General features: G+C 42.2%; 8 protein-coding genes and 1 long non-coding RNA gene across 22 annotated transcripts; 4 read left to right on the forward strand and 5 right to left on the reverse strand.

Annotated features, from left to right (window-relative positions):
• Nucleotides 1-1,017: 1,017 nt before the first annotated feature.
• Nucleotides 1,018-16,822, reverse strand: LOC123855902 (zinc finger protein 260-like). The gene is made up of 6 exons (XM_064581765.1): nt 16,339-16,822; nt 14,340-14,456; nt 6,796-6,919; nt 4,186-4,312; nt 3,828-3,920; nt 1,018-3,140 (listed from the first exon to the last, which is right to left on the reverse strand). Exons 3-6 carry the CDS (start codon nt 6,817-6,819, stop codon nt 1,294-1,296), a joined length of 2,091 nt encoding a protein of 696 aa, XP_064437835.1. The 5' UTR covers nt 6,820-6,919; nt 14,340-14,456; nt 16,339-16,822; the 3' UTR covers nt 1,018-1,293.
• Nucleotides 16,823-20,998: 4,176 nt separating this feature from the next.
• Nucleotides 20,999-59,575, reverse strand: ZNF577 (zinc finger protein 577). 3 transcript variants are annotated; one of them, XM_064581702.1, is made up of 8 exons: nt 59,426-59,575; nt 58,194-58,285; nt 51,003-51,204; nt 48,429-48,555; nt 48,063-48,158; nt 40,236-41,423; nt 29,693-29,788; nt 20,999-21,486 (listed from the first exon to the last, which is right to left on the reverse strand). In XM_064581702.1, the coding sequence occupies exons 3-8, from the start codon at nt 51,015-51,017 to the stop codon at nt 21,287-21,289; spliced, it is 1,722 nt and encodes a 573-aa protein (XP_064437772.1). In that variant the 5' UTR covers nt 51,018-51,204; nt 58,194-58,285; nt 59,426-59,575; the 3' UTR covers nt 20,999-21,286. The 3 variants fall into 3 exon arrangements, with proteins under 3 accessions (XP_064437772.1, XP_064437773.1, XP_045748025.1); XM_064581703.1 differs by having other exon boundaries at nt 20,999-21,464; nt 59,426-59,574; XM_045892069.3 differs by lacking the exons at nt 20,999-21,486; nt 29,693-29,788 and having other exon boundaries at nt 30,825-41,423; nt 59,426-59,573.
• On the reverse strand, nt 21,536-29,675 carry LOC123855944 (zinc finger protein 84-like). The gene is given in 1 exon segment (XM_045892071.3): nt 21,536-29,675. A coding segment is annotated over 1 exon segment (1,575 nt). The 5' UTR covers nt 26,883-29,675; the 3' UTR covers nt 21,536-25,307.
• A 47-nt stretch (nt 59,576-59,622) lies between the features above and the next one.
• On the forward strand, nt 59,623-61,725 carry LOC135362885 (uncharacterized). Its single transcript, XR_010408281.1, has 2 exons — nt 59,623-59,723; nt 61,511-61,725. It is a non-coding gene; the product is annotated as an uncharacterized LOC135362885 (long non-coding RNA).
• A 4,864-nt stretch (nt 61,726-66,589) lies between these two features.
• LOC123855095 (zinc finger protein 350) lies at nt 66,590-68,005 on the reverse strand. The gene is given in 3 exon segments (XM_064580607.1): nt 66,590-67,202; nt 67,204-67,512; nt 67,623-68,005. Coding segments are annotated over 3 exon segments (1,305 nt in total).
• A 12,644-nt stretch (nt 68,006-80,649) lies between these two features.
• LOC123856092 (zinc finger protein 84-like) lies at nt 80,650-91,200 on the reverse strand. The gene is made up of 5 exons (XM_064581776.1): nt 90,850-91,200; nt 88,085-88,267; nt 83,621-83,763; nt 83,232-83,324; nt 80,650-82,407 (listed from the first exon to the last, which is right to left on the reverse strand). Exons 2-5 carry the CDS (start codon nt 88,120-88,122, stop codon nt 80,759-80,761), a joined length of 1,923 nt encoding a protein of 640 aa, XP_064437846.1. The 5' UTR covers nt 88,123-88,267; nt 90,850-91,200; the 3' UTR covers nt 80,650-80,758.
• Nucleotides 91,201-96,008: 4,808 nt separating this feature from the next.
• LOC123856090 (zinc finger protein 613) lies at nt 96,009-122,574 on the forward strand. Of its 10 annotated transcripts, none has more exons than XR_010408291.1 (8): nt 96,490-96,631; nt 102,753-102,949; nt 104,590-104,716; nt 104,995-105,087; nt 109,953-111,612; nt 117,056-117,182; nt 117,454-117,549; nt 122,351-122,574. XR_010408291.1 is itself a non-coding variant. In XM_064581766.1 (7 exons), the coding sequence occupies exons 2-6, from the start codon at nt 102,935-102,937 to the stop codon at nt 117,163-117,165; spliced, it is 462 nt and encodes a 153-aa protein (XP_064437836.1). In that variant the 5' UTR covers nt 96,490-96,631; nt 102,753-102,934; the 3' UTR covers nt 117,166-117,182; nt 122,351-122,574. The 10 variants fall into 10 exon arrangements, 2 of the variants coding, with proteins under 2 accessions (XP_064437836.1, XP_064437837.1); XR_010408293.1 differs by having other exon boundaries at nt 96,491-96,631; nt 109,953-110,069; XR_010408292.1 differs by lacking the exon at nt 117,454-117,549.
• A 184-nt stretch (nt 122,575-122,758) lies between these two features.
• LOC123856147 (zinc finger protein 350) lies at nt 122,759-125,570 on the forward strand (the record flags this gene model as incomplete). Its single annotated transcript, XM_045892317.3, is given in 3 exon segments — nt 122,759-123,210; nt 123,212-123,324; nt 123,327-125,570. Coding segments are annotated over 3 exon segments (687 nt in total), but the record flags the coding sequence as incomplete, so codon positions are not given.
• Nucleotides 125,571-127,593: 2,023 nt separating this feature from the next.
• Nucleotides 127,594-142,597, forward strand: ZNF432 (zinc finger protein 432). 3 transcript variants are annotated; one of them, XM_054511628.2, is made up of 5 exons: nt 127,594-127,777; nt 129,004-129,194; nt 134,111-134,237; nt 135,406-135,504; nt 138,750-142,597. In XM_054511628.2, the coding sequence occupies exons 2-5, from the start codon at nt 129,180-129,182 to the stop codon at nt 140,468-140,470; spliced, it is 1,962 nt and encodes a 653-aa protein (XP_054367603.1). In that variant the 5' UTR covers nt 127,594-127,777; nt 129,004-129,179; the 3' UTR covers nt 140,471-142,597. The 3 variants fall into 3 exon arrangements, with proteins under 3 accessions (XP_054367603.1, XP_064437840.1, XP_064437839.1); XM_064581770.1 differs by having other exon boundaries at nt 127,595-127,718; nt 135,409-135,504; XM_064581769.1 differs by having other exon boundaries at nt 127,605-127,685.
• Nucleotides 142,598-143,020: the final 423 nt, after the last annotated feature.

Raw genomic sequence — 143,020 nt, forward strand, 5'->3', positions numbered from 1 at the left:
AGGGACAGAAGACGTGTGATTACTCATCACCCTTAAATCTCAATAGTTTTTAAAGAGATTTTTAAGTAATCTCTACATCCAGTGTGGGACTGACACAACCCCAAGATCAAGAGTCACATGCTCAGGGCGCCTGGGTGGCTTAGTTGGTTAAGCATCTGCCTTTGGCTCAGGTCATGTTCCAAGAGTCCTGGGATCGAGCCCCACGTTGGGCTCCCTGCTCAGTGAGGACCCTGCTTCTCTCTCCGCTCCTTCCCCGGCTCATGCTCTCTCTCTCAAATAAATAAATAAAATCTTAAAAAAAAAAAAAAAAAGTCACATGTTCCACTGACTGAGCCAGCCAGGTGCCCCAAATCTCACTATTTTTAATGCATTTATTTTTTCTGAGTGACAACCAGAAGACAATTTGTTTCAAAAAATTTATTATTCCAAAGGGCTAAAACTATTACCAGACCCACTATGTTATACCAGTAAAGAATTTTTAAAAAGGTCTTAATCTTAAGCCTAATTACTTCCCTTGCAATTTATATATTAAAAAATGTACAATGTTGGCATTTCTTGATGGATACTACACATTACAAACAATTTTGTGGTATACAACTTTCTTTCATGATCTTATGAAACCTGAAAATTACTATATACATGTGCTACAAAAATACTCAGACACAAAACAAATACATTCATCTGGGACCATTCTTAACTTACTGTTTTGACTATCCAATATATTCAAATATGAAACAAAGTGTCCTTTGGCATACAGAAGTTATTTGCTCTTTCTGACTACTTCATGTTATATTTTCCATAAATAAATGGCAATGTGACAGGAACGAAATTTCTGTTATAAAGTTTATATGTAAGCAACCTTTCCCAGCATCATTACACCACACTAATTCTTAAGTGTTATCTGATGCATTGTAAGTTTAGACTTCATGCCAGAGGCATTCCTCATCGCAAGTCTTCAGTCTTCTATTTTCTTTGGTGTGATCATTTGGAAAGCATTCCAGATTTCACATTTGTGAGTTGTTTTTTTTTTTTCCCTCGGTGAAAACTATTAGAGGATGACCCATCAAAAACATTTGTTGCACTCAGGTTCCACTTCTGTGTGATGTATAACAGGATTTCACGTGTCAAGAAAAGATTTTGACTTTTCACCTCATTCATATGCCTTTCCCCAATGAAATGAGGCTACACTAGTGGTAGATAATTTTCTTATATTCACTGCACTTAAAAGATCTCTCTCCTGGATAAGTTTTCTGAAACTGACACCGACCAAAAGTATCCTAACTTTCACAGCATTCATAGGGTGTGTCTTGTGTGATTTCTCTTGTATTCAGTGAGATGTGACATCTCACTAAAGTCTTTACAGTGCTCACTGTGTTCCTGAAATTTCTTTCCTGTATGAATTTCCTCATGTGAGGTGAGGAAGAACTTAACAGAGAACGTTTTCCCACACTCATTACACTGATAAGGTTTCTGTCCTGCGTGACTTCTCTGATGGACACTGAGGTATGATTTCTCAAAAAAGGCTTTTCCACACTGAGTGCACTGATATGGTTTCTCTCCTGTGTGGCGTCTCTGATGTCTAATGAGCTGGGACTTCTGGTTGAAGATCTGACCACACGGAACACATCCATAGGGTTTCTCTCCAGTATGGCACCGTTGATGGATAATAAGATGGCTTTTTTGGCGGAAAGCTTTTCCACATTCATTGCATCCATGGGGTTTCTCTCCTGTATGAATCAACTGATGTCTACTGAGCATTGCCATACTGCTAAAGGCTTTTTGGCATTCAAGACATACAAAGGGTTTTTCTCCTGTATGTGTTCTCTGATGAACAATGAGCATTGCCTTTCGTATGAAAGCTTTTCCACATTCACTGCATTCATAGGGTTTCTCTCCCGTATGAGTTCGCTGATGGACAATGAGATGTGACTTGTCTATAAAAGATTTTCCACATTCACTGCATTCATAAGGCTTCTCTCCTGTATGAATTCTCTGATGTGTTATGAGGGATGACTTTTTATTAAAGGCTTTCCCACATTCCTTGCATTCATAAGGTTTCTCTCCTGTGTGAGTTCTTCGATGAACAATAAGCTGTGAATTGTCTATAAAAGCTTTTCCACATTCACTGCACTCATAAGGCTTCTCTCCCGTATGGATTCTCTGATGTGTTATGAAGTGTGACTTTTTATTGAAGGCTTTCCCACATTCCTTGCATTCATGAGGTTTTCTTCCTGTATGATTTCTCTGATGTACAATAAGCTGTGATGTGCATACAAAAGCTTTTCCACACTCACTGCATTCATAAGGTTTCTCTCCTCTATGAATTCTCTGATGTGTCAGGAGATGCGAGTTTTTATTGAAGGCTTTCCCACATTCCTTGCATTCGTACGATTTTTCTCCTGTATGAGTTCGCTGGTGAACAACAAGCTGAGACTTACTACAGAAGGTCTTCTCACATTCTCTACATCCATAGGGTCTATCTCCTGTATGAGTTCTTTGATGGATAATCAGGTTTGACTTCTGCATAAAACTTTTCCCACAGTCACTACACTCAAAAGGTTTCTCTCCTGTATGCGTTCTGCAATGCAATCTGAGCTTTGTCTTCTCCCTGTAAGCTTTTCCACACTCTTTGCACTCATAGGGTTTCTCTCCTGTATGAGTCCTGTGGTGTAGAATGAGATGATACTTTGTTCTGAAAGATTTCGGACACTGAATACATCCATAAGGTTTCTCTCCTGTATGAGTTCTCTGGTGTAGAGTGAGATGACATTTTGTACTGAAAGCTTTCTGACATTCAGGGCATCTGTACGGCTTCTCTCCTGTATGAGTTCTCTGGTGTATTATGAGCTTTGACTTATACCTGAAGGATTTTGGACACTCACTACATTCATAAGGTTTCCCTTCTGTGTGAATTCTATGATGTCTTTTAAGATTTTTCACCATGCTGAAAGTCTTCACACAGAAATTATGTTCACTGTACTGGGCCTGAGTATGGCAGGTTTCATGTAGAGTATGGAAAAATGGTTTCCCATGGCTGTTTAATTCAACAGAAGTCATTTCTGCATAGTTTTTACTCTGAAATTTTGAATCTGACTTTTGTTTCAAACGTATTCCTTTTGAGAAACATTGAAGGGGTCTTTCTACAAAAGAAACAAAGTTTTTGCTCAGAGAAAATATTTTTCCCAATGCATTGTTTTCATTATTCCCCTCCACAGATTCATCCTTCTCAATATTTTCCTGATACTAACCCTAAACTTGCCACATTACTTCTAGGGGAAAAAAATCAATGAATCCTACCATTATGAAATTGGGTGGGGGGGGGGATGGAATCTCAAGTCAATATCCAAAGAGAATGGAGAAAGTGATACAGCAGGTGCACAATGTTAAGTCAGAGGTATTCAATAAGAGAAACAGTAAGTAATGAACTGAAGACATGGTATCCTCAAACTCTGGAGGGAATCAATGAATATCTGAAAGCATAATAGAAAAGCTATGTGAATATGGATAAGATGTGGGGAAGGCAGCCTGTGTCTCACGACCTGCAAAAGAACAACTAAGCCAAAAAGGAAAGACCAAATGAAACAGGCCAAGATCTGACCCCGAGTAGATAAAAGGAGGTACACCTTCTGCTAGGCGGCTAGCATATGAATCATATACGGTGAGAGAAGGAAGCACCATTCACACTGATGACCTCTTTTCACTTGCTCTAAGTCACCTCTTAAGGTTCAGACACTATGAGAAAAAATATTAAAATAACAAGGGCCCAACACACCGATGATCAACTGTCACTTGGCTTCCACTAACTCCCACTGGACTGGTGTACTCACCGGGACTACACTGACTTGGGAATTCTCTCTCTAGCATTCCTTGTTCTCCTTTCTCCAAGGGGACCGTTGCTTCTGACCTAGTGGCTTGATAACCTGTCAAGAGGCAATCCCAGAGAACTGAGCAGTGTTAGGGCCTATGATGAAAAATTCCATTTCAGGGAATCTCAGCAAAATGGAAACTTTTTCATTCAGAAAATGAAAGTAAGTACCATCACTATTTGGTCATAAAATAAGTTCTACCACCATACAACTCCAAAATCAGTAAGGATATCAGAGTACCCATAAATTATGTCAATGGGGAAAAAAAACCAGGCAATTAATGGGCTCATGCTGAGATATTTAGGAAAGTTGTCTTTACCCAAAGACATTAGGTTGCTATAATTTTCCAACATCACATCCCGGTAGAGGTTCCTCTGAACAGTATCTAGTAGCTGCCATTCTTCCCAGGTGAAATCCACAGCCACATCACTGAATGACAACAAGCCCTGTAATAACATAATCCTTTTTAATCTAGAGTTAATATAATGGAATAAAATATAGAAGATATATAGGATATTATTCTGATTATTTTTACTATAGAAATTTATAAACAAGTTATTTCTTTATATCTAGTTTTGATTTATACTTTGTGCACTAATAAATCCATTAAAACAATCCTTTCTGCATTTTTTAAAAAAAAGATTTATTTGAGAGAGAGAATCAAAGGAGGGGCAGAGGGAGAGGGAGAGAGAGAATTTCAAGCAGACTCGCCACTGAGCACAGAGTCTGATGCGGGACTCTATCTCATAGCCCTGAGCTGAAACCAAGAGTTGGATGCTTAACTGACTGAGCCACCCAGGCACCCCTCCTTTCTGCAGTCTTCATTCACTTCGTCACTCATTCATTCACCCAATGTAAAATGTTAAAACTTTACCTAGGGGCGCCTGGGTGGCTCAGTCTTTAAGCGTCTGCCTTCAGATCAGGTCATGATCCCAGAGTCCTGGGATCGAGCCCCGCATCGGGCTCCCTTCTCAGCAGGAAGCCTGCTTCTCCCTCTCCCACTCCCCGCTTGTGTTCCCTCTCTCGCTGTCAAATAAATTTTAAAAATCTTAAAAAAAAAAAACAACAAAACACTTCACCTAAAAACCATCTGCAACCGACCTTAGGAGCATTTGATGTTTTTTTGGGTTTTTTTCTCCCTAAGATTTTATTTATTTATAAAAGAGAGAGCACGAGCTGTCGGAGGGGCAGAGGGAGAGGGAGAAGCAGACTCCCCGCTGAGCAGGGAACCCGACGTGGGGTTCAATCCCAGGACCCAGATCATGACCTGAGCCAAAGTCAGCCACTTAACCAACTAGGCCACCCAGGCGCCCCAGGAGCATTTAATGTTACCTACTATACATTGCAATAAAAAAGGAAACAAAGCATAGTCCTGACTTCAGGTAGCTTCTGATCTTGCAGAGTGGCAAGTACACTCCTTTACAGAGTTCATATACGGCAAGACATTATGGTTTAACAAGGGTTACAACAGATGTATACTCAAGTTAAAATATGGGCACAAGTAGGTGAGGAACTAATAGTTCTGAAGAAGAGGTCAAGCTGGAAGAGGTGCAGCACATTTAGTGGTGTGTTCCACAGTAAGTGCTGGAAGACATGGGAGCTGTGGGTCTTCCAGAGGAAGCATGTGTTAAAAACGTTAAATACCATGCTGGGTTCAAGGAACTGCAAGAAGTTCAATAGGGTACAGGCAGCAACAGAACTTGGAGTAAGTGTACACATTTCCTGCAGACACTTGGTAGATGCTACAGTGTTTTTCGTATACAAAAGTATGTTATGCTCAGAACTGCCTTTTAGAAATTGTGCTACATATTAAATCATGATAGTCATAAAAGCAAAAACAGAGCTCTTACTATGTGCTGTATATTGTTCTAAACACTTTACATATGTTCACACAATGATCTACACAAAGACCCTTAGGTAAAAATTACTCTTCTCTTTGTAGCTAAGAAGAGATTTTTAAAGTTTTCTAGCTATGCCTTTTATATCTCCCACATTTCCTTAGGAAGATGACCATTCACTGGGTCCATACTCTGGAGAAAAACAGAAGAGGAAGACCCATCAAAGACACTTCTTCACATTTAATCTCTGGGAAATATTTACTCAGAAAGGCCATGTGCCTCCTCCTTATATACAAAGTAAATCTTATAACATGTTTTTCTTCTTCTGTGATGGTTTCCAGTATTACCACAGAAATGTCTGCAACTCAGCTCTGGATCCTGCCACCTATGTGGCAGTGTTCCAATTGTTAGCACCTGGCAACATGAGATATACAGGTTAAGACAGTACTCCCTTCCTGACTGGCTACTCCAGATCATTATTGTTTCCCAGTCGAAGCACATTTCTCCCAGCTGCAACAGATTTACATATATCATTCACTTTGATTGTATACATTTGTTAAATTGTTAACTATAGTTGCCACACGATGTTACATTAGTTTCAGGTGTACAATATAGTGATTCAACAAGTCTATAGTCATGCTGACCACAAATGTAGCTACCATCTGTCACCATACAACACTATTACAATATCATTGATTATATTTCCTATGTTGTATCTTTTATTTATTTTTTAAAAGATTTTATTTATTTATTTGAGAGAGAGAATGAGAGAGAGAGAGCATGAGATGGGGGAGGGTCAAAGGGAGAAGCAGACTCCCCACTGAGCAGGGAGCCCGATGCGGGACTCGATCCCGGGACTCCAGGATCATGACCTGAGCCGAAGGCAGTTGCTTAACCAACTGAGCCACCCAGGTACCCCCTATGTTGTATCTTTTAGTACCATGGTTCATTCATTCCATAATTGGAAGCCTGTATCTTCCACTCCCCTTCACCCATTTTGCCCATCCCCCCACTGCCTTACCAACTCTGGCATCCATCAGATTGTATACATTTTTATAAACATCTAGAAATCTGGGAAATAAACAGCTCACCTGGGACTTGGTCATTTTCAGCATTCAGGTGTCTCATCAAGGGTATCCTCAGCAAGGATGAACTTCTAGACTTGAGATCTACTTTGTCCTTTATAGGAAGTGCCTCATTCTAGGAAGCCAGCATCTAAGGATTCAAGGAAAGATTTGTTTGGCATGGAAATAATAACAAAAGCAGGTTCCTATATATGCAAGGAACTGTTTTAAGCATTTCTTTTCTCATTTAACCCTCACAATCCTATGGGGTAGACTGTAATTATTCCATTTCAGAGAAAACCAAGAAAGGAAAGGTCAGGCACCTAGCTAAAAGCCACACAGTAATGGGTGGACCAAGGATTAAAACACAAACCCTCGGAATTGATAGAATCTCTGATTCCAGGGAAAATTACCAAATTATGAACTATCCTTTCATCTTAACCAACTTAAAAAAAAAAAAGGAAACATGTCTAAAACAACAATTTTCTCACACAGAAGTCAGAGGAGAAGGGAAACAAGGTGAGACCCTTATGTGCCATAGCTCACTGCCTGGAGACTTTCTAGGCCACAGCACAGGGAGAAGGAACCCGAAGAATCTAGCAGTGTTGCTGAGTTAATGATACAGAATTCAGAGTCTGAGGAAGAAAAGATGACTAACACTTGCCAGGCAGTAAACCAGAGAAGAGAGGGAAAACTCACTCTGGTTCCTTTGAGTCTCTGGCTCAGCACTAAAGAGCTGTTCGGAAACTACCAAGGCCACTGGAAAGGAGCAGGTGGAACAATTCCTAGCGCTCACACAAGATCAGGAACAGTTAAGCGTTCCCACTAACCTGGGTGGAAAGACCTTCTAATATGCCTGGTCTCATGCAATGCAGAGGTCTCAGGAGAATATTATCTCAGAAATGGGGACAAAACAATCCTAGACAAATGACTCTTTTGGCATCACCTAATAAAGCTTAAAAGAAAGCCTCCAATGAATCAAACTGTTTCAAAGTAACTTGGTTACATCCCAGAACCAACCTCAAAAGTAGTTAAAGAAATTAAAAGAAAATCCTTCAAACAAAATGAAACTCACAATATATGACATCCAATCAAAAATTACCAGACATGCACAGAAGCAAGGAAATATGACCCATAGCTAGGCGGAAAAAATCAAGCAAGAGAAACAGACAAAAATGGCTAAAGGTAGAGACCTGGTGGACCAGTACACCAAAAATGCTATTATATATACTCCATATATTCAACAAGTTAGAGACAAGCATGAGCATGATAAAAAATAATAAAATGTTTAACAAACACTATTGAAACAATAGGATATTCATGTTTACCCCATACCAAAATTAACTCAATAGATTATAGATTTAAGAATTGAAACTGTTGGGGTGCCTGGGTGGCTCAGATGGTTAAGCATCTGCCTTCGGCTCAGGTCATGATCCCAGGGTCCTGGGATCGAGCCCCACGTCGGGCTCCTGGCTCAGCGGGGAGCCTGCTTCTCCTCCTCCCTCTGCCTCTCTCCCTGCTCATGCTCTCTCTCTCCCTCTCTGTATCTCTGTGTCTCAAGTGAATAAATAAAATCTTAAAAAAAAAAAAAAAAAAAAAAAAAAGAAAAGAAAGAAAGAATTGAAACTGTTGGGGGCGCCTGGGTGGCTCAGTTGGTTAAGCGACTGCCTTTGGCTCAGGTCATGATCCTGGAGTCCCGGGATCGAGTCCCGCATCGGGCTCCCTGCTCGGCAGGGGGTCTGCTTCTCCCTCTGACCCTCCTCCCTCTCATGCTCTCTATCTCATTCTCTCTCTCAAATAAATAAATAAAATCTTAAAAAAAAAAAGACACTTGTAAAATGAAGGATCAAGCTAGAGGCTAGAGTAAAATATTAACAAAATGCATACCTGATGGGGCGCCTGGGTGGCTCAGTCCTTAAGCGTCTGCCTTCAGCTCAGGTCATGATCCCAGGGTCCTGGGATTGAGCCCCGCACCGGGCTCCCTGCTCGGTGGGAAGCCTGCTTCTCCCTCCCCCACTCCCCTTGCTTGTATTCCCTCTCTCACTGTGTCTCTCTCTGTCAAATAAATAAATAAAATCTTTAAAAAAAAAAATGCATACCTGACTAAAAGACTTCTATCTAAAAAATAAAAAGAGGGCGCCTGGGTGGCTCAGTTGGTTAAGCGACTGCCTTCGGCTCAGGTCATGATCCTGGAGTCCCTGGATCGAGTCCCGCATCGGGCTCCCTGCTGGGCGGGGAGTCTGCTTCTCTCTCTGGCCCTCCCCCCTCTCATGTGCTCTCTCTCATTCTCTCTCTCTCAAATAAATGGGTAAAATCTTAAAAAAATAAAAAATAAAAAGAACTTTTCCAACTTCACAAAAGAGACAATCTAGTAAAAAAGAAATAAAAGTTTAAACAGACACTTCCCTCTCCAAAAGTAGAGAGATGGCTAATAAAAACACAAAAAGCTGCTTTAGGTTACACAACAAAAGCAAATTAAAACCTAAATAAAATATTGCTACAAACCCATTAGAATGGCAGTAATTTAATCTATCTATCTATCTATCTACTCTAGGTCCAACTTGGGGCTCAAACTGACAACCCTAAGATCAAGAGTCCGTGCTCCACCAATTGAGCCAGCCAGGTGCCCCAGAATGGCTATAATTTAAAAGACCGAAATTACTAAGTACTGACTAGGATGTAAAGAAGAAGAACTCTCCTGCACTGCTGGTAAAAATATAACATGGTACAGCCACCTGGACTTGTACATGAATGCATACTGCAGCTTTATTCAGAATATCCAAAACCGACCCCCAAAATCCAAAACATCCATCAACTGGGGAATGAACATGTTGCAGCATATCTGTGCCACCGATTATTACTCAGCAGCGGAGAGGAATACACTCATGATAAATGCAAAATCATGGATGAAGATGAAAAGCATTATTCTAAGCGACTGACAGAGTAGGCAGTTAGCTAGATATAAGCGTGGAACAAGTGATTTCTGATTGTAAAAGGGAGGAGGCCAAGCTCCAAACACCTGGGAAAGGCCCCATGGGATATGCCTGCATTCTTCCCTATGACCACTGCCCTACAGTAACCTGGAGCTTTATTATAATACATTTACACTGTGGTTTTAACCCCCTCCCCAGAGAATGGCTGCCATGACAGTTCCGACAAGGACCATATGAGGCCAAAAATTCCTCCAGTAGATGGAGTCCCTTAGATGACTGGCTGCAACCTCAGTCAGAAACCACCTTACCTATGACCCATAACCTATCCAAACACAAAAAGAAAAAACAACCCTGACCCAGGGTGCAGCTGCAACCTCTGGGCCTGCTCGCTCTCCCATCTCAAGAATGTACTTTTGCTTAAACTGCTATTAAACCTTTGCCTGCTTAAGAGTTTGGCTCTGAATTCTTTCTTGGCGGAACCCAAGACCTGAGGCCAGGGAATGGGACTCCCGCTGACACAACTAGTTACTGTATAACTCAGTTTATATGAGGTATTAGAATACATGTAACTATAGAAAGCACATAAATGATCACGAGGTAACAGAGGATGGAAATATGGTCTCAAATGGAAAGGGGACACCAGGGAACTTTTGGGGTTGACGTAAAAGTTCTATGTATTGATTCAAGAAGAGGTTACACGTTGGTGTACCTTTGACAAACTCATCAAATTTGTACATGAAGAACTGGTAAGAGTTACTGTAGGTAAATTATACCTCAATTAAGCTAAACTTGCCTACAAAAAGCAAAACAAATACAGGCTATCTGCCTCTGACACACACTTTGTGTGTCCTTAAACTCTGCAATTAAGTCTCAACTGAAATCTCAAATACATATCTCTTGTTGAGACTTCATCTTCACAAAAAACTCAGCTGGTCTCTTACATACTCTAAACAGTGCTGACTGCTAAAGAATTAACTCTGGCTATGAAAAATAAATTTAACAGAGAGTAATCTAGAGATGCCAGGACACCCTAGAAATATATTAACACAGCTTCATATTCTCAATATCACACTGCTGAGAACTCTGAAGGAAAATGCAACTCTGTGTCTTAGGCTATAGGACAACTGAAGGAAACAGTACTGGATTTCAAGGATAATATGAGAAAGACATTTATAGGCCAATTGCATTTATTAAATTAGCTATAAAAAGCCTAAATAAAATACTGAGAAACCACATCCACTGATACATAGGAAGATCACTAAGAAAACGAAATACAGGAAGAATCATACTAGACACAGCTGACTTTATTCCAGGAATGCAAGGATAGTGAGTAGAGGAAGAGGAGGAGAGAGTCCTTGAATAGACCTCCTGCTGAGCGCAGAGCCCAATATGGGGCTCAATCCCAGGACCCTGAGATCATGACCTGAACTGAAATTAAAAGTCTACTGCTCAACTGACTGAGCCACCCAGGTGCCCCACCACTGACAATTAAAAAAATATATATTACTAAACTAGAAATAGACAAGGAAGAGTATCTACAAAATAATCCATGGCATTTCTTTAAACTTAGGGACAGGGATAACCTCTCTCTCAACATTTAGTCAAAAATGTACCACAGATAAAAACCTAAGCAATAAAATGGGAAAAATAAAGGAATGAAGACTGGAAAAGAAGAAACAAAACTGTCATTATGCAATTGCTTTAGTATCAATATAAACATTAATTGCAATTTCATATTCAAACAAACAACAAGATTTAAAAGGGGGAGAAAAAACAGTATTTACAAGTTACCTGGGGGGAAAGTGTGCAAGACAGAAGTTTTATTATAGCAAAAGGAGGGACACCTGGGTTGTTCAGTGGGTTAAGCATCTGACTCTTGATTTCGGCTCAGGTCATGATCTCAGGGTCCTGGGATGGAACCCCTACTCAGGCTCCGTGATGAGCGGGGAGTCTGCTTCTCCCTCTCCTCCCTCTGCCCTTCCCCCAACTCATGTGCTCTGACGTATGCTCTCTTCTCTCAAATGAATAAATACAATTCTTTAAATAAATAAATAATTTTAAAACTATATCATTATAGCAAAAGGATACAAATCATGACCAGTCAAATGGAGAGAGACAATAGGGTAAGTGAGATTTGGGATCCTCCCAAACCAGAAGCTTCCATTGTCCTATCCCTTTGGAGTCAGGGACACATTACTCATCCAGCATATCTATGAGTGACAATATGTAGGGTACTGCCAACCACAGATGCTCATCCGAGCTTCAGCGTCTATAGTTTTTATTAGAATTTCTTTAAGTAAGCATGATTGATCTTATCACTGGCCATGTGACTCAACCTCCAGCACCCTTACCATCTCGGAGGTTGGGCTGGTATCACCAGGCTCAAAGCCTCAACCCTCTAATCACAGGGTTGGTTTTTCTGGCATAAACAGCCCCATCCTGAGTCACCCCACTGGCACAGCTATCTACAGACCCACCATGAATAACAAAGACACTCCTGTCACTCAGGACATTCCAACAATTTAGAGGCTATTTCCCAGGAACTGGGGACAAAGGCCAGACAAATTGTTTATTACAAAATAACCACCGAAAGACGAGCATTCCAAATATGTGGAGTAAAGACAAACTTCTCAGTTTTAAAATTGGCCCATGTAATATATAAAGATGGTGGATCACTATGTTGTACACCTGAAGCTAATGTAACATTGTGCATCAACTATACTGAAATTTAAAAATTAAAATAAGTAAATAAAAAAATAAAATTGGCCAATAAACATATAAAAAGATGATCAACGCTGTTAGTAATGAGAACAGTGCATATGGAGACCACAATGAGATGATGTTTATACCCAAAAGACGGTCAAACAGCAAGAATGAAAATACTAAGTGTTGGAAAGCTTATGGATCAACAGGCACTTTTATACACTGCTTATGACAGAGTAAGGTGGTACAAAAGCAATCTGGCTTTTCCTTCTAGATAAAAATTCATCTACTTTGTGTCAGAAATTATACTTTTATTTTTATTCTTTAAGATTTTATTTATTTGTGGGACGCCTGGGTGGCTCAGTCGGTTAAGCGTCTGCCTTCGGCTCAGGTCATGATCCCAGGGTCCTGGGATCGAGTCCCGCATCGGGCTCCTTGCTTGGCAGAGAGCCTGCTTCTCCCTCTACCTGCTCTGCCTGCCGCTCCCCCTGCTTGTGCTCTCTCTCTCTGACAAAAAAAATAAATAAAATCTTTAAAAAAAAAAAAATTTTTTTTTATTTATTTGTTAGAGCGAGAGAGAGAAAGACAGCACAAGCAGGGGGGACGGCAGAGGCAGAGGGAGAAGCAGACTCTTTGCCGAGCACGGAGCCCAATGTGGGACTCGATCCCAGGATCCTGGGATCATGACCTGAGCCGAGGGCAGACACTTAACCGATTGAGCCACCCAGGCATCCCAGAAATTATACTTTTAGGTATTTAGCCTAGACTACACAAATTCTCACAATGACTGTGAGACATACAAGACTTTTCAGAACTTCACTACTTTTAACAGCCAAAACCCAGAAACAATACAAATGTCTGACAGCAGGAGAATGGATGCATGAACTACATTGTATTTATGCAATGAAATTCATATTAATGAAACAAGCCAACATGCAAGATGAATGAATCACAGACTTGTACTGAATCAAGAAAAGCACGGAAGACCACATTATAATATCCTTATTATAAAACTTACAAACTAGAAAAACTAAAGAGCGTACTCTCACTACCGTTAAGAGTATATTCATATACATGTGATAAAATTATACAAGTCAAAGGAATAATACATACTAATTTGTGAACAGTAGTTCCAAAGTTTGGGAGGGTTAGAAGGAGAGACCAGGAAGATGGAACAAGGATGAAGACTTTTCCATTTTCAGATAATCAAATATGACCTTTTTAAACAAAACTATAAAGAAAAGCTGAGGCTAATCACTTTTTCTAAATATGAAAGGATGATTTACCCACTGTTGCTAAAGATGTAGAAAAACCTGGCACACTGTGTGGAAGCATTAGATAATGGAACATTACTGGGGAGTCTGGTAAAACTAAATCAGAAGCCTTTGAAATACGCATTTAATCCAGTCTACTTTACCCATTAAAAAAGGAAAAATATCCATAAAATATAATTCAGTTTAAAAATACATTTCAGGGGCGCCTGGGTGGCTCAGTTGGTTAAGCGACTGCCTTTGGCTCAGGTCATGATCCTGGAGTCCCTGGATCGAGTCCCGCATCGGGCTGCCTGCTCGGCGGGGAGTCTGCTTCTCTCTCTGGCCCTCCCCCCTCTCATGTGCTCTCTCTCATTCTCTCTCTCTCAAATAAATGGGTAAAATCTTTAAAAAAAAAAAAAATACATTTCAAAACATTACAGATAGTTTAAGGTGATTTTTATCTGCTTTTATTGATGATAAGGATATAATGATATTGTGATACAAAAACTGAAGAGAACTCCATTTAATATGAAACATAAATACATATAGTTAGAAAATATGTATGTGTATGTTTATATATAAATCTAATTTAAAAAGTTAACAGAATTGTTTGAAATATAAAAACTCCCATTAGGAAAGTATACATTTAAATAGTAATAGCTACCTTCTGTCAAGTACCTACCTGTTATGGACTTAATATTTGTATCCTCCAGGGGTGCCTGGGTGGCTCAGTCGGTAGAGGATGTGACTCTTAACCTCAGAGTTGTGAGTTCAAGCCCCACCTTGGGCGTGGAGCCTACTTTTAAAAATAAAAAAAAAAAAAATTTCAGCCCCCAAACTCATGTGTATTTGGGAACAGAGCCTTCCGGAGGTAATTAGGTTTAGATGAGGTCATGAAGTTAGGGCCCTCAGAAGTACCTGTGAGACACACACCAATGTGTTTGAATGGGAAAACCGAGAATTAAAGAATTTAGCACCTTACGCCAAATCACACAAACATGAAGCAGAACGGACATAAAAAGCTAGTACTAGCTTCGCGCGGTGGCCGCAGCGTAGCCAATGCGGTTTATCCGAGGAGCGATTACTGCTAACTGGAAAAGCTAGGGCTAACGTGATTTCATGCGCGTGCAAACGCACGTGTACACTCGCTGATACGCACACACATTCTAAGTGTTCACTGCACGGTTTTAACTCGTCGATCTATTCATGGCGGGTGAACCATTGGGCTATTCTTTCGACTTTTCTGTACGCTTAAATTCAGCACAAAAAGGCGCCTGGGTGGCTCAGTCGGTTGAGCGACTGCCTTCGGCTCGGGTCATGATCCTGGAGTCCCGGGATCGAGTCCCGCATGGGGCTCCCTGCTCGGCGGGGAGCCTGCTTCTCCCTCTGACCCTCCTCCCTCTCGTGCTCTCTCTCTATCTCATTCTCTCTCAAATAAATAAAATCTTTATTAAAAAAAAAAAAGAAAGATGGGGCGCCTGGGTGGCTCAGTCGGTTAAGCGACTGCCTTTGGCTTGGGTCATGATCCTGGGGTCCTGGGATGGAGCCTCTCTGCTCAGTGGGGAGCCTGCTTCTCCCTCTCTTGCTCGTTATCTCTGTGGCTATCTCTGTCTCTCTCACATAAATAAATAAAATCTTAAAAAAATAAAAAATAGGGCACCTGGGTGGCTCAGTTGGTTAAGCGACTGCCTTCGGCTCAGGTCATGATCCTGGGGTCCCGGGATCGAGTCCCGCATCGGGCTCCCTGCTCAGCGGAGAGCCTGCTTCTCCCTCTACCTCTGCCACTCCCCCTGCTTGTGCTCTTTCTCTATCTCTCTGTCAAATAAATAAATAAAATCTTTAAAAAAAAAAAAAAAAAACAAGACCTATTGGGGCGCCTGGGTGGCTCAGTTGGTTAAGCGACTGCCTTCGGCTCAGGTCATGATCCTGGAGTCCCGGGATCGAGTCCCGCATCGGGCTCCCTGCTCGGCGGGGAGTCTGCTTCTCCCTCTGACCCTCCCCCGTCTCATGCTCTCTTCTCTATCTCATTCTCTCTCAAATAAATAAAATCTTTATTAAAAAAAAAAAGAAAGATGGGGCGCCTGGGTGGCTCAGTCGGTTAAGCGACTGCCTTCGGCTCAGGTCATGATCCCGGAGTCCCAGGATCGAGTCCCGCATCGGGCTCCCTGCTCGGCGGGGAGTCTGCTTCTCCCTCTGACCCTCCCCCCTCTCATGTGCTCTCTCTCTCTCATTCTCTCTCTCAAATAAATAAATAAAATCTTAAAAAAAAAAATTCAGCACAAAAAGCTGGGAAACGGAACACCCAATACACGCACCCAAGGGTCTCCCTGCGGCTCCTCGCATTCCAATCCCACACACCTCTCCCACGGACACCCTGCACTTTGCTGTCGCACCATTCACAGCCCCCACAGGGATCATCGGCCCGTCGGATGCTCCCACTCGGACCCTAGGAACCTCAGGTGACCCCCAATCCTTCCCTCACCGACCAGACCCCGACGGGCTCCCCGGTCAGTGGCTCTCCCAACGCCTCCATGTGCGGCCCGGGGCACGACCCGGAGCCCATCTGTCGCGGTCAGCAGGAACGGTCTCTCGTTCTAAACGCTAACGCCAGCCCAGGCTTCCGCCAACGCCCCTGCCGACCCCGGAGCCCCCAGAAACAGTAACCCCCCACGAGTACCCACCACGAACCGCATCTCGAGTCGCACAACTCCCACAGTGCGGGGCTCCGAAAGCGCCTAGCAGAAACCCAACCAACCTCGACCGCGAATCCGCGACCTCACGCCGTGGGAACCCGAGCTTCCGTACGCCACTTCCGCTTCCGCTCATCCGGTTTGGGGCCCGAGTCTCGGAATCAGCGGCACTTTGGAGTCAGCAATCAATCCACAAACCCTCATCCTGGCCCTGGTTAGGATTTTATCGCTGGGCAGCGTCGCCGCGTCGATTTCGTTGCGATGCGGTGGTGGCGGCCATTGTGGGCCGGGCGCCGCCATCTTGGGTCGTGCGCCGTACGGAGAGCGAGATGGCCACCCTAGGCGGCCGGAGCTGGCCGGCCAGACCAGAAAGGTGCAAATGCCTCCCATCCTTCCTCTTCTTTGCAAGACTTCTCTCCGGTTCTGCCGCCCTGGCAGCGCCTGTCAGTGCCGTCGCGCATGCTTAGTAGGACTTCATCGCTCTCGACCCGAGCGGAGCGCTAAGCCAATCACAGGCCAGGCCTGAGCCGGAAATGGTTGCGCCCGCTCGGTCTCGTCGCCCTTCGGACGCCGCTCGGTGGGCGCGGCCATAGTGGGAAGGTCTGGATCCGTACAGCGAAGAGCGGACCTGGGGGCAGGGGACTGGGGGCGGCGAGGACGCTGGAGGCACGTTCGAAGAAAACGGGGATTAGGAGAGTAGAAGTGGATCTGAAGAAGCAGAGGCGACAGGAGGATGTGTGCGTCGTGACCGGGAACGGCGGTGGACCAGAGACTGGCAACCGCGATCCACGCCAAAAGAACATTGCTTGGATCTCGCGTCCCAAGATAAACTGGGCACTTTAAAGAAGGATCCTGTGTATCCTCGTTAGTCACGGCCCGCCCGGTCACCTGTTTTTGTGAATACTGTGTAGATAATGATCCCAGCTGCATTATTTAGTCGATTTCCCCACTGCTAGGTCGAACCATCTCCATCCTAAGTCAAGTGTCCCCATCTGCATGGCTCTGATTTTGGATGTTCTGTTCCAATTGTTCTCTTGCTAATCCCTGCGCCAGCACCATGTTTTAGCCACGGGAGCTTTCTGAGTCTTACAGTCTGATAAGGCAAGGCCTCCTGCCATAGTCTTTTTCTACAAGCCTCTGTTCTTTAGGCCCTTTATATTTTCAAATAAAATTTTAACTCGGGCGCCTGGGTGGCTCAGCTGGTTAAGCGACTGCCTTCGGCTCAGGTCATGATCCCAGGGTCCTGGGATCAATGCATCAATCTTCCTGCTCAGCGGGGAGCCTGCTTCTCCCTCTGCTGCTCCCCCTGCTTGTGCTCCCTTGCTTTGTCAAATAAATAAATAAAATCTTTTTAAAAAATAATAAAATTATGGGGCGCCTGGGTGGCTCAGTTGGTTGAGCGACTGCCTTCGGCTCAGGTCATGATCCTGGAGTCCCGGGATCGAGTCCCGCATCGGGCTCCCTGCTCAGTGGGGAGTCTGCTTCTCCCTCTGACCCTCCCCCCTCTCATGCTCTCTCTCTATCTCATTCTCTCTCAAATAAATAAAATCTTTATTAAAAAAAAAAAGAAAGATGGGGCGCCTGGGTGGCTCAGTCGGTTGAGCAGCTGCTTTCGGCTCAGGTCATGATCCTGGAGTCCCGGGATCGAGTCCCGCATCGGGCTCCCTGCTCGGCAGGGAGTCTGCTTCTCCCTCTGACCCTCCCCCCTCTCATGCTCTCTCTCTCTCAAATAAATAAATAAAATCTTAAAAAAAAAAAAAACAAACAAAACCAGAAGACCTATCGGGTGCCTGGGTGGCTCAGTTGGTTAGGCGACTGCCTTCGGCTCAGGTCATGATCCTGGAGTCCCGGGATCGAGTCCCGCATCGGGCTCCCTGCTCGGCGAGGAGCCTGCTTCTCCCTCTGACCCTCCCCCCTCTCATGCTCTCTCTCTATCTCATTCTCTCTCAAATAAATAAAATCTTTATTAAAAAAAAAAAAGAAAGATGGGGCGCCTGGGTGGCTCAGTTGGTTAAGCGACTGCCTTCGGCTCAGGTCATGATCCTGGAGTCCCAGGATCGAGTCCCGCATCGGGCTCCCTGCTCGGCGGGGAGTCTGCTTCTCCCTCTGACCCTCCCCCCTCTCATGCTCTCTCTCTATCTCATTCTCTCTCAAATAAATAAAATCTTTATTAAAAAAAAAAAGAAAGATGGGGTGCCTGGGTGGCTCAGTCGGTTGAGCAGCTGCTTTCGGCTCAGGTCATGATCCCGGAGTCCCGGGATCGAGTCCCGCATCGGGCTCCCTGCTCGGCGGGGAGTCTGCTTCTCCCTCTGACCCTCCCCCCTCTCATGCTCTCTCTCTATCTCATTCTCTCTCTCAAAAAAAAAAATAAAAATAAATTTTAACTCACCTTGTCAGCTTCCACCGAAAGAAAAAAAGTGTTCGGGATTTGTATGGGTACTGCATTGAATCCATAAATCCTTTAAGTGACATCTCTACAATAATAAGTCTTAAAATTCATGAACACGGTGTATCACTCCACTTAGTTGAATCTTTAATGTCTCTGAATAAAGTTCTGAGTAATGTTTCTTACAGTAGTCTTATACGTTTTTATTAGGGTCATTTCATGATACCTGAAATTTTTAATGCTCTTTAAGTGATATTTTACAATTTCATTGTCTAACTCTCTGTTGGTATATAGAAATACAATCGATTTGTATATTGATATTATACCAAGCAAAACTGATAAACTGTCTTATTAATTCTCATCGTTTTTGTGACTATTGTGTTGTAAATTTTTGAAACTTCGTATTTTCCCACTGCCTCAACATCCCCATAAACAGGCCTAGAGTACACCAATCAGGCAACCAGGTGTATCCCTGTAATAGCGTTCGCCCCTGCACAAGTTCCTTTTCCTACCCTTCCGTGTGACCTAGTTTCACACGGAAATATTCTCCAGTCTTTTCTTGTGTACTCCCCCAATAGGGCACTTCTAATAGGGGGTACTTCCTGACCCTCAATAAGGGCATTTACTCATGGATCCTTGCTCTCACTTCATTTCCTTGGTTGAGACTGATCCCCTGGCACTCCTTCCTGAGCAACCTCCTCTCAGCAAGCAATGACTCAGGACGTGTGAGTATAATAAACTTTTTTTCCTGCAACTCTCCTGTGTCCCCTCTCCTGGCTGCAGCTGGCTGACAATCACCTAAAGGAACATAAAGCAGTTATTCTAGATTTTTACAAAAAGTCATATTCTCTCTTTTTTTTTTAATTTGACAGAGAGAGAGAGAGAGCCAGAGGGCACAAGCTGGGGGGAATGGCAGAGGGAAAGGGAGAGAAGCAGGCTTCCCACCAAGCAGGGAGCTGGATCATGACCTGAGTCGAGGCAGACGCCCAACCGACTAAGCCACCCAGGTGCCCCCATATTTTCTTTAAATAGTGAGTTTCCCCCATTCTTTTCCATATTTATTTTTTTTAATATTTTATTTATTTGACAGAGAGAGACAGCGAGAGAGGGAACACAAGCAGGGGGAGTGGGAGAGGGAGAAGCAGGCTCCCCACTGATCAGGGAGCCCGACACAGGGATTCCATCCCAGGACCCTGGGATCACGATCTGAGCCGGAGGCACATGGTTAACAACTGAGCCACCCAGGCGCCCCCCTTTTTTTCCCTTTTGCACTGGATGAGACCTCCAGTCCGATGTTGAAAGGGAGTGATGAAGCAGCATTGTCTTCTTCCTGATTTCAAAGTTTCTCCTTTAAGTATGATGTTTACCAAAGATTTTTGTAAACTCCCTTTGTCAAATTAAGCCTTGCCCATGTGATTAAATCTCCATAAAAATAAATCCATAAACAGGGTGCCTCAGTCAGTAGAGCATACAACTCTTGATTTCAGGGTAGTGAGTTCAAGCCCTACATTGGGTGTAGAGCTTACTTTAAAAAAAATCCATAAACTACAGAGAGCTTCCAGGTTGGTGAACATCTATCCATGTGCCAGAGGATGGTGCACTCCAACTCCACAGGGACAGAGCTCCTGCAACTGGGGAACTTTCTGGACCTCACCCTTAGGCTACACCTAAAAGGATGATGATGTATTCACTTAGCCCCATTGCCTTAAGGGTTCAGGGACATCTTGGCTGTTTGGGGAGAGTTTTGAGGTCCTTACAGAAAGAAAATCTTCCCTGGGCAACGAAAAGGGGATCCAGCAGAAGGGGCTCTAAGGATGTCTCTAGCAAAGGAGAAATCTAGAGAAGTGAAATTGACTCAAGAAAGCACTCCAGGGTTGTCTCTGTGAAGAGATCTAGACCATAGAAAATGAGGGGAAGGGTGTTTTCTGGGATAAACAGGGCTTCTGGGATGTTCTATTGCTTGATCTGAGTGGTAGTAGATAGTTGTTCACACATAGCTGTTGCCATTTTATGTTAAACTGATACCTGCATGTGTGACTATTTAACATACTTTTCTGTATGGTATATTTTACAATACAAATGTTTTAATAATTGCACATACTCCACTTTACACAGCAGGAAATCAGAATGAATAGCTTTTTAGTTCTTCTATCTCAACGATGACTGCTTATCACTACATAATACTGCATCCAATTTAATAATCGTCCTAATACACCACTAAAAATTCTGATGTCCCAAAATTATTTCTGTCCAACTTTATTTCCATGCTTTCATCAAGTATTTCAAAGAAAAAAAATAACAAAGCATCAAGATACTATTAACATTTATGCAGTATTGTATTTATTTGATTGCCTTCTATATGAAGCTGAAAGCCTCTACATGACTAGGTCAATATCATATAAATATTTTCATCATCAGTATCTTGGGTATGTGTCTGTCATGTTCTAGGCATCCATATATCTTTGCTCGAGTAAGTGAATAACTAGATTCTTTGAAGAAAAGAGAAATTGTTGTGAATGCATCATTAGTAATTTGAGATTTTTTGTTCACCATTTAAGAGTAGAATCTTGGGGCGCCTGGGTGGCTCAGTTGGTTAAGCAACTGCCTTCGGCTCAGGTCATGATCCTGGAGTCCCTGGATCGAGTCCCGCATCGGGCTCCCTGCTCGGCAGGGAGTCTGCTTCTTCCTCTCCCACTCCCCGTTTGTGTTCCCTCTCTCGCTGTGTCTTTCTCTGTCAAATAAATAAATAAAATCTTTAAAAAAAAAAAAAAGAAAAAACAAAAAATATGATAAACTGTAAGAACAGAATTGGTGAAGTAAAGAAAAAAATGAAGATGCTCGCTAGAAGCAGGATTGTTTCAGTGGCTTTTGCCTCTGGAGAGAATTTGTGGGCATTTCTGAGGGTGTGAATATCCCTCACTCTATGGTGGTGTCCATGTAGGAGAAGTACCATATAAACATTGGCCCCAGTCATGATTCCCATGAATACAACATCTGGGAAAGTCTCTCCAGCTCAGGAGAGAAGTTGCAGCAGACCTCACTGCCAAACAACTAGGGAACATCTCTCAAGTTTTATCATTCAACGTGAAGTTAGCTGTCAAGCTTTGGTAGCTAATATCTATTAAGTTGAAGAAGATATATTTACATCTGTTTTGCTAAGCAGTTATTTTTTCATTAATTATCATTAATATTTTTATCATTTAATCTTACATTATCATTGCAAGAACCCTGGCACTCAAGATACAGATAAAAATCAACAATTTTTGCAATAGTACTTTTTTCAAGTATATTTTTTATTGATGTAAAAATACACATAATATAAAATTAGCATTTCAGAGTATACAGTCCAGTGATATTTACTATATTCACAATGTCATGCAACTACCACCTCTACCTAGTTCCCATTTTCATCATTCTAAAAAAACAAATAAATCCATAACCATTAATCAATCAGTCTCCATGCTCTCTTCTCCTCAGGCCCTAGAATCCACCAATTTGCCGTCTGTCTCTATAGATTTACCTATTCTGCACATTTCACACAATATATGGTCCTTTGTGTCGGACTTCTTTCACTTACCATGTTTCTGAGGCTTATGTTATAACATTCAACAACACTTCCCTTGTATGGGTAATCAATATTCCATTATGTATACGTATGTGTATACATGTATATACATACACATACCACATTTTGTTTATCCATTCATCCACTGGTGGACACTTGGATTATTTCTTTTTTTTTTTTTTAAGATTTTATTTATTTATTTATTTATTTTTTAAGATTTTGTTTATTTGAGAGAGAATGAGATAGAGAGAGAGCATGAGAGGGGGGAGGGTCAGAGGGAGAAGCAGACTCCCTGCCGAGCAGGGAGCCCGATGCGGGACTCAATCCCAGGACCCTGGGATCATGACCTGAGCCGAAGGCAGTTGCTTAACCAACTGAGTCACCCAGGCGCCCCAGGACACTTGGATTATTTCCACCTTTTGGTTATTGTGAACAGTGCTGCTGTGAACATTCATGTAGAAGTACTGAAGTACCTGCTTTCAGTTTTGTTGAATATTTAGCTGGGAGTGGAATTCCGGGGTCATTTAGTAATTCTATAGCTAACTTTTTAAAGGAACTGCCAAATTGTTTTCCACAGCAACTGAACCACTTTCCATTCCAGCTATGTTCAAGAATTCCAATTTCTGCGATGTTGTCCTTAATATTAGTAAATACTGGGCATTTTAGGAAATGCTAAGAGAGAAAATGTTTCTAGTGCCCAAGGACATGTTTTCATAATAAATCCAAAGTTCCTGCATTATACAGCACTTGCAATAACTATACATGAACACAAGTCTTTTCAACCCCCTTCATCTCATACGTTGCTTAGTTTTTAATATTCCATGTAAATCTTTTATCACTTTTGGATATCTAAGAAATAAGGCTCTAGAATACTGGAGGTTTCAAGTAGTAATAGTTCATCACACTTGGCAGAAACACTATGAAAGACAGCAAAAATAAGGAGAGCAAACTTACAGTCTAATTCTTTAGAATTCTTATTGAGTTAAATTATATATTACAAGATATTCTGATTTATAAGGAAATAGAACATTCCTATTTACATGAGATTTTATTACATAATGTTCTATGTCTATGCTGAGAATTTATTAAACCCTAAAAATTATGTTCCTTCATGTAATTCCAAAAAATAATAAAGTCAAATACATAAAGTCCATGTCATATAGTATAGTCTACAATATAACCCCTACAAACCTTTGTCACTAGTCAACTTATTATTTTTTTATATATTCAAACGGCATCATATTTGCAGGGAAAATGTCTAATATTTTTGGTAGAATATTCTCTGGAATCCTTTCTAAAACAATTATGTTAAGCCCTTACAAAATAATTTCATTCTATACATGGTTTCCAAGTTTAGCTAATTGCCCAGATCTAAAATGCCATCAAATGTAGAAAAGCTGTAACAACTAAATGAGGACATTCCATTGACTATAACATGCATCACAATTGAAGATATGGTCAGATGTGAAGAAATAAATCCAGAAATACAAAAATAAAACATAATTAATCACTGATGCTTTTGCCACATTCACTGCTCTGTGTAGAGCAATTTCTATTTTTTTTAAAGAGCTTATGATGTTTAATGACATCAAATCCTCCATAGAAAGCATTTTTAGTGACTATAATCACTATATTTCTATATGATATGATTCCTTAAGGATTTTATAACTTTACTGAACCTAGAAATTGTTCCCTTATCTGAGAATAGGATCTCTCTGCTACGTGAATTAGAGAGCAATTAAAAGCTCCGAATTGTACCTTGTTTGAGGAAAGCATCAGCATCCTAGAAACTCTGACTGGAAAGCAAGGGCTTTGGGTGAGTGCACTAACCTCTGCCTCTGGACTTCTTCCCAGCCTGCTCCTACCTACAGGTCCTGGACGTGAGCTGCGTCCTCCCTCCACATCCCTGTTGCAGACTAGCTGCCCCCAGAGCCCACATCCTTTTACCCTGGCCATTTCTCTTGCCAAATGGGGTTTTATGCAATTCGGAGTTTTTTTCATAAACTGACATTTTTATTTGTATGGCCTTTAGTCAATGGGAGATTTTTGTAATAAGAAACCAAGGACCTCCCTTCAGTCCTGAACAGGTTTTCCCTCTGATTCCAACTCAGAGTATTATATACCTTTCTAGTTTCCAGCTCACTAAATGTGTGAATATACTTCACCCCCTTTACTATTCTACATTCTTAAAGTCCTATTTTTGTTTTACATTTCAGAAAACATGAAACAATCTGTTCAATAAAATATGAAATTACTTTAAAAGGCTCTGAATTGTAAATAAAGCATTGTAGATAATCACTGCAATTAATGACATTTCTTTCTTGATATGCGATGAGTTTTGTGGCCAAAGGATTTACCTATTATATGATTTTGCAGATAATTAGTGGCTTTGACATGTAGATGAAGGCTTTACTACGTTTACTACACTAAATAGGGGTTTCCTCCTACTTGAGTTTGCTGATGTAAGGAAGATATGCATTAATTGGGAAGACTGTACCACATTCATAGCATCTGCAGGATCTCTCTCCTGTACAAGATGGTCAAAGAGTTTTGACTTTCTGGAGAATGCTATCATTATCACAAAATTCATGAAATTTTTATGTACAATGAGATGTGATTTTTCTTGGCTTTTCTGCACTTACTGCAACGGCAGGGTCCCTCCCTTAATGAATACCCTAATGTATAACAAATGTGATTTGAAAAGAATGATTTCCCACTTTCACTGCATTCACAGGTGTTGCCTCCTAAACGCATAGCCTGTGACTTTCAAATGAAATTTTTGACAATCACTGCATTTACAATGTTGCTCTCTTTTGGCGAGATCCCTGTGGTATACTGGGAGGAGTCTTCAGATGAAAGGCTTACAACTTTCATTGCATCTATAAGGTTTATTTCCTATAGAAGTTCCAGAAAGGTCTACTATAATCACAGCATTCATGGCATTTCTATTTTACATGAGTTCTCTGAACAGATAGGACTATTCAAAAACTATTTCTCACATTTCTACAGTCATTGCATAGAGAATTTTCCTCTATGACGAGTTTGCTGATGATTAGTAAGAGCTGACTTCCGAAAGAAGGCTTTTTGACATTCATTGCATCCATAGGGCCTCTCTCCTGTGTGAGTTCTCCAGTGACCAATGAGAGTTGACAAAGTAGCAAATGCTTTCTTACAATCACAGCATTCATATCGTTTCTCTCCTGTATGGATTCTCTGATGTACAGTGAGATAGGATTTAGCTGTAAAGGCTTTATTACATACACCACATTTGAAAGGCTTCTCACCTGTATGGGTTCTCTGATGTATAATGAGAGTTGATTTACAGGACAAAACCTTTCCACATTCACTGCATCCATGAGATTTCACTCTCGCATGACAATTTTGCAAATGGCTAGTGAGACCTGACTTCTGGATGAAAGCCTGTTGACATTCATAGCATCCATATGGTCTCTCTCCTGTGTGAATTCGCTGATGAATCATAAGATGTGCCTTAGTGGAGAAGGCTTTCTCACAATCTGAACATTCATATGGTTTCTCTCCTGTATGAATTCTCTGATGGACAATAAGATGTGCCTTTGATGTGAAAGCTTTATCACATACACTGCATTTGAAGGGCTTCTCACCTGTATGGGTTCTCTGATGTATAATGAGAGTTGACTGAGAGGACAAAACCTTCCCACATTCACTGCATCCATGAGATTTCCCAACTGCATGCTGAGTTTTCTTATGATTAGTAAGATCTGACTTCTGGATGAAGGCTTGCTGACATTGACTACATCCATATGGTCTCTCTCCTGTGTGAATTAGCTGATGAATCATGAGTTGAGCCTTTTTTGAGAAAGCTTTCTCACAATCCGAGCATTCATATGGTTTCTCTCCTGTGTGAGTTCTCTGATGCACAGTGAGATGTGTCCGAACCATGAAGGCTTTATCACATACTTTGCATCTGAAAGGTCTCTCTCCTGAATGAGTTCTCTGATGTAAAGTGAGTTTTGACTTCCAAGGAAAAGCCTTCCTGCATTTACTGCATGTATAGGATTTCCCTTCTCTATGACGAGTTTTCTGATGATAGATGAGTGCTGACTTTGTAATGAATGCTTTTTGACATTGACTACATCCATATGGTCTCTCTCCTGTGTGAATTCACTGATGGATTATGAGCTGAGCCTTTTTTGAGAAGGCTTTCTCACAATCCGAGCATTCATATGGTTTCTCTCCTGTGTGAGTTCTCTGATGTACCGTCAGATGTGTCTGAACCATGAAGGCTTTATCACATACTCTGCATCTGAAAGGTCTCTCTCCTGAATGAGTTCTCTGATGTAAAGTGAGTTTTGACTTCCAAGGAAAAGCTTTCCCACATTTACTGCATGTATAGGATTTCCCTTCTCTATGATGAGTTTTCTGATGACAGATGAGTGCTGACTTTGTAATGAAGCCTTTTTGACATTGACTGCACCCAAATGATCTGTCCCCTGTGTGAGTCTGTTGATGAGTAATTAGCTTTAACTTACTGGGAAAGGCTTTCCTACAATCACAGCATTCATGGGATTTCTTTCCTGCATGAGTTCTCTGAAGTACGGTCATGAGTGGTTCATAAGCATTCACTGCACATTTATTGCATCCATATGGTTTCTTACCTAAAGGATTTGGGTCATAATTAGTGAGCTCTGACTTTTGAGTGAAAGCCAGTGTACCCACAATAGAATGAGCAAGATAATAAGGAAAGGTCCAGAAACATATTTTTTTCCATTTACTATAAAAAAATATTAATGAGACAATCAGTAAAATTTGAGTAAGCTCTGTAGATTGGGTAATAGTTCTGTATCGATATCAATATTCTGATTTTGATTTTTTTTTTAATTTTGGTCACTTGAAAAAATTAACTTGTTTCTAGGAAATACACACTTAAGTATTTAGGGATAAAGAGTTCAGAAAAACAGGATGTGTGTATGTGTGTGAATGGAATAATAGGTGGATAGACTGTGATAACGCAAATGTGGTAAAATATTACCACTTAGGGAAATCCACAAAAAGAATATGTAAGGGGTGCCTGGGTGGCTCAGTCGATTAAGCATCTGTCTTTGGCTCAGGTGATGATCTCAGGATCCTGGGAGTGAGCCCTGAGTCAGGTGCTGTGCTCCGCGGGGAGTCTGTTTCTCCCTCTGCCCCTCACCCCCCTCATTCTCCCTCTCTCTCAAATAAATGAATAAAACCTTTAAAAAAAAAAAAAGAATACGTAAGAAATCTGTGTTTAATTTTGGGATTTCTCACTAAGTCTAAACTATTCAGAAATAACATTTTCAAAGGGAGAAGAATATAAAGAACCTTTATGTAAAGATATGTAGGAGTATAACTTGTAACAGCCTGAATGCAGAAGGGATAATTTGTTTCATATTCACACAATGGTATCCTGCGCAGTACTCTGGTACTATTGATCTAGTGCTGGTTACACAGCATACTGACTGTAAAAATTAACTGAGCTGTACCCTTGTATCTATATATTTTTGTGTGTGTATGTTATACTTCAAAAGATTTTTACATAAAGGGCGCCTGGGTGGCTCAGTTGGTTAAGCGACTGCCTTCGGCTCAGGTCATGATCCTGGAGTCCTGGGATCGAGTCCCGCATCGGGCTCCCTGCTCGGCGGGGGGTCTGCTTCTCCCTCTGCCCTCTTCCCTCTCGTGCTCTCTGTCTTTCATTCTCTCTCTCTCAAATAAAAATAAATAAAATCTTAAAAAAAAATTTTTTTTTTACATAAAAAGGTAAGCAAAAATTTAGGCAGGAGTCAGGAAATGCTCACATGTAGGAGGAATTTGGATATTATACTAATAGTAACAGGATGCCATTCAAGGTAATAGTGGGAGAGAGATGACATGTCCTGATTTTCACTTTAAGAAGTTAATCCTGTGTGTATATATATCAGTTATCACACTAACAAGGTCTTAAGTATTGTGACATAAATATTATTTTTAGGATTGTGGACTGTGCTTGGGAAAATTGGTAAAGACCTGCTATGGCAAACAGCATTTTTTTGGATTATACTTTAGATCTTCCCTCTTTTCTCCAACTCAGAAGACTGTTTTTTCCATATGATGGTTTAATTATCTTCCATACCCAGATAATTGTCAGAACCTGATATCGTTATAAATCTGCATGTTTCTAAAGTTTGTTTTAGTCTTCATGAATTTTGGGGGTGAGAGGATGGAAAAACTGACTTCTATTACTTTTTAAAAATAAATAATAAAAAAAGACCAAGAAATCTGGCTATTATATGGAGAATAGAGAGAAGCAAGAGTAAAGAAGTGAGAGCATTCTCAAGAAAACTATGATAACTTTGGCAAGAGACAATGGATGTGGGGCTTGGGTGAAACAATAGTTATAGAAAGGAGTGGATGACCCCCAGATATAATATGGAGAAAGTACAGACTACACTTGCTAATGGACTGGATTTGTGGTGTAAGTGAGAAGAGGAACCAAGAGTGACATGACGTTTGAAGTAGTTATTAGATCTCCAAGTGCAGAAATGAAATATCTAGGCGAATGTGTGTGGATAAAAGAAGGTCTGGGCTGGAGACAGAAATTTGGGGCTCATCAGCGTATAAATAGTATTCCTAAGGCCATGAAAATGAATGAAACCACACTCATAGAAATAGGCAAGGATGAAGCTTCATGCTCTGTGACTCTGGAGACTTTTGAAGATGCCCAGAGAATGGAGAAAGTCCATCCATCAGGTGCAAACAATGACCAAAAAAAAGATGCCAACATGTCTTGAACAAGTATCTGGGAGAGGCAGGTTAGAATGAAGCATCCTTGGCTTCTCACTCAAAGATAAGCATAGTTAAGCTCTCTTACTGATTCTTCTCTAATTCTTCATGTAACAGACAACAAGCTGTAATATATTTAGACACCACACTATGGTCAACATTCCCACCTTTTAGCTTGTTTTGATACATTTTCAGATGGCCCACAGAAGTCCAAAAACCTGATCCCAGGATAAAAGGCTTCTGTGTTAACTAGAAGAATTGTTACATCACTTGATCAGGTACAAGGGGTGAAAACAAGAGCTGCAGAGAAAATAGGAAGGGGCACTGCCAGTGAGGAAGTAGAAGAGGAGGAGGAGGTCTGGAAGCTGCACAGGAAACATTATACTGAACATGAATCAATCCAAAGAGAGAAAAAGAGGTGCACATCTCCCTTGAAACACCAGGCAAATGAGAGCTTCATTAATGATTTCTCTAATTACCTTAATTTACATTAATGATTCTGTAATTACCAATTATCTGTAACGACCTTTAAAGTTTTAGCCTTGTTAAAACACATTTGGAAGGGGTCATCCCCTCATGGCCAACTATGTTACTTTCAAAGTCTCACATCTTGTTCTCAGTTGCTCACTTACCTGAAAAGCACTGACATTCCATTTCATCTTCTATGCTCCATGACTCTTCTCCATGCTCGAAATTAAGGATTATATCTGGCTTGGTAGCTGGATAGCCTGTTCATGGGAAATGACAAAGACTTGGACACTTATAATTGGACTTGGTGGGGGATATCTAGGAAAAGCACGAAAGTCTCAGGAATTGACATAGTTCCACCTTGACAGATCAAATATCTATCGAAGGTGAGAGCACATAAGTTCTATATGGAAACAGAGGACAGACTAAGAATCTATTGCCTATAAACTAAAGTCCAGTATCTTAAAGCTCTTTGGAAGCTAGGGCAACTGAAAAAGGAAAGGCTATTGTCTGTGACACTTTGAATGACATACAGCAATCATCTTTAACTATTGTCACAGGTTGCTGTAATTCTCCAACATCATACTCAGATATAGATTGTTCTGAGCAGAACCTAGTAGCTGCCACTCTTCCCAGGTAAAGTCCACAGATACATTCTCAAATGACATTAATCCCTATAATAACACACTGTTCTTCAATTTGTAGTGATCATTACTGATGTGAAAAAGACCTCTAGGTATATGTTCTGGTTGTTTTTACCATAACTTACAAAGGCTATGTCTTTGTGTAATAGTTTTCATTATTCATTATGGAAAGAAGTAAAATGCCATTAAATCTATCTTCCCATATTATAATATATAGATGTGTCAAATCAACATGTTGTACATCTTAAACTTATATGTTATAGGTCAAATATATTTCAATTAAAAACTCTATTGCAGGGGCGCCTGGGTGGCTCAGTCGTTAAGCGTCTGCCTTCAGCTCAGGTTATGATCCCAGGATCCTGGGATCGAGTCCCACATTGGGCTCCCTGCTCGGCGGGAAGCCTGGCTTCTCCCTCCCCCATTTCCCCTGCTTGTATTCCCTCTCTCACTGTGTCTCTCTCTGTCAAATAAATAAATAAAATCTTAAAAAAAATAAAAATAAAAAAAACTCTATTGCAATTGTACACTTAATTATCAACTAATCCGACAAATTAGAAGTTTTTGAAAGGTATATCCATTAAATCCTACAGGTAAAATATCCCTGAAATAGAAATCTCTGAAAAATATTTTTATTTTTTTAATTTTTATTTATTTTTAAAAACATTTTTAACATCTACTTAAAGATAGAGAACTAAGTGCTAACATAAAAACACAGCAAATATTGGCCCTCAAGGAGCTTTTATATATTTTTTCCCAACGAAATACTACCTTTTATTTATTTTTATTGACGTATAATTGACATAAAACATTAGTTTCAGGTTGTGCAAAATAATGATTTGCAATATATTTGTGAGATGACTGCCACAGTAAGTCTAATTAGCATTTACCACCATATATAGTTACAGGGAAACATGTATCAACAGAAAGAACATAGAATCAGACTTGAAATGACTGCACATGAGTAATTATAACCCAGGATATTAATACGTTTTTAATATATTGAGAAATAAAACATCCAAAATATGGGGAAAGAATGAAATATTAAAATGACCATTCAGGGGCACCTGGCTGGCTCAGTCGGTAGGGCATGTGACTCTTGATTTTGGGGTTGTGAGCACAAGCCCCACACTGTGTGTAGAAATTACTTAAAAATAAAATCTTTTAAAAAATGACCATTCATGGGCGCCTGGGTGGCTTAGATGGTTAGGCGTCTGCCTTCGGCTCAGGTCATGACCCCAGGGTCCTGGGATCGAGTCCCGCATCGGGCTCCCTGCTGGGCGGGGAGCCTGCTTCTCCCTCTGCCTCTGCGTCTCTCTCTCTCTGACTCTCATGAATAAATAAAATATTAAAAAAAAAATGACCATTCAGATGTATCTCTGATGTTCAGATGTGTATGAACCAGCAGAAAATTGAGCAGTTGAACCTTGAACAATGTGGAGGTTAGGGGCACCAACCCCCATGCTGTTGAAAATCCACGTATAACCTTTGACTCCCCCAATACTTAACTACTAATAGCCTACTGTTGACCAGAAGCCTTGTTGATAACATAAAGTTAATTGACACAAATTTTATGTTTTCTATACTGTAGTCTTACAATAAAGTAAGCTAGAGAAAAGAAATGTTATTAAGAAGAGACGGGGCGCCTGGGTGGCTCAGTTGGCTAAGCGTCTGCCTTCAGCTCAGGTCATGATTTCAGGGACCTGAGATGGAGCCCAGCATCAGGCTCCCTGCTCAGCAGGGAGTCTACTTCTCCCTCTCCCTTTGCCCCTCCCCTCTGCTTGTGCTCTCTCTCTCTCAAATAAATAAAATCTTTTAAAATAAATAAATGAAAATAAAAAATAAAAATTAGTGTGAAATAAGGTATTTTTCGTCATTAGAAGTCCAATGCGCAAAAAAAAAAAAAGTCCAATGCGCTACACATGACACAGAGCCACTTGAAATAAACACATTTTTTGAAATGAACACAATCTTATTTTTTACTTTTATTTTTTTAAGTTTATTTATTTATTATTAATCTCTACACCCAAAATGGGGCTCAAACTCACCACCCTGAGATCACAAGTCACATGCTCTTCTGACTGAGCCAGCCAGGCACCCCAAGGACATTTTTAAATAAACAAAATGTGAGAGAATTCACTGCTGAAAGATCTGCACAGAGAAATCTTAAAGGATATTTTCAGGCTGAAAGAAAATTATGCTAGTTGAAAATTCAGATCAACAGAAAGGTAGTGAACACCAGAAATGGTAAATAATGGGATATTTGTAAGGTTCTTATTCTTCTCATTTTCTTTAAAGGGTAAATTGTTTAGGAGAGGTCATGGGCCAAATCCAGCTCCCTGCCTACTTTTCTTTCTTTCCTTTTTTTTTTTTTAAATTTTATTTATTTATTTGTCAGAAAGAGAGCACAAGTAGGAGGAACAGCAGCAGAGGGAGAAGCAGGCTCCCTGCTGAGCAAGGAGCCCAATGCAGGACTCGATCCCAGCACCCTGGGATCATGACTTGAGTAGAAGGCAGACGCTCAACCAACTGAGCCACCCAGGCATCCCTCCCTGCCTACTTTTTTTTTTTTTTTAAGATTTTACTTATTTATTTGAGAGAGAGATAGAGAACGAGTGAGAGAACACAAGCAGGGGGAGCAGCAGAGGGAGACGGAGAAGCAGACTCCCTGCTAAGTAGGGAGCCCGATGCATGACTTGATCCCAGGACACTGGGATCATGACCTGAGCCAAAGGCAGATGCTTAACCGACTGAGCCACCCAGGCGCCCCCTGCCTACTTTTTTTTTTTTTTAAGAATTTATTTATTTGACAGAGAGAGACACAGCGAGAGAGGGAACACAAGCAGGGGGAGTGGGAGAGGGAGAAGCAGGCTTCCCACTGAGCAGAGAGCCTGATGCGGGGCTTGACCCCAGGACCCTGGGATCATGACCTGAGCCGAAGGCAGATGCTTAACAACTGAGCCACCCAGGCGCCCCCCCCGCCTACCTTTCTAAGTTAAGTTTTATTTGACCATAACCACATCCATTTGTTTACCTATCTATGAATGCTTTCACTATAGTCAGATGATTGAACAGATTTGATAGAGACTGTATGGCCAGCCAAGCTGAAAATATTTACTATCTGGCCCTCTGTTGCCTAAGAATGAAATTAGTAACAACCTAAGGTGGGTTTGTAACAATAAAAAACTAAAAGGTGGGGCAATGATAGCTCAAAAAACAGAGAATGGACTTAAAAGGAATTATACTGCCATTAGGTTATTAAATTTTTGGAAGTGTGAAATAGAATGTGTGAATTACAAGTGTGAAGTAGGCAAGGTAAGGTGTGTGAAATGAACAGTGTAAAATGTCATGATATCAATCCTAGGTCAACCGTGATGAATGAAAGATGTCACACTGTGAGCTCTATAGTAACCACTAAAATAACAATAAAATCAATAATAATAAAACAAGAAATACTACTTAACCCAGCACAGTCTGCCCTTGAGGCACCAAAATTCACCATTCCATGTGCAAAATGCACTTTTCCCTTAGGACTGAGAATGAGACAAACTGTCCACCCATCATACTAGAGAACCTCACAGTGCAATAAGACAAGAAAAATAATAGGCTTAAAGATCAGAAAAGAATACTGTTGCTATTTGCAGACAACAGGATTGTGTATAAAGAAAACCCAAGAAAGCCTACAGAAAACTACTAAAACTTATGAGTGAATCTACCAAATTCACAAAAGATCAAAATATTAAAAAATCAGTTGTATTTCTGTACTAGCAAACAATTGAAAAATAAAATTAAGACAAAAAAATCCTTATACCCAAGAGTAAATCAAAGATGTACAAGACTGCTATGATGAAAAGCACAAAACATTACTGAAACAAAGAATGCCCAAACAAAAGAAAAGCTGTATCATGTTCATGGATGGCGAGGCTCCCCACTAATCTTTTTTTACTAAGGTAGATTTAATATAATCTCTACCAAAATTACCAAAGTCATTTTTAAAACAAGTAAACAAGCTAATCTTCACATTTATATGGATAAGCAAAGGATGTAGAAAAGCCAAAACAACAGTGAAATAGAAGAACAAAGTTGGAGAAGTTAATTATCTGATTTCAAGACGTAAGCTCCAGGAAATAATTATTTCCTCTAAGCAGCTGGTCTGATTTCTCCTTAGGAATAATACATATCATATAACTTTCAGTGTTTCTCATCTATTATTTCTTTAGGTAGAATTCTAAAGATGTTCCTTCAAGATTCCTGCTCCTTAGTTGTCCAATCAAATGAATTTAGGTACTGTGTTTGGAGATGTAATTAAGGCTACTACTCAGTTGACTGTACACAGGGAGATGAACCTGGATAATCAGGGTACAATGTCATCACATAAGCAGCTAGAAGCAGAAGAGGAAGATGTTTCAGGAAGGAAGCTGGAGAAACTGGAAGCATAAGAGGAACTCAACTGATTGCTGGAAAAGGACCATATATAAAGCACCAGAAAGAATATATGCAGCCTCTAGGAACAAAGATCAACCTGCAGCTGATAGCCAGTGAGGAAACAGGGGGCTCAGTCATATGGTCACAAGGGAATGGATTCTACCAAAACCTGAATAATCTTGGAAGCAGTTTCTTCCCAGAGCCTTCTAATAAAACTCTGTGGGCCCACTTTTATTTCAGTCTTAATGAAATCCAGGGCAGAGAAATTAGCCAAGCCAATCCTGGCTTCTGACTTAAAGAATGTGAGATAATAAATTTGCATTGTTTTAAGTTGCTAAAAGTTTGTGAGAATTTGTTTTTGACACCAAGAGGAAACGAACACATTATCAATACTAGAAACATTAGAAAGTATTTGTAATTCAATTTAAATACATCATACATTCTTACATACCTGTTTACCTGTATTCCTTTAAGCAAACTCAGTGGTCTACATTTCATTATTCTACCTTTGTCCTAATGTTGATTTTATGGCTTATTTTTCCTTCAATTCTGAATTTAGGAATGTTTGTATGTTTCCATTTGTTAATTATTTTTATAAGCCTCTGCAAATCCATGACAATGAAGGGCAAAACACAGAAAAAAACCCACCAGGGTCTTGGTCATTTTCTTCTGTTCTTAGGAAATTGCCAGCATTTTTAGTCTACTGTCTTTTCTGGTCCTGAACATCTGACAATAGAGCTCTGATTAAGAATAAAGGAGGGGCGCCTGGGTGGCTCAGTCGGTTGAGCGACTGCCTTTGGCTCAGGTCATGATCCCGGAGTCCTGGGATCGAGTCCTGGGATCGAGTCCCGCATCGGGCTCCCGGCTCCCGGCTCGGCGGGGAGCCTGCTTCTCCCTCTGACCCTCCCCCCTCTCATGCTGTTTCTCTCTCGCTCGTTCTCTAATAAATAAATAAATAAAATCTTTAAAAAAAAAAGAAGAAGAAAGGAGACATTTCAATGACAGGCTAGCTTTTAGAGATTTGACAATTACTCAACACCCTTCTTTTCATGAAGGATGAATTTTTTTTTTTTTTTTTTAGAGAGAGAGCATGTGAGTGCAGGGGGTGGGGGGCGATGGGAGAGACAGAGGGAGAGAATCCCAAGCAGACTCAACGCTCAGTGTGGAGCCCGATACAGGACTCAGTCCCATGACCCTGAGATCATGATCTGAGCCAAAATCAAGAGTTGGATTCTCAACTGACTGAGCCCAGGTGCCCCACGAAGGATGAATTCTTAAAATCACAAAGCTGGGGTTAGAAAATGGAGTCCTCAGAGAGCAGATTAATCAGTCCACACACCAACTAGGAATTTCTAGTCTTCTACCTTCACCCCTAATACACAGATACAAATACAGAGAAAGCCAAACCTGGAGTAACTGCTCCCCTATACAGAACCAGCACTAGGCAACTTGTTGTGGGGTAGCTGATTCTAGACTTCTTCTCTGAGGTCTGGCAGGTTCTAAAATCTAGAGATCCAAATTCTAGACTGGAAAGCAAGATGAAGTAGGTGGAATCTGTAAATCTGTAGAGATTGTGTTGTAGGTTCTAAAGTATGTCAATCGAATTTCTTTCTGCTGAAATCATCTTCCCATTCATAACAATATTATTTCAAAGTTGCCTGCTTAGTCTTCAAGGCACTGCATGGCAGACATTGTTCTAGAAGTTCTCTGTTCGTGACGACAGAAAGAGGAGGCCAGGACAAGACACCCCATAGAACACATGAACACCCAAAGTTTTTCCTGGGGACCGGGAGGGGAAGGGATGGGATAAGGGGCAAAGTAAGGTTCAGTAGGACCCACAATCAAATTCCCCTCCCAAGGACCCTGTGTCCATCTAGCCTCCTAGAGCAGGAGGAATGAGGACAAATGCCTCCCACACAACAAAGGAGCTCTGTAGAGCCATCTCCTGCCCCAGTCATACAGCAGGACAGACCTGCCAAGATCTGACTCTGTCCAAGCTGAGTCACAGGATGAGCTTGGAATTGACCCGTGGAAAGCCAGTTCCCTCACATGCTGTATATAGAAGTCCCAGACATCTTTGATAGGGTCTGACAGGCACCCTCTTCAATAGCCACTTGAATCCAGGCAGAATTCTCATGTGAAGAAAAATAGACAAAGGCATGTTCCAGAACCCCTGTGGCAGCCAAATGGCCAAGAAGCACTAGCCACTAACTAGGAAGACAATGTATCCCAAACTGCACCTCCCAGAAATCTGTGGCTCAGCACAGATGCCTCAGTTCCCAGAAAAACCAAAGAGGGATTAGACAGAGACCAAACTACACTCCCCAACTTCAGCTGGGCTTGGGTCTCCTCCTCATGGGACCTGGTCCTCACTGATGGAATTTACCTCCTTCTGACCTCTTCCTGGGAGGCTGAACAACCTGGGGGTGGGGGCTGTAGTGACTAGACTGGCCTCACGTGGAGAGAAACCCCACAGTAATTTTTATAATCCATTTGATACAACCTTCTTAAGTACACAGAATATTTATAATAGCTGTTTTTAACATCATTTTCTGTTAATTCTGTCACCCATGTCAATTTTGGGTCTCTATTGACTTTTCTTCATGTTTATAGATCCTAATTTCCTGTTTTGCTTTTGCATACCTGGGTAGGTTTTGACTAAATGCCAGACATTGTGATTTTGACACTGTTGGTTTTCTTGGTTGATGGATGGCTTTCTATTCTTTAAATACTACTGGGCTTAAAGTTAAACTTCTTGGGAAGCAGTTAAACTACTTGGGAACAGTTTGGTTTTATAATAGCTTTGAGGCACCGAAATTCACCATTCCATGTGCAAAATGCACTTTTCCCTTAGGACTGAGAATGAGACAAACTGTCCACCCATCATGCCAGAGAACCTCACAGTGCAATAAGACAAGAAAAATAATAGGCTTAAAGATCAGAAAAGAATACTGTTGCTATTTGCAGACAACAGGATTGTGTATAAAGAAAACCCAAGAAAGACTACAGAAAACTACTAAAACTTATGAGTTAATCTACCAAATTCACATTTATGCTTTGTCAGGAAGGTTCAGAGTAGCTGTTACTCTAGAGTCAATTTGAGCGACGCCCCCCCCCCCCCCCGAAGCACTATTTTTCTGAAGATCCACTTTGATTTTCCAAATGTTGGGAGGGGTTTCCATTCCAGCTGGTGGAAACAAATTATTCCCAACCTGTGCAAATTCCAAGGATGGTTCTGCCTGTTCCTTTCCAGTGGTTCTTTCTCCAGCCCAGGGAGCTTCTTCACATATATGTGCTGATCACTTCAAATCATGTGGAGGAATGTGCTCACTCTGGGTGCAGCTCTCTCCTCTCCTGTAACCTGCCCCATAAATTTGAGCCACCTTTAATTCTCCAAACCCTAAACTCTGCCTCAGTTTGGAGAGACTGCCAGGATTTGATTGGATTCCCTCTCCCTATGCTACAGAATGGAAACTCTCTCCAGGCTGTAAGCTGGAGGTAGTCATAAGGCTCCCTTCATTTGTTCCCTTTCTCTCGAGTTAGCTGTGCTCATCTCCCTATTACCCAATGTCTGAAAACAGGCCATTCATGTATTTTGTCTGGGTTTTTTTGGCTATTTAATGAGAGTATATACATTAAACATTTACTGTTAAAGAAAAAAGGTTGTTGGAATTGGCTGTGAATAATTCTGTTACTTAGGTGCATTACGGAATATGCATTCTATACTCAATAGGGTATGTTCATTTATACAATTTCAGAATAGATACAAAGACATTTGCCAGCATTTGCAGCACATAAAGCTCATGTTCCTTTAGGGCATTTATGAGTTCTTTGCCAGTGTTCATCATTTGATTTACGTATTTCAAAAGGATTCCATGCTGGTCACATCTAATGACACAGGTGTAAGATTCCCTGATTGTAGCAAAAAAAGTTACTGTATTTGGACCATAATTATCAAAGATAATTACTACTCTGTGAACACGCTTCTCTACATTTATTTAAAGGCTAGGAAGGAATTTACTGTAGTATGAATTCCCCGAAATCTAGTGTTTTTGTGGTAGACAGAATTGCCTCCCAAAGATGTTCATGTCCTAATCCCCAGAACCTGTAAATATATTACGTTACATGGCAAAAGGCATTTAAAGTAAAAGATGCAATTGGGTATTTTAGGCCCATATGAATTGTTTCTAGAGTTTCACAGCCTCACAGAGGAGAACTGTGCCTCAGGACAAATCATACCCAGAGCCTCACCCAACACTTGATTTAGAGCTTTTGAGCCAAGAAGATTTAGATGCAGTTTTAGACTTTGAGTTGGTTCTGTAATAGGTTGAGACATTTGGTGGTGCTAAGAGAGAGCGAATGTATTTTTCATGTAGTATGGACAAATAATTGGATGCCAGAGGGTGTTCTGAAGGAGGCAGAATAATGGCCCCCCAAAGATGTCCACATTCTAATCTCCAGGACCTGTGAATATTTCACAGTATAAGGCAAGGGGGAATCAAGGTAGTAGGTGCAGTTAAGGTTGCTAATTAGCTGATTTTAAGATAGGGAGGTCATCCTGGATTATCTGGGTGGGCCCAATGTAGTCACAGAGGTCCTTAAGTGTAGGAGAGGGAGGCAGGAGTTCAGTGTCAGAGTGATGGAAGAGTTGACCGGCCATTGCTGGCTTTGAAGGTGGAAGGGGTCTGCAAACCACAAATTCAGGCAACTTCTAGCAGCTGGAAGGACAAAGAGAAACAGGTTCTCCCTGCAGCCTCCAAAAAGAAAAGCAGCCCTGTGACCTCCCTGTCTAGCAAGATGCATTTCAGACTTCAGACCTCCAGAGCTATAATGCTGTGTTGTTTTAAGCCACCAAATGTATGGTAATTTGTTACAGCAGCCATAAGAGACTAATAAAGTTGTATCTCCATATTCATTATATTCATAGGTTTTTGCTACATAATTCAATTCCTAGTGCCCAAGATTTCATTTATTAGAAAAGTCTTTCCCAGATTCCCAAGGTATTAAATTGTGCCACATTAGTTAGTTTGGCAATAGAATTCCTATTTTAGAATTTCCATCTTTTACTGTGTTCAGGGGTTTCTCCTATGAGTTCTTCCACATTTTACTGAAAATGTTGTCCATATTCAGTGTCTCTAGAGGTATCTTTCTACACTTCTCTGATGTGATGAGATAGAACCTATCACTGAAAACATCATCACATTCTTTCCTAATGTTCTGGTCCTGTGGGAATTCTTTGATAACAATGGAGATATCACCTCCAGGAAAAGGCTTCCCTACAATAGCTGCATTTCTGCCCAGTGGGATTTCATAGAAATTTAATAAGTCTGAATTCTCACAGACTTATCCTCCACCACCACTGCATCCATAGCGTTTATGTGCAAAATGAGCTCTGACATATAATATGTGGAGGATTCTTGCTAAAGGCTTTTCTGGTATCAGATACATTCTGGTACCAGAGACTTTCTTTCCTACACAATGTCTGTAACATATAAGACATAATTTATTACCGAAGGTGTTGCCACATTCACTGCATTTGCAAGACTTATTCCCTGTGCAAATTCCCTATTATCTACTGAGGCCTGACTTCTTAGAAAAGGCTGTTCCACAAACACTACATTTCTACCCCCGAGGAACTCACTGAGGTTTAACAAGGGTTGAGTTCCCAAAGAAGGTATTTCCACAGGCACTGTGTTCATCTCGCTTTGCTCTCGTGCAAGTTCACTCATGTATAAAGAGCTATGACTCCCTGAGGAAGGTTTCTCCACCTTCAGTGAATTTATAGCTTTCTCTCTTGTATGAGTTTTCTTATGTTTAATGAGAACTGACATGTGGGCAAAGGCTTTGCCACATTCACTGCATGCATATGGTCTCTCTCCGGTATGAGTTCGCTGATGCTGAATGAGCTTTGACTTGCTCCTGAAGGCTTTTTCGCAGTCACTGCATTCGTAAGGTTTCTCTCCCGTATGAATTCTCTGATGCTTGGTCAGGTCCGACTTAAAAAAGAAAGTTCTTCCACATTCACTGCATTTATAAGGCTTCTCTCCTGTGTGAAGTCTCTGATGTGCAAGGAGGTATGCCTTCTGGGAGAAGGCTTTCCCACACACACCGCATCCATAGAGTTTTTCTCCTGTGTGAGATCGCTGATGTCTATTGAGCCGGCACTTCCGGCTGAAGGCTTTGCCACATTCACTGCATCCATAGGGTTTCTCTCCTGTATGAGTTCTCTGATGTACCATAAGCTGTGACTTTCTGGAGAAGGCTTTTCCACATTCATTACATTCATGGGGCTTCTCTCCAGTATGAGTTCTCTGGTGTTCAGTGAGCTGAATCTTCCTCATGAATGTTTTCCCACATTCATTGCATCCGTGTGGCTTCTCTCCTCTTTCAGTTCTCTGATGCCTAATGAGTTGTGCCTTCCTGGAGAAGGCTTTCCCACACTCACTGCATTCATGTGGCTTCTCTTCTGTGTAAGTTTTTTGATGTTCATTGAGCTGTGATTTAGTGCTACTGGGTTTAATGCATCCAAGGCATTTAAGTCCAGTAAGAATTGTATCCTGCTGGATGTAGACTGATGATTTCCTGCATCCACTAACCTCATCAGAATTCTCTCCTGCGTATCTTCTATTCTGGATAACAAAACCTAAATGTGATTTCAAACTTTTACAATGTGAGCCAAACTTATTGTGTCTTTGTGTTAAAGGAACAAGACTTTTGCATAAATCGAAATTGTTTCCAAGTGCATAACTTTGCTGATATCTTTCCAAAGTTTTACTCTCGTTTTGGTTTTCTGGGTGCCACTGCATATGGTCAATCTCCCATATTTCTTCTAGGAAAAAGAACAATGAAAACATCCATGATAATTTTAGGGGGAAAAAATGTAAAAAAAAAAAAAAAATTTGCCATGGTTTGGGCTAGCTCTTTATAAGATCCCTAAGAGAAATATATCCTATGCTCTGTGAAAAAAGACAATATTATAAAACAGCAAAGGGAAGAACAGCTACTTTAGAAACAACACTGGATAGCCTACAATGAATAAATATAACTTGGGATTCTTTCCAAACAGGACCTTGCAAAATGGAGATAGAAGTAAAAATAGAACCACACAGTGACTGGAATAGAACAAAACAAGATGGAGGGGATGGATCCATTCATCCAACAAATATTGAATGTGCTGGTGTTTAGGAATATATTACTTTATGATATTTTTTTATTTTAAAGATTTATTTTTATTTATTTTTATTTATTTATTTGAGACAGAGAGAATGAGAGAGAGAGAGAGTACATGAGAGGGGGGAGGGTCAGAGGGAGAAGCAGGCTCCCTGCCGAGCAGGGAGCCCGATGCGGGACTCGATCCCGGGACTCCAGGATCATGACCTGAGCTGAAGGCAATCGCTTAACCAACTGAGCCACCCAGGCGCCCCTACTTTATGATATTTGAACGTTAGAATAATATATTAGAATATTAGAATTAGAATATATCAGTCACACTAAGGCAACTTATATAATCTGTGTCCATGGAGCTGTCATTCTAGTAACAAGACAGAGAGCAAGATGGGGGGACGAGGGGATCAACAAGTAACCAAAGAAATAAAAAAAAATACAGATTATGCAAAATAGTATGTATGAAGGAGATGACAGAGTAGTGGTAGGTTAATCTTAGATAAAATAGTCATCCATGAGACAAGGCAAGTTAAGGTGACATCATAGGATAAGAATGAGCAATGTTATGCAGATAACTTGATGAAGAACATTCCAAGAAGGAACAGCCAATGCCAAAACCCAGAGGCAGAAAAATTTAGGCATCATCAAGAAACATAAAAAAAAGCCTGGTGTACCTGGACTATCCTGAGCTTGAGTGAAGTGGAAATTGCTAAGTTTGAAAAGGGAGGAAGAATTGAGAAGATATAGATGATGTAGGAAGACTTTGTTAGAAATTAGGTTTTATACTAAGAGCAATGGCCATAAGCCACTGAACATTTTTTGGAAGGAATACAACCCATTCTGAATTAGTATTTCCCAAAATACCAATAATCACACAGCTGTTGTATGAAAAATGAGCTGGAGAGATGAAGTTGTTGAGAGAATACACAACAGGATACAGCAGAGTTCAGCAAGGGGTAACAGCAGCATCAGCTGACCACCATGGAGATGGAGAAATGTACAAGAACAAGGACATAGTGCAGAGAAAGGAAAGACAATGACAGAAGGAAAAGATAAGGCTCACTGTAAGAATGAATGCCAGAGGAAGAAAAGGGAATCATCAAGCATAGCTTCTCAATATGTGGCTTACGTATCTGTGTACCTGCTGGTGCCATTTAATAAGATGAGGAAGATTAGGGAGAGAGGTTTGACATTTGTGGGGACTCAAGTGCTCCATTTTGAGGGACACATCAGGCTTGAGATAATATATACATTCATGAACAAATATGAAGTATCCAGTTAGACCTATGAGTGTGGAGAAAGTTCTAGACTTCAGATAACTTTTTTTAAAGATTTTTATTTATTTATTTGAGAGAGAGAATGAGAGACAGAGAGCACGAGAGGGAGGAGGGTCAGAGGGAGAAGCAGACCCCCCGCTGAGCAGGGAGCCCGACGTGGGACTCGATCCCAGAACTCCAGGATCATGACCTGAGCCGAAGGCAGTCGCTTAACCAACTGAGCCACCCAGGAGCCCCCAGATAACTTTTTTTAAGTGGGCATGGAGCCCAATGCAGGGCTTGACCTCACAATCCTGAGATCAAGACCTGAGCTGAGATCGAGTCAGATGCTTAATGAACTTAATCACCCAGGCGCCCCTTCAGATAAAAATTTTAAGTCATGAGTATATAAACAGTACTTAAATATTTTGACTACACAGAACCAGGTGAGATAATGTAGGAAGAATGGACAGAGAAAGAGGAAGGCCCTGGACAAGAATTTCATAGATTCCAAGTCTTAAGAGTTTTGGGAGAGGGGCGCCTGGGTGGCTCAGTTGTTAAGTGGCTGCCTTCGGCTCAGGTCATGATCTTGGGGTCCTGGGATCTAGCCCTGCATCGGGCTCCTTGCTCAGCGGGAAGCCTGCTTCTCCCTCTCCCACTCCCCCTGCTTGTGTTCCCTCTCTCACTGTCCCTCTCTCTCTCTCTGTCAAATAAGTAAATAAAATCTTTAAAAAAAAAAAGAGTTTTGGGAGAGGAATATGCAAAGAGAATTTGAAAATCCCATCCAGAGACATCAAACAAATGCTGATCAAACATAAACAATGTGGGTTTTCATAACAAAGGGTTGGAATCAGAAAATCAGAAAGGAGGACCTATAGCACCTCCTCCCAAGATTACTGCGGTAAAATATTCAACAACTGCCTTGTTACTAAACCTTTCCCCTTTCATTCTACCTGCACACCAAAACTAACTTATATAAAACACCAATCACCTATTTAGACTAATACTGTAGTCAACACTTCAATTTTCTATGTAAAAATGATACAACCTCACCCAGTCCAATATACCCAGACACATATATGTCCATCTAGAATTGAAAAATAGGTCCTTAGGGGCACCTGAGTGGCTCAGTCAGTTAAGTGTCCAACTCTTGATTTCAGCTCAGGTTATGATCTCAGGGTTGTGAGATCAAGCCCCACACCTGGCTCCATGCTGAGTGTGGAGCCTGCTTAAGATTCTCTTTCTCTCAAAAAAAAAAAGAAGAAGGTAGCAGGAGGGGAAGAATGAAGGGGGGGAAATCAGAGGGGTAGATGAACCATGAGAGACGATGGACTCTGAAAAACAAACTGAGGGTTCTAGAGGGGAGGGGGGTGGGAGGATGGGTTCGCCTGGTGGTGGGTATTGAGGAGGGCACGTTCTGCATGGAGCACTGGGTGTTATGCACAAACAATGAATCATGGAACACTTCATCTAAAACTAATGATTAACATAAGAATAAAAAAATTAAAAAAAAAAAAGATTCTCTTTCTCTCTCCCTCTCCCTCTGCCCACCCTGCTCATGCATGTGCACATTCTCTCTCTAATAAAAAAAAAAAAAAAGAAAAGGTCCTCAGGCCATCTGCCCTTGTCCCAGAGAAGAGTACAGTTGTACTGACTGGTGGAAACATCACCTTCTCCAATGAGTTTAATCATACTATAACTGTGTACTATGCTGTTTAATAAAATTTTCTGCAATGATGGGAATGTTCTGTATCTGTGTTTCCTAATATGGTACCCACTAGCCACGTGTGGCTATTGAGCACTTGAATGTGGGTGACCAGAGTGACAGTGGAACTGAATTTGTAATTTTACTTAATGTTAATTACACTTAGGTAGCCACATGCGGCCAGTGGCCAATACAATGGACAGCACAGATACAGGTCATCTGTATCCATATAAACCATATCCGTACTTGCCATTATAATCTACTTAATATACTCATCCCCAAATTTTCTTCTTTCAACTAATGCCACAGTCTTCCTTAATCTCTGTTCCTACATCATCTGTCACCACCAATTAAGAGATTCATTCCCCATCCAGGAACAAAACATCAACCTGCCTTATCTTCCATTTATCCTAGAATTCCAAGCTGTAACTTCCTGTTTCAATGCTACTCCCTAGCTATCAAGCAAGACCATCTACAAATAGCATAAAAAGTTAAAACAGAACCAAATTCACACTTTCTAAGCCAATTATTAACATAAAGTCCACAATAATCAGCCATTTCCTTTCATACAGTCTCCTATAGGCCAATGTACTAAGGCTCTCCCACATTGCTTTCCTCAACTCTATCTCTAACCCATGTCATTTTGACTTGAAATTCAACTATCTTTCTTGTAGAAATTATTTTATCATTCTTCCAAAAAGTACTTTAATTCTTTCTGTAACACTTCACCAAAGCTCAATTTTCTCTAATTTTGCAAAAACAGCCCGTCTATGCCTCATAATCAAATCCTAAAAATTTTAATGGGACTTTGACACTTGGAAGGTATTCTGTCCTTCATTAGATCCAGCTCTTTCAGAGTGCAGTAGGATGGCAGTTCTTCAACTACACGGATCAAAGCACAGCTGGCCTAGTTAAGTTTTTCCAAGCTCATATGCTCAGGGCACTCCCCATTTCTAGTAGATTAGAAACCAAATCTCCAGAGACAAAGCCTGTGGTTTGAAAAAGTTCCCATGTAGTTTACACACATCCCTGATTTAAAAAGAAAACAAAACAAAATAAGACCTACTTTCAAGATGTGGGGAACAAACACATGCAAGTGATGCTGTCAGTGAATGATTATCTAGTCTACATGCAGTAAGGAAGACTAACATAGAGGCCTTTTCTCCATATGGAAAAAGAAGCCTCATACCCACCATAAAACAATATGATAAAACATGTGATCATGACTGAATCAGTGCAGTATAGACACAAAGTACAGAAAAATTAGAAAAGAGGGAGTTCCAAGTGTGCACTGGAACTTGTGGAGATAAAAAGAGATCAAGGTGGGGGTGCCTGGGTGGCTCAGTCGGTTAAGCGACTGCCTTTGGCTCAGGTCATGATCCTGGAGTCCCGGGATCGAGTCCCGCATCGGGCTCCCTGCTCGGTGGGGAGTCTGCTTCGTCCTCTGACCCTATCCCCTCTCATGTGTTCTCTCTCTCTCATTCTCTCTCTCAAGTAAATAAATAAAATCTTAAAAAAAAAAAAGAGATCAAGGTGAAGGAAGGCGGTATCTGGCCGTAAAAATGCAACACAATCAAATGCACAGATGCCAATCCTCAGCTTATTGGACACTATATGACCTGTGGCTTTCAATAAAATCTATCACTTCCTCCTCTTTGGAATAAGTTTGTCACTTGTTTCTGGGACATTTTCTGACCCTCCTCCCACCATAGCCCCAATACTTCTCACTCTACCCAGCTGGGTTCTTATCTTATCAACCTCTAAATATATGTGGACCTCTTGTTTTTTTAACCAGTTCTCACTCCTCCTGTTTTCTCATCAAGTTCCACCACTTTAATGCCCCCCGCCCACAGAGGAATACAGCCATACCATTAAAAGGGACTAACTGAACAACCGAAGACAGCCGATGTGTGTAGCAACAGGTGCAATGCAAGGCTAAATGATCACAACCTACTCCGAGGTGGGAATTGAGAGTGTGCAATTCCCTAAGGCCTTTTCAAAACAATAAAATCTAATATAAGTAGCAGAGACTGTCAGAAATAATACAGAAAATTCAAGGCAACTCACAGGTAACTAAGCACCTAACGTGTACAGCAGCAGAGCAGAACCTAAGTAAAACGCACTAGGAGTAAAAGGATTCACCAGGAGGAAAAATGATCTCAGGTTGCAACACAAAAGCTGAAGGAAAGAGGACTTCCCAGGATAATTATCCTCGGTGCCGGCAAAATATAGAATTAGAGGTCTGATCAGACTACAAAAGGGGAGATGTCAACCTGGGAATAACTGTCAGAGTACAGAGAGCTAAACTCTTCAAATATATCTGAATACACTCTATGACGGTGAAGACATTATCTGGGAGAAAGGAGGACCTCTGCTTTTGCATACAGGAAGGAGGACATCAAAGGGCAGCTGCCCTGGTAGCTGGCAACATACGGGGATTACACTGCCGATCAGACATTAGTAGAAGAGGTCAATTTGGGACTCTCCAGCAGAGAACAGAGAGCTTAGGCCTTGAGAATGAATGAAACTTTTAATATGAGAATGAAGCAGAAGATTAAAAAAAGAAAGAAAAACCCACAAAAACCCAGAACCTGGAAGTTGGGGAAGCAGAGGCTGAATAGTAGTAGATTGAGGTGCCCTAAGCGACAAGGTACGTGTAGTTTTTAGATGACCTCAGGTGAGGTGGGTTGTCAGGGAGGGATTTCAGCCCTTTTGAAAGGGGCAAGGATGTGCAGAAGACGAGAACTGTGCCAAGTGCAAAGCCATCTGTATGGGAGCAAGTCGGTGAGGAACAGGAGGTGGGAACGCTGCAGAAAAGGGAAGTAGAAGACAGGCAGAAGCTGGGCAGGAGGGAACCAGGTAAGAAATCTGGATCCTACATGAGCCAAGATTGTAATCAGATCTAGAAATGAGAAAAAAAGGAAGATCTCAACCTTTAATAGCAGGCAAAGAACAGCCCGAATAAAGAAGAGCGATACAGAAAGGAGTTACTCAGATTTTTGTGTCACCAACTGGCATAAGAAAAGTTCTCCAGGGACGCCTGGGTGGCTCAGTTGGTTGAGCGTCTGCCTTCGGCTCGGGTCATGAACCCAGGGTCCTGGGATCAAGTCCCACATCGGGTTCCCTGCTCACTGGGGACCCTGCTAGTCCCTCTGCCTGCCGCCCACCCTGCTTGTGAGCGCTCTCTTTCTCTCTCTCTGACAAATAAATAAAATAAAATCATTAAAAAAAAAAAAAAAAAAGAAAAGTTCTCCACACAACACTTCCAAAGTGTTAACCTTTCACTGGCCCACTGGAGTTTTAGTGTCCTTTCTCCCCATTTTCTTGGTTTTCACTCACTCACCTTGACAGGTTTGACTCTGAGCTGCTCCCACTACCGTCCATGATGGTTCTCCTTGCTCCAACTGGAAGAGTGAATCTGGTTTGCCAGCTTGATAACCTGTAAAATGGGAAATCACTGAAAACTTGGCACCAAGTATTTAAGCTTGGGGAATCTAAGAAAACTGGAGAAAGTCTGTACATCATTTATACTTCAGTAAAGCAAAATCCTTTTCCTGGGGGAGGGAGAGCATATACACTCTAGCACCAAAGAGGAGAATAAAAGTCTGTTCTCTACAATGTGTTAGTCCAAACCAGGAGATATTTCAGGGACACTACCAATTTTATTGAACGAGAAAGAAAAGGCAACGGATTGTGATGCCGTCCTCACCCACTGACACCAGGTTCCTATAGTTCTCCAACATCACTTCCCGGTACAGGTCCTTCTGAGATGGAGCCAGTAACTGCCATTCCTCCCAGGAGAAGCCCACAGCCACGTCCTCAAATGATAATGATGCCTGTAACAACAGATGCCGATGCAATCTAAGGTGGAACAGGTGATGCGGAAAAGAGGGACAGGAACACGTTCTCATCATTTTCCCTTGATAAGTTATGCACACTGTGAGTATTTCACATACCACAGGACCATGTGTCTTAGTCCATTCAGGTTCCTATAACAAAATGCCAGAGACTGTGCAGCTTATAAAAGCAGAAATTTATTTCTCACAGTTGTGGAAGCTGGGAAGTCCCAGATCAAGGAGCCAGCAAGGTTGCATTCTGGTGAGGGCCCACTTCCCAGTCCAAAGGCCCCACCTCCTAATACATCATCTTTGGGGGTTAAGATTCTAACATACGAATTTTGTGGGGACACAAACATTCAGACAACACCACCATGGAATTCTATTAATTAGTTCTTCTTAGCCTAAAAGAGTACTAAAGTAATATTTGAAGAAAAAAAAAATACTTGCAGAGACAAAACAATGTGGAGGAAGAATGTTCATTATTTGTTTATAACAGTGAAAAATTATCCATATCTACACGTCCATCAGAAACAGACAAGGGGGCGCCTGGGTGGCTCAGTCGGTTAAGCGTCTGCCTTAGGCTCGGGTCGTGATCCCAGGGTCCTGGGATCAAGCCCCGCATCGGGCTCCCTGCTCAGCGGGAAAAGCCTCCTTCTCCCTCCCCCACTCCCCCTGCTTGTGTTCCCTCTCTCGCTGTGTCTTCCTCTGTCGAGTAAATAAATAAAATCTTAAAAAAAAAAAAATCAGGGCGCCTGGGTGGCTCAGTTGGTTAAGCGACTGCCTTCGGCTCGGGTCGTGATCCCAGGGTCCTGGGATCGAGCCCCGTATCGGGCTCCCTGCTCAGCAAGGAGCCTGCTTCTCCCTCTGACCCTCCCCCCTCTCATGTACTCTCTCTCATTCTCGCTCTCTCAAATAAATAAAATCTTTAAAAAAAAAAAATCAATTTGGTAGTGGGGCCCCTGGCTGGCTCAGTCGGTAGAGCATGACTCTTGATCTCGCAGTCATAAATTCAAGCCCACGTTATGTATAGAGATTACTTAAAATCTTAAAAAAAAAAACAATTTGGTAGATGTAAACCTATTAATGCCAATGATCTTCAAGGTACTCTCTTAAATAAAAAAAAATCAAGTTCCCAAGTTGTATATATAGTATGATCCCCAGATATATGGAAAAGTCTTAATAATATACACAATTATATATGTATAAGTATACATATTGATGCATATAAAAACGTGTATAAATATATTCTACCACATGTCAATTATACAAAGAGATTGACTGGAGACCCAAACTATTAACATCTGTTACCTCTTGGGTTGGAGGTTGGGCAGGAAGAGGTGAAAGGGGATATTCTCTTTTGGTGTAAATACTTCTTTTTGTTTGAATCTTTTACATGCAAATGGAGCCACGCATCATTTAAGTAATTAATAATACAAACGCCAGACCAGGAATAATTGACTCTGCCTTCATTTCTGAAACTGCAGTTGAAAAGGTATAAAGGGAGCATTACCACTGTTTGTACTCCAAGCTGTTATCAAAGAGTGGAACTTTCAGCTGTCTTCTGCCAAATGGCAGAATTCTTCTTCATGGAGGACCACTCAAAGGTCAAGCAGCCCATTCATTCTATTAAATAATTCAGGCTTTATTCTGGGGTAAAGTGTGGCCTGCCAGAAGATTCTATTGTCCAGGTGCACTGCTTTTGAAGAATTTTGCCCAATCAAGTTCTGCTTTGGAATTATCCCCTTAGTTTACTGACGAACATAATGACAAAAAGCCAAAGGAAACATCTTATGCCTTTATTACATGACTGATATTGAGGACACTGTCTACCACAAAATCTCTGTGAAGAGCTAGGAAAAGAAATTTCTTAAGCACTAAGAGCAATGAAATTACTTTCCCTGAAGAACTGGTTTTCTTTCTCCTCACAGACACTACAAATCATGTAACTTTTCATGTTTTTCTTGTTATTACAGCTGCCAAGAAATGAGACACAAATTCAAAGCTAAGCCAGCCCATAAGATCTTTACCTCGGTTCCATCCTTAAGGGCTTTGTATGAATCTTACGACCCATGTATCTTGCTTCCTAACTCCCCAGATTTTAAGATTATGGCCTAAACTTATTTTCCACAGATCCTGACTTTTATCAACATATACTGTTTCATTTTATCAGACTGTTTATTTTTTAACTTTTTTAAAAGATTTTATTTACTTGAGAGAGAGAGAGAGAGTACAAGCAAGGGGAGAAGCAGGCAGAGGGAGAAGCAGGCTCCCCACTGAGCAAGGAGTCTTATGCAGGGCTCGATCCCAGGACTCTGGGATCATGACCCGAGCCAAATGCAGACGCTTAACAGACTGAGCCACCCAGGCACCCCCAGACTGTGTTTTAGAAGCTTCCACAAATCCACTGGGAAACAAAGGACAAAAATAGGTAAAATAAGCCTTACCCGGGCCTTGGTCATGTTCTTCTGTTCTGAAGAAAGGGCTAGCAACTGCAGGGTATGCTCTGTCTTCTGTCTGCTCCCGGCCTGCCTGGAAGTTATGGTCAGATATCTCAGGTCAGGCTGCTGCCAGAAATGATGATTTCCTAAGCCTGAGACCTCCTCCTTCTTCCAGTACTGATAATGTCTTATTCCTGTAGACTAGAACCTGTGGATTCAAGAGCAAATTCAACTGTAAGAGGATATGTACCTGGGATCCCAGCTTTCTCTTGCCATGCAGACTTACTCCAACAAAAGGCCCCAACATTTCTTCTGTCTCTTTAACACCAGGAAAGCTTTTACATCACGGGGCCGTGCTCCATAAGAAGACATGGGATGGGCAAGAGGAATGCCCCCCCTTTTTGGGCAAAGTTAGACTAGAATGGATGTGAAAGAGATGGGAAAAAAACCCAACTCATGATCTTGTCTGTAGCCAAGTTCTTACACAAATCAATTTTAGGAAAGATAATGGATACAAGTGGTGGCTCTGGAAACTGCCTTAAAACCACCTGTGCCCACACATTCCTAAAATTTCTGTTTATTGCACTGGAGCAATTATCCTATCTGAAGACCAAGGGACTATAAAAATCATGAGCATCGTCTTATTTAATCCTCAATACTACTCTATAAGGTAAGCATGATCTCCATTTTATTTTATTTTATTTTTTTTAAAGATTTCATTTATTTATTTGAGAGAGAGAATGAGATAGAGCACATGAGAGGGGGGAGGGTCAGAGGGAGAAGCAGGCTCCCCGCTGAGCAGGGAGCCCAATGCGGGACTCAATCCCGGGACTCCAGGATCATGACCTGAGCCGAAGGCAGTGGCTTAACCAACTGAGCCACCCAGGCGCCCCATGATCTCCATTTTAAACATAAGTAAGCTGAGGCTTGATCAGGTGAAGTGTGTTGTCCATGTTAATATCCTCCCTAAGTAGCAATATGGGAATCTGAATCCACATCTGCCTCTCTCCATTATGGCATATTCCTTTTCCGATAGCCTCACAATACAATTTCTTTTCTTTCTCATGCAGTTTAATAATTTTACTCCCTGGGGCGCCTGGGTGGCTCAGTCGGTTAAGCGTCTGACTCTTGATTTCAGCTCAGGTCATGATCTCAGGGTCCTGGGATTGAGTTCAGCATCGTTGGGCATCCTGCTCAGTGGGGAGTCTGCTTCTCTCTCTCTCTGCTCCTCCCCCGCTGTGTTCTCGCTCCCAAATAAATAAACCAAATCTTAAAAAAAAAAAAAAACTTTACTCCCTAGCACTTCATACTATGGAGTGGCCACACGGTCATAGTTGCAAAAACAGAACCCCTGGAACCAGTTCTTGTAATATTTGCTATGCACACCCAGCCAGCTCCTCCCACACAAGCCAGAATGCAAAGGCAGAGCCACCCTTGCCTCAGCAGCTGCAGGTCAGAGATCAGTCTCCCCAAGGGCCAAGCCCTAGAGCCATGCTGGAAACTCACACTCTGGTGCCTGGGTGGCTCAGATGGTTAAGCGTCTGCCTTCGGCTCAGGTCATGATCCCAGGGTCCTGGGATCGAGTCCCGCATCGGGCTCCCTGCTCCTTGGGAGCCTGCTTCTCTCTCTCTCTCTCTGTCTCTCATGAATAAATAAATAAAATCTTTAAAAAAAAAAAAAAAAAAAGAAACTCACACTCTGAGGACACCAACACCATGAAGTCAATTTAAATTTTGCTTCACCCTGCAAGGCAGCAAATTATTCTCAAAGACTCTCTTGCTCTCTTGAATCCTCCATACCAGAAAGCTCATCTCTGACTCATTCTCTGGCCAACTGGTAAACACAGTAAACAAGGATACCTACCACCCCCTGACAATGCTTTATCCCAGTCTTGGCCCTTCAGTCTAGTCTACCTGCAGTGCCAGCCTAAAAAGAATGGTATACAACTCCACATGGGTAGGAGAAAGGTAGGAAGAGGGGGTTAGACATGAATGAGTTTACAACTGAGACCTCCAGGACTGGAGATCAAGGACTCAACCATTTCCCAGAAGCTGCTTGGCAGACTTTCCCTCACCCTCAACAGAGCTGAGCTGCACCAAATGTTCATGCCTGGAACATAGCAATGAAACTGAAAACGGCAATGGAACTACCCTGATTGGTAGGACTAATCTGCATCTCCTACTGAACTAAGGTTAAGGTCAAGTTCCTAGATGGATGACTGTCTAAATAAAATAGGGATTTTCTTAACAAAAGGGGCATGGATGTCAGGATGCCAGCCAACAGTAGCCAATAAAATAAATTAATAGGTTAGAAGAGAAAAGCCTAAATTGATATTGAAAAAGTAGCTCATAAAATTCAGTATTCCTTTTGTTAACAAACCTATAATAGCCTAGGAACGGAGTGGCTACCTCCTTAGACTCATTATGGTACAATGGGAAACAGCTGGTTTTTGTTCCAGGTTTCTGGCACACAGCTCCTAAAATCTTTGGAGTGCCAAGAGTAGCTCTGATATGCCAATGAGATTATTGGTGGCTGGGGGTCCACAGACAGCTTCAGGATAGAGGGTGGTCCCCAGAAAGATCAAGGCATGATTAGAGGGTTGGAACTTTCAGCCTCATCCCCTGGGAAGTGGAGAGGTGCTGGAGATTGAGTTTAATCATCAGTGGGCTATTTAATCAACAAAATCTCCCAAATTACACGGTTTGGAGAGCTTCTGAGTTGAACACTCAGGTGGAGCCAAGAGGGTGGTGTACCCCAACTCCATATGGACAGAAGCTCCTGTGCTCAGGACCCTTCCAGATCTCACTCTATGTACCTCTTCATCTGGCTGTTCATTTGTATCTCTTGTAATAAATTGGTGACAGTAAGTAAAGTATCTTCCTGAGTTCTGTGAGCTGTTCTAACAAATTATTGAACTTGGGGGGGCGGGGTGTAGAAACCTCTGATTTATTTTTTAAAAAGATTTATTTATTTGAGAGAGAGAACAGGGGGAGGGGCAAAGGAAGAGGAAGAGAGAATCTCAAGCAGACTCCCAGCTGGGAGTCTAAATTCATGTCTAAATTCCCTCCACTGATGGCAGAGCCCAGTGCAGGGTGATCTCACAACCCTGAGATCATGACCTGAGCCAAAATCAAGAGTCAAACACCCAACCAACTGAGCCACCCAGGTGCCCCCGAAACCCCTGATTTATAGCCAGCTGGTCAGAAATACAAGGGGCAACCTGGGAATAGTGACTGTATCTGAAGTGTGGTCAACCTTGTGAAAGCGAGCCCTTAATCTGTGGGATCTGCATGAATTCCTGGTAGTTAGCATCAAAACTGAGTTGAATTTTAGGACACCCAGTTGTTGTCCAGGGAGTTGGGAGAATTGGCTGGTGTGGGGACAAACTCCCACACATGTGATGTCAATAGTGTTGGGAGAAAAAAACAGCTTACTGATAAAACAAGAACAAAATAAAATCCTATAAATCTCTTGTAAAAGGATACATCAAGTGTAACACCATTTGCATAAACTTCTTAAATGCACATAGAAATAGAATATATAGTTTGGAGATACACACTTAAAGTCCAAAAATTATTATAATGTAAAATTTCAAGTTAGAGGTTACTTCTAGGGATGAAGAGGAAGGAATGGAGTTGGGACTTGTAGTTGACATGTTAGTTGGAAGTCACACTGTCTTTCTTTCCAAAAGATAAGAGGAAAAAAGGAAAAACATCTAAAGCAAAACAAAAGCAAAGCAAAGCAAGTAAAATCACTTTACATGCCCAATGGAGAGCCAGTGAGATGCTGGAAGCATTCCTATGAAGCATGGGAAGGCGTAAATACCACCATTCTCATTCATCACTGGTCTTATCATGTCATTAGAGAGAAGAATCAAATAGCAGTGATCAATATGAAAGAAAAGAAATTAACAACATTGCACAGTATTACGGTACACCCAGAAAACTCAAGTAATTGAAATGGACAAGACTCAAAAATAAGAGTTAGTCATGATGAACATAGTAATGTACAAAACTGCTCAAGTCACTAAGTTGCACAACTTAAACTAATGTAACATTGTGTGTCAACTGTACTAAAAAAATTTAGTCAGTGGTTGAAACTGACATGAAAATGACACATGAAAAATGATAACATTCCTTTACATATATAAATACTATCTGTTGGTATTATTATTTTTGGTATAACTGACATATATTAGTTTCAGGTGTACAATGTAACAATTCAGTATCTGTATACATTATGAAATGGTCACTGTAATAAGTCTAGTTAACATTTGCCACCAGTTATAAAATTTCAAATATGCAATATGGTATTATTATAGTCACCATTCTGTACATTACATCCCTATGACTTATTTATTCTATAACTGGAAGTTTATGTCTTTTGACCCCTTTCACCCATTTCACCTACCCCCAAACCTCAGCCTCTAGTAACCACCAAACTGTTCACTGTATCTATGAACTCGGTTTTTTCGTTTTGTTTCATTTTTTAAGATACCCTATACATAAGTGAGATCATATAGTATTTGTCTTTCTCTGATTTATTTCACTTGGTATAATGCCCTCAAGGTCCATCCATGTTGGTGCAAATGGCAAGATTTCCTTCTTTCTTATGGCTGAATAATATTCCATTGTGTGTGTATAAACGACTGAGCCACCCAGGTGTCCCTCCAATATATGCATTTCTACTACATGTCTAAATTCCCCCCACTGATTGCTTTAGTTGAATTAAACAAAAGTTGAGATGTAGGATTATTAAAATGCAATTCAAAACATTTCCACTGTAATTTTTTCTGAATCATAGATTATTTAGACATGTATGGTATGCTTAACAAAAATGGGAGATTTTCTAGTTATCATTTTGATATTGCTTTATAAGTTTAATTCCACTGTAGCCAGAGAAAGTATTCTGTATGATTTCAATCCTTTGAAATTTGTTTAGACTGGCTTTATGGCCCACCATATGCTAATTTTTTTTCCATATGCTAAATTTTTATAATTGTTCTATGTGCATTTGAGAAAAATCATTGGGGGGAGTGTTTTACACTGTTAATTATGTTATTCTAATTGTTCAGGGGTTGGCAGTATAGTGGGTTGGTGAACTGTTTTTGTAAATAATGTTTTCCTGGAACACAGCCATACCCATTTGTTTATGTATTCTCTAGGCTACTTTCATCTCACAATGGCAGAGTTCAGCAGGTGCAGGACTATCTGGCCTGCAGAGCCTAAAATATTTACTCTCTTATTGCTCTTTACAGAAACTTTGCTGACCACTGTTAAACTATAGCCTTCTAGCTTTTCATCTCCTTGTTCTCTGTTACTGAGTGACGTATGCTAAGAACCTCCCGTTATGACTGGGCATTTGTCATTTCTCCTTGTATGTAGCATACCCCACAATTCAGGAATTCTACTAAGTATATCATGCATCAAAATGCATGTACAAAAATGTTCGTATCAGCATTCTTTATAACAGACACAAGCCAGTAACAACCAAAATGTGTATTAATAGTGGAATGCATAAATAAATTGGGGTTTAATCACACCAAAGAATACCATACAGCAATGAAAAAAAAAAATGAACTATTGCTAAATGCAACAAATTAGATGAATTTCACAACAAAATATTCTGCAAAAGAAACCAGATACAAAAGGACATGTACCCTATGATCCATTTGTATAAAGTTGGTTTTTTTTAAGATTTTATTTATTTGAGAAAGACAGAGAGCGAGCACAAGCAGGGGGAGCCGCAGAAGGAGAGGGAGAAGCAGGCAGGGAGCCCAACGATGCTGGGCTCAATCCCACGACCCTGAGATCATGACCTAAGCTGAAATCAAGACTTGGATGCTTAACTGACTGAAGCCACCCAGGCGCCCCTCCATCTGTATAAAGTTAACAGCCAGGCAAATTTGATGTTTTTAGGGTAATAATTACCTCTGGAGAGAAGGGAGGAGATTAGGATGAGATGGGGCTCCTAGGGTGCTATAATATCCTATTTTTTCATTTTTAGTGTTATACTTCAAAAATACTCTTAAAGTACAGATCAGTTTCACTTATAAATGTAGAAGCAAAAATTTTTAAATTTTATTATGAAAAGGTTCAAGCCAAAGAAGAAGAAACAGTATAATAAAACCCTATGTACAAAGAAAGAGGAGGGGCACCTGAGTGGCTCAGTCGGTTAAGCATCCAACTCTTGATTTTGGCTCAGGTCATGATCTCAGGGTCATGGGACTGAGCCCTGCATCAGGCTCCTTACTGGGTGTGGAGCCTGTTTGAGATTCTCTCTCCTTCTGTCCCTGCCCACGTGTGCAGAGGAGAGGAGAGGACAGGGGAGGACAGGGGAGGACAGGGGAGGGGAAGGGAGGGGAGGGGAGGGGAGGGGAGGGGAGGGGAGGGGAGAGGAGGGGAGAGGAGGGGAGAGGAGAGGAGAGGAGAGGAAAGAAAGAGAAGTATAATCAAACTCCTCATATCCATTATGTGCCTTCAATAATTATCAGCTCAAACTTAATTTTGTATTATCTACATCACCACTCATCTCTCTTCACCACAGGATTATTCTGAAGCAAATCCAAGACATCTTTTTATTTCTAGATGCAAAACTATTAAATAAAATATTAGCAAATGGAACCCAGCCACATATTTAAAGAACAAATCACTATGGACAAGTATGGTTTCTTCCAGGAATATAAGACACTGGGAAATCTAGTAATCTATAAATCAAATATTAAATAAAGAGAGAGAAAAAATATATAAATGAAAGTAATTTTAAAGTTATTTGAGGGGCTGCATTGTACAGCATGGTGATTACTGTTAAGACTGTATTATATAACTGAAACCTAAGAGATCTTAAATGTTTTCACCACATAAAAGAAATGGTAATTATGTGACATGATGCAGGTATTAGCTAACCTACGGTAGAAATTATTTTCAATATACAAGTGTATTATATCAACACATTGTACACGTTAAACTTACAGAATGTTGTATGTCAATTATATCTCAATAAAGCTGGGGGGAAAATCTTTGAGAATGAGGAATAAAAACTTGATAAACCATAGTTACCATTTATTCCGACTATACTAGGTGCCAGGCACTACACTTCGTACTTAAAGAATATTTGCTAATTTAATCTTCATAACTCTATGAAGTAGGAATTATGACAGCTTTTTTCACCAATAAAGAAACTCAGACATTAACCTACCCAAGTCAGAGGCAGAAGCAGGTTCTTCTTACTCCACAGTTCATACACTTGCCACCTGGCCAAAATTATTTGCAGATAACGAAAATACTCAACTAGAAAATATAAAAGAATCAATGCATAAGCTAGTGGCAGTAATATTAGTAGACTGAGAGGACAAAATAAATTTAAATTTTTGGTTTTTGCATTATATAAAATTAGAAGAAACAAAAAGTGGGGTCATACTGAAAAAACCCCCACCATTTATGATTACAACAGTATAAACTATTTAGGAATAAACACAAACAGATATGTCTAAAACACATGTGGAAAATCACCACCACAGCTGGTCAAGTTAACAAAACACTTGTGTTAAAGGAAACCCATCAAATGTTCCTGAAAGTGTGGTGTGGGACTTATACCCACATCAGTTTTACCCAAATTAAAGCACCTGCGCAACAGAACATAACTGCGATAGTTTAAAAAAAAGAAAGATGAAAACTTCCAAAGAGTAATAGGATATCAGATTCAAAATGTGTAAAATTATAGCAGTACCTACACAACTGATCCCAACATCAAAACTGGAATACACTAAAATTTAACAAGAGTTATTTTCTGGACTATTTAGGAGTTTGAGCATGTCATTACATGGGCCGGGGATAAAAACGAAAACATATTTTCTGCAAGAATATACAGTAAACAGGGCGCCTGGGTGGCTCAGTCGGTTAAACGACGGCCTTCAGCTCAGCTCATGATCCCGCAGTCCCGGGATCGAGTCCCGCATCGGGCTCCTTGCTCCGCAGGGAGTCTGCTTCTTCCTCTGACCCTACCCCCTCTTGTGCTCTCTCTCTCAAATAAATAAAAATAAATAAATAAATATTTTTAAAAAAGAATATACAGTAAACATGGGCGCAAGAGGCCAGAAACCCCATCTTTAAAAGGATGTGATAAGCATCAACAACGGAACTCCCCAAACGCTGTCCCCAACACCGACAACGCCGACACGACTCCTGCTTCCCCCAACCAGACGCCCCATACCGCTACTCTCCCCAGGTTCTCGTTCCAGCACGAAACCTCACAAGTCCCCCTCCACGGGGAACTCCCAAGTGATCCTTCAACACAACCCCTAGCGAGATGTCCCATTCGCTTCCCCCAACACCGACCCCCACGCGCTCCAGGACAGAACAAAAACAAACACACCGCAAACCCCAACGCGCTCTCCCTGGCCCCCAAACACTCCCAGGACCGACAATGACCTGGCGATAACGTCGATCTTCACCTCTGGAGACAAATCATCGCACCACTTCCCCAAGCACTTTGCTTCAGCGTCTACCGCCCCCCCGAGCCCCACCGCAGCGACTGCGAGGACGGCGGCCGACGAGGGCCAACGTGCGTTGTTCCAGAGACCCGGAATCTGGCGCGAGGCGCGGCCTCTGTGACGTCATATTGCAGCGCCGGCTCCCGGCTGGTCGCCAGGAGCAGCGGTTTCCCTCACTTCCTGCCCTGGGGCGAGCGTCCTCTCTCTTTGCGCCTTTCGCGGGAAGGCGCTAGACGGTGAGAAGCTATTGAAAACGCTTTATTTCGCTTTATTTCCAGGCCACTTTAGCCATTGGGCCCCGAATTTGTAACATTCACCAGGGGCGGTGCATATACAGCTTAGCGTGTCAGAAACTCAGTGAGGCCTGCGCAGATCTCTCCTCAGGACCGGCCGAGATGGTCTGGTTTAAAGCGCTTTCACTTAAAAGAACAGGGAGAAGCTAAGTGGGCGCGGCCCGCGTAGAAGTTCACCGGAAGGGAGTTCGAGCCGAGCCTGAGCAACAACAGTGGAGGGGAACGGGCTAGTATCCTGGGAATGCTGGCTGGAGGCGGCTTTGTGGAGAAAGCGGCATTGGCGGCCGGGCTAGGTTTTAGAGAACCGCTGAAAAAGGCATCGGTCAGAGAGTGGGCAAACAGAATCCTAAAGCTCTTGGTATGATTCCTGTGGGTGGAAACGGGGCACAAGGCTGATGGGGGTCAACAAGCGGCGGAGCTAATAGAGAAGCGTGGCTCTCCCGCGGTGGGAGGAGTCAAAGACGCGGCAGGCTTTTCTTTCCCTGAAGATGAAAAATACCTTGAATCAGGGCGCCTGGGTGGCTCAGTTGGTTAAGCAACTGCCTTCAGTTCGGGTCATGATCCTGGAGTCCCGGGATCGAGTCCCGCATCGGGCTTCCTGCTCAGCGGGGAGTCTGCTTCTCCCTCTGACCCTCCCCCCTCTCATGTGCTCTCTCTATCTCATTCTCTCTCAAATAAATAGATAAAATCTTTAAAAAAAAAATACGTTGAATCAAAAGCTCTGAGGGGCCCCTGGCTGGCTCGGTCACTTGACCTTGGTGTGGCTGGGGGATAAATTGCACTTAAAAATTTTTTTGAATCTTAAAAAACAAAAAAAACAAAACTCTGAGAAAAGGAAGCGGTTCTGTTCAGTATTGCAGCCCAACTGAGCTCCCAGTGCGGAACTCACTCCCCACGGTTACACAACAAGGCTTAGAGCGCCTTCCAGTTAAAGGGATTATTCATTCATTCATCCGGATGTTGATAAAATGCCTACTATGTGGCAGATACTGTTCTGCATGCTAGGGTAACAAAAGCTATAAATGCAGGCAAAAATACCCTTGGTGGAGCTTACTGGAATGCAGAATGTAAAATTGCTGGTTTGAATGTAAAGTTGCAAGAGTGTTTATGATTCCCACCTACAGTGTGACCTACAATGCCTGGCAGCCGGACGTAACCAAAGATAAGTAACCAAAGATGATGATTCTTAAGTCTTAAGATCTAATGGGATTTGCTTCGCTAGGTTTTGAAGTTTTTGAGGGACCCATACCCCTTTCTTCCTCCTAATTTCTCTCTCATGGAATGGGAATGTCTATCCTACCCCTGTCCAACCACTGTATTTTGCAAGTGAGTAACTTCTCTAATTTTACAGGTTCATAGCTGGAGAGAAATTTTGCCTCTGGGTAAATTCCACCTGAAGTCTTACCCATATATGATTTAGATGAGACTTGGACTATATAGACTTTAGAGTTGATGCTGGGATGAGCTAAGACTTTGAGGGTTGTTGGAATGGAATGTATTTTGCAGGCACAAAGGTCATGAATTTCGGGGGGGGATAGGAGTGGAATATTATGGACTGAATGTGTCCCCTCAGATTCACAAGTAGAACATCCTAACACTCAGCTATATTTGGAGGTGGGACCTCTAAGGAAGTAATTAAAGTTAAATGAGGTCCTAAGGGTGGGGCTCTGATCCCAGTGAGTTCAGTGTCCTTATTGGAAGAGACACCAGAGAGCTCTTTCTCTGTGTAGACAAACTGCGGAAATGCCTTGCGAGAACATGGTGAGAAGGCAGCTAGATGTCTGCAAGCCAGGAAGAGTCCTGACCAGAAACCAAATCAGCTGGAAACTTGATTGTGGACTTCTAGCCTCTGGAACTGTGAGAAAATGAATTTCTGTTTTTTCAAACACCCACTCTGTGGTATTTTGTTATCACAGCCAAAGCAGTCTAATACAGTGGTGAATTACATTGCTTAGAAAATTAGACAAAATTTTGGTGGCGCCTGGGTGGCTCAGTCGTTAAACGTCTGCCTTCAGCTCAGGTCATGGTCCCAGGGTCCTGGGATCGAGCCCCGCATCGGGCTCCCCGCTCCACGGGAGGCCTGCTTCTCCCTCTGCTGCTCCCCCTGCTTGTGTTCCCTCTCTCCTTGTCTCTCTCTCTGTCAAATAAATAAATAAAATCTTTAAAAAAAAAGAAAATTAGACAAAATTTAACTTTGCATTCTTTGGGTAAACCCAGCGTAGTCATGAAGTATTTATTTTTTATATATATTGCTTATATAAAGAGAATCCTGTGAAACATTTGTGGGATTATGGCGGAAGGAACAAAAATTTGGATCAGGCAAATTTAACAATATGGGCTGACCATGAATTGCTTCTGGCTTTAATGTTTGAGCTCAGTTAGAATGGCTCTACAGTTTGCTTGGTTGGTTGACTGAAACTGGACTCAAAGGTGGCCTACACTAAAGTTTAAAAGCCAGAAATTTCTTTATATTTTGTAAAGATTCCAAAAGTATATGGAGTTAGGAATGCTAATGTGTAATTATCATGTAAAGCCAGTTTACACATCCACTAAAAATATATCTCAGGAGCATCCAGAAGATAATTTCTTCAATGAAGCTGATTTGGCTACAGAAAATATGAAGTATATAAGATTCTGGTACTATACATGAAAAGGTATAATAACTTGAAGATACACTGCTAAGTGAATGATGCATGCTATAAACTCTAAAGGAACCACGTAAATAACAGAGTTACGCCTAATAAGCCAACAATGGAGATAATCATAGAACATAGTTACTCCAGGGGCGCCTGGGTGGCTCAGTTGGTTGAGCATCTGACTCTTGATTTTGGCTCAAATCATGATTTCAGGGTCCTGGGATCGAGCCCTGCGTTGGGCTCCCCACTCAGTGGGGAGTCTGTCTCCCTCTCCCTTGCCCCTCAGCCCCGAAATAAATAAATCTTAAAAACAAAACCTAGTTACTCCAAAAGAAGGTAGAAAATGCCAAAAAGGGGAGCAAAACCAGATGGGATCAATAACAAATTACACATTGTTAATTTTTTTTTTAAAGATTTTATTTATTTATTTGAGAGAGAGAATGAGAGACAGAGAGCCCGAGAGGGAAGAGGGCAGAGGGAGAAGCAGACCCCCTGCTGAGCAGGGAGCCCGATGTGAGACTCGATCCCGGGACTCCAGGATCATGACCTGAGCCGAAGGCAGTCGCTTAACCAACTGAGCCACCCAGGCGCCCCACATTGTTAATTTGAACCTAACCACATTAATTATGATCTAAATACCCCAGTAAAAAGAGATCATCAATCAGATAAAAAAGGTCCAGCTACATGCTGCCTACCAGAAACTCTATTTTATAAAGATTTTATTTATTTATTTGACAGAGCACAAGCAGGGGGAGCGGGAGGAAGAGGGAGGGGGAGAAGCAGGCTCCCCACTGAGCAAGGAGCCCAATGCGGGGCTCAGTCCCACAACCCTAAGATCATGACCTGAGCAGAAGTCAGATGCTTAACCGACTGAGCCATGCAGGCACCCCTAGAAACTCACTTTAAATATTAGGTTAAAAGTAAACCATGTTGGGGTGCCTGGCTGTCTCAGTTGGGGTTGTGAGTTCAAGCCCCACATTGGATGTAGATATTACTTAAATAAAAACTTAAGTAAGTCATATTAAATAGAGATATGAAAGCTATAAAAAGAAAGGCCCAATTCAAATTTCTAGAGATAAAAACTACAACTTCTGTGGTAAAACATACATTTGATGGGATTAATAGCAGATTAGATATTGTATAAGAAAAAATTAGTGAACTTAAAAGACACAGCAATAGAAACTATCCAAAATGAAAAACAGGTCAGGGTGGGTGGGGAGTCTAAAACCTAAGAACAGTATTTTAACCTATTTGTGTATGCAAAAGGAAAGATCAGTGAATTTTATAACAAGGCAAAGAAACTCAAGTACAAATTCAACTACAATGAGAACAAAAGCTTTTATTAAAAAGGGAAAAAAATGCTTAGAGAACCTGAACTTAAAAGAGAAAAGCCCTGAGTTCTTGGCCAGGGGGGTAAGAGGTACCATTGTGAGGAATGCCTAGTGGAAACTGCTAACTGCCTTCCACTCTCTGATCAAGATAGCAAATAAACAACAATATTCTGGGAGGGTTTATAAAATAGGAAGTAAAACATAAAAACCCAACACATTGTTATTAACATGTTAACCATTCCTCTATGATTTTGATCTAATGGAATACAGCTATAACTATTTATACAGTTACTATGTCCTTGTTTGCTCAATCTAGCATTTTTGTCAGTTTTAGTCACTTATGATTGGTTTCTTTCAACACTGGTCACATTTTCCTGCCCAATAAGTTTTGGTTGGATGACAAACATCCAACCAAACTTTGGTTGCGGAAGTGGGGAGAGGAGGGAAGATCAGGATATTTTTGCACTCCTATATTCTTAAAGCTTGTTTTGGGATACATTGAGGTTACTTGGAAACAGTTTGGTCCTCTCTGGCCCTGTTTAATTATTGAGTTAGTTAATTTTTTCCTGGCCCTGCTTTAAATCTTAGTTAAGACCAGATCGCTTACTGAATGAGATTCAGTCAATTAACAGTATTTATCAGGTGCCTACTCTGTATCACATATTTTTCTTTTTTCTTTTTTTTTTTAAAGATTTATTTATTTATTTATTTGAGAGAGAGCAAGCACATGAGACGGGGGAGGGTCAGAGGGAGAAGCAGACTCCCTGCCGAGCAGGGAGTCCGATGCGGGACTCGATCCAGGGACTCCAGGATCATGACCTGAGCCGAAGGCAGTCGCTTAACCAACTGAGCCACCCAGGCGCCCGTGTATCACATATTTTTCTAGACATCTCGTATATAGGGGTTAACAGAAGTTCCCTCCCTCAGGAAGCTTAGTCTAACTTTTACAGTGTATAACTTACATTCAAGACCTTATACTTGAGCATAAACATATAAAGTTGATACTGTAATATGCTTTGTATTGAAATTGATACAGTAGTGTTTATACATGACCCAAGGTCTTTATATTCCATATCAAAATCTTTAAGAAAACAATTGAGATGTTCTCTCCAAGTGATTCTAGTGGTATTTATGTCACTGATTTTTAAAAAATCACCTGTCTAAATGCCATTAAAATACCTCATCTACTGACAGGCCTCTACTTTAGTTTCTCTCTGAGACCTAACCTAAGGCCCTTTTTCAGATCACAGTTTTTCAGCAGGGGACATGGTCTGAACCTCTTCCTGTATCAGTTTTATGCCAGCCCCTATCATTACCCCTGACTACATTCAATTAAGTATACATATCAGTGTGCCTGGGTGACTCGGTTGAGCATCCAGCTTTTGATCTCAGGGTCCTGAGTTCAAGCCCCATGATGGCATGGAGCCTACTTAAAAGAAATATATTACACATACTAGATTCTGAAAATATTTTCCAAGCTGATTACAGGCCACTAGTATTCCAGTCCAGCACTAGATTCAGCCTACACCAGGTCCAGTTCAAAGTCTCTCTGGCTTCATAGAATATACCAGGCCAGGGTTGATTCTGTGAAGATCTACTTTTCTCTTCCTCATGTGTGTAGGACTCAGAGTCCCTCTGAGTTGAGAGAAAATGGGAATAGATGCCAGGAAGAATGTCAGGGTGATTCCATCAATGAGGCAATAGATGCCAGGAAGAATGTCAGGGTGATTCCATCAATGAGGCAAAAGGTAGGGTTAGACAGGATACTACCTCCAAGGGAAGAGTGCAACTGGATAGTTATCCTTGAGTTTAGAACTTCAGATTCCCAGCATTCTGAGAATAATAGTGAGAATAATAATTTTAATAATCCAGGAAGGAGAACTAGGATGGAAGTAGTCATCTTAATTTGTATTCAAATTGCCTACCTTGCTTTTTTATGTTTTCAAAAAAAATTACCAAGAGCTGTGTTGGAATATATTTTGTTATTTATTGTATAGGTTTAAATTACTAATTGTTCTTGGGCGTTTAGTTCATTTTGCAAATGTGGTTTCTCTACCTTTTCAAGTCTAAAAAATTTTAAAAATCACTTTTATGATGACATTGTATAATGCTTGGTCTTATTTTTAAATTCAAGGACATTAGCATTTTTGATGTATTCATTACTTTAATATATTCATTTCATTTTTGAAGGACTTCCATTGCCTGAAGTAATACTTAAATCTAGAGCCAAAGAAATGCAACAGCTAACCATCATATGATATTGGGTAGGAACTGAATATAATTTTAGAAAAAGAATCCACAAATGGGAAAAGTGAATATAATGTGGTAATGTTAACGAGTGAAGTAGGGCAGAGACTGTCTCCTCTAAATTATGGAATCATTAACATGGTAACTGGGGATGTGGTTCAAGGTATCCTGTCCGAAAATGCCCATCAGGTGTATCACGTGATGTACAAGTCAAGTTGGAAAAGGTACATAAAGCTCTCAAACATTCTCATTTTCACAAGCCTTCTTTGCTTCACAAGAACTTTAGTATTTTGTTAAAGGTATTCCACAATTAACGGATTAACAGCGTTTTCTCTGTGATTTCATCTGCTAATGGATGAGGCAGAAGGTACTACTGAAAACCCTGCCACATTCACTGCCTTCTAACAGTTTCTCCCCAGTATGAACTGACACATATTGAGGGTAAGGACTTTTCCACTGTCATACTTCTACTTACTATAAGCTCACTGATGATCTGTGGTGATCACTGATGACAGACAGGGTCTGTCTTCCAAAAAACAGCTTTCCTAGCCTCTGCACTCATAGGTTTTCTGTTTATATATAACCATATAATCAGCTAGACATTATTACTCAAGGCTTTTCCAAATTGAATGTACCAGTTTTTTCCTGTGTTTTTTGTGACATAAAATAAGGTGTAATTGGCCACTGAAGGCATGACCACATTCACTGCATTCATAAGGCTTCTTTCCTGTACATACTTTCCGTTATTTCCTGAGGGTGCACATCTGACAACTGGTTGTCCCACTATGACTGCATTCCTATCTGTGAGGAGCCCACTGATGTTTGATGAGGTCTGAGGGATCATAGAAGGCAGCTGCACAGTCACCATATTAACAGGGCTTTTCTCCTGCATGAATTCACTAGTATTTAATAAGCTGTGACCCTCTGTGGAAGAATATTCAACCTTCACTAAATTTACATGTTTCTCTCTTGTGTGTATTCTCTTATGTTTAACAAGGCATGACATGTAGGAGAAAGCTTTCCCACAGTCAGTGCATGCATAGGGTCTCTCTCCTGTATGAGTTCTTCGATGGACAGTGAGCATTGTCTTTGTAGTGAAGACTTTCCCACAGTCACTGCATTTATAGGGTTTCTCTCCTGTGTGAATTCTCTGATGTTTAATGAGTTCTGATTTCTGTGAACAAGATTTTCCACATTCAGTACATACAGGGAGTCTTTGCTATATGAAATCGCTGATGTGCTATGAGGCACGCCTTCTGGCTGAAGGCCTTACCACATTCAGTGCATCCATAGGGTTTCTCTCCAGTGTGAGTTCACTGATGTATAAAGAGATTGCCCTTCTGAATGAAACCTTTTCCACATTCACTGCGTATATAAAATTTCTCTCCTGTATGGGTTTTCTGATGTAGAATGCGTTGTGATTTTCTGGAGAAACCTTTTCCACATTCATTGCATTGATGGGGCCTTTCTCCTCTTTGTTTCTCTGATGTATAATGAGCTCTGCCTTCCTGCAGAAGGCTTTGCCACATTCAGTACATTCATAAGGTTTCTCTCCTGTATGAGTTCTCTGGTGTTCAGTTAGCTTGAACTTTCTGGAGAATGCCTTCCCACATACACTGCATCCATGCGGTTTATTTCCTGTATGAGTCTTCTGATGTTCAGTAAGCTGAAGTTTCCTGAGGAAGGTTTTCCCACACTCACAGCACTCATAGGGTTTCTCTCCTTTGGGAGTTTGCTGATGTTCAGTGAGCTTGAATTCCTTAGAAAAGGTTCTCCCACATACACTACATCCATGGGGTTTCTTTCCTGTATGAATTCTCTTATGTTCTGTGAGCTGAGACTTCTTGAGGAAGGCTTTCCCACATTCAGTATCTTTGACGGGCTCTCTCTGTTTTGTGTGTTTGATGATGTTTAATGAATTGTAACTTAGTGCTGATGGGTCTTCTACTTTCATGGAATTTAATTTCAGTATGAGTTTGCTTGTGATTAGCACAGAGAAAGGATCTCCCATCTCCACTATGCTCAGCAGGCTCTTTTATGTCACAGCTTCTACTTCGGTTGATTAAATCTAAGTGTGACTTCAAAGTTTTTCCGTGTAAATTAAGCCTATCATGATTTGGCCTGAAAGGAAAATGACTTTTGCTCTGATGAACAATATTTCCACATGTGTTCAGTTCATAACACTGTTCTATCCTCTTTGGCACTTCTGGGTTTTGTAAGTGCTGAGGCAGATGATCATCAACTTTCTGAATTTCTAGGAAAGAAGAGAACAGTGAATCCTGTCACCGTGATATAGAATAAAACTACTCCAAAAATACTGTTGGGAGGGGGGCGCTTGGGTGGCACAGTTGGTTGAGCATCCAACTCTTGATTTCAGCTCAGGTAGTGATGTCAGGGCAGTGAGTTCGAGCCCTATGTTGGGCTCCACGCTGAGTGTGGAGTTTGCTTAAGACCCTCTCTCCCTGGGGTGCCTGGGTGGCTCAGATGGTTAAGAGTCCGACTGTTGATTTTGGCTCAGGTCATGATCTCAGGGTTGTGAGATCAAGCCTCTCATCAGGCTCTGCGCTCAGTGGGGAGTCAGCTTCTCTCTCCTTCTCTCCCTCCTACCCCACCATGCATGCATGCTGTCTCTCTAAAATAAGTAAATCTTTAAAAAAAAGGAAAAGACTATCTCTCCTTCTACCCCACTCTCCCACTCTTGCTCTCTCATGTGCTGTCTCTCTAAGATAAATAAATCTTTAAAAAAAAAAATATTGTAGGATGGCTGGCTCTTCAGTGGAAAACCTATGATATCAACCTAAAAGAAATTCGAAGTATATCCTTATATATATTCCTTATCTCTTAAAAAAAAAAAAAAAACTTTTAGGGATGCCTGGGTGGCTTAGTTGGTTAAGCATCCAACTCTTGATTTTGGCTCAGGTCATGATCCCAGAGTTGTGAGACTGAGCTCCACATTGGGATCTGCTTTGAACATGGAGCCTGCTTAAGATTCTCTCTCTCCCTCTCTAAATAAATAATAAATAAATAAATAAATAAAAATAGTCTTAAAAAACTTTTACAATTGTAGTTAAATACACATAAGATAAAGTTTACCATTTTAACCATTTTTAAGCGTACAGTTCTGTGTCATTAAGTACATTCACATTGTGGTGCAGCCATCACCACTATTCATCTCTAGAATATTTTCATCTTCCCCAACTGAAAAACACTGTACTTGTTAAACACTAGCTTCTTATCTGTTGGAAATGTTTAACAGACACACTCTTGCCTCCAGCTCTGCACTTCCCATTCTTCACTTTTCATCCAGGAAACCTACTCATGTCACTCATCCTCTGCTCATAGGTATCTTCTATTATATAGACATTCCTAGTCATAAAAGGGCAGGCCCCAACCCCACCCACTGTTCCACTATGCCAATGGATTGGTATTCAGAGCCCTTTTCACCACTAGACACAGTTTCTATGTATTTTTGCCACATTTTAAATTGTGACAAAATACACATAACATAAAATTTATCATCTTAACCACTCCCTGAATTTACAGTTCAATGGTATTAAATATATTCATAATGTTATGCAACCATCATCACTATTTCCATAACTCTTCATCATATAAAACTCAAACTCTGCATATTTGTTTTTGTTACATTTATGCCTCTTCCTTTTTGAGAGTAGAGACTTAGGTCTTCGAAAGAAGTGAAATTTATGTCATGGATGGTAATATGGTCAACTGGGACTTAATGTCATCAGTCTACGGGGAGAAAAAGGAAAGCTTTAGGAATAAGAATCCAGGGGCGCCTGGGTGGCTCAGTCGTTAAGTGGCTGCCTTCGGCTCAGGTCATGATCCCAGGGTCCTGCGATCGAGTCCCACATCGGGCTCCCTGCTCAGCGGGGAACCTGCTTCTCCCTCTCCCACTCCCCCTTCTTGTGATCCCTCTCTCACTGTGTCTGTCTCTGTCAAATAAATAAAATCTTAAAAAAAAAAAAAGGAATAAGAATCCATCAACAAAATCTAACTTGAACTAATAAAGATTAGAATTAACAAATATACAGGGGCGCCTGGGTGGCTCAGTTGGTTAAGCGACTGCCTTCAGCTCAGGTCATGATCCTGGAGTCCCTGGATCGAGTCCCGCATCGGGCTCCCTGCTCAGCGAGGAGCCTGCTTCTCCCTCTAACCCTCTCCCCTCTCATGTACTCTCTCTCTCTCTCTCTCATTCTAGCTCTCTCAGATAAATAAATAAATCTTTAAAAAAAAAAAAGAATTAACAAATATACAAAGGAATTACAGTAAAGCAGACATGAGGCTTTAGGCTAGGAACTGAGAATGAGAAATTATATAAAGGTCTTTCCTCATTAAAGAAGAGGAATAGCAGACACCTTAAATGCCCCAGAGAGTAGAGAAGCCTCAAGGTAATCCCAGCATGGCCAGGATTTAAGATGTATAAAAGTAAAAGAGAATCTCAATTTTCAAAAAGATGATGGGGCACCTGGGTAGCGCAGTTGCCTGGGCATCCAGCGCTTGGCTTCAGCTCAGGTCTGATCTTGGGGTTGTGAGATCAAGCCCTGTGTTGGGCTCTGTGCTTAGTGCAGAGTCTGTTTGGGTTTCTCTCTCTCCCCTCTGCCCCTCCCCTGGCTCACTCGTGCTCTCACTCTCTCTGGAATAAATAAATCTTAAAAAAAAAAAAAAAAAAAGATGAAGCTGCAAACTAATATGTCAATTATACCTCAACAAAACTGAACAAATAATTTAAAAAAATAAAAAAGATGATGGAAAGGGATTTTCTTAGAGGGAAGATCATTCCCCATTCTAAGTGTGAACTCTGAGGGAGTTGCCTTGAAAACAGGTAAGCTACAGTTGACCATTGAACAACACAGGTTGGGGTGTCAACCCTCTGGGCAGTCTAAAATGTAACTTTGACTCCCCCAAAACATAACTAGTAATAGCCTACTATTGACCAGAAGCCTTACCAATAAGTCAATTAGCACATATTTTGTATGTTATATGTAATATATACGGTATTTTAACAATAAGCAGAGGAAACAAAGTGTTATTAAGAAAATCATAAAGAAGAGGGGCGCCTGGGTGGCTCAGTAGGTTAAGCTTAAGCATCTGCCTTCAGCTCAGGTCATGATCCTAGGGTCCTGGGATCGAGCCCCAAATCAGGCTCTCTGCTCAGCAGGGAGTCTGCTTCTCCCTCTGCCCCCACCCCCTGCTCATGCTTGTGCTCTCTCTGAAATAAATAAAATCTTAAAAATTATATTTAAAAAATCATAAAGAGACAATATAGTACTGTATGAAAAAAATCCATGCAGTTCAAACTCATGTTGTTCGAGGGTCAACTGTAGATAGATTATACAGTGTTAAAGGAGATAACTTGGGAATCTCCACAGAGAACAAGAACTTAACACTTTTGAATAAAGTAAGATTTTAAGGCCTTTGAGATAGAGCAGAAAATAAAAAGAGAACCTTTAAAGAAGCTGAGAGTGGGGAAAGAGAAAAAGAAGCAGGTACATGTATATTAACAAACCAGGTTACCATGGGGGCAAGGCATCCTAGGTGGGGTTGGATGTTTAAAGCGAAATAAATATTTTCCAATGGGGCAGGAGGGTGTATTAGAAGACAGCAATGAATTCAAAGTTTCCTCTTAGCAGAGAGACATGGAAGGAGGAATTTCATAGGAAGAGAGGTGAAGGGAACTCTGACAAGTGATGAAGAATGGGAAGATGTGGAAATCTAAGCAAGAATAATCCTAGGGTAAAAAATGTTGACATTTAAGAAGAAATAAAGAGGGATTAGTTCCAAAAAGAGACAAAAGAGTATATTTTCCTCTAAATTCCAACAAAGAAAAAGCTCTCGTATGGGGATAGGGATATATAGTTCAGTTTCTATATCCTCAGACACCCTCACCACTATGATGCCTTCTCTAAATGACAAGAAAGTGACTTCCACAGCCTCCCCCCGCCAACCACCTTGCTGGTTTTCTCTCACTTACGTGGATGGGTTTGACTTTGGACTTCATCTTCTAAAATCCAGAGTGGTTCTCCTTGTTCCAGTTCAGAGAGTGCATCTGGTTGGCTGGCTTGATACCCTGTTTATGGGAAATGACAGAAGACTCAGGCTCATCAGATTGCACTAGGCTCTGCAGTGATATGAGAATGGTACATGTTAGGGACTGCACAGTTTGCATGTTCACAAATCAAAGCTTTTCTCTAAGACAAGGAGAGGTTATACCTTCTCATCTGGGGCCAGGGAGGGAACAGAGAATCTACACTTCAGAGCAGCACAGATATGCCACAGCTCAGAAGCTGAGAGAGGAAAGGCCACTGACTGGGCATCCTCTGAGTGACAGGGGAGCTGTCCTCACCCACTGACACCAGGTTCCTATAGTTCTCCAACATCACATCCCAGTATAGCTCCTCCTGGGCAGGGGCCAGGAGCTGCCATTCCTCCCAGGTAAAGTCCACGGCCACATCCTCCAGTGTCAGTGATTCCTGTAACAACAGATCCTGTTAATATGAGTATTTCCCTTTTATTGAAATGGAAGGTGTAGGATAAAATATACTGGCCTCTGCCCCCGGTTCCTGGCAGAGCTCCTAAAACTAATTTCCTAGGTGATAAGGGCTCTAGGATCATCTTCTGTTCTATATTTGGTATTTAACCCCAGTTTCTCACACAGGGCTCCCGAAACCCTTATAAATTCCTAAGTGTTAAGAATAATATGAGTGTCTTTGTTCTAATGGGGCAACTAGTTGGGCTCCTGGATAGTGCTTGTCATCAGAAAGACCAAGCCATGATTAGAAGCTTGGAACTTTTAGGGGCACCTGGGTGGCTCAGTTGGGTTAGCGTCCAACTCCTGGTTTCGGCTCAGGTCATGATCTCATGGTCATGGGATCAAACCCAGTATATTGGACTCCGCAGTCTGCTTCAAATGCTTTCTCCCTCCCCCTCTGCTTCTCTCTCTGCTCGTGCTTGCTCTCTAAAATAAAAAAAATAAATTAAAAAAAAAAAAAAAAGCTTGGACCTTTCAGATCTGCCCCCCTCATTCTCTTGAGAAGGGAGAGGGGCTGGAAATAGATTTAATGATCAGTCATGCCTAGTGAGGAAGCCTCCATAAAATAGCAAAAGTATAGGGTTTGGAAAGCTTCTGGGTTGCTGAACATGTGGAGGTGCTGGGAGAGTGCTGCCTGGAGAGGGCATGGAAGCTCTGTGCCCCTTCCCACATACCTCACCCTACACATCTCTTCCACCTGACTGTTCATCTGTATCTTTTATCATATCTTTTATAATAAACTGGTAAATGTGTTTCCCAAGTTCCGTGAGCCACTCTAGCAAACTAATTGAACCTGAATTTGAAGGGTTGTGGAGAACTTCCAATTTGTAGTCAAGTCAGACAGAAGTTATGAGAAACCTGGGGCCTACTATTTTCAATTCACATCTGAATGGGGGACAGTCTTGTGGGAGTGAGCCCTTAACCTGGGGTCTGACACACTAACTCCAGGTAGATAGTGTCAGAATTGATTTGAATTGTAGACCACCCTGCTGGTGTTGGAAAATTGCTTGGGGGGGAGGGGGTGGAAATCCCCACACATCTGGCATTAGAAATGATATAAGTGTGGTAATGATGTGAGAGTAAAGGGGACACAAAGGAGGAAGGGTGAGTTTTTCCCAACTCGAGGAATGTGAAGGAAGTTGTTCTGCTCATTTTCACCTTGTAGGCTACATCTGTATTCTTATTTTATTTCAATTCATCGCAAAGGAAGGAAAGTCATTAAAATATTCCGTCATCCTTTCATTCAACAACTCACAGATTTCTGTGATATGCAGCCATTAAATTCTCTTGCTAACCTGAGATCATTTGCAATATATGTGTTTCAGCACCTTTTTGTCAATCACTGTATTAAATGCTGGTGACATCAGAATGACATAGTATAATTTCATTCATGTGAAAATGTCTTAATAGATATACTTAACCTACATAGATTCTTGTATATTTATGCACACACATGCATGCACATTTAAACCCACTCATAGATACAGATGTCCACACAGGTAAATGCCCGAAACATAGGAACACACTACCAAGCATTTGTTAATGATGTGTCAGAGAATTAAGGGGGGGCGGGGGGGACGTATGGAGGGGAACTTTATCGCTATGTGTACTAGATAGTGACTCTTTTACATTGAAAATATGTCCTGAGACTGGTTCTTTCTGACACCAAATACGTGGTGTCTTTTCCAATACCAATTTTCCAAGTCTCTCATTCTCCAACACTGGGTGTCCTATAATTCAATCCTATCTGACACTTAACTACTCAGAGTTAACATCAGACTTTACAGGCTTAAGGGCTCAGTTCCGCAAGACTGCCTTCACTTCAGACACCAGTCACAAGTACCAGGTCCCAGGTTACTTCTATCCAATGTGGCTATAAATTTAAGGGTTCCCACAACCTCCCCCTCTCAGGTTTGATAATTTGCTAGAACAACCCAGAGCACTCAGGAAAATGTTGTACTTAAAATTACAATTAATTATAAATCATACAAATAGACTGCCAAATCAAGAGGTACACAGGTGAGGTCCAAAAAGGCCCTGAGTGTAGGAGCCTCTGTCTCTGTGGAGTTGGGGTACACCACCCTTCTAGCAGGTAGATATATTGGCCCACTTGAAAGCTCTCTGACCCCTGTAGGGTTTCTTTTTTTTTTTTTTAAGATTTTATTTATTTATTTGAGAGAGAGCGAGCATAGAGGGAGAGTGAGAGGGAGAAGCAGACTCCCCACCGAGCAGAGAGCCTGACGTGGGGCTCAATCCCAGGACCCTGAGATCATGACCTGAGCTGAAGGCAGACCCCCAACCGACTGAGGCACCCAGGTGCCCCCTCTGTAGGGTTCCTCTGGAGGTTCCATTACATAGGCATGATTGACTAAATCACTGGTTACTGGTGACAGGACTCTATCTCCAGCTCCTCTCCCGTCCCCAGAGGTCCCAGGTGGTGGTGAAAGTTCCAACCCTCTAAGTGAAGGCTTGGTCTTTTTGGGGACTAGCCCCCATGCTGAAGCTATCTAGGGGTTTACCAGAAGTCACTTCATTAGCATAAATTCAGATATGTTCAGGGTGCCTGGGTGGCTCAGATGGTTAGGCGTCTGCCTTCGGCTCAGGTCATGATCCTGGAGTCCCGGGATCGAGTCCCACATCGGGCTCCCTGCTCAGCGGGGAGTCTGCTTCTCCCTCTGACCCTCCTCCCTCTCCTGCTCTCTGTCTCTCATTCTCTCTCTCTCAAATAAATGAAATCTTAAAAAAAAAAATTCAGGTATGTTCAAAGAGGCTTGTTATGAAAACAAAAGACACTCCTACCACTCAGGAAATAACAGGGATTTAGGAGCTCTGCCAGGAATCGGAGACAAAAGACCAAATATATATATACATACATATTTTTTATTATGCCACAATGAGTCATTTGTGTAACTAAAATAAAGCCAATAAAAAGGTGGGAAGTAACAACTAGATTTTGAACACAGAAGTAAAGGCTCTATATTTTTTGAGATAAGCTGAAGTTCAAAAATAACCTTTGTGGATCTCAACAACCCAAGCCATTACCAGACAACAGAACTTGTAACTCTTGATGGCCAAATCTAATGTAACTCTTGATGGCCAGTATTCAACCACCAGGTCAGCCACCTGTTCACAGAGGACCTCTGAAAGCTCTGCAGACCTTCCATTTTACTGGCACCTTAAGTTCTACTCAAGGATAAATCCAGATGGCAGCAAGGCTGGCTATGCAAGTCACCAGGCTGTGGTCTCCTCAAAACCTGTCTACTGAATTCTACTTGATCGGGTCCCACCAGGGACTCAGAATAATCATGTGAGCAATAGCCATGCCGGTACATCAATTAGGAGAAGGCTGCTGAGAACACAGAGCCCACCATATCACCTCTGGAAACAAACCATCAGAAACCGTTCCTAAGACTTAAGTGCCGTGAAATGGTGACCTCTCCTGAGTCCTGAGTCAGTGCCTATGATGTAACTTATCGTGATTTTCTGGTTGCAATGGCTGTCAGAGGTAGGAGAGGCACATTGATGGTTTACGTCACCAGGAGGATCCTGCAGAGCCATACACTATATTCTAGCACCAGTCATGTATGAACTCTAGGAACAACGTGTTCCTGATCCCACTCTGTCCTGATTTTGAAGGTATAGTCTATTTCTCCCCAGAGCCCATTTTCCCCAATTTATGCTTTTTATTTAGTTGAACTGATTTTTTCAGGCTTCCACAAATCCACGAAGGACTCAAATTATCAGTAAAACAAACCAAAAGTCCACCTGGGCTTTCATCATTTTCTTCTGTAAGAAATGCTGAGTAAGAAGGATGTTAGTCTCTTCTGGATCTGCGCTAATTTGCTGTTCAGAAATCTCAGTCTTAGGACAGGGATGTCCCACGAATGGCCAAATGCAACTCCAGGAGCCTCCTGCTCATCCTTTACTGGGTCTCTCTTACTCCTGGGAATCCAGGACCTGAGGATGAAGAGCAAGTTCATTTTGGATGACACATTCGCTCTGGGCCCAGATGCTGACACTGTGGCTGTGCATCCACCTTAAGTCAAAGTCATTATTTGTAACTGTCTCTTTACTTGGTGCCCCCAAAGGCTATATAACCCGCGGAAATAAAACAACAATCTGAATGTGGGGGAGGTATGCCTTTCTTCTGTGAAGTAGAAGTAGCATGAATGATTAAGGGGAAGGTGGGAAACAAAGGTTAGTTTCTGGACGTATTTTCCCTTAAATCCACACCCATTTGTACTGGGTTGAATGGTGCCTCCCCCCCCCCCCAAAAGATATGAACCTGTGAATGTGGCTTCATGTGGAAAATGGGTCTTTGCAGCTGTAATTAAGGATCCTGAGATAAGAAAGTTGAGGAGTATCCAGATGGGCCCTAAATCCAAGTCCCCTTGTACCAGACACACAGGGAAGATGCGACCATCTAAAGACGGAGGCAGAGAGTAGAGATGTGTTGCCACAAGCCAAGGAACACCTGGAGAATCTGTTAGAAAAGGAGAAGGAAATAAATGGATGTTGGGAAGATGTGTTGGGAAAACCCAAGACCACCCCCAGGTTCAGTGATTAAGTGGGACTCACAGGCCTCAGCATATAATTTATAACCACAAAAACATACAAAGCAAAATCAGCAAAGAGAAAAAGGTCCATATGGCAGAAGCTGGAGGAAATTAGGTGCCAACTCCCAAGAGCCCTGTTTCCATGAAGTCACACAGGATACACTTACTTCCCCTAGCAACGGTTGTGATAACACATGTGAAATGTGTTAGCTTATTAGAGAAAAGTGCCCATGGCTTTTTACTGGGGGTTCACGTAGGCACCCACTGCCTAGCGCATACCAAAATCCCAGAATCCTAGAGGAGACCAGATGTTTAGGGTAAACCATATTGGGTTTTTTTTTTTAAGATTTTATTTATTTATTTGACAGAGAGCACAGGCAGGGGGAGCGGGAGAGGGAGAAGCAGGCTCCCCGCTGAGCAGGGAGCCGGATGCAGGTTCAATCCCAGGACACTGGGGTCATGCCCTGAGCGGAGGTGGACGCTTAACCAACTGAGCCACCCAGGCACCCCAGCCATATTGTGTGAAAGGACAGTTATGAACAGTGAGCCATTCAATAGAGAATGATGAGAACCCTCTCCAAATCTAAGTTCCCAGATGTCAGGCAAGGGACAACCTTGTAAGCAGGCCTTTCTTTTCTTTTTTTTTTTTAAAGATTTTTTTTATTTATTTATTTGAGACAGAGAGAATGAGAGAGAGAGAGCACATGAGAAGGGGGAGGGTCAGAGGCAGAAGCAGGCTCCCTGCTGAGCAGGTAGCCCGATGCGGGACTCGATCCAGGGACTCCAGGATCATGACCTGAGCCAAAGGCAGTCGCTTAACCAACTGAGCCACCCAGGTGCCCGTCTTTTTTTTTTTTTAAGATTGTATTTTTAAGTAATCTCCACACCCAACATGGGGCTCGAACTTATAACCCCAAGATTGAGTTGCATGCTCCACTGACTGAGCCAATCAGGTGCCCCAAGGAGATCCCTTTTACTATTTTGAACATGGCAAGGGAAAGGTGGGAAGTACTTAACCCCTATAGGTACAGTGACTTTCTTGTTGGAAAGTGGTTTGGGGTGGCAGTTCGTGAGGGACAAGGTGTGTGAAAACTCCTGATTCACTAAAATGCTTTCCCTGCTCATAGGTAAGAATGTTTGTCTTCAAAAGAGCAGTGCTCTCATCAACTTCCCAGGCTTTACATTCAGGACAATGGAGAGTTTCCAGTCATTCTTGAACGAATCCTTTGGAAATGCAGACAGTAAAACAGTAGTATTTATTTTGCTAACCATTATATCATATTGTAGATGACATTTCACCATCATCCCTCACACCCCCAAGACTTGCAAAACTCCCATGTGTAAGACTTTTGGTTCCTGGGTTTGGGATAGAAAGTCTGTCAATGTCCCTGGGATTAATCTTAGCCCTTCTTGTTTTTTTGTTTTTCCCTCTCATGCTATATTGTACTGCTTAATGTGGGGGTATACCAGCTAATCCACATTGCTTATTGAAAACATGGAGATGGATGATTTACCCCTCTTTACAAACATGGAGATGGATGATTTACCCCTCTTTACAAAGTTTTGGCTATGTGACTAGTGAGTATAAAAGACCCGTGAGTAATCTTAGGCCTTGATTTCTGTGAAACTGAGATACTTCACATATATGTTGGTGGCTTGTGATTTGGAGACAAATGGTGTTCTGTGACTGAAAAAGGTCCCTGGAATATGTACCTGCCTGTTGCAGAACACCTTGTAGCTTTTGTCTTTATTGGAGTCTCATGTTAGTTTAAGTCTGGAATCGTGTTGAGTACATTCAACCACCTTAAACTGGGTACCTGCTATCGTTGCAATTTCCCCATTTTAATGTAAACCAATGTGCTTGAAAAGGAAACCTGCTTTTGTAAAATTAAAACCAAGCTCATTGTATCTTAGGGTTTAATCCCCACTTAGGAAAAATAATTTATGAGACTTTCCAGCTACATTCTAGAGAGGGATTCATAAAAACACCTCTGAAGTTTCACTTATGCTTTTTGAAAGGGAAGCATACCTTGTACAGTAACTGTGAACAATCAATGGAGATAACTCACTACCTTCGGACCAGCCAATACCTTGTACGGTATAAGGGAAATAGAAGCCTACTTCATTTGACTATAGGAACAAGTTACAGTGTCCAATCAAGCAGTACCAGGACCAAAGCTAGTATTTAATTTCTGTCTTCTGATATCAAGGATGATCTCAAACTAGAATTCAAAAGGGTATAAAACTCATTATCTTCAAACCCTATCTGATCGGTTTAGAAGAAATAAAATTCTTTATTACAGATACTTCTACTGCATTTCATCTAACCCAAGATACCTTTGATTGTGTGATGTACCATTATTTTCTGTACTAAGTTCTCCATTTAAATCTGTCAAGTCATCAACTGTATGCTGCATTCTAACTTCATTGTTAATTATGTGTGTGGGGGGGAAATTTTAACATGGAATCGATGAAAAAACATTTTACTCAAGGAACATTCAAAATCTTCCAGGCCCATTTACGAATACCAGGAAATGGGTGGCAGGGGAGGAGATATTCAGTATTTTATTAAGATTTCTTACTAAAATAATGAACCATGTAGTTCAATTACAACTTATGAAGCACTGTAATGATATAAAGATTCAATGCAGATTATTCTTTTTTTTTTAAGATTTTATTTATTTATTTGACAGAGAGAGAGATAGTGAGAGAGGGAACAAAAGCAGGCAGAGTGGAAGAGGGAGAAGCAGGCTTCCCGCTGAGCAGGGAGCCCAATGAGGGGCTCAATCCCAGGACCCTGGGATCATGACCTGAGCCGAAGGCAGATGCTTAATGACTGAGCCACCCAGGTGCCCCTCAATGCAGATTATTCTATTGGCAAGTTTTGTGTACATTGAAGTATGTGTACAAGGGAGTCACAATTGCTATGCTAACACATGCAATTCCCAATTATGAACAATCATTTTTTTTTTAAAGATTTTATTTATTCATGAGAGAGAGAGAGGCAGAGGCAGAGGGAGAAGCAGGCTCCCCGCGGAGCAGGGAGCCCAATGCGGGACTCGATCCCAGGACCCTGGGATCATGACCTGAGCTGAAGGCAGACGCTTAACCATCTGAGCCACCCAGGCGTCCCATGAACAATCATTTTAATAAAAATAGATGTAAAACACATATTCTCACATAGTTCCGATACATTTGCTTTGTTTTCTGACAAGTGTATTTATTTACATACTTAAAATGTTCCATAATGCTGCTTATTATGTCACAATTACAGGAACTAACATCCCTCATAAAATGATACCCATAAAAGATGATACCTCAGATTCATTCAAGTATAGAATTTTTTCATCAGTGTCAATTCTCTGATACCAGTGTAGCTGGATTTCATGCCAACAATATCCTCACAATCAATACAGACACACACAGATGTTCCCTCCTATTCGTTCTCTCTGGCTACATTCAATTGACATGTATGGAGGAAGGTATTTCCTCCTGTCTGGCATTCTACACAGTACCATTCTCTTATAAGCAATGAGGTGTGAGTCTGGGGGAAAAAAAAAATGTGTCCACATCTGTAGTCTTAAGGTTTCACTCCTATGTAAACTCTAGTGTAATCAGCTATTCACTTTCAATGACAACTTCTGAATATTTACTTCATTCATGATTTCTCTCCTCTATGAGTTTTCTGATGTAAAATGAGGCTGAATTTGTGGGAGAAAGTTTTCCAACACTCACTGCATCCATAAGGTTTCTCTCCTGTGTGAGTTCTTTGATGTATAATAAGATGTGACTTCTGGACGAAAGATTTCTGACATTCACTGCATTCATGGGGTTTCTCTCCTGTATGTGTCTTCTGATGCAAAACGAGGCTAAATTTGATAGGAAAAGTTTTCCCACATTCACTGCATCCATAGGGTTTCTCTCCTGTATGGATTCTCTGATGAATAATAAGGCTAAACTTGTGGGAGAAAGTTTTCCCACACTGGAGGCATTCATAAGGTTTCTCTCCCGAGTGAATTCTCTGATGAATAAGGAGATAGGACTTCCGGCTGAAGGCTTTGTGGCATTCACTGCATTCATAAGGTTTCTCTCCAGTGTGAGACCTCTGATGAATAGTGAGGTGTGACTTTTGGGTGAAAGCTTTCTGACACTGATTGCATTCATAAGGTTTCTCACCCGTATGTGTTCTTTGGTGAAGGATGAGACTAAACTTGATGGAGAAGGTTTTTCCACATTCACTGCACCCATAGGGTTTCTCTCCTGTATGAGTTCTCCAGTGAGTATTGAGGAGTGACTTTACACTAAAGTCTTTTCCACATTCGCTGCAATGATAGGGTTTCTCTCCTGTGTGGGTTCTCTGATGTCTAATGAGCTCAGATCTCTGGATGAAGGCTTTTCCACATTCACTGCATCCATAAGGTTTTTCCCCTGTATGAGTTTTTTGATGTAAAATGAGGCTAAACTTAAGGGGGAATGTTTTCCCACATTTATCACAGCCATAGGGTTTCTCTCCCGTGTGAGATCTCTGATGAATAATGAGCTGTGACTTGTTGCTGAAGCTTTTCTCACACTCACCACATCTGTAGGGCTTCTCTCCTGTATGAGTTCTTTGATGTGAAGTGAGTTGTGACTTATCACCGAAGCTTTTTTGACATATACGACATTCAAACCGTTTCTCTCCTGTGTGAGCTCTCTGGTGTTTATTAAGGCATGACTTATCAGTAAAAGCTTTCCCACATTTATTGCATCCATAAGGTTTCACTCCTGTATGGGTTCTCTGGTGTAAAATGAGATGGGATTTCCGGCTGAAGGCTTTCTCACACCTACTGCAACCACAGGGTTTCTCTCCGGTGTGTGTTTGCTGATGCTTAATGAGGTCTAACTTCTGGGGAAAGGCTCTCTTGCAGTCACTGCAGTTACGCTGTTTCTCTCCTGTTTTAGTTTTCCGATGTTTTATAAGCTGTGACTTGTGGCTGGAAGCCTTTAAATGTTCATTATATTCATTGTATTTTTCGCCAGTATGAATTTTCTCACGTTTAGTATAAAGAAATAATTCATCATATCCATTAAATTCAACTTTGTTTCTTGCACAGCTTTTATTCTGAATAATGTACTCTACATTAGGTTTCAAATGTTTCCCAAGTATGTCAAATGTATGGGATCTTTGTGCTAAAGGGACATCAAAGTTTAGGCTTAGAGATAATATTTTTCTAAATGCATTATTTTTGTGGTGACTCTCCATAGTTTCAAGGTTGCCTTGATTTTCTTGGTGCCCGTCTGTATGACAATCAACTTGCCAGGTGTCTTCTAGAAAGGAGACCAATGAGCCACAATGACCATGAAATAGAAAGAATGGAATTCTATAGCAAAGGCCAAGCAGAAAAGAAGAAATGAGACTGGGTATACAGTGAAAGTCTGAGACATTTGTAAGTGGAAGGAGGGGAAAAAAAATGGAATAAACTACAAAATGTGGAGACAAGGGACAATTTATGAATGCTGAGTATATTAGAAAAGAAGGCTATACCCATGCATTAAGGGGATGGAGATGAAAAGGCAGGTAAACTGAGGATGCCAGGGAGAAAGATTAGGAGAACAAGTTCCAAGATGAACTAGAGTGGGATCTGATCCAAATACATAAGAGGAGGAAATGTATTCTTTTATTTTTATTTTTTTGAAAACTTTTTTTTTTTTAAGTAGGCTCCATGCTCAACATGGGGCTTGAACTCACAACCCTGAACACATTCTACCAAATGAGCCAGACAGGCACCCCCAGAAATGTATTCTTTTAAAAACCAAGCAAAAGAATCCTAATATGGAGAGATTAAAAAGTGCAGTCAAGGGGCACCTGGGTGGCTCAGTCGGTTAAGCATCCAACTCTTGATCTCAACTCAGGTCTTGATCTCAGGGTTGTGAATTCAAGCCCTGTGTTGGGTTCCACCCTGGGCATGGAGCCTACTTAAAAAAAAAAACAAGTGGAGTCAGTATTGATGTATGTGGGAACTTATGTCCCCCGTGCTGTCACATTCAGAGCTTAAAAACTTCAAGATTTCTCCAAACAATAGGTGCCTCCCTGTTTCTGACCAAATAGGAATTTACTTCCACTTATGCCACAGGGTTGGTTTTTCACTCACCTGGATGAATCTGACTCTGGATTTCTTCCTCTGTTATCCATGGTGTTCCATGTTCCAACTGGTAGAATGCATCTGCTTTGGTAACTTGATACCCTACTCAAGGAAAGTTATAGCGGATCCATGGACACAAATACTTTGGCTACAAGGCCTCTGAAAAATGGGGAAGGTTATATTGAAAGGCCTGAACAACTTGGATCTTAGCCAAATAAAGGCCTTTTACTTTGGGAGTGAAAGAAAAGCACTCTATTAGAGGCCAGAAGGTACTAAAATCTATGATGTATGAAACTCAAGTTCAAAAAAGTAAGGTACTTGTAAGGCTCCACACATTTCATCACTGAGAAAGGAAAGGAAATTGATTGCCTACATTACCCTGGGAAAGCTCTGCTTACCCACTGATACTAGGTTGCTATAATTTTCCAACATCACATCTTGATACAGGTTCTTCTGAACGGGGTCCAGTAGCTGCCACTCCTCCCACGTGAAAACCACAGCCACATCCTTGAATGACAGTGACCCCTGAAAGAGAACATTCCTATTCATTTCTAAAGGGATTATCGTTGGTTAATACTACGAAGATAAGTATAATATAGTACTTTTTCTTATGGTAAGTTATTTGACTGCTTTCTGTATAACTAGCGTTGCATTATACTTTGTAGGAAAAACTAATTTTTTATTTAGAATATCCTGTCTTTGTGCTTCCAATCATTCACTGATGTATATGTTCACTCTTCCACAAAAGAGAAATAGGACATCCTGAAATCCTTTAATCTAGGGACCATCTACAATCTATGTGAAAGCTCTTATAGTCAGACTGCACTAGATACTCCTTTTTATATAAGACTCTCTCCTACCCTGAAGGAGCATACTAGCTTGCAGAGAGAGGAATGTACGTGCACGAGAGTACAATACATTTACATAGGGCAAGAAAGAAATATATACCATGTGGGCACCAATGGGGAGGAGAAAAATTACAAAGGTTGAACTTCAGAGAGGGGAGGAGAGAGGTGAATGGAATTCAAGAAAGAAGTAACATGAATGACAGCACAATGAAAAACCAGGAGCATTTAAAACACTGCAAATAGGGCGCCTGGGTGGCTCAGTCAGTTAAGCGACTGCCTTCGGCTCAGGTCATGATCCTGGAGTCCCGGGATCGAGTCCCGCATCGGGCTCCCTGCTCGGCGGGGAGTCTGCTTCTCCCTCTGACCCTCCCCTCTCTCATGCTCTCTCTATCTCATTCTCTTTCTCAAATAAATAAATAAAATCTTAAAAAAAAAAAACACTGCAAATACATTTCTTCCTAAGTTGTGAAATCAAATGACTGAATTTAGAGCAGGTAGAGCATACTATAAGCCCTCAAAAAATTTCTCACTTACTATTTTTGTTACTTAAATGTTGATAGGTATAGACTTCCAAGGTACTGGGTTAAGTGCATTTAGTAAGTTACAGAAAAGTACATAAACTGTAACCTAAATTATGACAAGGCATATTAGGTTCTGTGTGGTAAAGGGTTGACTCAACAGGCCTGGGTTGCCCAAGCCCTGCACACTCCAAGTAAAGGCCGGTCTTCAGGAGAACCAGCCCTTGACTTGGTCCTGGGAGATAAGCTCTGAACCACTGTAATATCCAGCCCGCTACAGGTGTTTTCCCATTCCTGAGGCCTAGGCTATGCTCTATCAGTTTGAATTTTGAGGGGCTGGAGACTGAGTAGCTGAGGTCAGTCATGTATGCTGAATGCCTGTGTTGACTGACTTCCAATAAATCCTAGATACGTAGGGGCACGTGAACTTCCCTGGATGGCAACACTTCCCACCTGTTGTTATATATCATTGCTGGAAGAATTAAATGCTATTCAAGCCACTCCACTGGCGAGGACAACTGGAAGCTGGTGCCTAGTCTCTCCTGGACTCTATTCTGTGTCTTTTGCCTCTATTGATTTTAGCCTGTATGTTTTCACTATAATAATTCATAACAATAAGAGTTTTTTTTGAGTCCTTTTGAGTTCTTTTAGAGAATCATTGAACCTGAGGGTGGGCCAAGGACCCCCAACTCAAATATATACAAATTCATAGTTACATATGTAAATGCTGACAGGGGAAGTCAAAAGAATACACCTATGTTTTTTATATAGTTTATCTTGAGGATGGTGAAAAAGGATTAATGGGGAACTTAAGTGTTTAGCTCTAGAAACTTCTGTACTATTTGAAACTTTGACACTGAGAATATTTTAAGCTTTACTAATTAATTGGATTTTTAACATTTTTTATTTTTATTTTTTAATTTTTTTTGGAATATTTTTAAAATAGAAGAAATGGATTGTGAACTGAGATTATGAAGGACACATTTTAAAACTTCGCTAATAGATATAACTTGGAAATGTTTGCTAATTAATATAAATTGGGGTTCCTCAACCTCAACCCTACTGACATTTTGGGCTGGATAACTTTTTGCGGTGGAGGCCTGTGCTGTGTGTTGTAGGATGTTTAGCAGCATCCCTGGCCTCTATTTACTAGATCCTATTAGCAGTTATGGTAATAAAAAATGTCTCTGGGGCGCCTGGGTGGCTCGGATGGTTGGGCGTCTGCCTTCGGCTCAGGTCATGATCTCAGGGTCCTGGGATCGAGTCCCGCATTGGGCTCTCTGCTCCTTGGGAGCCTGCTTCTCCCTCTGCCTCTCTCTCTCTCTGTCTCTCATGAATAAATAAATAAAATCTTAAAAAAATAAAAAATAAAAAATAAATAAAATAAAATAAAAAATGTCTCTGGAGATTGTCAAATGTCCCTTGGGCAGACAAAATCATCCCAAACTGAGAACCATTGATTTAAAGAAAAAACTAAATTTTGAGGGCTGTTTGTGGAAGACCAAATAATGGTTTTAGAATCCATCCATTTTTCTTGATAATCTAGATGTTATCCCTGGATAAAGTCAGACCTCCAGGAGCCTATGGACTTGAGCTACACTGTTTTGAAACCCTGAAGCACTCTGATCTTTGAGTATGGCTTTGATATAACACCACTGGCTTTTCTGAGGATGGCTGAGAAATAACCACAGGGAAAATACCACTTTATTGGTGGTTTGCTATAGAGGGAACTGAGCACTAAACAATCTCACTAATGACCTATCAAAGACATTTCTTCCTACTTACGTGACAGGAACCATCTACTTTTCTAGAGGAGCTTTCTCCTTAAGGCAAATCGCCAACGATTTTTTATTGCTGGCCATGTGGGAGATTGTATTTCCCAAGGATCACCACAATAGTATGTCCCATTCCAAACCTTCTGCAATGTGACTTTGTCACTCTCCCATCAAGAGGTAGAGCCTGTTCCCCTCCCCTTGAATCTAGTTTGTCTTAGGGACTTCCTTGTAACAAAGACAATGCAGCAGAAGTGATGATGCATAACTTCTGAAGCTAAGGCAGAAAAGGCCATGCAGTTTCAGTCCGGTTCTCTTAGAATCTAGCATCATGCTGTGAGAAGCCCAAGCCACAAAGGGAGGCCATGCATAAATACCCCAGTCAAGAGCCTCAGCTGTCTAGTTTTTGAGTCATGTCATCCTGGAAAACAGATATAGGAATGAAAAAGCCTTCAGATGATTCCAGTCCCCAACCTTTGAGTCTTCCCAGCTGAGGTTTCAGACATCACGGTGTGGAGACAAACTGTGCAATAAAGGATTAACACAGCAATCTGGGTTGTCCACCCAGATTGGTTGGCACATGCCAAAAAAAGGTTTGGTGCTTACCTGTTCATACATAGGAAGCAACCTCTAAGTCCTAGAAATATCTTTACCTGAGAGCATTGGGCTACACCAGATAATTCATACCATCAATGTTGTTTATGGTGGGAGATTTGGGTACCATGGCAGCTTAACTTCTGAAAGGGCTGGACACTAAAGTCAGCCATTCGTGTAGTCAGAGTTGCTTATGTGTCCAACCCAAATAAAAACCCTGGAAATGAAGGCTTGAGTGAGCTTCCCTGATTAGCAGTACTCAAAATGTGCTGTTACATGTCATTGCTGGGAAAATCCAGCACTGTCTACATGACTCCACTCAGAACAAGTGGAAGCTTCTGCCTGGTGTCTCCTGGTTCAGGCCTTATGTACCTTTTTGCTTTTGCTGTAATAAACTATAATTGTGAGCATAACAATGTTTCTGAGTACTCTGAGTTCTAGCAAATCACTGAACCTGAGAGTGGTCTTGGGAACCTACAAACATGTAAGACACCACCATGGGCCCTGTCTTACTTCCTGACCCACTGAATCCATGAGAATGGATTAAAAATAAATGCATACCACCAGGTTTCAGGGTGACTTGATACGCAGCAATGGATAAGTGGGACAGGGAATACTAAAGACAAGTTTGTAGCTCGATTTTATAAACTGTTTAGAACTTTCTGGGTTATAATCTATGTTCTAACTTAAAATAACTTGTATAATGGGGCACCTGGGTGGCTGAGTCAGTTGGGCGTCTGCCTTTGGCTTGGGTCATGGTCCTGGGGTCCTGGGATTAAGCCCCACGTCAGGCTCCCTGCTCAGTGGAGAGCCTGCTTCTCCCTCTCCTCCCCGCTTATGCTCTCTCTCGCTATCTCTGTCTCTCTCAAATAAATAAATAAAATCTTTAAAGAATAATAATAATAATTTGTATAAACATACGATTTACATATTCTCAGAGCAACCTGGCTGTGAACTTGATCCTTTGTTTAACTTTTTCCCAAATTCTGACATTTATCTCTTCATGCTGTATCTGGTATAGAGTAGTCCTCATAAATATGAATAAACATATTCTTTTAATACATGTATTATTAAGCCTCCTCAAATCCACGGGAAGGCCTAATGGAAAATAAATATATAAATAAACTCACTTGGGACTTGGACATTTTCTGGAGCCCTTATATACCATCAGAAAATCTGTATCTGCTCTGTTGTTGATTCTGGGCTCTATTCAGAAGCTCTAGTTCAAGGTCTCTGGTCAAGGATGCAGTGTGGATCTTCGTATCTTCACTTCCTTCCCTCATACGAACTATTTTATCCCAGGAAGCCAGGACCTGGGGATTACAGAAACTGTAAGTGTGAGTCTAACAGATTTCTCTGAGTTGTTTGAGTCCTTATTTGTATGTGTATATGTATTTTAGATATACACAAATATATATATCTAAAATATATGTTTTCTTTAGGTGGTAGGTTAATATGATAGTCTAAAGAAAGAAAGTGGGGAGCCTGGGTGGCTCAGTCGTTAAATGTCTGCCTTCGGCTCAGGTCATGATCCCAGGGTCCTGGGATCGAGACCCGCATCGGGCTCCCTGCTCTGCGGGAAGCCTGCTTCTCCCTCTCTGACTCCCCCTGCTTGTGTTCCTTTTCTCACTGTGTCTCTCTCTGTCAAATAAATAAAATCTTTAAAAAAAAAAAAAAGAAGGAAAGAAAATAATACGTATTACCTGATGACTTATTTTTCAATAAACATAATTATTTTATAATAAAGAAATACAAACAAACCTGTCATCATGAAATTATGTAATTTTACCAAAACTACTCAAAACTAAAGCTGCACTTAGAGAAAGACCATTACTAAGAAATAGGGGGGAAAAAGTCCAGTGAGAAATTTTTAAAAACCTAAAAAATCCAGAGAAACAGGTATAAATACTTGTATACTGCTGCTAACCTGTCTTGGGTATCTACTGTGTGATCTTTAACTGTATGAGTAGTTAGCACAGTTTATTTTTTGTTTTTGTTTAACAAATGGAAAAGAGTCCCAGAGAGGTTGAGAAACTTGCTCAAGTTCACACAGTAAAGTGGCAGAATATGGATAAAAACCTTAGGTCTGCCCAAATTCAAAGTCCATATTCTTTCCTCTGAGTTAAACTTACCTGCAGGTGTTCTAACTGCTTACCTGGAAAACCTACAAGAATCAATTAGTAATTACATTAGAAATAAGAGTTCAGTAAAGAAAGGAAAGAGAAGATTAAAAAAAAAAATAGCTGCTTTTATATGTACCAGAAAATAAAAAATAAAATAACCATTGGAGACCCTCAAAGATAAGAAACGAAGCTGCCCCAAGCACTAAACTCCCCAGAAGCCACCCCATTCACTGACCACCCCCAAAGATCACTCAATCACTGATCCCTCCCCCCAAGTACACCCCAAACACCGACTTAAGCAAAGGACATCAAAAGCACTAAACTAGGGGCACCTGGGTGGCTCAGTCGGGTTAAGTGTCTGCCTTCGGCTGGAGTCATGATCCCTGGGTCCTGGGATCGAGCCCCAAGTTGGGCTCTCCGCTCAGCCGAGGAACCTGCTTCTACCTCTCCGTGTGTGTGTGTGATCTCTCTCACTTTCGCTCTCAAATAAATAATAAAATCTTAAAAAAAAAACACAACACTAAACTATCTACCAAAGATGTCTCAATCACTGAACCCCCACCCTCCCAACACCATGAATATTCCCCCCATGGACACTGGCATTAGTAAACCCTCCAAGGACGTCCTGATGAGTGACATGCTCCAAGGATTCTTCAATCACTGACCTTTTTCCAAGGATGGTCCAATTGCTGACATGCCCCTCAAGGCCGTCCTAAGTACTAATCTTCCCCAGAATTCCTTTTCAGGCACTCACCCTCAAAGACACCCCCATTCCTGACTTCCTTCACGAACACCCCAAACACCTCCCATCATTCGTCCTCAATCAGTGACCTTACCTGAAAGACGCCCCAATCACTGACCTATCCCAAGCGCATCCAAATCACTGACCCACTGTCTAAGTAACGCCAATCACTGATTTGCCTCCAAGATCGCCCCAGTCGGGGCGCCTGGGTGGCTCAGTTGGTTAAGCGACTGCCTTCGGCTCAGGTCATGATCCTGGAGTCCCGGGATCGAGTCCCACATCGGGCTCCCTGCTCGGCGGGGGGGGGGTCTGCTTCTCCCGCTGACCCTGCCCCCTCTCATGCTCTCTCTCTATCTCATTCTCTCTCAAATAAATAAATAAAATCTTTATTAAAAAAAAAAAAGATGGGGCGCCTGGGTGGCTCAGTCGGTTGAGCGACTGCCTTCGGCTCAGGTCATGATCCCAGAGTCCCGGGATCGAGTCCCCCATCGGGCTCCCCGCTCGGCGGGGAGTCTGCTTCTCCCGCTGACCCTGCCCCCTCTCATGCTCTCTCTCTATCTCATTCTCTCTCAAATAAATAAATAAAATCTTTATTAAAAAAGAAAAAGAAAGATGGGGCGCCTGGGTGGCTCAGTCGGTTAAGCGACTGCCTTCGGCTCAGGTCATGATCCCGGAGTCCTGGGATCGAGTCCCGCATCGGGCTCCCTGCTCGGCGGGGAGTCTGCTTCTCCCGCTGACCCTGCCCCCTCTCATGCTCTCTCTATCTCATTCTCTCTCAAATAAATGAATAAAATCTAAAAAAAAAAAAGAGAGAGAGCGCCCCAGTCACTGACCCCCCCTACAAAGCAATACCCCAAACTCTTCACACCTTTCTCCAGGCCACTCCAATCCCGGACCCTCCCCAGGCCTGCACCATTTCCTACTACCCCGCTCCCTCAAATCATAGAATGCACCTCCCACCCCACAACGGCTGGTTTCTCTCACGGACAACCCAAACCTCCCCTACCATTAACTCCAAATCTCCACAAACCTCGCTCAACCTTATTCCGCTCCCAGAACGCGAAACTGAGACCCCTTAATAGAGCCTTCGCGCCCCAGTTGGGTGGGTGGCAAGGGCCACGGCCCATCGCTTCGGCTTCAGACGCGACTGCTCCACCTCACAGAGTCAAGTTTAACGTCTGTGGCATCCGAGACTACAGGCTGCCAAACCACCACCCCGGGGGCGTCCTTCCACTGACGAAGGCTCCGCTCAGCTTTCGGTCTCTTAGACAAAGACGTTGTGAGAGAGTATGGCGGCGCCCTGTTGGCCAATGCATGTGGGAGCCGCCATATTGGAAGACCGGTCGTACAGCTCATTTTTCTGCCCGAGAGAAGAGTACTAGTCCGCCTTACGTCAGTTGTGAGCGCCACAAAGGGCAATGCGCATGCTCCCGTCCCTATGGCTTCCGAAGGCGCCCCAAGCCCAAAGGCCGTCGCGTCCGCTTTGCGGGCTGGTGCGTGCCCAGCAGCAAAACGTTACGGCGGCGCGGCCATCTTGAAATAGGTGCACTTGTCCGTACAGGAAAGGGGCGTGTCCTTTACGGAGTGGAAACCATTGGAGCAACCTTAGGAGGTGCTAATAGAGAACGGTAGAGGGTTTCGAGAAGCCAGAGAAGTACGACGAAGGCAGTAGGCCTCATTGTGGGCACAGAGTAAACTAATTCAGTTTAAGGAAAAGATCTCTTCTTGCCAGGACTGGTGGTGGTGGTTAGGTGACATCTCCAGGGTGAAAGGTGAGAGGGCTCGTGGGTAAGTAGAGCTAGTGGTGAGGGAGGGGCTGTGCTCATCACCAAGGCAGAGGGTGGAGAAATGCGGGGGATAGAAGACTAGAAATTGTTGGTAGAAATTTCTTTTTTTTTTTTTAAGATTTTATTTATTTATTTGAGAGAGAGAGAATGAGAGACAGAGAGCATGAGAGGGAGAAGGGTCAGAGGGAGAAGCAGACTCCCTGCCGAGCAGGGAGCCCGATGTGGGACTCGATCCCGGGACTCCAGGATCATGACCTGAGCCGAAGGCAGTCGCTTAACCGACTGAGCCACCCAGGCGCCCTGCTGGTAGAAATTTCTTAAAAGGTTTTTATCTCAACTCAAATGTTTTCACATATAATTTCTAGTGAAGTAATTATTAAAATTGGAATTGAGTCAAAGAGAATGAACAATATTTGTTGGGTAGATAATAATAGATTGTTGTCCCAAACCAGATCTACTGATGAATACATTTCACTGGCTGCTATCCTTCTTCAAAAACTGGATCCCAGGAAGAGGGTAGCTGGGTGGTGCAGTTGGTTAATCATCTCCTTTTCAGCTCAGGTCACTGAGCCCCCCGGGGCGAAGGCTCCCAGCTCTGCGGGGAAACCTGCTTTCCCTCTCCCTCTGCCCACCCAACCCCCGCTTGTACTCCCGTGCTTGCTCTCTCTCTCTCGAATAAATAAATAAAATCTTTTTTAGAAAAGAACTTGATACTAAAACAAATAGCTAATTTATATTAAGTGTATACACATTTTTTTGAACAGGGAACTAGTTCAGGTGTAGTAATTACATTATCTTACTTAGCACTCTGAAAGCTGATGTGGAAATATTGTCATTTGGAGCAAACAGCCAATTCTTTTTTTTTTTTTTTAAGATTTTATTTATTTATTTGAGACAGAATGAGAGACAGAGAGCATGAGAGGGGGGAGGGTCAGACGGAGAAGCAGACTCCCCGCCGAGCAGGGAGACCGATGCGGGACTCGATCCCGGGACTCCAGGATCATGACCTGAGCCGAAGGCAGTCGCTTAACCAACTGAGCCACCCAGGCGCCCAAACAGCCAATTCTTGAAACATCTTCAGTGTAAATAAGTGGTTTTATTAAAGCATGGGGACAGGACCTGTGGGCAGAAAGAGCTGCACCAGGATTGTGAGGAGCAATTGATTATATACACTCAGTTTGGAAGAGGGTTAGGGATAGCATAAGTCTTTAAGGAATTTTGGAAGCAAGGTTTCCAGGACTTTGAGGGGGCTAGCTATTGTTAGGAAAAGGTCATTTATTACTGTCTAATAAAACCTTAGTCATGATGATGTGGGAAACAAAGGCAGAAGAAAAATTATTAAATTTCCTTACTACTTGCAGCCCTTTGGCAAGCCCTTGAGGTGGGCAGTTACATTCCTGTAGGGACTCAACTGCCTGGATGTTGACACTTTACTAAGGGCAAGAGGCAATCTTAGCCCGACCTCCAGGATCCTGTAAATCTACTTTAACATATAAAAATTCCTTTGGAAACTTCCTTTATCTCTATCCTCCCCCCCATGATACATGGTGGCAATCATCCCTGAAGTATATGACCCACTGATAGACATTTGAAGAGTCTCACCGAGTAAGAGACAGGCGGGGGTACGTAGGAAGAGATAGGTAGGGGGCTAGGTGATCAGGCTCACAGGAATCCCAGAAATGCTGAGGTGTAATGAAACCAGATATAAGGGAACAAACCAGACCACCCTGCCCTGGGCGTCAGAGGTGGGGTCTTTTTATGATAGTCACATAGTGACCAACAAAGAATAACCAGACCCCAAAGAAGAAATAAACCATTAAAGATGTTATCATTAATCCTCACTTAAACCAAGACATTACAAGAATGATAAGGCCACAAGCTCCCTGGTTAGTTCTAAATAAAAGACTGTTGGTGGAGGCCCACGTTGGCAACCCTGTCAGAACCCCCTTACTCCTGAGAGCTTTTCCTGTATCCTTGCTTAATAAAACTCTTATCACTTTACTTACTCTCCTTTATCCGTGAGATTCATTCTTCAACCCTTTGAGACAAGAACTTCACTCTCCCACTTCAATGACCCTTCAGATGTACATCAGTGGGCCATATACTTGGTGGATGATTGCTAACATATATCTTGATGGGTGGAGATAAAGGAAGTTTCCAAAGGAATTTTTATAAGTTAAAGGAGACTTATAAGATCCTGGAAGTTGGGATAATGTTAAGCTAGGACTGCCTTTTGCCCTTAGCAAAATATTAACATTGAGGCAGTTGAGTTCCTAGAGGAAGGTCACTCTGCCTCTCTCAAAGACTTGTCAATGGATGTAAGATTTAAGGAAATTTTATTTTTTTCTCTTGCCTTTGTTCCCCACATCAAAAGCTATTGATGGTGAAACTAAATATTACCCTCACTTCACACATGGGGGGGAAAAAAGGCCAAGTCTATCAGAATGCCTATTTCCTCAATATCTCATCAATCTTTTAATCTTTGCCCATCTTAAGGGTGAATAAAAATCTTATTTCAGGGGCACCTGGGTGGCACGGTTGGACATCCAACTCTTGGTTTCATTCAGGTTGTGATCTCAGGGTTGGGAGATCGAGCCCTGCGTCAGGTCCCACGCTCATGTGGATTCTGCTTGAGACACTCTCTCCCTCTCCCTCTGACCCTGCCCCCTCTCAAATAAATAAATCTTTTGGGTTTTTTTTAAAGCTTTTATTTATTTATTTGACAGAGAGAGCGAGAGCGCACAAACATGGGGAGCGGCAGGCAGAGGTAGAGGTAGAAGCAGGCTCAATCCTGCGGGGCTCAATCCCAGGACCCTGGGATCATAACCCAAGCTGAAGGCAGATGCTCAATGGACTAAGCCACCCAGGCGCCCCTGAAATAAATAAATCTTTTTAAAAAATCTTATTTCAGTTTTTCTTTAATTTTATAAGCTGCTTGTTTACCTTGTGTGTATTTATAACTATTATTCTACCCCCATTCTCCTATATTGACACACAGCCTAGTTTGGGGCTATTATGAATAAAGGTGCTATGAATTTTCTTGTGTAAGTCTTCCTAAGGACATGTCATTGTTTTTGAGTAAATATCTAGGAGTGGAATTGCTGCCTCATGTGGTTCTCAGTTTTAATTAATTTATTTAAGTAATCTCTACACCCAACATGGGGATTGAACACACAACCTAGAGATCAGGAGTCGCATGCTCTTCTGACTGAGCCAGTCAGGTGCCCCATGATTCTGCATTATTTTGCAATTCTCTTTAAGCTTGAGTTAGTTTTGAAAGGGTTTTTATTCTTTTAAAGATTTTGATAGTTTAAGTAATATGGATATACTAACAGTGGGTTTTTAATTTGGGGGCTTTATCCATAGATTTATCATAAAGGAAACTTCAGAATAACTCTTCCTGCAAATACAGTTTTCTGCACATAGGGATTTACTTTTCCTCATTCTTCCAGGAGTTATATGTTAATTTTGGTTGGATTAGATTTGGTGTTTACATTATGATGACTATGTAAATACTATTTATAGCTCAGCCATGTAGTGTACTAGGATTATTTTTCCTTTCTTGTACAACTTTTAAATTCTCCCTGGAGTTGTTTTATTTATTCCTTCCAGAAATTCTGGCCCTTGGTTCTCAGACAGCCCCGCCCTTGGCACGGGCTCCACGTGGGAGCCACCTGGACATTGGCTTGGGACTGCTCTCCTCACCTTCCTGGGCCGTAACTGTGTCTCCCCACAGGGAGAGCTTGGTTTCTCCCAGTCGCTGTTTTTCCACTTCCATGGATGGCATCATCACGCTCCCTGTACCGTGAGTGCTTCTCCAGACACTCTTTTGTCCTCAAAAATCTTCCTCTCAGCCTCCATATCCAGTCAGAAGCGTTCCCAGGGTATTTGTCCTTTGGCCTTTATGTTTGCTCTTTTTAGTCCGTTGAAAGATTTTTTATTTTTGTACGGATACCTAACTTTTTTTTAAGATTTTATTTATTTGACAGGGGCGCCTGGGTGGCTCAGTCCTTGAGCGTCTGCCTTCGGCTCAGGTCATGATCCCGGGGTCGTGGGATCGAGCCCCGCATCGGGCTCCCTGCTCAGCGGGAAGCCTGCTTCTCCCTCTCCCACTCCCCCTGCTTGTGTTCCCTCTCTCACTGTGTCTCTCTGTCAAATAAATAAATAAAATCTTATAAAAAAATTAAAAGAATTGGGGTGCCTCAGTCGTTAAGTGTCTGCCTTCGGCTCAGGTCATGATCCCAGGCTCCTGGGATCGAGCCCCACATGGGGCTCCCTGCTCAGCTGGAAGCCTGTTTCTCCCTCTCCCACTCCCCCTGCTTGTGTTCCTGATCTCGCTCGCTCTGTCAAATCAATAAATTTTAAAAAAAGATTTTATTTATTTGACAGAAAGGGACACAGCGAGAGAGGGGACACAAGCAGGGGCAGAGGGAGAACCAGACTCCCCACTAAGCAGGGAGCCCGATGCGGGGCTCGATCCCAGGACCCTGGAATCACGACCTGAGCGGAAGGTAGACGCTTAACGACTGAGCCACGCGGACGCCGGGATGCCTAACTTCTAAGATGGCTTCGCCCTGTGTGTTTTCCGAATCCTTCTTCGTGCAAAGTGGATTACTTTTCTCGCCAACCCGCTGAGGTGGACAACCCTACCCCATGTTTGACTTGTGTAAGTTCGAGCTTCTGAAAATCAGTGCCGTTTGCAGCGCAGGATTTAAGGTGAGAGAAATGGGATTATTTTGGGTAGGTTTTCACTGTACGGAGCCTCCCCTGGCTCTTCTGACCAAAACGGCCACTTCGCCTTCCGTACGTCGAGTACTGAAGGATGGCCGCCTCGGGGACCCGTAGCCAGATGGGCGCAGACATATTGACTCCGCGAAAAGCCGGAAGTCCAGACGGCCTGGCTCCGCAGAAACGCGTCTGGTCCTCCTCGGCCGCCGTCGCGGAGGCCGGGCATGGGCGCGGCAGGAGGAGTATTCGCGGAAACGCTGCTTGGAGGAGGTCGCGGTGGGGTCACTAGAAAAGCAGGTCTGTGTACGGTTCGGCTTGTGGAGCGGGATGAGGGGACCAAGGTGTCTGTGGGTTCCCGGGTGGGTGGAGGAGTGGGGTCCGTTGGGGAGAGGAAGCAAGTGGGAGCCCGCGACGGGGTGTCTGTGGGTGCGGTGGCTTTGGAGTCGGTCCTGAAGGGTTGTGGGGGTCAGTGGTTACAGGTGTGTGGAGATGAACGTTTCCGAGTCCGTGGTCAGGGTTTGGTTTGTCTGTAGCGCCCGGTGATTGGAGACGAGGGAGCGGGTGGTTTTTATCAGGGAAAAGTGTCGTCCACTTCGGATTCGGGTTTTACCCTGCGGCTCCGTGACGGGCTGGGGCGCACGGCCAGCGAACCCTGGTGTTTCGGGATTATTTCGGGGGTGGGGGAGGTCCAGGTGTGTCGGCTCTTGAGCGGTTTGTGGCGGCTGAAGTCGATTGCTGGGTGGGTTGCGGTTCCACGGTTTCTTTCCCTCCAATCCAAGCCCCTAGTTTGCCTTTGGCTTCACCCATCTCCTCTCGACCCCATAGTTATGAGAGCTTGGTTGGAGATGGAGGATTAAAGGCAACCCAAGTGGTTTCTACTAAAGATGAGGATTTTGGGGCGCCTGGGTGGCTCAGTCGGTTAAGCGGCTGCCTTCGGCTCAGGTCATGATCCTGGAGTCCCGGGATCGAGTCCCGCATCGGGCTCCCTGCTCGGCGGGGAGTCTGCTTCTCCCTCTGACCCTCCCCCCTCTCATGTGCTCTCGCATTCTCTCTCTCTCAAATAAATAAAATCTTAAAAAAAAAAAAAAAGAAATTAGTAATAGGGGCGCCTGGGTGGCTCAGTTGGTTGAGCGACTGCCTTCGGCTCAGGTCATGATCCTGGAGTCCCGGGATCGAGTCCCGCATCGGGCTCCCTGCTTGGCGGGGAGTCTGCTTCTCCCTCTGACCCTCCCCCTTCTCATGTGCTCTCTCTCACTCTCTCTCTCTCAAATAAATAAAATCTTAAAAAAAAAAAAAAAAGTGAGAAGACGGGGGTGCCTGGGTGGCTCAGTTGGTTAAGCGACTGCCTTCGGCTCAGGTCATGATCCTGGAGTCCCGGGATCGAGTCCCATGTCGGGCTGCCTGCTCGGCAGGGGGTCTGCTTCTCCCTCTGACCCTCTTCCCTCTCCTGCTCTCACTCTCTCTCTCTCAAATAAATAAATAAAATCTTTAAGAAAATAAAAAATAAAAAAAAAATAAAGTAGATCAAACAATAGGAGGATGAATATTTGAAGATATAAAAGTAAAACCCAGAAGAACTAAGAAAAACAGCAAAATCAAATAAAATTGGGTATGGAGGGGATAAGAGGAAGTGGAAAGATTCTAATTTTGTCATTGCTCACAGTGAAGAACACACACACACACACACACACACACACACACCAATGCAAACAAAACACAGACCATATTGTGAAATATAATTTCAAAAGAAGCAATAAAAACAGCATAACATTAAAATGCTGATAAACTAAGGTCAAGGGGCGCCTGGGTGGCTCAGCTGTTAAGCGTCTGCCTTCGGCTCAGGTCATGATCCCAGGGTCCTGGGATCGGGTCCCACATCGGGCTCCCTGCTCCTTGGGAGCCTGCTTCTCCCTCTGCCTCTCTCTCTCTGTCTCTCATGAATAAATAAATAAAATCTTTAAAAACAAAAACAAAACAAAACCAGAAGACCTATTGGGGCACCTGGGTGGCTCAGTTGGTTGAGCGACTGCCTTCGGCTCAGGCCATGATCCTGGAGTCCCAGGATCGAGTCCCGCATCGGGCTCCCTGCTCGGCGGGGAGTCTGCTTCTCCCTCCGACCCTCCGCCCTCTCATGCTCTCTGTCTCTCATTCTCTCGGTCTCAAATAAATAAATAAAATCTTAAAAAAAAAAAAAAGATGAGGATTTTGCCCTTTCTGCAGGTTCTCTGTGTGTAAGCATACGCACACACACTTGGAAAAGTTTCTTTCCGGTGCCATTGTAACACAAGTAAACTAACATTGCTGTTACCCCAGTTCTGTTCCCCAGTGTTAGTATCTGTTAACTTTTTTCATTTATTTCCTCTTCAGTCTTTATTTTTCTATGGTTCACAGTTCCAATAACCTGCTGAAACACTGGCATAATTTGCCTCAGTATTTAGTTTCATGTCATAAATACTATATAATAAACGTAAGTTTTTTCTTTAAAAAAATTTTTTTTAAACTAATGTAGCAGTATATACCGACAGGAGGCAAATTTGTGCCATTGTCACTGGAATCACTTAATCTCTGCATTCATTTAGGTACAATTTAAAGATGTTTATGTTTAAGTAATCTCTACACCCAAGGTGGGGCTCAAACTCGTAACCCTGAGATCAAGAGTTCCATGCTCCATCGACTTAAGCCAGCCAGGTGCCCCTACATAGAATTTAAATACTTAAATATTCAGTAATCACTTTTGAAAGTAGATTATGATTCTCCATTTACCCGTGCATGTGGTTTCCTGTTCCTCCTGCCCACCTTGATCTTTAATTTTTTGCCATTGTGAAGTGTTTAACTTTTTGTTCTCTTTCAATTTACTATCTCTTAGAAGAGCAATTACATTAAAAATACTTATTTTATTTCTGCTTACTTCACTGAATTTTTAGTATTATGAACTTCCCATTCCCTCTGATTTTTATTAGAAAGTTCATAGTTTTTTTTGTTTTGCTTTGTTTTGTTTTTAAGATTTTATTTGACAGAGAGACACAATGAGAGAGGGAATACAAGCAGGGAGAGTGAGAGAGGGAGGAGCAGGCTTCCCACTGAGCAGGGAGCCCGACATGGGCTCGATCCCAGGACCCTGGGATCATGACCTGAGCCGAAGGCAGACGCTTAACAACTGAGCCACCCAGGCGCCCCTAGAACGTTCCTAGTTTAAAGAATTTTACATTTGAACACCTCTTATGCCTACCACCTAGATTTTGTCATTGTGATTTTGTTTCTTTTATCCCGTATCTCTCCATATATCACTTCTCAATCATTAATCTACATTTTTTAACGTGTATTTCAAAGTAAGTAGCAGACATTTATATATTTTTCCCTAAATGTTTCAGCAAGCATATAATTAGAGTTCTGCCTGTAGCAACTACTAATCTTTCTGTCTTTATAGATTTGCCTGTCCTGGACATTTCGTGTAAATGATGCAAATGCAGTCATATGCTATGTGCACTTTTGTGATTGGTTTCTTTCACTTAATGTAAGAGGCTTATCCATGTGGTAACATGTATGTGTACTTCATTCCTTTTTTATACCTGAATAATATCCCATTGTGTGGATATAACACATTTTGTTTATCCTTTCATCAGCTGAAGAATATTTGGGTTGTTTCCACATTTTGGCTATTATAAATAATGCTCCTGGGGCACCTGGGTAGCTCAGTCGGTTAAGCATCAGCCTTCGGCTCAGGTCATGATCCGGGGGTCCTGGGATCAAGCCTCCTGTAGGGCTCTCTGCTCGGTGAGGAGTTGGCTTCTCCCTCTCCCTCTGCCTGTCTGCCTGCTTGTGCTCTCTCTCTCTCTGTCAGATAAATAAAATATTTTAAAAATAAATAAATAGGGCGCCTGGGTGGCTCAGTTGGCTAAGCGACTGCCTTCGGCTCAGGTCATGATCCTGGAGTCCCGGGATCAAGTCCCACATCGGGCTTCCTGCTCAACAGGGAGTCTGCTTCTCCTTCTGACCCTCCCCCCTCTCATGAGCTCTCTCTCTCTCAAATAAATAAATAAAATCTTAAAAAAAAAATGAATAAATCTCCTTAAACATTTGTGTACGAACTTAAAAGAAAATTCCATTGTAATTAACATAGTGTTAATTAATTTGTACAATATAGTAATTCAACAATTCCATATATTACTCAGTGCTCATCAAGATAAGTGTACTCTTAATCCCCTTCATCTATTTCACCAGTTCCCCCTCTGGTAGCCATCATTTTGTTCTCAATAGTTAAGAGTCTGTTTTTTGGTTTGTTTCTCTCTCTTTTAAGTTTATTTATTTATTTAAGTAATTTCTGCACCCAACATGGGGCTTGAATTCATGACCCAAATATCAAGAGTTGCAAGTTTTTTCGACTGAGTCAGCCAGGTGCCCCAGTTTGTCTCTTTTTTTTTTGTTCATTGTTTTGTTTCTTAAATTCCATATATGAATGAAATCATATGGTATTTGTCTTTCTCTGACTGGCTTATTTCACTTAGCATTATACTCTGTGGATCCATCCATATTGTTGCAAACGGCAAGATTTCATTCTTTTTTTATGGCTGAATAATATTCCATTATATATATAATATACATGTTATATATATAATATATACCATAAAATAGTAACATATACTAATAATATTCCATTATATATTATATATATTATGTATATAATACATACATATTATATATAGTTATAATAAATATATGTGTTGTTATATATATATACATGCACACACACATATATATACACACCACATTTTCTTTATCCATTCATCTGTCAATGGACATTTAGTTTGCTTCCATAATCTGGCTATTGTAAATAATGCTGCAGTAAACCTAGGGGTGCATATATCCCTTTGAATTAGTGTTTTCATATTCTTTGGGTAAGTACCCAGTCGTGCAGTTCCCGGGTCATAAGGTTGTTCTATTTTAGTCTTTTAAGGAATCTCCGTAATGTCTTCCATGGTGGCTACACCAGTTTGCGTTCCCACCAGCAATGGATGAGGGTTCCTATTTTTTGACATCCTCGCCAATACTTGTTTCTTGTGAATTTGATTTTTATTATCCTGTTTTGTGTGTCTTTTTAAGATTTTATTTATTTATTTAGTACACGTGAGGGGGGAGAGGCAGAGCGAGAGGGAGAGAGAATCTCAAGCAAATTGCATGCTGAATGCAGAGCCTGACTTGGGGCTTGGTCCCACGGCCCTGAGATCATGACCTGAGCCGAAATCAAGTCAGTTGCTTAACGAACTAAGCCACCCAGGCGCCCCCACCTTACATTGTTTTTGAGAGTCACCCATTGCTTTTCCATCTTGTGTGAGGTCCACATCAGAGGGATGAGCGCACTGCATTAGTCCTTCAGGTAGGCCTCACACAGGTTGGAACAGTTAAACACAATTCTTTGCAAATACAGTCTTCCCTACTCATTCCAGGACCAGGAACCAGAGTCCCCCACTGGGAATGCTGGCTCCCATCTCTAGGACTACTACCAAACTGGGGAGGGAGTGAAGCAGGGGCAAATAAAAGTGGCACAGAGCTTTCCTACCATTTTTAAGTTGCTTCTTTCTTGATTGAGCAATCACTCTGCTGCTATAAACCTGTGACTGTTTTTCAGAGTTACGAGAAAGGTTTTGTTTTGTTCTTTATTCTGACAGTTCTTACTTGTTTCAATGTTTCTGTGGAGGTACAGGCCTTGGAACTTCCCACTCTGCCATTTTCATTCAGTGGGATTTTCGTCCATGATGTACATGATTATGATTAATTTTGTTTTGTCATTTTGGTCATTAGTACTTTTTTAAAGAAATAAACTGACTGTAAATGCAACTTAGGTGATGGCCTCTAATCCACCCCCTCCCTCCCCAAACATAATGGCTTTCTTGAACTTGTTCTATATAATGCATGTTTTTATACTTTCACTCAATGTGTATGTAGCCAGAAAGAATAGTCTTGTTCTATATGCTTTAACTTTTTTCTCTTGATTTGCCTTTTGTTTCCTTTCACAGGATGATTAGTGAAAATGGTTTGTTAGGTAATTCTTTGCTGAGCATGTTTGTCTTCAAACTGAGGTGTGTACAAAAACTTGTACATGAGCACACTTGGTCTTAAAGGAATAGATGTCCAAATCCTCACCTTTTACATGTTCTCCTTCTAAAAACTGTGTGAGAAGCCACTCTGCTGTGGGGCGTCATGCTGTGCTGGTTCTCCTCTCCTTTCACAGACTCCACTTCCATTTCATAGAAGAAAATGCTCACATACTCACAATCTGCTGTTTCATTGCTCCAGAGTGCAGTAGCCTCTGGGATTTCAAATAAAGGGACAGATGGCCTTGAAATCCAGGGAGGGGCAGTAGCAGGGATAACATCCTGGTCCAGAGGAAATGTGTACTCAAAGTGAATTTACTTTTCAGCCCACAGGTCCTACTCTAGGAGCAAGATCCAACAAGTAAAGCAAGAAGGTCTCAGGACCAGTGTGTGGTCATTTGTGGGGACACCATTGAGCAGAGACCAAGATTTCAGGAATTGAGGGGAATTCAAGAAGAAACTAAACACACAAGTCCCTTTTACTGGGTGTTTCCAGTCACAGAAGAAAATGATTAAGGACCAGGTGACTTAGTTTTATTCTTTTACTTCATTCTGTGATTGATCTGGAGGACTTTAAAACTCAATTGAGGGCGCCTGGGTGGCTCAGTTGGTTAAGCGACTGCCTTCGGCTCAGGTCATGATCCTGGGGTCCCGGGATCGAGTCCCGCATCGGGCTCCTTGCTCGGCAGGGAGCCTGCTTCTCCCTCTGACCCTCCTCCCTCTCATGTGCTCTCTCTCTCTCTCATTCTCTCTGTCTCAAATAAATAAATAAAATCTTTAAAAAAATAAAAAAAAAACCTCAATCGAATTAAATGGAAAAGTATAAATTGGTAAAGTAGGACTTGTGCAGAAATAGATTTAGATTCCAACTTCAGTATCAAGGCAAATAGGATCAGGAATATATTGTTCATAGGATCCACACTAAATGACTAATGTTAGAACATCACAGGTGACTGGAGCATCCTACAGGCTGTGCTAGCTGTCAGCTTATGTCTGATACCTCTGGCGGCCATCACAATTAGAGAGTCATGATGATCACAGGATATGCAGTCATGGAGGAGAAAGCAGTCTGGTTCCACAAGGCTGTCACTCTATATTTCATGGCACTTGGGTGTCAGGACTTTTGTTTAATGGTGCTTCCTAGACATGATAATGGTAGACAGTGTCTTGTGCTTAGCTTCAGCTTTCTCCTCAGTGCAAAAGAAGGTTTCTCGAAGAGCTCTTTGAGAATAGACCAAGAGAACTCAGTGGGCACAGTTCTTCCTGGCATCATAACGGTGACCCATGGACCCAGCCTTGTAGCTGTCAGGGCTAATCTAGAAATAAAACCTAGGCGACCTAAGAAAATGGAAGGGTTGAAGGTTGAAAATGACTTTCAAAGGTCCTGTATGAACAAGTGGCTAAATTGGGTGTTTGAGTTCAGATACAGCAGTAGGGGATTGAAGGTACTGTCGTCTGTCAAGGTTGTTGGGATCCAGAGGGTTTGCTTTTGAACTTCCTCTTATGTAAGATAGTACATGCTTCTTGTTCATGTTCAAAGCCAATTCCTACTGCCTCCTTTTAAAATTTAATCCTGTAAAAGTCCCTGAATATATTTTAAAGATAAAAAAAATTCCAATGATTACGAAGTCCTATAGCAAAAGTAAGGTGCTTTTTCATGTATGTAGAGCTAATGCTTCAAATACATATATTGGAAATGTTTTTAGTTTAGCAGGAGAATTTAATGGCTACTTACTACAGAAACTAGTGATTTGTTGAATGCTACTGCATGATCACAGAGTATTTTGTTATATATAGGATAGAATGTGGATGTATTTTTGCTTCTATAACAATGTAGTTAAAAAAAAAATCAAGACACCTGGGGTGCCTGGAGCTCAGTCGGTTATGGCCGACTCTTGATTTTGGCTCAGGTCATGATCTCGGGGTCCTGGGATTGAGCCCTTTGTAGGGCTCTGCATTCAGCAGGGAGTCTGCTCGAGATTCTCTCCCTCTCCCTCTGCCCCCCGCTTGCATGCTCTCTCTCCCTCTAAAATAAATAGGTTAATCTTTAACAAACAATCAAAACACCTGTGCGGTGAACATGAGCACAGCAACTTCCTTTATATTCCTTCCATTTCAATAACTAGAGGAACACTCACATGACACAGGACCGTGTTGTTACAGGAATCGCTGACACTGGAGGACGTGGCCGTGGACTTCACCTGGGAGGAGTGGCAGCTCCTCGCCCCCACCCAGAAGGACCTGTACCGGGACGTGATGTTGGAGAATTATAGGAACCTGGTGTCAGTGGGTGAGGACCGCTCCCCTGTGTCACTCAGAGGGACCCATCAGTGGCCTTTCCTCTCGCAGCTTCCGAGATCTCTGGCATGTGTGTGCCTCTCAGAAGTGTAGGTTCTCAGTCCCCTCTCTGGCCCCAGATTCGAGGGTATAATGGGCCCGTCCTGAGAGAAGACCTTTAGCTTTGCCGATCTGCAAATTGCTTGGCTCCTAAAATATAATATTGCTCTGTGTTGGCAGACCCCAGCCCAGTTCATAGAGCCTACCTCTTCTGTCATTTCCCACGCACAGGGTACATGGCCAGCAAGCCAGATGCACTCTCCAGATTGGAACAAGGGGAACTGTGGACGACAGAACATGAGATCCCCAGTCGAATCCGTCCAGGTGAGAGAAAACCTACAAGGACGGTGGCAAGGAATTCGTATTTAGTCACTCAGACCTGTCACAGCTGCAGGGGTGTCTGAGGACATGTGAACAGAGCTCCAGGAATCTCCCCGAGAAGGGCTTTTTTTCTTTGAGGTGCTTAGAGCACTTATCACTTCTTGGGTTCAATCCCTGTTTGTTTCACATAGGTCTCCATTAATTTTCTGTCTAGATTTCTTTTTCGAATTCTCAAATCTTGGGGCGCCTGGGTGGCTCAGTCGTTAAGCGTCTGCCTTCGGCTCAGGTCATGATCCCAGGGTCCTGGGATCGAGCCCCGCATCGGGCTCCCTGCTCCGCGGGAAGCCTGCTTCTCCCTCTCCCACCCCCCCTGCTTGTGTTCCCTCTCTCGCTGTGTCTCTCTCTGTCAAATAAATAAATAAAATATTTTAAAAAATCTCAAATCTTACCACCCTTCTCCCAGCATGTGTCACCACCTGTTCCTTCTGCTTCTCTTGTTACAAAAGTCTGCCTTCCTCACCTCTCTCCAAAGAGAAATGTTTGTTTTGAGCTCTGTCTGCAGACTGCTGCACTTTCCTGCCCCTTTGGATAATGTCAGCTTCCCTTCTTAACATTCACCTCCATTTTTGATTAGGAGTTAGAATTTCAACAGTGTGAATTTGGAGGGGACATAAACACTCAGTCCACAGTACCTGCTGTTCCTTATGTCTTACATTCTGGCTGTGTAGGAAAACCTCTCGCGTCTTCTTTCCTCTGACTCCACTACCACACACAGTGCTTCTGACGCCACGTGTTGGCAGTTTTCCTCACACCAAGCAGTTCTCTGTGACACGAGGCAGGTGTCCTGCGATTTACCTCAATTCTGACATTATCTACCTGGAGGTAGCATCAGATCCCACAGGTTAAGGGCTCCGTCACGTGAGATTGCCCCCCACTTACTTCTCTCTTTCTTCCTTTGTTTTGCTCTTTCCCTTTCTTTCTTTCCCTTTCTGTCTTTCTCTTTCTTTCTTTTTTTCCTTCCTTCCTTCCTTCCTTCTTCCTCCTTCCTTCCTTTCCTCCCCCTTTCTTTCTCTTTCTTCCTTTCTTCTTTCCTTCCTTCCTTCCTAAAAGATTTTATTTATATATTTGACAGAGAGAGCACAAGCAGGGGGAGTGGCAGGCAGAGGGAGAGGGAGAAGCGGGCTCCCCACTGATCGGGGAGTCTGACTCGGGGCTTGATCCCAGGACCCTGGGATCATGACCTGAGTAGAAGGCAGACACTTAACCAGCTGACCCACCCAGGCGCCCGTATTTTTTATTTTTCTGGAAAGAGTAATCACACTTATTGATTGAGGAAAAGGGTATTCTTTTTTTGCCCCCACTTCAGATATCAGTCACAATTAGTAGGTCCCCAGGTTACTCACAACTTCTGTCTGTCTTGGCTACAAATCGGAGGTTCCCATGACCTCCTCCCCCTGGATTTGCTTACTTGCTACAACAGCTCAGAGAACTCTGAGTGCTCTTATCACTTAGGAAATTGTAAGAGTTGTAGCGGCTCTCTGTGGGAACCAGGGGCGGTGAAGTGTGTTTTTTTTCTAGACACTTCCTGACCTTCTCAGCTTCCTATGTAAAGTCTTTGCTATTCCTGCTGATTTCTTAAAATTTGTCATTTTTTGTTCCCAGCCCAGGCCACATCATAAAACCCCATGCCTGCTTTGCTTTAATTTCCTTGTATAATTGTTCATTCTGATCATTATTTTAGTCCATCTTAAATGAGACTGCTGGATTCATTCCCTTAAATCTTTCCTTTTCCTTATGATAATCGGTAACATTAAGTCCCAACTAATCATATTACCAGTCTTTTTTTTTTAAGATTTTATTCATTTAGGGGCGCCTGGGTGGCTCAGTTGGTTAAGCGTCTGCCTTCGGCTCAGGTCATGATCCCAGGGTCCTGGGATCGAGTCCCGCATCGGGCTCCCTGCTCCTTGGGAGCCTGCTTCTCCCTCTGCCTCTCTCTCTCTCTCTCTCTGTCTCTCATGAATAAATAAATAAAATCTTTAAAAAAAAAAAAAAAGAAAGATGGGGCGCCTGGGTGGCTCAGTTGCTTAAGCGACTGCCTTCGGCTCAGGTCATGATCCTGGAGTCCCTGGATCGAGTCCCGCATCGGGCTCCCTGCTCGGCAGGGAGTCTGCTTCTCCCTCTGACCCTCCTCCCTTTCGTGCTCTCTGTCTCTCATTCTCTCTCTCTCAAATAAATAAATAAAATCTTTAAAAAAACAAACGATTTTATTCATTTATTTGAGAGAGGGAGAACATGAGTGATGGGAGGGGCAGAGGGAGAGGGAGAAGCAGCCTCCCTGCTGAGTCGGGAGCCCAATGTGGGGCTCGATAGCAGGACCCCTGGATCATGGCCTGAGCCAAAGGCAGATGCTTAACTGACTGAGCCACCCAGGTGCCCCATATTACCAGTCTAATAGGAAGGAAATTTCTCTTCAATCAACAATCTCCATGATACAGCTCTTGCTTATATAGAGTTTGTTTCCCTTTTCCTAAAGTCAAGGTCAACTATATTTGAAGGAGTCTCCTTCATGTGTTCCATACATGAGAATCTTTCCTTGGTTCATTGTTTTAAATATTTTTGATTACCTTAAATTTGTTTTGTTTTGTTTTGGTAGCCTGTTACACGTGGGCCCCAACAGCTGTGAACAATAACAGCAGCAACAACAAAATTCTTTTTGGAGATGAGTTTGTATGAGGAGAAACAAAATTAATCAGAATAAACGAATATGTCTTGTGGTGAAAAGTGCCGGGAAGATCAGTGGGACAGCAGTGGAATAGTGGGCAAAGCCCTGGAGCTGCTGGAGCACCTGGGAGTCTAGCTGGGGCCTCTAATCTAAGGTCTTCGGGGAATGGGAGTACCTCTTTGGTAAGATGCCTTTGAGCAGCAGTATGAGGGATATGAGGCCTTGGGTGAATTGAGCTCCAAGTAGACAAAATGGTGAGTTAAAGGCCCAAGGCTGGGGCGCCTGGATTGCTTAGTTGGTTAAGTTTCTGTCTTCGGCTCAGGTCGTGATCCGGGGGTCCTGGGATCAAGGCCCACGTCAGGCTCCCTGCTCCCTTCTCCCTCTCCCACCCCCTTGCTTCTGTTCTCTTTTGCTCTCTCTCAAATAAATAAAATCTTAAAAAAAAAAAAGTCAAATGCCTAAAGCAGGAGGTGTTTGAGGAATGTCAGGGAAGCCTGTGTGAATACAGGGAACAGAGCCAGAGGGTGTGGCTGGTGATCTTGTGGAGATAAGGGCGGTGGGGTAGTGGCTGGAGTTTGGAGAATACAGCTCGTGTAGGACCTTGGAAGGACATTTCAAGGGCTTGATATTTTTAAATAACAAGAAAACAATAGGGAGTTTTCAGTAGAAGACAAATATGAAATCATTTATACTTAAAACGATGGCTTTGACTCTTCATAGAAAGGAGACAGTAGCAGATGGGTTGAAGCCTAAAATCCAGCCGGGAACCTGTTGCTATAGTCTAAGACACCTGCGGAGAGAGGGTGAGGGTTGGTCAGCTTCTCAATGTGTTTATAAAGAGGGCAGAAATGAATTCCTACTGAAGTAGGTGGAGGGTGTAAGAGAAAATACAAAAGCAGGATGATGGTAAGTCTTTTTGGTATGAGTCTGGGAGGAGGGAGTTGCCATTTCTGAGATGAAGATGACGTGTGGAGGTGTGGGTTGAGAAGTCAGGGGCTCTGTTTTGGGCATCGTACGTCATTAGACCGTGCTCGTGCACATCCAGGTGCAGCATGCTGTGTTTGGATATACCTGAGGAGTCCAGGGAGAGTTTAGGACTAGAGATAGAAATATGGATTGAGTAGATCTCCTGTGATATGCATACAGATTAAGAAGAGCCTTGGACAACTAGCTGTCAGAATGATGGCTATTTGTTAAATGCAGGGTTTCCTAATATGGTACCCAGACCCCTTTTGAGAGTGTATTTTTGTTAGATTTGGGTGATGGCCTGAGCTAGTCTATATATAATGCCCTAAGCAGGCCCTCTTGAGCCTAGTTGGTGAACCACAATCTTCATATGTGCTGGAAGAAATTGAATTTAGTGAGAAGTAAAGCAATATATTCTAGGAGTGAGATTTTAGTACCAAATAGAAGACGAATTGGCATGTAATATATAGACGTTCAGCTTTTGAATGAGGCATCTTTTTTTTTTTTTTTTTTTTGAGAGAGCACATGTGAGCAGGGGGAGGAGCAGAGGGAAAGAGAGAATTTTAAGCAGGCTTCATACTCATCACGGAGCCCAATCCCGGGCTTGATCTTACAACCCCGAAATCATGACCTGAGCTGAAATCAAGAGTTGGATGCCCAACTGACTGAGCCATCCAGGCACCTCTTGAATGAGGCATCTTGTGCTATAGTTCTGAACTGTGTGAAGTTAATTGTCAAAATGACCAGTAAAGCGGAGCGCCTGGCTCAGTCGGTTGTTTGACTTTGGCTCAGGTCATGATCTCAGGGTCCTAGGATCAAGCCCCATGTTGGGCACTCAGTGTGGAGTTTGCTTGAAATTTTCCTTCTCCCTCTGCCCCTCCTGCTGGTGCTCTCTCACTCTCTCTAAAATAAATAAATCTTAAAAAAAAGACAACCAAGTCTATGTTTATTCATTTTGAGTGATCTTGTTCATGCACCGACTGTTCTTATTTGTATTTTCTTTGCTTATATTACTGTGTTTAACCTTTGTCCAAGTGATAACAAACATATTTACTTGGACTTTCTTTAAAATGAGGTCATAGTGTTACCAATAAAGAGCCAGCCTACACAAAGCCATTTGTGAAATAGTTTTATTATATACCAAGCTCATGGAAAGATTCATTCTTCTCTTTTTTCCTAGAGATCAAGAAAGATGATGGTCATCTACAGGGGCACTTGCAAAATCAAAGATGTCCAAAGAGAATGAAACAATGCCATGAACATAATGCATTCGGAAATGTCATTCATCAGAGTAAAAGTAATTTTCCCTTAAGGCAAAATCATGATATCTTTGACTTAAATGGGAAAACACTGAAATCAAATTTAAGTTTAGTCAACCAGAACAGAAGCTATGAAGTAAAGAACCTCATTGAGGCTAATGGGGATACGAAATCCTTATCCCATACAAAGCATGACCAGTATTGTATTGAAATTAAATTTCCCGAATGTGGGAATTCTATGAATACAAATTCCCAATTCATCAAGCATCAAAGAACTGAAAAGATAGAGAAGCCCCATGTGTGCAGTGAGTGTGGAAAAGGCTTCTTCAAGAAGTCTCGGCTCATGGGTCATCAGAGAGTTCACACAGGAGAGAAGCCTCATGGGTGCAGCGTGTGTGGGAAAGCCTTTTCCAGGAAGTCCAGACTCACTGAACATGAGAAAACTCACGTAGGAGAAAAGCGGTATGAGTGCTCTGAATGTGACAAAGCATTCCCCAAGAAATCACGGCTACTTACGCATCAGAAAACCCATACAGGAGAGAAACCCTACGTGTGCAGTGAGTGTGGAAAAGGCTTCATCAAGAAGTCCCGGCTCATTAACCATCAGAGAGTTCACACAGGAGAGAAGCCTCACGAATGCAGTCTGTGTGACAAAGCATTCTCCAGAAAGTCCAGGCTCGTTGAACACCAGAGAACTCATACGGGAGAAAAACCTTATGAATGCACTGAATGTGATAAAACGTTCCGCTGGAAGTCACAGCTCAATGCCCATCAGAAGACCCATACAGGAGAGAAATCATATATATGCAGTGATTGTGGAAAAGGCTTCATTCAGAAGGGCAATCTCATTGTACATCAGCGAACGCATACTGGGGAGAAGCCTTATATGTGCAGTGAGTGTGGGAAAGGTTTCATTCAGAAGGGCAATCTCCTTATACATCAACGAACTCACACTGGAGAGAAACCCTATGTATGCACCGAATGTGGGAAAGGCTTTAGCCAGAAGACATGCCTCATATCACATCAGCGATTTCACACTGGAAAGACTCCCTTTGTGTGTACTGAGTGTGGAAAATCCTGTTCACACAAGTCTGGTCTCATTAACCACCAGAGAATTCACACAGGAGAGAAACCCTATACCTGCAGTGACTGTGGGAAGGCTTTTAGAGATAAGTCGTGCCTTAACCGACACCGGAGAACTCATACAGGAGAGAGGCCCTATGGATGTGCTGACTGTGGGAAGGCTTTCTCTCACCTGTCCTGCCTTGTTTACCATAAGGGAATGTTGCATGCAAGAGAGAAAGGTGCACGTTCAGTCGCAGTGGAGAATCCTTTCCCAGAGAGCTACAGCTCATCACTTTCCAATGATAGCATGCAGGAGAAGGACCCGGCTAACACGGTGTCCGTGCAGATGACTTCTGTAGCAGCTCAGACTTCCTTACACCTCCGTGGCCTCCTAGCAGACAGGAACATAGCCACCGTGGGACAGCCAGGTACCAGATGTGCACCATCACCAGATAACGGAATCTGCACAGAGAAACCTTTTGAATGCAGTGAATGTGGTAGTGCCTTCACTGATCAGTTACGTCATATTTTATGTCACAAAAAGCACACAGGTATAAAGTGTGATACGATCAAGGTGGAAAACCCTTGACTTAAACCTTCCTGCTCATTATTGGGCTGATAAGTGTATATGGAGACAAATAGTATAACGACCAGGAATAGTATGAAGACAAATAGTACAAAGATCGGAAAATCCTTTGTGGAAAGGTAGACCTTACCGGTGTTTCATAGGTCACATATCATCAGTGAGCTCATAGCTGGTAGAAATAATAATGACCCTGGAAAAGTCCTTCCCCAGAAATAAGACTTCAGTAGGCGTCAGAGATCTCACACCGGAGAAGAACAGTCGGAAGAGCTCTGAAGGCAGTGAATGTGGCACTGTCGTCAGTGGGGCATTCTGCCTCATCAGTTGGCAGAGGAAATCATACAGAAGCAAAACTCTGACCTCACCAACTGTGGAACATCTTCGGCAAAGTACCAGAAAACACATAAAGCAAATAAGCCCTGTGAAAATGAGTGTTTTAGAGATTTCTGCCACAAGTTTGAAATCATTTTACTTGAGATAATGTACATAGTGTACATTTTAGGACAATATACCTCGAATCAAACTCCTCATTGATATGATGGTCACTCTTTAATTCAAAGGAGGTGGTATATATTGCACATCAGTGGTTAGAGTCAGAACAGTGCACCCCCTCCCTTTTTTGGGGGTGTGTGAATCTCTCATTCCCGCCCATGATCATTATATGGTTAGCTCTTGTGTTTCTTTGGTCCTAAATTTATTCAGTTTATTTTAGGCTACTGAAGTCCCTCCTTCAGCCTTCAAAAGGAAAGTGAATACATTTGATTCAGTAACGTACCATCGTGTGTTTGGATGTGTTTAACTTTGTAAATCTCACCCAAAGGAACAACTGTTCAGAACTTACAACCTGTCAGCCAGGTTCTTTCCCTAGAAGATAGTTCCTATCCGGTACACACACCACTCAGAAAAACTTTTCAGCTGTTTCCTTTACCTGGTGCTGTTCTAGAACCTACAGTTGCTGACAGTGATGAACTGAACAAAAGTCCTTGCTGCCTTTGAGCTGGCATTTTTAAAAAAAGATTTATTTACTTGAGAAAGAGAGCACAAGCAGGGGAAGTAGAAGGCAGAGGGAGAGGGAGAAGCAGGGAGCCTGATGTGGGGCTCGAGCCCAGGACCCTGGGATCATGATCTGAGCTGAAGGCAGATGCTTAACCGACTGAGCCACCCAGGTGCCCCTAAGCTGGTGTTTTTTTAAAGCTGGATTATATGTGTGTAGCAATTTGACCCTCCAGCATGTGTAATCAAAGGATGTATACACCTACATTAGTTGAAAAGGACATACCATAGAAGATACAAAGTATCCTGGTAATTTCTTTTTCGAGGGGCATATTCTTACTTGGAAAGGGAGCAGGAAAGGATTCACTTAGTTTTACACATGTAAAATAAGATATGGAGACTTCTTTAAAAGGTTCGTATCTTATCTCTCCACTTGAATTATAAATGTCTATCTGGATAGTTTATAGTTTATATTCCCCAGCACATAGCAAAATAGAAATGAATTACATTGCTTTGAAAGATGATTGAAAGTGAGTGTATGACCTATTAATGACCTAACAGACTAACCAACCAAACATATTTTTGTCACTGAAGGAAAGGAGCTATAGGAAAGAAATTTCAAAGATCAGTATTATCCCAAGAAACATTAAAAAAAGAATCCTGATGGGCGCCTGGGTGGCTCAGTTGGTTAAGTGACTGCCTTCGGCTCAGGTCATGATCCTGGAGTCCCGGGATCGAGTCCCGCATCGGGCTCCCTGCTCAGCAGGGAGTCTGCTTCTCCCTCTGACCCTCTTCCCTCTCGTGCTCTCTGTCTCTCATTCTCTCTCTCAAATAAATAAATAAAATCTTTAAAAAAAAAAAAAGAATCCTGAATAGAGGCCTCTGGCAATATAGAAGGGGCAGATCAGTGAAGGAATAGGATCCACAGAACAAGCCCAATTAATGGAAGAAAATGACGTCACTTTAAAAATTGAGGACAGTGTGTTAGATGGGTGGAGGTGAGATTCCGTCAGATGTCGTGGAGAAGAGCCTTGACCCTGGTCCACAGTCTGCCACCTGTTAGAGTTGCTAGAGTCTCAGGGATCCCAGCTCCACTGTGATGTGATGAACGGAGACATGATGTCGCATCATCATCTTCATTGTCCTGTGTCAGTGGGGCCTGTGTCATCTCTTCTGTACTCAGATTTCTTTCCCTTGCTTCAGTAAAGACCTATCCAGCTTAAAAACAGTGAGTCCTACTTACAAGGGAAAAAAGTGGAAATTTGCCATGAAGTGGCTGTTCCGTAATTGAATTCCAAACTCGAGTCAATTACTCCATTCACTACTACAGACATCTTTTTGAGCATCTGCATCGTGCCAGGTACTGTTGCAGGCATGGGATACTCTGGGAAACAACACATGCAAACTAATGGCCTCTAACAGGATGGATGCGGGGCAGATGCTCTTCAGAGAATCAGAAATGGATTCTTCTTTGACTCGATCTTCAAGTTCTTTCCACTCCTTGTCTTGTGAATCTGCATGTCATATCATGGTGGTTGGCATCGTCCTACTTAAATCTGCAGTTAGGGTCCCTGAATGGGCTGCCCAGCCTACCCTGAACCTGAGGACCAGGTGCTGAACTCACCTTTCCGAGGTTGGTATCCCAGGTAAATAAAACATATTAGTGCGATAGATTCCATACGATCCTCTTTAAGAAGGTTGTGTCAGCTTACATCCTCTACTGCTCCACCCCCTCGCCTTCATAAAAATCAGTTCTAACTAACACTAAGCGTGCCGTTTGCCAAATGATAACCACATTGTCTTACTAGTATTCTGAAATGTTCCATTTCCATCTTGGTGTATTTTAGGGAAGTGCTTTTGTACATTGGAAGCTCATCACTTTCTCCTTGGTCCGGGTACCACGTTCTCAGCTGTTGCACATGGTGATGAGTGAGGATACTGAGGTCAGGGCTTGGGGTCTGTTGGGGTCCAGACTCTGCCTTGTCTGGCTCAGTGGGGGTGGGTGTATTAGTCTGCTTGCGCTGTCATAACAAAGCACAGACTCGGGGGTTGAAACAACAGACATTTGCTCACAGTTCTGGAGGCTAAAGTGTGAGATCAAGTCCGCAGGGTTGGTTCCTTCTGAGGTCTCGCCTTGGCTTGTAGATGACCACACACCCTTTGTGTGTGCTTTAGGCTGGAAAATGAAGTGGAAGCTCTTCAGCTGTTCCTCATGGAGGACCATGGAGGTTCAAGTGAAAAGGAGAGTTGATTTTTGGAGGGATGTGCCTTGAATGTCTCTAAAAGTTGCATTCACTGATTTCTGCCCAGGAGTATCCCTGCCTTTGGGCTGTGCACCTTTTCCTCTGATAATGTTAACAAAGAGTCAGGAAGTTTCTGGGGCTTGGACCAAATTGCCTTGATATCTGAGATGCAGGCTGGGGGATAAGGGACCCTGTGAATTTGGAGGAAATGAGGACAGTTGTAGAAAGTGGTTAAGGTTAAGGTTGTTCCTGAGCAAGATATTTGATTCCAAAGGCTTAGTGTGACATAACAAGAAATACATATTTGGTCTCTGCTCCCAGTTCCTGACTCAGAGCTCCTAAACCCTTGTAATTTCCTGAACCACAGGGGTGATAGGAATGTCTTACACAGAGCTGTTAAATCCCTTGAAACTTCCTGGTGATAGAAGTGTCTTTTCTTCTAATAAGGTGACTCTTGGTGGGCTCCTGGATGTATCCTGGATCGGGGTTTTTTTACCAGAAAGACCACCACCCTTGACTAGAAGCTTGGAACTTTCAGGGAAGGGAAAGGGGCTAGAGATTGGGTTAATAATCATTCAATATCTATCTACCTACCTACCTACCTACCTATCTACCTATCTATAATCATTTGAAACTTTTGTCTTTAAAATGCTTACATGAATCAAGTAGGTAATTTTTTTTAAAGTAAAGGTAATATGTATATATATTTTTAAATGGTTATTTGTGCATATATTTTATATATTCAGCAAACAAGTGAGTTCCCTTTTATGTTGGGGGTCGTCAAGACCATCCTCAGGTTTGATAATTTGCTAAGACTCAGAACTCAGAAAACTTGTTATACTCAAGGTTACATTTACTATAGAAAGGATAGAGATTAAAACAGCAAAGGAAAAGCCACAGTGTGACCTGGGGGTGGTGGCTGTGTGTCAAATGGCGCCTGAGCCTGTGGAGAAGCTGGAGACTGAAGTCAGCCATGTGTGTGTCCTGCCCAGCTGATGTGCTTGAGCCCCAGTAGAGAGTGGACATCAAGGCTCAGATGAGCTTTCCCCGTTGGCACTTTCCCATGCCTGCTGTCACAAGTTCATGCTGAGGAAGTGGCGCTGCCCATGGCTCCATTGTGGGAGGACAGCTGGACGCTCCATGTTTGGAACTTTCCTGTACTCTGCCCTTTGTGCCACTTTTCTTGGCTGAGGTTAATCTGTATCCTTTAACTATAATAAACTGTAACTGTGAGTGTAACAGCTTTCAGTGAGTTCTCAGTCCCGCTAGCAAATTATCATGGCCTTACAGAATATTCTCCCTAGTTTCGGTAGCTCAGTGCTGCATTTTGGGTAATTTCTAGTCCACTAATTATCCCTTCAATGCTTCTAATATGCTTTTAAAATATGTATTTCTTTTTTCAGAAATACTCTTCTCAAATCTGCCTATTTGTCTCTTTATAGTTCCTGTTCTTTAGGCATTTTTTAAAAAGATTTTATTTATTTATTTGACAGAGACAGAGATAGCGAGAGCAGGAACACATGCAGGGGGAGTGGGAAAGGGAGAAGCAGGCTTCCCAATGAGCAGGGAGCCCGATGTGGGGCTCAATCCCAGGACCCTGGGATCATGACTTGAGCCGAAGGCAGATGCTTAACAACTGAGCCACCCAGGCGCCCTGTTCTTTAAAGGCATTTTAAAATACTTTATTCCTTACAACATTTTTTTTTTAGAGAGGAAGAGGGAGGTTGGGAGGGAGGGGCAGAGGGAGAGTGAGAGAGAATCTTAAGTAGGCTCCACGCCTAGCACAGAGCCCAACATGGGGCCAGTCTTAGGACCCTGAGATCATGACCTGAGCTGAAATCAAAAGTTGGACATTCAATCAACTGAGACACCCAGGTGCCCCTACAATGTTTTTGAGAAAACTGCTTGTATTGATGCAGCATATATGGTGACAATAAGCAGAATAACTTCCTTTACATGACATCTGTATCAATAAAAGGGAGGTGCACCTGGCTGGTTCAGTTGGTAGAGCATGCGACTCTTGATCTCAAGGATGTGAGTTCAAGCCCTGCATTGGGTCTAGAGATTACTTAAAAAAAAAAATCTTAAAAAAAAAAATAAATGGGAAGCATTCATGTTAAAGAGGATCCTGTTGTTACAGGACTTGCTGACACTGGAGGATGTGGCTGTGGACTTCACCTGGGAGGAGTGGCAGCTCCTGGCCCCTGCCCAGAAGGACCTGTACCGGGACGTGCTGTTGAAGAATTATAGGAACCTGGTGTTATTGGGTGAGGACAGCTCCCTTGTGTCACTTAGAGGGTCCTCATCAGTGGTCTGTCCTCTGTCAGCCACTTAACGCTTCAGAGTATCTGCAGTGCTCTCAAGTGGTAGATTCTCAGATCCTTCTCTGGCTTCAGACAAGAGTGTATAATGAGTTGTCTCCTGAGAGAAAAGCCTCTGAGTTGCAGATCTGAAAACTGTCTCAGTCCCTCAGATATAGCATTCTCCCATCTTGACAGACCCCAGCCCATTTCGAAGTGTTGTCTTTTCCATGAGCAGGGCATCAAGCTAGCAAACCAGATGTGCTTTCCAAGCTGGAATGAGGGCAAGAACTGTGGGCGATAGAAGAGGAAGTCCACAGTCGAACCCATCCAGGTGAGTGGGAGAGAACAGCAAGGTGGACGGCTGAGGAAGTCCCGTTCTCAGTGGTCAGGGAAGGCTCCAGGGCTGTGATGGTCTCTGAGAATGTCTAAACAACTGCCCCTCATATCCTTCTTCCCTTACTAGATAGAGCTTCTTTGTAGTTGAGGAAAATATGCCCCTTTTATTCTTCCAAGAGCTGATCCCTGTTTATTTTATGTACATCTTGATTTTTTGTTGTTGTTTGGTTCTCTTCTTCCTACATTTCTCATATATATATATTTTTTTAAGATTTATTTATTTATTTTAGAGAGAGTGAGCATGTGCGAGTGGTGGGGCGGGGCAGAGGGAAAGAGAATCTCAAGCAGACTCTGTGCTGAGTGAGGAGCCCAATGCAGGCTTGATCTCACGACCCCAAGATCATGACCTGAGCTGAAACCAAGAGTCAGACGCTTAACTGACTATGCCACCCAGGTACCCCAACTCAAATCTCCTTTTTTTTATTCATTGTAACAGTGTCTCTAACTACTTCTTCTATCTCCCACCTCCCTTGCTATGAAATCTCACCTTCTAGGCATTACTCCAAACATAGACGTTTGAATTCAACAGTCTTCCAACTAGTTCATCTTCCCATTCCATTGCAAACTAGTGATTTCCCTTCCCAGCGTTCAGCCTCACTTTGGTTGCTGTGCCCACACTGTCATCTGATCTCTGTGTTTCCATGGTTTCTTAGCTTGTTCTAGACTAAATGTTTGTGTCCTCTCAAGATTAGGATGTTGAAATCCTAATCCCCAAGGGGATGGTGTTAGGAGGTGAGGCCTTTGAGAAGTGATTAGGTTATGAAGAGTCCTGCCTCTTCTGCCATATGAGGTTGTAGCTGGGAGCACTGCCTATGAAAAAGGAGGCCTCCCAGACACCAATCTGTTGGTACCCTGATCTGGGACTTCCCAGCCTCCAGAAATATGAGAAATAAATTTCTATTGTTTTTTGTTATAGCAGCCTGAGTGAATTAAGACACTTCTCTTTCCCCACTCTGAAATTGTCCAAAGGTTCTATTTTCTTTTTCTTGCTCTGTTCTGAATTCCTTAAAGCTTGCCTTCATTTTGATGAATTAAGCTCTTATTCTCTATAAAGACTCCGAAGTTCACAGAAACTCCTGAGTGAATTCAGAATTTTTCTTAAGGAACTAAAATCACTTTCCCTATAAGAAAATTTCTTCCATCTTCCTCTTTTTTTTTTTTTTTTTAAGTTTAGGGTCCTCTAATAGTTTAGAAAAACTAAATCTACTAAAGTAGGCTAAGAAAGAATAGTGGGAGTTAAGAAAGAGGTGGTGAGGTTGGACGATCTAAGAGAGTCTGGTTCTCCAGAAGCAGAACAAAAATGTCTTTCAAGAAAGTAAGAGCTGGGGCATCTGGGTGGCTCAGTCGGTTGGGCATCTGCCTACGCCTTGGGCCATGATCCCGGCATCCTGGGATCAAGCCCCGTGTCAGGCTTGGGGAGTCTGCATGCTTCTCCCTCTGCCGCTCCCTGCTACTTGTGCTCTCTCTTGCTTGCACTCTGTCTCTTTCTCTCAAATAAATAAAATCTTAAAAAAGAAAATAAAAAAAGAAAGTAAGAGCCGTAAACATTATCTGGAGTTGCTGATTCATCAAGTGAGATATAAACTAAGGGATAGGGATGTGATCTTACTGTTGTCTTCCCATTCTTACAGTTGCGTGTATGTGTACTTTTTTCACTTTAAATTCTCTTTTCATGACATGGTCTTTGACCACTGCCTTGTGTTTTCCTTCAATGAATTCTCATTGTACTTTGCGTCCAGACCATTGAAACGCAGGCTTGAAAACACAAAAATAGTACCATCTATTTTTCAAACATTTCCTAAATCCAAGGCTTTTGTTGGAGACGGTGTGCATAATGCATGTATCCAGGCCTCTCCCTCTCAGTCTGGTTGATTAGATTTTGGGTACAAGTCTCGGGATGTCAGTATTTAAAGTCCTCTAGAGGATGCTGTTGTGGCAGTTTACTTGGTGACTCATAGCTGAAATGCTGAATTTCAACAGAAGCAAAAAATACTATCTAGTAGCAAAGAGTTTTGTGCTGAATATATGACATGGATACATGAAAATCTGTATGCGATAGAGGTTTTGAACAAAAGGTATTGCTGTTAGATTTCAAGGTTGAGGTTACATGTCAAAGTGATGAGTAAAGATGTGATATTATGGAAATCTAGAGGAAACAGAATCTACAGTTATATAGAGAGCATGGGAAATGATGGCATGATATGTGGGAGCATATCTAGATTTTAAATAAAGATCATGTGCTGCTCAGGTGGCTCCGTCAGTTAAGCATCCAACTCTTGATTTCAGGTCAGGTCATGATCTCAGGGTCATGAGATCGAGTCTTGTACTGGCCTTCATGCTCAGTACAGAGTCTGCTTGAGATTCTCTCTCTTCTCCCTCTGCCCCTTCCCTTGCTTGCGTATGTTCTTTCTCTCTCTCTCTAAATAAATAAAATCTTAAAAAAAAAAAAAAAGATAATGAAGGGTAAAGAATGGAGGCATAAATAGTAGGAAATCTGCAAAGCCATGGCCAAGACTGCCACAGATTGGTCTGAAGCCAGCCATGCGAAGGCCAGTCAGAGGGTATTTGTGGGGGAAGTAGTGGAATGGAAATGGGTAAGTGGGGTAATCAAGGCAATGTTACCTTTTTTTTTTTTTAAAGATTTTATTTATTTATTTGACAGAGAGAGACACAGCGAGAGAGGGAACACAAGCAGGGGGAGGGGGAGAAGGAGAAGCAGGCTTCCCGCAGAGCGGGGAGCCCGATGCGGGGCTCGATCCCAGGACCCTGAGACCACGACCCGAGCCGAAGGCAGACGCTCAACGACTGAGCCACCACGGCGCCCCGGCAATGTTAACTTTTATTGCCATGCCGACTGTTTATATTTTATGTATTAGTAATTGAATTATTTGAGGTAGCATGGTAGGGTTCTTTTTGTTGTTTTGTTTTTCTCTAGCTCTGGGTAGTCTTAATTTCTACCTGGTAGCAACTGTATAGCAATAATAAGGAACAGCCAGAGGTTGTAGGAAAAACTGAACGTATAGCTGGCTTGAGTCTTGGTTCAAAAGGAGGCAAGTGGTCCTTTAGGCTGCTTAACTGATACCAGCATGGAGACATAAATGTAGGATTATGGAAGAAGATGCAGTCTGATGCAAGATGAGGGGTCAGTGCATTAGGGATATCAAAATGGGAGAAGACCAGCTTGACATCTATATAGGTACAACATGCAGAATGTGTTTTTCTTACCACGTTTAGAAGCACATATACGGGCGCCTGGGTGGCTGAGTCAGTTAAGTGTCTGCCTTCAGCTCAGGTCATGACCTCAGGGTCCTGGGATCAAGCCTTCTCGGGGGGTGGGGGGAGTCTGCTTTTCCCTCTCTCTCTCTGCCCCTCCCCACCATTCATGCTCTCTCTAGCTCGCACTCTGACTGAATGCAAAAATAAAATAAAATCTTTAGAAGCACATCTGCCTCTGGAGAACTCTGTGTGTCCGTCCAGTCTGTTGTAAATTCCTGGATGGTCATTGTCTCTCATCTTTGCCCCTTTCTTCAGGAGCAAACCTCAGCTAGACTAAAAGTTGGAGTGTTGAGGTAAGAGTTGCTCTCTAAACGTGTGACCAGTGTGATCGTACTGTGCAGAATAAAGAAAAGGGTAGATTTTAGAAACAGGATGACCACTTAAGAGTATCATAGATACATCGAAATCAAACACTGAGGATCCAACCTTCTGAATTGCCTCTCTGAGCCATTTGTTCATAACAAGCATCTGCTTCTATCCTTGACCAGCATAATCAGTTTGTTTCCTTTGGTGGGATCTTCCAAACCAGAAGTCTGAATATTTAAGTGACTAACATCTTGGTCCTCTGCCTCACCTTTCTTTCAATCTTTGCATTCTCTGAACATGACCTCAGCTCGTCTTTTATCCTTAAATATTTATGTACTGAAGTTTTCCACACTGCTGTGTCCACACAGGCCAATTCTCAACATTGATATATCCAACTGGGTACTGGCACTTTATGGTCTAATAAAAATCTAAATGTTTACATGCTTCTAAAAGTCCACTTATTTCCCCCACATTCTGAACCTCAGTAACATTCACCCCCTTGAAGGCAGTTTCCACTTACCTCTTGACTCAAGCGAAATATTGAGGAGTAAACCTTAATTCCTCATGTTCTTTATTCCCCCACTCCCCATTTTGAACTCACCGGTGAGACTTGTCTTACCCCATAGGGTATCTTCATTTCCTCCACCCCTCTTCATCTCCTTTGCTCCTTCAAACCACTTCTCATAATTTGCAGCTGTCTCCTTTTCTTCTTTGCTTATTTTCCCTAACTAGAGTGTAAGCTCAGTGAGAATAATATGTTTGTGTGTCCCCAGTGCCAGCACTGTGGCCAGCACTTAACAGGCATTTTATCAGGATTTGTGGAATGACTGAAAGCAGCCCTTGTAATTTTGGGTGATGTTTTTCTTCCACCTCTATTTTCTCTTCTAAAGGGGCTTTCTTATTTCCTACTCTTTCTGCATGTTTTTGCAAGACACTATTTAGAAAGCAGCTGACTCTGTATTTATTCATTGTGAATCATCTAAGCTCATTTGTATGTTTATTGCTTTTTCCACTTGATTTTTGTGTATTGTGTTTTTACTAGTGTTCAAGAAATAAGGAACATTATTAAAGATTCTCTTATCCTGAAATCATGCAGTCAACACTAAAGATTGGCCAGTCCACACCTGGGCATTCATTGTTCTCTTCTTTCCTAGAAGTCGAAATTGATGATCATCTGCAGTGATACTTGCATACCCAGAGACTTCTAAAGACAACCAAATATGGAACAATGTGTGAACATAATGTCTTTGAAAATATTGTTCATCTGGACCAACATCATTTTCCTTTAAGGCAAAGTCATGGAAAAACTCTGACATCAAATTTAAATTCAGTCAGTTAAAACAGAAACTGAAATAAAGAACCCCGTGTGCATGATGGAGATGGGAAATCCTTTCTCCTTACAAAATATGAGAGATTCAAACTAAAATGCCTGAAATTGGAAAACCCATCAGCACTAAGGCTCCCATTTGTTAAGCATTGGAGAACTCACAAAATGGAGAAATGTACATATACAGTGAATGTGGTGAATCCCTCATCAGGAAGTCTCAGCTCACTGAAGATGAGAGAATTCACTGGGGAGAGAAACTCCATGTTTCTGTAGTACATATGGGAAGGCACATACCACAAAGTCTAGACTCACTGAGCACCAGAAAATTCATACACGAGAGAAACCTTATGTAGGTGAATGTGGCAAAGCCTGTTATAGGAAGTCAGTCATTATACAAGAGAGAAATGAAAGAGGAGAAAACCCCCGTTGATGCACTAAATGTGGCAAAGCCTTTCTCATTAAATGACATCTTAGTTTACGTCAGAAAACTCATACCTGAGAGAAACACTGTATGTGTAATGATTGTGGAAAGGGCTTCACCCAGATTAGTTTCATTGTACATTGGTGAACTCATACTGGCAAGAAACCTTATATATGTAGTGAATGTGGACAAGGCTTCAATCAGAAGATAAGTCCCATGTGACATCAGGGAGTTCATACAAACAAGACTTCCTTTCTATGTAGTGACTGAAAAATCCTGTCCTCAGAAATCAGGTCTCATTAAACATCAGAAAACGCACACAGGAGAGAAACCTCATAAATGTAGTGAATGTGGGAAAACCTTCATCATGAAACAACAGCTCATTGTCATTAAAGAACTCATACAGGAAAGAGATCCTGTGAATACACTGGGTGTGGGAAAGCTTTTTCCTACAAGTCTTGCCTTATTAAACATAAGAAACATACACAAAGGAGAAATATGTAGATTCATAAACGTGGAAAACCCTTCCACAGAGAGTTACAGCTTTTTACGTATAAGTGAAACACTATCAATTTGGTCACTGCAAATGCCTTCTGTCACCCCTCAGACATCATTAAGTATTAGTGGAGTCTTAGCAAATAGGAACACAGTCCTTTCAGGAACAAACTCTTGCTAGATGTGCACCCTCAAGAGATAGCAGAAAATTTGCACAGGGGAATAAATACCTTATAATTGCAGTGAATGTGAAAGTGCCGTCACTGGTCAATTAGGTCACATTTTATGTCTAAAAAACCTATGGGAAGGAAACTTAGATATATTTGAGGTAGAAAAACAGTGAACAAAAAATTCCAGGTCATTATATAGCTAAGTATATTTTGAGAGAGATACGAATGCAGAGACTGGGAAAGCATGACAAATTTCATCCTGTTATGTATGTTTATGTGTTGATACAGAGACATAGTCTGATGTTATTAATCTCAGCTTCCATCTACCTTGATTGCTCACTTTTGTCAACCAATCTGGAATGTCTGAGATCATAAGTGAAGCAAAACACTACTGTGATGACAAATAAGATAATTGGTATCTGGATGTTGCTAGGACTGAAAATCTTTATAATATAGAGTTGCTTGGTAGAAAAAGCAGTATTTGACTAGTGGAGTTTGGGGCACATGTATCTGTTCAGTTTCCCTAGGATAGTGTGGAGAATTAATTGAAAAGTGGCACCCCTTTCACAGATTCTCAGGACTTTCTATTATGCAAAGTCACCTGAGAAACAGCCTTACATTGAATCTCTGTTCATTCAGTATTTGTGAAATACCTCCTTTGGACCTGGTATTATTCTATCAGCTAAGGACACAGGGGTGAACAAAACAATGTCTTTGCCCTCCTGGAATGAGTGTTAGCTGAATTACTCCATCTAACATACTCGGGGTATGTAAACTCCTACATTAGGTGAAATGGACATGGACTAACTGGATCATGGGGTTTGGATTTAGAATGATGTGGAGTTAGATCCTAAAAACGTCTTTCCCCAAGGAGGGTATAATGGGAGACAGGGAAACACTCCCTATTAATAATGTATAAATAATTGACTGACGAATGGATAAAGAAGATGTGATACACACACACTGGCATATTCCTCAGCCATAAAAAAGAATGAGATCTTGCCATTTGCAACACGTGGATGGAGCTAGAGAGTATTATGCTAAGCAAAATAACTCAGAGAAAGAGAACTACCATATGATTTCACTCGTGGAATTTAGGAAACAAAACATGAATATGGAGTGGGGGCAGAGAGGCAAACTGACTCTTAACTAAAAAGAACAAACTGATGGTTACTGGAGGGGAGGTGGGGGGGCTAGGTGGGTTTATAAATAGATGATAGGTATTAAGGAATGCATTTGTTATGATGAGCACTGGGTGTTGTATACAGCTGATGAATCACTAAATTTGACATCTGAAACTAATACTGTATGTTAACTAACGAATTTAAATAAAAACGGGAAGAAAAAGGATGTATAAATAATCCAGGATACAAATACTTTAAAAAAAAATGCCCATGTCTTACCACCCCACATTGATTATACATTCCTTGATAGTTTTGCACTAACTTCAGTAGCCATTAGCTACATGTAGCTATTTAAATGTAAATCAGTTAAAATTAAAAATACTTCATCAGTATCAAGAGTTCACATTTCAAAAGTTCAGTATTTTTTTGTGGCTAGTGACCACCACGTTGGACAGTACGGATAAGAACATTTCATTGTCACCGAACAGTATGTTGCATGGTGCTGCTTTATAGAGTCACATATCCTTTGTGATATAGAAAAGATAATTATATATTGACTTGGAAGATGAATGGACTATAAAGAAAAAGTTCTATTATTGCAAAGAATGAGTAATTGTAAGGCAGTTCTAAAAGAATGGGATTGTTCAAAAAATGCTTTGTGTACATGTGCATTAGAATAAATGTCGCCTAGGGCGCCTGGGTGGCTCAGTTGGTTAAGCGACTGCCTTCGGCTCAGGTCATGATCCTGGAGTCCCGGGATCGAGTCCCGCATCGGGCTCCCTGCTCGGTGGGGAGCCTGCTTCTGCCTCTGACCCTCCCCCCTCTCATGTGCTTTCTCTCTCTCGTTCTCTCTGTCTCAAATAAATAAATAAATAAATATTTTTTTTTAAAGATTTTATTTATTTATTTGACAGAGACACAGCGAGAGAGGGAATACAAGCAGGGGGAATGGGAGAGGGAGAAGCAGGCTTCCCGCGGAGCAGGGAGCCCGATGCGGGGCTCGATCCCAGGACCCTGGGATCATGACCTGAGCCGAAGGCAGACGCTTAATGACTGAGCCACCACCCAGGCGCCCCTAAAAAAAAAATCTTAAAATAAATAAATAAATAAATAAATGCCGCCTATAAAAGGGGGAGAGCAGAAGAGAAATGGGATGCCCCGGATAAGTCAAAAGGCATGAGAACCTTGGTGTAAGATGGAAGAAAGCTGGAATATGAAAGGAGGTAAGATTCCTCTTGGGTGTATTGGAGAAGAACCCTTACATTGTTCACAACCCTATCACCTCTGAAAGTTGCCATAATTCCATAGTTCCCATTTCTTCTGTGACCTGCTCAATTGCACCTGTGATCTTCCTTTTCCAGTCCTTCCTCTTATGACTGGGGCTCTTGTCCTCTCTCATCTACCCAGAGCCTTTCTCTTGATCCAATAAAGGTATCTTGCTAAAAAACCTTGAATCCTGATTAGAGCAGAAGAAATGGATATTTGCTATGCAGAAGCTGTCTTACCTTTCCACCACAAACCTCTGGATTATCAGGGAAATTCAATCCAACATATGTTTTTAAGCACCTAAATTTGGTTATCTCAACACCTGAGATTTGATTCTGTAATGCAGTCATTAGATAATTCAGAACAGGAAAATTTTCATGATTGATTTGTATTTTGTATTTGATTTGTATAGGATCGCCTTGCCTGCCTTATGAAAACGAGGTAGTAGAGACTTAGTATCAGGTACGAGGCTGGGCCAGCATAGTAATTATAAAGCACTGACTTCGTGCTTTGACCTGTGGTTACATGACTTTATCAGGTGCATTCTGAAAATGATGATGGCCTACGGGGTTGAACATAGTGGGGGCAAACAGGTTAACCTGGCATCTGTGCCCCAGCCTGTGTTCTCGAGATCTTTAAGCTCAGTATTGGGGTTGGGGGAGTGGGGAGAATATGAGCTGGAGCAGGGCTAGAAATGGGTAGTAGGCCTGCAAATGGCTGGCAAAGACGGCTTGGTGATGCAGACGCACGGGACTGTGGTAAATCAGTTCTTTGTGGTCATTTCATTTTCTACACATGAAAGTTCCTAAGATTTCCAGTTGCAATATCCAAAACACTGGAAACAGCCCAAAGGCAGTTAGGCTGTGTGGAAGAAGCCAGAAAAAAAGAGTACACGCACGACTCATTCCACGAATACGTCTTCAGTGACAAGCGGCTGACCAGGATGGTAAGTGGCATGGTTGGGATGAGGCTGGCAACAGGCTCAACGTCGTGGCTTCAGCTTCCTTTGCGACCGCCGAACACCCGTCACCATCTCACTCTTCCAAACCGTGGTCTCCCGAAGGAAGCACCCTTGCTTGCTCAGCTCCCAGGCAGCTCGGGCTCCGCCACCCGGACACCGAAGTCCGTCCGAGCCAACGCGCACGGGCCCCGGGCGCAGCCCTCCCCGGCCACAGCGCGCCGCCTGCTTTCTTGTCGAGCCTGCGTGCATTTTGACGCAGCTCTGAGCCTTTTCTCAATGAGAATCGAGACTGCGGAGCCCGGAAGTTATTTTATTTCCCGCCGAGCCGCGGCCCTTAGATGGGAAAGGGCTCCGGCCTTTGAAAACCTGGCGCCCTGCCCCGTCCCCTACAACGAGGAGCCCTGCGCCCTCAAAGATGACCCCCATGTCATGTCTGCCCTGCGTGAACTCGAGCCTCTGAACAGCTCTCCATTTTCCCGTAAGAGCTGAGGGCCAGGAAGCGCGAGGGTTTCGGCGGCACGCCCCGTCCTGTCACCGCACAAGCGCAGCCGCCGTGCCTTCGTACGTCAGGTGTGCAAAGATGGCGGCCTCCAGGGCGTCAAGGCGACGGCCGCGCGGACCTATGACCTCATAAATAAGCGCCGGAAACCCGTATTCCGTTCTCCATAGAAACGCGCCAGAAACGCCGCTGAGCCTCGTCAGGTGTTCTCGGGAGAGGAGTCTGGGTGAGGGGACTAGAGCGAAGGAAGTTTAGGGAAGTAAGTTGGGCCCTGAAGAGGTCGCTGCAGACTCAGGAGAGACTCAATTCCGCGTGTGGGTCAGTCTGTAGAGAAGCGTTGGGGAGGAGAGGGGCGGCCTAACGGTCTCTGGGTCAGTTGCTGGTCCCTTGAGTCTGTGAAGGTAGCGCAGGGGCGGGTGTGGTTTTTGGAGGTGAGCACGGAGGAGTCTGTACTGTATGTACTCGAGATGTCCTTGGGGTCAATCATGGGGGGTCCTGGTGGTCAGTGGGTGAAGCTCTGAACAGATGAACTCCCGAGAGTCCTGAAGTCAGGGTTTAGAGTCTTCGCGGGTCACTCTCCTTGTAGGTGATTGACAACTGGCGGGGGGCGGGGGGGTGTTTGTTAACGACCGTGGCGTTTGGCGCGGGGTTCTGGAATAATTTGGGAGCTCGGTGATCGGGGAACTATTGAGGGAGGTCAGTGTACGTACGTGTGTCGCTGGTCCGGGTTTGGTATTGCCTGTCTTTTGTGCGGGGTTGTGTGACAACAGGCTTGGAGGTTCAGGAACGCTGGCTGGTTTGTGCGTTGGGCTCAGACTCGCTCCTGGAACAGAGCTGTTGCACGTTAGCATTCCTCAAGAGCTTCAGGCCCAAATCCCTCCTCCCTACAATTTTCTAATGTCTTCTGGCTCCCCACCTCCTCCCATCCCTTTGAACCTGCGGAAATGAAAGTTTTGAGGGAGGTGAACGATTCAGATTTAAAATTAATTAGTCTTTTGTTTAAGACTCTGTGTTTATCCTTCTGTAATTTTTGTGTATTCTTTTGGATATTTCCTTCCAGGTTACTTATGTATGTAAAGGCTGACATTTTCCCGGTATTTATATTTTTGAGGTGTTTTAAATTTAAGAAAAAAAAAAATTTGAGGTGTTTTTAAAAATTTGTATCCATTGCTCATATTCCTTCTCTTTATTTCGGTGTGCTCGTTGTTCCTCCTATCGAAATGTAGGTAGATAGGGTGTGTAAAGACTTTTAAAGAGATAGAGCAAGATAGTTTAAAGGAAAAATTCACTGTTGCTCACTGTCCATATGGCCTCGTTTCTAAAATTGATCTGAAAATGACCTGCCACTGAGGCATAGTTCTGTTCTGATTCTCCTTTGCCACTTTCCCCTTGCTGGTTATTTCTACACATTCAGAATCTTATGCCTAAGGCATGATTTCTGGGGAACCGAATAAAGAGACAGAAATACTGGGACTGTGTGGTAAGGTGAGTGCATAGCAAGAGAGAATGTAACACTGAAAGTAATTTTGTTCTTCGGCCCACAGGTCCTGACAAGAGACAAGAAATGAATGAAGAGAAAGGAGGTCCCAGGACCTAGATAGTGTCTTATCTGGGCCACTTTTGACTGGTGACTAGATTTCTAACTAGAAATTTAGAGCATATCCAGAAGAGACAAAGACAGAATATCCCAGTTGCTGGCCATTTCTCAAAACAGAAGAAAATGATCAATGCCCAGGTGATTTTTGTCTTGTTTTATTCTTTCCTTTGTTCCCTAATGGATGTGTAGAGGCTTGTAAAAATCAGTTCAGTATCTAGAGAGAAAGAAAGTTTGAATCTAACTCCAACGTCGTCACAAAGTAGAATCAAGAATATAGGGTTCAGGGGCGCCTGGGTGGCTCTGTTGGTTGAGTGTCCGGCTCTTGATTGCAGCTCAGGTCTTGATCTGAGGGTCATGAGTTCAAGCCCTGCATTGGGCTCCACGCGTGGAGCCTACTTAAAAAAAAAAAGAATGTAGTGTTCATATGATTCCTAGTAAATGACTAATGTTGGAACATCATATGTAACCGAAGGATCCTCTGGCTTACATTAGTGTCACACTGCATCTAATATGTGTGACAACCAACATAAGAGAATCATGTTATGTGATATGCAGTGACCATGAGGAGAAAGCAGAGAGGTTCCTCTGGCACTGAGGACTCAAGAAAAATTTTATATTCTTCTTAGAGGTGATGGGGGTGGACAGTGTCGTGAGCAGCAGACTTCCTACTGATGTTTATTCCAGAGTTCCTCAGAGTCTCCTGTGGGAATAGACCAAGCAAACTCAGTGAACACAATTTTTTTTTTAAAGATTTTATTTATTTATTTGACAGACAGAGACATAGTGAGAGAGGGAACACAAGCAGGGGGAGTGGGAGAGGGAGAAGCAGGCTTCCCGTGGAGCAGGGAGCCCCATGTGGGGCTCGATCCCAGGACCGTGGGATCACAACCTGAGCCAAAGGCAGACGCTTAACGACTGAGCCACCCAGGCGCCCCGTCATTGAACACAATTTTTGCAGGAGAGGCTTCACAAACAGGTGGCTGAACTGGCATTGAATTACAGATTTGGCATTAGATAGTTGCAAGGAATTTTGTCTGGTAAGAGCTTGAGTTATAAGGTTCTAGAGTGTTTGCTGTATAACTTCATGTTATCTCAGAAAATGCAGAATCCTTTCCCATTTTAAGGTCTAATTTTTACCTACTCTTCCTTTATTGCTTTTGGTTTCTGTAATTATATAAATGACTCATGAGTACCTTTTTTTAAAAAAAAGATTTATTTATTTACTTACTTATTTTAGAGAAAGAAAAAACACGAGTTGGGGGAGGGCAGAGGGAGAGGGAGAATCCCAAGCAGATAGCCTCTGAGCCTGGAGCCGATACAGGGTTCGATCCCACCACCCTGAGATCACGACCTGAGCTGAAATCAAGAGTTGGACGCCCAAGCAACTGAGCCACCCAGGAGCCCCTCATGAATACCTTTTTTTTTTTTTTCCTCATGAGTACCTGTTAAAGGAAAAAAATCCTCATGATGGTGTACACATGGGCCAAAAAGTAAATTCCCTCTTCATGTCCCCTTTCCTCATTCCCTCGTACCACTTTATTAGATGCTTGGTGTGTTCTTGCTGTCAGTGAATCTGTATGTGCATCTGTATACACGTGCCCATTTACAAATGTATTTGGACTTACGTATATTTGTGTTTGTAAACACACCTATCATGACATTTTGTGTATCAATGGAATCATACTCCAAAGGACATAATCTGTTGGCTTAAGATGGCATAATTCAAGCATCTAAAGGAATAATAACTGCAAATGATTGGTGACTGTTAACTCTACCAAATTCCATTTGTCTGTAGTCATACTCAACAAAATGAGTTAAACTATGTAAAGCATTTAGTGAGTGCCTCCTAAGTGATATGTGGATCATCCATGCCTGAAATCTTTGCCAGTGCTAATAATAGGACATTATCAGATTGCTAAATTTTCTTTCTTTTTTTTAAAGAAAGATTTTATTTACTTATTTGAGAAAGAGAGAGGGAGCGTGAGGGGGAGAAGCGGACTCCCTGCTGAGCAGAGAGCCCAATATGGGGCTTGATCCCAGGACCCTAAGATCATGACCTGAGCTGAAGGCAGACACTTAGCTGAATGAGCCACCCAGGCGCCCTGAGATTGCATAATTTTCAACAATCCAAATGGTCCAATATTCTTTTGCCTTATTTTGAGATTGGAATCCTTATTTATTTGTTGGCCAGTTGGATTTTTTCTCTTTTGAAATGCCTTTTACATAAAAAAAAAAAGCATTTTTGTCTTACTGATAGAGTTGTTTATATCCACTATATATTGGTCCTTTATTTTGTTTATAAAAAAAATATCTCCCAGCTTGTCACTTTTCGCTTTGTCCATGTTCAATACAGATGTTTTAATTTTTTCCTCTCACAAATTTTATTACTTATTTTCTCCTGTGGATTTTGGCTTGTGACATGAACATTATAGGTTCCTTTGTTTTATGGTTGACTTTAAACAGGAAAAAGTTATTTTCGAGTGTGAAATTAGGTAGGAACCTAAGTTTTCATTTTCAAAGTGGATTTCCATCTCACATAAAATAATCAGAATGTGATAAGATCAACAGTGTTAAGAATTTGCAGCCTCTACTAAGTCTGTTCTCTTCTCTATGTGATCTCTGCAATGATGAGAGATAGATTATCCCATCAGTTTTTCCCCGATAGGGCAGTTCCATTGACAAGCAGGTCTCAGCTCATTGCCTGGTGGCATTTGGGCATAAGCTATATGACCACAGGACAGTACACTGAAGATGTTCCACGCTCCTGAACTGTTTTGATTCACAGAACTTCTGACACCAAATGTGTATATTTTCCTCACACCTACTAATTCTGCAACTCTGTGGACACCACCGAGGTGTCCTACAATTCAACTTAATTCTGACATTCACAACCTGGAGTTAGCATCAGATCCCACAGGCCAAAGGCTTGGTTCCATGAGACTGCCCCCACTTTAGGTGCCAGGCAAAAGTCCCAGGTTGTCACCTATATTTGGGGTGACAAGCTGTAAATTTGAGGGTTCCCACAACCCCCCTTTCAGGTTTGGTAATATGCTAGAACAATTCACAGAACTCAGGAAAGCACTTTCCGTACATTTACTGATTTACTATAAAGGCTACAACTCAGGAATAGCCAAATGGAAGAGATGCACAGGACCAGGTATGGGAGAAGGGGTGAGGAGGTCCTCCCTCAGAGAACCACCCTGCCAGCACCGCAGTGTGTTCACCAACCTGGAAGCTCTCCAAATCTGTTGTTTAGGGGTTTTATGATGGTTTTCTTATATAGGCACAATTGATTAAATCACTGGCTGTTGGTGATTGAATTCAACCTCCAGTCCCTCTTCCTTCCCTGGGTGTTGGGAGTCTTTCAGGTCTCCTATCCTGAAGCTATGCATGGGCCTCCAGCGATTAGTCATCATGTTAGGATGCAGAAGACACTCATCACTCTAGAGATTCCAACAGATTTAGAAACTGTGCCAGGAACCAGGGAAAGACCAAATATATATTTATCACAACATTTTCCTGGCTTGTATTGTTTTTATTTCACTAAATTTTGTCTTTCTTTAGATGGTAATGAGTCTTCTCTTTCTGGTTGATTTCATAATCTGACTTTTGCAACTGGTGTTCTATAGTTTCAGTCTGATGAGTCTAGATATGGATTTTCTGCTTGGTTTTGCTTGCTTGCTAAGTCTGTGTTGTAGGCTGTTTAGTCGGTTCTGAACTTTTCTCAGTCCTGAGATCTTCCCATTGCTTCTCTGATTCTCTATAATTGCTTCCAAAAACTGTGTATAGACCTCACTCTATCCTCATTCTCTATTAACTCTCCTTTATATTTTCTATGTCTTTGTGTGTCTGCTTCATTTTTTGTTTTTTTTTTAAATGAATATTCCAGTTCACTAATTATCTCTTTTAAGTGTATCTATGATGTTAAACTTTTATGAAAGAATAAGAAACATACATTGGTCTCTGCCCCTAGTTTCTGACACAAGGCTCCTAAAATCCTTGTAATTCCCTAAGTGAAAAGAGTACTAGAGGCATCTTTTGTTCTAATATTTGGTCTTGGACATCATCTGCGACAGAGTTCCTAAATCCCTTGGAATTTCCTGAGTGATAGAAGCATCTCTTGTTCTTTTTTTTTTTTTTAAAGGTTTATTTATTTATTTGACAGAGAGAGAAATAGCGAGAGCAGGAACACAAGCAGGGGGAGTGGGCGAGGGAGAAGCAGGCTTCCCACTGAGCAGGGAGCCCGATGCGGGACTCGATCCCAGGACCCTGGGATCATGACCTGAGCCGAAGGCAGACGCTTAACGACTGAGCCACCCAGGCGCCCCAGCATCTCCTGTTCTAATGGCATGACTCTGCGTGGTTCCTGGGGGGGCGTTGGTCACCAGAAAGACCAACCCGTGATCAGAAGTGTGGGATTTTCAGCTGTACCCCCATTATCCAGAGAGGGGAGAGGGGCTGGAAATGGAGTTCATGACTAGCCATGCCTGTGTGATGTAGCCTCCATAAAATTCCGAAGGTGTGTGGTTTGGAGTGCTCCCCGTTTGGTGGACATGGGTGCTGCATGACATGCCCCTCCCCTCGTGCCTCGCCCTGTGTGTCCCTTTGATCTGGATGAGATCTGTGTTCCTGATCATATCCTCTTATAATAAAATAGTATGCAGTAAGTAAACCAAGTTCTCTGAGCCGTTCAAGCAAATTAAACCCCAGGCGGGGGTCATTGGAACCTCCAATCTATAGGCGGTTAGTCAGAAGCGCAGGCGACACCGTGGACTTGGATTGGTATCTGAAGTGGGGGCAGGGGCGGTCTTGTGGGACTGACCCCTTAACCCGTGAAGTGTGACACTATTTCCAGGTAGCTTGTGTCAGAATTGAGTCAAATTTTAGGCCACCCAGCTGGTGTCAGAGAATGGCTTAAAAACATCCAAACCACCACACATACATCAGAATTGGTCTCAGCATTGTAGTTACTATTAGCAGAACAACTTCCTTTATATTCCTTATGAATCAATGAAAGAGAAACACGCACATGACACAGGACCGTGTTGTTACAGGAATCGCTGACACTGGAGGACGTGGCCGTGGACTTCACCTGGGAGGAGTGGCAGCTCCTGGCCCCCGCCCAGAAGGACCTGTACCGGGACGTGATGTTGGAGAACTACAACAACCTGGTGTCAGTGGGTGAGGACGGCTCCCCTGCGTCACTCAGAGGGTGCCCAGTCAGTGGCCCTTCCTTTCTCCGCTGCTTGCACTTCGGAGTCACTGCATTGCTCTGTATGGCAGAGTCTCAGTGCCTCCTTGGGCACATGATAAAAGGGTCTGATTTACTACGAGCTGCTCTTACCACCAACACAAATGGTGCCAAACACGGGGGGGTTTTCTACACCAACAACCGGTTCTCCAACTCTCCAGTACCAGCTAGGTGTCCGGCCGTTCATTTCAGTTCTGCCACGACCCAGAGTTAGCAGCACACTCCACAGGTTTAAGGGCTTAGTTCCACAGGACTCCCCTCACTTCAGATGCCAATTGCCAGTATTGGTCCCCACTACCCAGGGTACCCACGCTCCAGTCCATCTGTAAAGCGGGCATTCCCACAACCCCCTTCAGGTCGGCAAGTTGCTGGAAACAGCTCACAGAGCTGCGGAAAGCACTTTACTTAAGATTACCATTTTATTATAAAGGATAAAACTCGGGAACAGCCAAAAAAGGAAGAGATGTATAAGGCATGGTATGGAGGGAGGGGTGTGGACTTCCCATGACCTCTCTAGGTATGCCACCCTCCCAGCCCTTCAGGTGTGTTCACCAACCTGGAAACTCCCAGCCTGGTGGTTTAGGACTTTTTATGGAGGTTTCATTATGTAGGCATGATTGCTTAAATCATGATTAACTCAAGTCTCCAGTGGTAGGGGCAGGGGATTGGAGCTGAAGGTTCCAACCTTCTCATCCCACCAGGGTCTTTCTGGCAACCGGCCCCCATGCTAAAACTCTATAGGGGCCCGTCCCACCAGTCATTAGTTCACAAAAAGACTCATCACTCTAGAGAGTTCAGGGGTGTTAGAAGTTCTTGTGTCAGGAACTGGAACTTAGACAAAATACTCTAACGGAAGATGCTCCTATCATGGCTGTCACTTAGGAAATTACAAGGGCCTTAGGAGCTCTGTGCCAGGAATGGGGTACAAAGACCAAATATATATCATTATATCATGGTATCACATATGCCCTCTCCTGAGAGAGAAGCCTCAGCTTTGCAGATGTGAAAACTGTCTCAGTCCCTCAAATGTAGCATTCTCCCATCTTGACAGACCCCAGCCCGATTCGGTGAGTCTAAGTGTTCTGTCTTTCCCACGAGTAGGGTATCAAGCCAGCAAACCAGATGCACTCTCCAAGCTGGAACGAGGGGAGGAACCGTGGGCGAAACAGGAAGAAGTCCCCAGTGGAACCCAGCCAGGTGAGTGAGAACCTGCCAGCCGGGTAACTGTGGAAGTCACCCTCGGTCAGCGAGAGAAGGCTAGCAGGGTGTTTGAGAACAGAAGCTGTGCTCTGTGTATCTCTCTCCCATAGCAGAACTTTTCCTTTAGGTCTTTAGAGGGAAGTGGAACTCTTTTTTCTCTTCTGATGTCTGATCCTTGCTTTTTTCATTTTACATCTTGATTTTTGTTGGTTTGCCTAGTTTTCTTCCACGGATTCTGTTAGCTTACCCCTTCTTTGTACCCTGTCACAGTGTGTGTCCCTGTTCCTTCTGCCTCCCTGGCTATGAAATCCACACCCCACCCCCCCCGGGCCTTACTCTAAAGAGAGACGTGTGAATTCACACTGTTTCTGACTACTGTACCTTCCCGCCCGGCTCCTTGGGAAATGCCAGTTTCCCTCCTGACAGCCAACTCCGCCCTGTATGTTATGCCATCACAAGAACCTGGTCTCTTACGGGGTATTAATCTGCTTTCTAGCTTTTCCCTCCACTCGAGATTCTTCAGTTCTTTTCCATTTTCTCTGCTGAATTCCTAATACTTGAGGTTTTTCTTCTGGCTCATGAATTAAGCTCTTTCTGTTGTCTAGAAGAGACTCCAAATTGGTATCTCCCTTCATACTGTATAGTGTTGTAGATATTCTACCTGCCTAAGATTTCTGAGTCCCTGCATGAGGAACAGGAATCCTCTTCCCTCCACAAAAAATCCCCTTCCGTCTCATCTGAACATTAGCTTCTCTTTTACTACTGCACACCTTACCCCGTCCACATTGCTGTTAGCTATGGCATTCTTGTCTTAAAGGTCTCCGCTGTTTCTGTTGACTGTTTCACTAGAAAAGATGGTTTTACATCCTACATCAGTTCTAGCCAAAATCAGCTTATGCCTGCCTTGATGGCTTCCTTTGTACGGTTGATATTTCTGATTTTCCTTTGGTTCATCCGAGGTCTTCCCATTGTATTCATTTGTCGAAATCATTTATTTTCCCCATTTTTAAAAAGCGGCTTTGAGATAATTCACATAACCCACAATTTGCCAACTTAACACATACAATTTAGTGCTTTGTAGTACATTGACAGGGTTATGTAACCATCCCCATAAGCAATTTCGGAAGATTTTCATCACTTTAAATAAAGAAACATTTCCAGGGTGCCTGGCTGGCTTATTCAGTACAGCATGTGACTCTTGATCTGGGGGTTGTAGAAATTACTTAAAAATAAAATCTTTTAAAAAATAAAATAAAGTAAAAAATAAAAAGAAACGTTTCTTCCCAGGCCCCCAGCTCTGGGCAGCCACTGATCTACTTTCTACCTCTAGAGATTTGACTGTTCTGGATATTTTATTTTATTATTTATTATTTATTTTTTTATTTTTTTAAAGATTTTATTTATTTATTTGACAGAGAGAGACACAGTGAGAGAGGAACACAAGCAGGGGGAGTGGAGGGGGGAGAGGCAGGCTTCCCGCCGAGCGGGGAGCCCGATGCGGGGCTTGATCCCAGAACGCTAGGATCATGACCTGAGCCGAAGGCAGGCGCTTAACGACTGAGCCACCCAGGCGCCCCTGTTCTGGATATTTTATATAATCATGAAATATTTGGCCTTTAGTGTCTGGCTTCTTGCATTTAGCCTAAAGTTCCTGAAGTTCTTCCATGCTTTAACATGCATCAGTACTTCATTCCTTTTTATTGCCAAATAATACTCCCACTGTATGGATATACCACATTTTATTTATTCATTCATCTGCTGATGGACATTGGTTTTTTCCACTTTTTGGCTTTTATGAATTATGCTATGAACATTCATTTTTCTTAGGTATATACCAAGGAGTGGAATTCTTGGGTCATATTGGACCCCCAGGAAGGGTCCAGATATGATGCTTCCAGACTCATGGCCAGCATTACCTCCTCCCAGCCATGGTGTGTGACAATATGCAAAGAGTATTGCCAACCAGGGGAGCTCACTTGAGCCTTTGGTGTCCAGTGTTTTTACTGGGGCTCAATCACACATTGCCCACATGGCTGAACTTTAGTTTTTAGCCCCACCAGAAATCAGGCTAATTCCTATAGTCTCCAGTTCCTCTGAGGGTCTGGAGGTTGGAACTGATATGGCATGGCCCAAAGTCTCCTTCATAAATCACATTGTTAGAATATCCAGTGGCCAAAGCCCCCAGGCAAACAGAGGCACTCCTATCAGGTAGGACATTCTGAGGGCCTAGAGATCACTTCCAATAGAGCCAGTGGCAAGGGCCAGACCTCTCTTTGGGTGAAGTTAAATCTTAACTGAAGGTAGCTATGAAAATGAACAATAAAGGGATTTACTTAGAAATAAAGAGGAAATAGAGCTTATGGTTGTACAATCAGAATTGAATGACAGCATGATATATACAAAGGACATCTGCATTTTGAATTAGAAAGATGCCACCATGAATTAGGAATGAAGGCATGAAATAGGAAACTGCAAGACATGGTGTTGATTGTTCAGAATTTGACATGCCTCTACCTACCCATTGGCTCAAGCCATATAGTTAGCAGGGAAATCCTTGATTCCTGACTGTCATTAACCACTCTCCATTGAACTCATCATTTAACTGTCTTTTCTTTATACAGATATATCCTGATTCCCTCCACTTTCCAGTCTCCATTGCTCCTTCAATCACATTTCACAATATCCAACTCCCTTCTTTTTTCTTTTCTTTGTCGTTTGGTTCCCCCTAACTAGGTTTACGATCAGTGAAAGTGAGGCCTATTTTATATATTCCAAACACCAGCACAGTGCCTTGTACACAGGAGCCATTCAGTAAACAGTTTGGAGTGAACAAATGCAACCCTCATAGTTCTGGATAGTAGTCTCTTCTACCTTTATGATCTGGTGCCTTTCCAAGTTCTGTGGAATGGTGTTCCTCCAACCCTGTCGTTTGCTGCCAACAATGACTTGCTTGTGTTTTACTATTCCTGCATGTTTTGTGAGTTCCTAGTTAGAGAGCAGCAAATCTACATACATTGTCAACTGTTTAACCTTATTTATACTTACTGCTTTTTCATTTTGGTTTGTTTATATTACTGTGTTTTTACCAATGTATAAGAGATAAGGAACATTTATATATGGCATTTCTTTTATACTGTTATAGGGTTGTCACTAAAATGCCATTTTTTTAAGGAACACTAAAGAATTTTTTAAAGTTTTATTCAGAACAAGATTATGAAAGGATTCATTGTTCTCTTTTCTAGAACCTAGCAAAGTTGATAATCACCTGCAAGGTCACTGGGAAAATCCAAGAATGCTGAAAGGTATGGAACAAAACCACAAACACAATGCATTTGGAAATACTGTTCCTCAAAGCAAAAGTCATTTTCCTTCCAGGCAAAATCATATGCTTGAGTTCTATATAAAAACTTTGAAGTCAAATTTAAGTTTAGTCAACCAGAGCAAAAGCTGTGAAATTAAAAACTCTACTAAATTCAATAGAGATGAGAAATTATTTCTGCATGATAAGCATGAAGATTTTAATTCTGCTGTTAAACTCCCTATAAGCGCAAAACCTATTAGCAATAAGTCCCAAGTCATTAAGCATCAGAGAACTCATGAAATAGAGAAACCCCATGTATGCAGTGAATGTGGAAAAGCCTTCATTAAGAAGTCCCAGCTCACAGATCATCACAGAGTTCATACAGGAGAGAAACCTTATGGATGCAATATTTGTGCGAAAGTATTCTCCAGAAAGTCCAGGCTCAATGAACATCAGAGAATTCATAAAAGAGAGAAATCCTTTCTATGCAATGATTGTGGAAAAGTCTTCACCATGAAGAGCCGTCTAATTGAACACCAGCGAACTCACACTGGAGAGAAACCCTATGTATGTAACGAATGTGGGAAAGGTTTCCCAGGGAAGCGTAATCTCATTGTACATCAGCGAAATCATACTGGAGAGAAATGCTATGTATGCAGTGAATGTGGAAAGGGCTTCACTGGGAAGAGCATGCTCATCATACACCAGCGAACTCATACAGGAGAGAAACCCTACATCTGCAGTGAATGTGGGAAAGGCTTCACCACGAAGCACTATGTCATCATTCATCAACGAAATCACACAGGAGAGAAACCCTTTATATGCAATGAATGTGGGAAAGGTTTCACGATGAAGAGTCGACTGATTGAACATCAGCGAACTCACACAGGTGAGAAACCCTATGTATGCGATGAATGTGGAAAAGGCTTTCCCAGGAAGAGTAATCTCATTGTACATCGGAGAAATCATACAGTAGAGAAATCCTATGTATGCAGTGAATGTGGAAAAGGTTTCACCGTGAAGAGCATGCTCATCATACACCAACGAACTCATACTGGAGAGAAACCCTACATCTGCAGTGAATGTGGGAAAGGCTTCCCCTTGAAGAGTCGACTGGTCGTACATCAACGAACACATACTGGAGAGAAACCTTACAGATGCAGTGAATGTGGGAAAGGTTTCATTGTGAATAGTGGACTGATGTTACATCAGCGAACTCACACTGGAGAGAAACCCTATATATGCAATAAATGTGGAAAAGGTTTTGCCTTTAAGAGCAATCTTGTGGTACATCAGCGAACTCATACTGGAGAGAAACCCTTTACGTGCAGTGAATGTGGAAAAGGCTTCACCATGAAACGCTATCTCATTGTACATCAACAAATCCATACAGGAGAGAAATCATACATATGCAGCGAATGTGGTAAAGGCTTTGCTATGGAAACTGAGCTCATTTTACATCAGCAAATTCATACTGGAGAGAAACCTTATGCATGCAATGAATGTGGTAAAGGCTTCACTGTGAAAAGCCGACTAATCGTTCATCAGCGAACTCATACAGGAGAGAAACCTTTTATATGCAGTGAATGTGGAAAAGGCTTCTCCTCAAAGAGAAATCTTATTGTACATCAGAGAACTCATAATGGAAACAAACCTCAATGACACCATGAATAGCGTCACACCCTCAGGAGGAAAATATGCCTTGTGCAACATCAGAGATTTCACACAGAATTGACTTCCTTTATTTGTACTGACTGTGGAAAATCCCATTCATTACCTACCGGGGAATTATGCAGCAAACTATGTATACAGTTAATGGGAGAAAGCCTTCAATACCAAGTCAGCACCCATTGTACATCAAAGAATTCATAGAATAGAAAGACTATGGATTTAATAACTGCGGGCCACCTTTCTCTCATTTGTCAAGCCTTGTTAATACACACAAGAAATGTGTAAGTCAAGGTACACAAGCCTTTGCAGAGAATCTGAACTCATTACATACAAGTGAACTCATTCAGGGGACAAACCATGATACTTCAGTGAACTCCTTAAACATCAGTGTGCTCCCAGCATACCTGAATATAGTCAGTATAGATTAATTAGCCTGTTGCTAGATTTTCACCCTTGGGGAATACTGAGTTTGCATAGGAGTGAAGTTTAGTGAATGCAGAGAATGTGCTAGTGCCTTCAGTGATCAATTACCTCACGTTGTATGTCAAAACAGGAAACAAAACTGACATATTCAATGCAGAAAAGTCCTGAGGAAACATTTCTAGGTAATTACATATCTGAAAAGTATATATTAAGACGAATCTTATGAATGGAGAGAGTAGGAAAGCCTCCTATGGGAATAAAGACCCTGTCTCATCAGTGATCATAATAGATCCCACCAGCGAGCTTACACATAGTGGCAACATGATGATTGTGCAAAAGCCTTTGCCTGGAAGTCAAACCTTAATAGTTGTGTGATATTCACGTTAAAGGAAAATGGCAGTGAATATGAATTTTAGTGATATTTCTGCCTCATCATTTCTCATGAATTCATACAGACATAAAACTCATGAACACACTAAATGTGGAGTAACTAGGAAATTATCAGAAATTTTGAAGGAGGGCGCCTGGGTGGCTCATTTGGTTAAGCGACTGCCTTTGGCTCAGGTCATGATCCTGGAGTCCGAGGATCGGGTCCTGCATCGGGCTCCCTGTTCGGCGGGGAGTCTGCTTCTCCCTCTGATCCTTCCCCCTTCATGCTCTCTCTCTCTCAAATAAAATCTTTAAAAAAAATTTTTTTTGAAGGAAAGAAGCCTCATGAAAACAATGCATACCTGAGTTTTTCATCACAAGTCTATACTTCTACATCTGATGTCCATTTTGGGGCAGGATACCTTGAACCATATTCTCAGTGATGCCATCGTTTTAAAGTAGGCTATTCTCAACACTGATTAAATTTTAATGTACACAATGCAGGGGTGTTCTGTACCCAACTGTATCATAGGATTACCTCTTGCATTTCTTGGGTTCTAAAGTCATCTCTTTCAGGCAAAAGAAAAAGGAATATATTTTTAAATGTAATTTAACATATTAGGGTGTATTTATTCAAGTTTGTAAGTAGTTTACAAAAATAATCTTATATATGATTTTTTCTAAGTTTTTTGAAATAATTTTAGATTCACAAAAAATTATAAAGTATACAATGTTCCTGAGTACACGTACTCAGCTTTTTCAGTGACATTATCTTACATAACCATAATACATAATCAAAACCAATAAAATGACATTGGTACAATGCTGTTAAGTCAACTGTAGACCTTATTTGGTTTTCACTAGTGTTTGCATGCATTAATTTATGTGATGTTTTGTTTTGTTTTTTAGTGTAGAGTTCTAAGAAACTTAATCACATACATAGATTCCTGTAAATCCCACCACAATCAGGATACAGAATTGTTGTGCCAACACAAAGAAACATCCATGTACTGCCCCTTTATAGTCACACTCTCCCCACAACCCTGACCCATCGCGACCACTGACCAGTACTCCATCACTCTGATTTTGTCATTTCAAGGGTGCTGTTAAAATGGAATGATACAGTGTGACCTTTGGGATAGGCTTTATTTCATGCAGCAAATTGCCCTTAAGATTCATCCAATTTGTTGGGCATATAAGTAGTTTTACTTTTTGTTACTGAGTGGTATTCTTTTGTTATGAACGTATCATGGCTTATCTGTTCAATGTTGGTGGACTTTGGGTTGTTTCTAGTGTTTCACTGTTAAGAATAAAGATGCTATGAATCCAGTTTTGTGTGAACATAAGTTGACATTTCTCTGGGATAAATACCCATGTTAAGTTTGTGTTTTTAACTTTATAAGAAACTGCCAAACTTTTCCATAGTAGCCATACTAATTTACATTCCCACCTTCAGTGTGTCGATGCTCCAGTTGTATCTTGTCTAGCACTTGGCACAGTCATATTTGATCCTAGACTTCCCATCAGGTGTGTGCAGCATATTATGGTCATCTTAACTGATCTTTCCCGAACCTCTACATACACTGAGAACTGTATCAGGTAAAGTTGTCATTTTTGCTTTCAGTCATCAAACATAATTATAAAAACTCAAAGGGGAATAGCTTATTACATCTGATGATGTATTTACTTTTTCATTCCATTTTCTTCATTCCCGATGTTTCATGTTTCTTTCTGTCCTTTCCTTTTTGT

The sequence above is a fragment of the Mirounga angustirostris genome, unplaced genomic scaffold, assembly GCF_029215605.1.
Source record: "Mirounga angustirostris isolate CCGP_5_RB_7025 unplaced genomic scaffold, mMirAng1.0.hap1 SCAF_16, whole genome shotgun sequence".
Classification (NCBI taxonomy): domain Eukaryota; kingdom Metazoa; phylum Chordata; class Mammalia; order Carnivora; family Phocidae; genus Mirounga; species Mirounga angustirostris.

Coding starts and splice junctions, on each gene's coding strand:
- LOC123855902 (XM_064581765.1), bottom strand. CDS start 6,819: ATGCTGAAAATGACCAAGTCCCAG. Junction 3,921..4,185: donor TAGCAACCTAATGTCTTTGG/GTAAAGACAACT, acceptor GCCTCTTGACAG/GTTATCAAGCCACTAGGTCA. Junction 3,141..3,827: donor CCCAAGTCAGTGTAGTCCCG/GTGAGTACACCA, acceptor TTTCTTTTGTAG/AAAGACCCCTTCAATGTTTC.
- ZNF577 (XM_064581702.1), bottom strand. Junction 48,159..48,428: donor TAGGAACCTGGTGTCAGTGG/GTGAGGACGGCA, acceptor CCCATTTTACAG/GTTATCAAGCTGGCAAACCA. Junction 21,487..29,692: donor GGAATGTCAGTGCTTTTCAG/GTAAGTGAGCAA, acceptor TTTTTTTTAAAG/ATTTTATTTATTTATTTGAC.
- LOC123856092 (XM_064581776.1), bottom strand. CDS start 88,122: ATGGTATATAAGGGCTCCAGAAAATGTCCAAGTCCCAA. Junction 83,325..83,620: donor TAGCAACCTAGTATCAGTGG/GTAAGCAGAGCT, acceptor TTCCTTGAGTAG/GGTATCAAGTTACCAAAGCA. Junction 82,408..83,231: donor CCAGAGTCAGATTCATCCAG/GTGAGTGAAAAA, acceptor TCTCCTTTCTAG/AAGACACCTGGCAAGTTGAT.
- LOC123856090 (XM_064581766.1), top strand. Junction 104,717..104,994: donor TAGGAACCTGGTGTCAGTGG/GTGAGGACCGCT, acceptor TCCCACGCACAG/GGTACATGGCCAGCAAGCCA. Junction 110,070..117,055: donor TGTCATTCATCAGAGTAAAA/GTAATTTTCCCT, acceptor CTGTTGTTACAG/GACTTGCTGACACTGGAGGA.
- ZNF432 (XM_054511628.2), top strand. Junction 134,238..135,405: donor CAACAACCTGGTGTCAGTGG/GTGAGGACGGCT, acceptor CTTTCCCACGAG/TAGGGTATCAAGCCAGCAAA. Junction 135,505..138,749: donor CCCCAGTGGAACCCAGCCAG/GTGAGTGAGAAC, acceptor TCTCTTTTCTAG/AACCTAGCAAAGTTGATAAT.